A 144,179-nucleotide genomic window follows, 5' to 3' on the forward strand; every position below is an offset into this window, starting at 1 on the left:
AGGTAGCGAAAGAAAGACCGCGCATTCTTCTCTACTTCATAGTTACTGCAGCCAAACACAGCACATACCTTTCCCCTCATGTTGAGAGGAGATATCAAGGAATGACACGCGCTACTATTTAATTATGTCAACTCAGTGAAAACACATAAATAACACCAACAACTTCACACACAAACACACGTGCTCTTATGACAGAATTAGTAGTTCTCAGGTCTTTCCGCTAGAGAGAGCTCTAATAGCTGTCCCTCGATATCTCGCTGAGTGTCGCGTACTGTCTCTACTGTATTTGCTGAGACCAACCTCTACGGATAATCCCCGCACATTCCATCGATGGTCTGCGGAAATGAGACCACTCACGATGCCAACGTGCAACCGTCCTACACTGTAATACATTCTCGCCACAGGCGATAACATTCTGTTGCATTTTTGACACGGGCAACCTAGATTTTAATCCACAACCGCTGATAACCTTTTGAAAACATGCTTTAAGGTGGTGAAATCTACACTTTTCATTTCAACGCCACACAGCAACAACACTCCGAACTAGATGCCCGTCAAATGCACATTAAGCCTACATATCAACAACAGAGCCAGTTGACCGCTGCCATATTTTATTTGCGCATGCCCGTTCTCCTGCGAGTATCTGGACTACGTTACCGCTACTTTATTTATAACCCTCGTACTTATAAATTGTGATCTTGATCGAAATTTCAGGCTACTCTGCTATTATGTGAACACTAACCTCTCTAATGAGTGTCACATTCAGCCAGTCTCGCAGCACCTACTCTGCTCTAAAGAATGCATTGTTGTCAGTTTTCCTGATCATGCGGTTGTTGATCAAAAATTTAAATGGACCACTTACTAGCACTGTGATTGGCTTGTGCTAAATTTGCAACTGAATTTAGAAAACAAAAATTTCCAACCAAGCAAAGTGGAGGTGCGCTTTGGGTCACGTAGCTATCAGCTTGCGTTCGGGGGCTAGTAGGTTCGAACCCCACTATCAGCAGACCTGAACTGTGGTTTCCCAAATTTAAACGAGGCAAATGCTGGGGCTGTACCTTAATTAAGGCCACGGCCGCTTCATTCACACTCCTATTCCATCGTCGCCATAAGACCTGTCTGTTTCAGTGTAACGTAAAGCAAATTGTATAAAATAAAAAAAGAGAGAGAAAAGGAAAGAAAAACTGGCGGATTTTGACATAGATCAATTACTCCAATTCAAGCTTCCCATAAACCTTAGGTCTTATGGCGATGTCTTCTTCTTCTTCTGCCACGTTTAACTTGACAGCGTTTCATTCCTCAGGCGTGAATATACTGAAATTTGATGTTACGAAAATCAGCCTGCTTATCACAGGTTGTCTCTGGGAAAAAAGTGAGTTGTATATTTGGTATTCAGATATCGCATGTAACAAAGTTAAGTTTAACGGGGTGGTGTAATCTCTCCCCGTGGGGGCCTCGTGCTTTCGGCGCTCGATTGTGTGCAATGTGAAAACAGTAGCGAGTGAGCACGACGACGAATATAAAACACTCTGCTCTCGTTTGTGAATAACTGTTAACTTCGCAAATTTGCAACAGCATTTTAGAGAATTCGGTGATTTGAGCGTCTAAATTGCAACTGCAACCCCTGATGTGGGATACCATTAGAAAACTCCTTCTACGATCAAGATAATAGTATAAAAATAGTTGCTCTACAATTCTTAGAAGTATAGTTGTACGACTTCTGAATGTACATTTCTGCCCTTGATGTTCGTGTATCATTGGATAGAGAATATTACGTCTAATAGGCCTATAACAAAATCATTGCGATAGACATAGCGTAAATACGGGAGAAGTTACATAACCAATGACATGTATTTACAATTGGCTTTACGTCGCACCGACACAGGTAGGTCTTATGGCGATGATGGGATGGGAAAGGCCTTGGAGTGGGAAGGAAGCGACCGTGACCTTAATTAAGGTACAGCCCCAGCATTTTTCTGGTGTGAAAATGCGAAAGCACGGAAAACCATCTTCAGAGTTGCCGACAGTGCGATTCGAGCCCACTATCTCCCGGATGCAAGCTCTCAGCTGCGCGCCTCTAACCGCACGGTCAACGCGCCCGGTATGGCATGTTTTAAATGACCAAATATATTGGAACCCGCTCGAGCTATGTACATAGCCATCCGTGTTGCTAGGCGACGAGACAGTAAAGTTAGTTCGCAACAAATCCATAACATAACGGCAGTATGGTCCATAGTCATAATAAAAAGTCCGTGTCCATGGCAAAATTATTAGCGTGCTGCCCTTTGATCACAGAGGTCCCGAGTTAAATTCTCGGCGAACTGGGTTCTTTTTATCGTAATTGGTCAATTTCGATGGCTTGGGGGTCGAGTTTGTGAACCGTTTTCAGCATCAGAACTCATCATACCTCATAGAGATTTGGCAATCTGATCGAATTTCTAGAGACAACATTTCAAGATGTATAACTGTCTGGATAATCAGAATATCAACGTAGCATACCAGCTAATCCTAAAAAGTGTTGGGGGAAGAATTTTAGATTTACCCCTACAAATATAGTTGTAAATTGAATTTTTAATCATTTAGGATTTAATGTTAACCCTGTAAATAATGGATATCATTGAATGAATCCAGCTATCATTGCAAATACCGCTCCTAAGGCATCAACTTGAAAGATCTACTGTACATCAAGCCTCTTCGAAGGCCTAAGACCATTAAAAAAAGTCATGGAGTGCCATATTTAAAACAGTGCTGGTGATTCACAATATAACAAACAAATACAAAAACGGTCTGCATCACCACAAATTAAAATATTTTGTTATAAGCGGTTTTCGGGAACTAATTTTCATCATCAGTAAAATGATAGACACGTTTAAAATGTTATAATATCCACATAATTTATATGTTTGTTTGTCCAACCCTTGTCCTGTTTCATTACGGGGTCGGGTATGAGGTGAGATGAATCTGTCGTGGCGGGTTTTTATGACCGGATGCCCTTCCTGACGTCAACCTCATCAGAGCAGTTAATGAGATGAAATGAATGCCGTGATGTATGATATTATGAAGAGAGAGGGTGAAACGCGGTGGAGACACATAGCATACATACTCTTGTCGAATAGCACGAAAGGGTCTAAAAAAGCTTAAGGTCCCCAAGCGACGGATGAATCACCATGAACAGCGCCATATGTCCTCACCCAATTTCGGCACTGGGGAGAGGATTTGAATTTAATTCAGGCTTTAGAAATTGTATACCACCCCTTCTCCCACCCTACCGGCCAACATTATGATGGTGAAAATGATTTCGACCAACGGGACTCGAACCGGCTAACCTCGGTGTCGGAGCATTTAGACTTGAACGCCTTAAGGATCATGGTCACCAGGCAGGCATATTTACTAGTTGCTTTACGTCGCACGACACAGATAGGTCTTACGGTGACGATGAGATAGGAAAGGCCTAGGAGTGGGAAGGAAGAGGCAATTGTCTTAATTAAAGTACAGCCCCAGCATTTGCCGGGTGTGAAAATGGTAAACCACGGAAAACCTATCTCCAAGACTGCCGACAGTGGGATTCGAACCCGCTATCTCCCGGATGCTAGCTCACAGCAGCGCGTCTCTATCCGCACCGCCAACTCGCTCGGTAAAATATCCACATAAAGTGTATAGTTGAATAAAATAACATTTCGGTTTATTATGCAAAGACTCTTTCTTTCTTTCTTTCTTTCTTTCTTTCTTTCTTTCTTTCTTCCTTTCATTTTTTAAATGTAAATATTGGGCATTTTACTGCAGATGGAATTTAGTTTTAGTTTTCGAAAACAACGTATCAAAATATTTTTAATTTGTGCAGTATGAAGAAAAATCCAAGAATCAAGTTTTATTCATGTAACTTTAAAGCTTATGAGTCTGACGGAAATACTGTTTCTAATACTGTAACATACCTATAAAGTAACACGCACTAATAAACAAAGAGAGGCATGTTTCGTTCTATAAAGACATTCTCAGATTCTATGAAAGCAGTGTGAATTGTGCGTGTGTATGTTCAGCATTGTTTACGTTGCACAAACTTGGCATTGAATTGCGAAATGGTGATGTTATGAACAAGAGAGGCCAATTATGATTTTAGTAGTCCTTCATTGTCACCTTAGCAACTTCGGGACAGTTTTCTTTATTTAACCGTAGCAGCTGTTCATCGGTCACCTCCAGTGACAGTAAATCATTTACGCAGCATTTTCCCATTAGGACGCCATTCGCCCCCTACTACACTTAACACCGATGCTTATAAGTAAAATTGTATCGAACTTAGCATCTAACGTGTCTTTCTTTCCTTCCTAGAACAGACTTGTGCCGGCTGACGTTGTCAGAGTTTCTCACCTGGCCGCATCCTAGTGTTGTCGCACTTGCGAGCTGAGCTGAATTATGACTTGGCCTCGTAATATGTTATGTGTGTATGAAGAAGATATTGGGACAAACACAAACTCCTAGACCCGAGTCAATGCAATTAACCATACACGATTAGAAATTCCCTACCTGGCCGGGAATCGAATCTAGGACCCTCCGAACTGAAGGCGTTGATGCTGACCATTCATACAAGAGCCAATAATAATAATAATAATAATAATAATAATAATAATAATAATAATAATAGCCGAGCTGAGGGTCTCAGACGGTTGAGGCGCTGGCTTGGTAGGTTCGATCCTGGCTCAGTCCGGTGGTATTTCTTGCTGCTCAAATGCGTCAGCCTCGTGTCGGTAGATTTACTGGCACGTGAAAGAACTCCTTGGGGACAGAATTCTAGCACCTCGGCGCCTCCAAATACGGCAATAATAATAATGGTTCCATGGCTACAAAGCAAATTAATCACCTCAAGACGTAGGCGGAAAAGTAGGCCTCCAGATCTCTTTGGAGAAAAAGAAATTTATAACTAATATCAAGCCAGCACCAAGAGAGCTAAAAGTAAACCAGGGGGCAATCAAACGGACAGATTAGTTTAAATATCATGGCGAGTGCATAGAATCAAACACCTCTGAAAAGGAAGCTTTCCCGTGGCGTATGAATGAAATGGCTTATCAACTGACCAAAGACGTTTACAAGAAAGAGGCCATACCCTGGAACGTGAAAATGAGACATTATTGCACTTTCATAAGACCAGAGGCTTTGTATGAAGCGGAATATCTTGCTATGAACAAGAAAGGCCTGATAAAAATATTGGAAATTAAAGGAATGAAGAATGAACATTACTGGCCCAATTAAAGACAATGATGAATGTAGACGTTGGCATAACGATGAGCTGTATACTCATGTCCAGAAGATCTCTGGTGTCATGCGGAGAAGGAGAATTGCATTTTATGGCCACTTGTTAAGAATGAATCCCTTACACTTATCGAACCAGATCTTAACATACTTTAAAGATTGCTTCATGGAGGTGGAAGGGGACCTACAGGAGTTGGGGATAACTTATAAAGATATACAAGAACCCAACCCAGTCAGGAGGAAACTCAAATACCAGCAGAGTTTTCAAGAAAGGCCAAAGTTGAAGATAGGAAAGACGTGGAGAGAAGAAAGAAAAGAGCATCCCGGCAACGAATGGAGGAGCACTGGGCAAAGATCAAAGGCCAGAGAAGACAGCTGAAATACAGTAACGTGGTCCTTATTAGGTCGATACGAATAATTAATAATAATAATAATAATAATAATAATAATTATTATTATTATTATTATTATTATTATTATTATTATTATTATTATTATTATTATTATTATTATTATTATTATTATTATTATTATGAGAGGGGGAAGAAGATTTATTATAAGGCCTCAGCTATCGTGTATTGCTGTGTAACAACAGACAGCACTATGCTGTACTCCAGCCAAGTCAGCTAATCTTATCAAGTACACGCGGCGCTCTCTGACGTTTGCTGCTAATGAATCCAGCTTGGAGACACAGAGCAAGTTAAAGCAGCGTGACCTTTAAGATACCTTTAAAATATTGAACTAATCTGAGAAATACAAGTAAGTCAAAGAATGGCAGTATGTCGCAAATAGGAAGTTACTAAGTCATAGTCTTATGTACTCCATTAACATGTCTCAAAATCGAATCTGGACCATTCTGGGAATGGCTTGCCATAGTTTCTCGACTTGAAGTCGAGGAGAATTATTTTATTTTATTTTATTTTATTTTATTTTATTTTATTATTATTTTATTTGGTGTATGATTTACATCAAGTACAAGACAATGGGGACCGAGGAAGTGGCCGCGCGGTTTGTATCACGTAGCTATCAGCTTATATCCGGGAGGTAGAGGGTTCGAACCCCACTGTCGGCAGCCCTGAAAATGGTTTTTCATGATTTCCCATGTTCACACCAGGCAATTAATTAAGGCCACGGTCACTTCCTTCCCACTCCTAGGCCTTTCCTATCTCGTCTTCGTCATAAGACCTGTCTGTGTCGGTGCGACGTAAAAGCAAAAATTCTAAAAAAGGAAAAAAAAGCATTCGGAAATAAACAAAGGAAAGGAAAACAAGTTCATGATGGACACATTCAACAGTCCAGGTTTTTGAGCCATTCATTTACATCAGGTGTCGCCTCAATTACATCTTGTCTCTCGCTTGATAGGACACTCAAAGGTGATGTGGTAGATCAGGGCCTCTCAGACGTCCAAAATCTCACGCGTGCAAACCGAGGCGCACAGGTTCTGTGCACCGTGCATCGGCCCGACTCGACTCCTTTCGGACCAGCGTTTTGTCTCGGAGTGATTCGGCTAAGCTCGGTTAAGTTCGCCTCAATTCTGCTCGGATGTTGGAGCGCTGCTGAGCAAGTGAGGAAGGGGGAGACCGGCGGAGCGAGCGAGACAGACGTAGGGAAAGAGAGAAACAGCGCTATCGCTTAAAATCCAGGGAGTGGGGTTCTGCACTTTGGTCAACCTAGTGAAGTCTTCTTTTGCACCTTGCATGCACCCTGAGTGGCCCTGTGGTAGACTGTCAGGCTGTCATTCCCACAGTCGCAGGCAGCTCATGGTTTCCAACCCCATGTATATGCCAAGGCAGCACAGCGTTCATGATTAGTGCGTATCCGGTTTAATCGGGCCGAAAACTGACGAGGTACCTTAAATTCGTTGCCATTGTGGACCATTCTTCATTCCACTTCTGCTGTAGCTTGAGGTTATTTACTGAGTGAATCAATTCTGCTAATATTGGTGAGTTTCTTGAAGCTATTCAGTGATGTAATATCACATGATCTCAAATATCAGCATTGATTGTTAACTGTGGGTTGGTCACATTTTTTTAAAGTTCTCGTATTAAGCTGTTTTGTCTCCTAAAATGTGGTGAAACAATATCACAAAGAGTTGGTAACCGGTAAACTGGCGTGTATTTAATGCTCCCAGATATCAGTCTCGCAGTCTCGTTTAATTCGCGTCAATCTTCTTAACATGGCAGCTGTTGAATGCAATATGGTGCGATAGTAAGGTACAGGGCCCATACTTCGTCCCCTTAGCAGATTTAGTCTTGTAAAAATTCAAGAATATTATGGAAAAGGCTAAAAGTTATATATATATGTATATATATATTACTGAATATGTTCTCCACTTACGGGCAAGTTACAATGAAACTGTAATAACGTAAGATAGTCAATATTTGACACAAACATAAACACTAGAAAAAACTAATATACCAAAAAGGTGTTCGTAATTTCGTCCCCCACCAAATTTATGAAAAGTACAATTAATTTTGACATATTCGTCCTTTCTAACCTTACCAAACACTTTTCCTATAATGAATTACTTGAAGACCACTTATGCTTTTCTTTTTTTGCTAGTTGCTTTACGTCGCACCGACACAGATAGGTCTTATGGCGACGATGGGACAAGGAAGGGCTAGGAGTGGGAAGGAAGCGGCCGTGGCCTTAATTAAGGTACCTAGAGGCGCGCGGCTGTGAGCTTGCATCCGGGAGATAGTAGGTTCGAATCCCACTATCGGCAGCCCTGAAAATGGTTTTCCGTGGTTTCCCATTTTCACACCAGGCAAATGCTGGGGCTGTACCTTACTTAAGGCCACGGCCGCTTCCTTCCAACTCCTAGGCCTTTCCTATCCCATCGTCGCCATAAGACCTATCTGTGTCGGCGCGACGTAAAGCCCCTAGCAAAAAAAAAGTAAGGTACCGCCCTAGCATTTGCCTGCTGTGAAACTGGGAAACCACGGAAAACCATTTTCAGGGCTGCCGACAGTGGGGTTCGAACCTACTATCTCCCGAATACTGGATACTGGCCGTACTTAAGCGACTGCAGCTATCGAGCTCGGTAGACCACTTATGAAAACTGTTTTTTCTTTGTATTGTTTTTAACATAGTCTTTCAGTTTAGCTCGTGGGATGTTAACCTCTTTACTTGCACGTTTGTAACCCATGACCTTGGCTTTCACTGCCTTATCCTTAGCCTTTTTCATAGCTCCTTATCCCACTGCTTGCGTTTTCCCAGCTTAAATCAATAATAAACTTCATAAATAACAAGTAAAATGAAGGGGGATGAAATTAGGAAAATTCCACGATTTGTTATAATGGCCGCTAGGATAACTCACGCCAGCCACCTCACTGTAGCGAGTACACACCAGGAACTACACGACACTTCTGAAATGCAGTCCAGTATTTCATACACATATCAAGGCTCACTCTAGGAATAACAGGCTCTTAATTTGAATGCTGCACTAACTCAGCTCAGGATGAAAAATGAATCCTCCTTGTGCACGGAAACCGAACATGGTGCACACGACCAAGTCTCACAACAAGACGATGTGATGAGGCTACACGCGTGCGTGCGGCTAAACAGCAGGTACCAACTGTACAAGCTGGAAATCCCTAGGAGTACGAAATTAGGTGCGGGGACGGAATTTGGCCCCCCTACCTTACACCATACGGAGGCCCGGCCGCTTCCTCTTTAACAGTTCCCAAATTATTACAAGTACCTTAACCAATACGTACCGTAAAACATCTCAACGGACGGCCGGATTTAAAGCTACCTTGTAGTTTAACATGACTATTGTGATAATGAAAGCCAAAGGAGAACGGGAGACTCCCAAAGGGCTGAAAGCAAAGTAATATCCCTGGCGCATTATTTTGGGACGCGGTAAGGAAGTAGGCCGAGTTCTTTCGAAGATGCTGGAAGCAGGTTAACAATTGAGAAGGCACCCGAAATTACCTGGGAGTAGAAAATGCGTGACACGTTTTCGAGAATCTTGTGATGCCCTATGTAGAGAACGGAGATGGAGAGCATGAATCAGTCGCAAGACAATTCCGGGTCAACTACGAATCACTGGGTAAAACATCACCGAGTTTATCAATCACACGGTCTTGGCTAAGTGAAGTTCAGCGCGGCGTGTGAGGCTGGTTCGTAGAGTAAACTGCCCTGGGGTCGACACTAGACTGCGAGAGGCCCTGTTGGAGCACAGGAGTTCGACACCTCATATGGCTGTGTGGTCTACAAAGTTAGAGAGTATGAACTGTGTGAGGTAGAAAGTTCACTTCTAATAGCTATTCATACAGGCTTTTATACACTGAGTGTGGCCAAAAGTCACGGGAAAGGGTGTCCCATTAGAAAATGTGTTGTGTATGGCCCCTGAGCTTTGCGGCTAGCTGCGGCGTAGCTGAGCAGTCTGTCAGACTCCAGTGTCGTAAAGATGTCAACACGTCGCGATTAACCGACTTCGAGCGTGAGATGATCATCGGCGCACGACACATGGGTCACAGCATTGCGCAGATTAAACGCGAATTCGGGTTTTCGAAGTCAACAGTTTCGAGGGTGGATCTTCAATATCACAGAGAGAATATTAGCACCCGCGTAAACCACCACACGGGAAGACAACAGGTGTTTAACGAACGGATATAACGTCGTCTCTGCAGAACCGTACTGGCGCTCACCAGGCTACGGTTGAATGTTGGGAGTCAGGAACCCATTTCTGCAAGGACTGTAAGGAGGCAACTGGACCGCATTAGGCTTCACCAGCCGACGACCAACTCATGTCCCTTCTCTGACATCTCGACACAGAGCTCAACGACGTGGATGGGCACACGAACATCGGCAATAGACCATGGAACAGTGGCGGCATGTGGTATGGTCCGTTTAAACCCGGTTCCAGTTGTATCGAGCTGAAAGGCGCGTGAGAGTGTGTCGAATGCCCCGTGAAGCTATGGATCCTGCGTGTCAACAAGGTTGTGTCTAGGCGGCTGGTGGCTCAGTTCTGGTGTGGGCGGCGTTCTCATGGTCGCAAATAGGCCCCATTGTCCGTCTGCAGGGAGCGCTGACTATTGCACGTTATGTGGAGATTATTTCAGACCATCTGCATCCCTTTCTAGCCCTAGAGCATCCTGATGGAGATGACGTTTCAACAGGACAATCCGCTATGTCACCGCTCTGTGGTGGCAGGCGGTTTAAGGAGCGCTCCATTGAAGTTATGAGCCTGGATTGGCACTCGAGATCCCCCGATCTTAATCCATTGGAGCGTTTATGGGATGCTGTCTTGGATGGTGTACGCCCCATTAACACCGCTCCAACTACACAAGATCAACTGTGGGTAGTAGTGCAAGATGCGTGAGTTCAAATCCCTCCAGAACGATTCCAACACGTTGTAGAATCGATGCCCCGTCGTATTGCTGCCGTTTTGAGAGCTCACGGAGGAGCTACTCGTTACTAACATGACATGCAGCGTCTTTCCATGACTATTGGCCACTCAGTGTAAATTTACTCGATAGTAAAATTCATTACCTCACTGAGTAGTCACTGTAGTTTTTAGGACGAAAACAACCCTTGGCTATATTAATCCATGTCATGAGCAATCATATCTGTGGTTTTAATGGAACTTTAACTACCAGTGGTAGTGACTAAGCAGTAGTACTAAGAAAATCTAGTAACGTCATCATTCCTAACCAGTCTTATTTACGATATTCCAAATAGCAGCAGTAGCAGTAGAAGAAGTTTCCTCTCCATGCATTGTTGAACGCTGTATATTTCAACCACTCGTCTGTGAATTTGTGTAGTTGGGGGCTAGGGCCAGACTTGCGTGATTTTCCACCGTGGGACACGAGGCAAGGCGCATCTTCAAGTTTGCCCGCTCGAAAATGGGCCGAGGTCCATTTGGTTGCGTGTATTTCCGTTCAGTGCTTAGTAGTGATGGATTGCAATTAGATTCGCGAACAGTCGATTGCATATTACCTGGGGAATCGGGTACCCGATTCCGGAATCGATTGTGAGGAACTAGTAGCACCATCTGTGATGCAGATACGTAAACAAGCACAGCATGAATGTGTTCTCTAATGTGAGTTCGTTTTGTTTTATAACCAGGTCACTCTAGAAGCCATGCCTGCTCTAATTGTAATGTTCTGCAGTTAATACGACTGTAATTTGATCAGAATATATGATTGTCTTTTTAAAACTAATCAAATTGTATAGATTGACAATAAATCAAAGCTTGTATGGGGATTAGGACCTGATACAATACTACTATTTCAACAAAGTACGCGCTTCCCGAAGGTAGACTGCGCTGAGTGACGCAACAAGAATTTGCATACCAAAATTAATGACCAGTGACCGCACAGGAGTTCCCTTTCGATATATTTAAACCAATCAAATTTAAAGGTTTAATTGGACGCTTGTCGTTTGGAACTTCTCGAAGCTTGTGTCTTGTTCAAGTTCCAGAGAAATCGACACGTGCGGTGCAGGGTGTCCCACAAATTCCGACGATAACATTTAATACAATTTTAAATGATCCAAAAATTACTTGAAGGAGGACAGATATATAAACTTTCGCAGAATACGTCACAGTAAAGTCTTCCACTATGCGTAACCTCGGCACTTGGTGGGGTACAGTGGTAAACTTTAGGCTCAGCCGCATTTGCCCCCAGGAATTAACCTGGTACTCATTTTTTGTGTAGGCTGAGTGAACCTCAAGGCCACGTGCACCTCCGCAAGTGGAATTCTCGTTTCTTAATATTTTTACCTATGGCGTATTTATAGTGTAAGTACACCAGTTTGTAAAATTCCAATATTATTGCACTTTCGGAAGGAAAGGTATGCTAAAGTACTTTTTTTTCATAACAGTTATAAACACAAAACATGCTTTCGTATGTTTTTTTTTAATTTTTCTTTTTACAGCTTGCTTTACGTCGCACTGACAGAGATAGGTTTTATGACGACGATGGGAGAGAAAAGGCCTAAGAGTGGGGCTGAACCAACCGTGAACATAATTAAGGTACATTCCCAAGATTTGCCTGGTTTGAAAATGGAAAACCACCGAAAGCGTTTATTTTTATGTTGTTTCTAATTTTCTACGCGCTTTCGGTATTTTAAGTATCCCATTCGTTTTACGCGTAATTTACGTGTACAGTTGAATAGAATGGAATTTATTGCATGTATTGTTAGACATACTTTAAAGGATTCTTACAATTACAACACACATTTGAATGAATGGCAACATGAATGAATCAATGAATGATAGAATGAATGATGAGTGAAGAATGAATGAACGAATGAATGAATGCACTGCATTAAAAAAAGAAAATGCCTCTCACCCAGTCACGGATAACCACTAACTTGGGAGGGATTTGAATGAATGAATGAATGAATGAATGAATGAATGAATTAGTGGACCCGAAATAAAGAAAAAACGACCTCTCTCAAAATTATGGATAACCACTAATTTGGGAGGAAGCTTAATGAATGAATGAATGAATGAATGAATGAATGAATGAATGAAAGGATGGACTGCATTAAAAAAGGAAAACTTCTCGCCTAGTTACGGATAACCACTAACTTGAGAGGGAGTTGAATGAATGTATGTATGAATGAATGAATGAATGAATGAATGAATTAATTAATTAATTGATTAATTATTTTAATTAATGAATTAATTTAAAAAGAAAAGACCTCTCTCCCAGTCGCAAATAACCACTAACTAGGGAGGGAGTTTACTGAATAAGTGAATGGACTGCATGAAAAAAGGAAAATCTCTCTCCTAGTCACAGATAACCACTAACTTGGAAGGGAGTTGAATGAATGAATGAATGAATGAATGAATGAATGAATAAATGAATGTGTGATTGGATTGAATTTAAAAAATAAAATACTTCTCTCTGTCACGGATAACCACTAACTTGGGAGGGATTTGAATGAACGAATGCATGAATGAATGGACTGCATTAAAAGGAAGAGACCTCTCTCCCAGTCACGGATAATCACTAATTTGGGAAGAAGTGAATTAATTAATTAATTAATTAATGAATTAAAAATAATTGACCTCTCTCCCAGTCGCGGATAACCACTAACTTGGGAGGGAGTTGAATGAATGAATGAATGAATGAATGAATGAATTGACTGAGTTAAAATAGTAAAGACCTCTCTCCCAGTCACGGATAACCACTAACTGGGGAGGGAGTTGAATGAATGAATGAATTAATTAATTAATTAATTAATTGATGAGTGAATGTTCTTCGACCCATATGCAGTTAATATATACAGAGTATTGGCAGTTAGGACTACACCTTCTTTTTCTTCTTTATGCCCTGCCCAGTCTCCCCAGCGTTGGCGATCAATTTGGAAAGTGCTTTTCTGTCTTCAGCAACAACATGCACCCATTTCAGTCAAAACAAACAAAGTAACAAACCAACAAACCTAATTAGAAAGAATACACTATGGCATAATTATAAATCAACAGAAATACTATTTATTAGAATAATTTTAACTTTGCAATTGATTTTTTTTACACGTAATCGCACAACTCTTATGATGAGTATCTTCTATTCGTAGACTCGTATTTGTTACACTTTCCTCCTACCGCCAAAAGGCAAGTGAACAACAAACTAATAGGACGTCTTTATTTCCTACAAATTGCTACTAAATTCGGTCAGTTAAAGTTATCCTTCGTTATTTGTTTTCTGACAGCTCAAGAAAGATACAATGGTATTCTGATTCTAATCAGGCATTCAACGCTAAAAACGTGCTTAACACGGTTTAATCTTACAGGTAAACAGTAGCTTTCACTGTCATGTATATCGCGAATTGCCTCTCGCGCTAATTGTCGCTCTTCATCCCTGAACGGAGCTGCGATACCATTTAATGGTCTCAGCGCTGCAGACACTAATGAGATTACTTAGTCTCTAAATGTTAGACGCATATGGTGGAATGATTCTCGTCATTGTGCTAAAAGAAGGAAAACATGAAAGAGTTTTTATTACATCCAAGTTGGCAGAAGAGGGCGTTAACTATCGTTAAGACATACGTTGATATTTTAGCTGAAAGGCCGGCTGGATCGTAAAGACCTCAAACATTAGCTGTCAGATAATGTTAATCTATTAAAAGAGTTTACTAAAAACAGCTTTGGCAAATCCATCCGTCCCTTCTACTGGACCGATTTGCTTCATTTATGTTTTATTGTCTCCGGAATTACTTGCCGGTGAACCATGAGATATTAATAGGTCTCTTAGTTCAGCGAACTTTGAGTAATCATAAATGATCACTTCAATAGTTGCAGGCCATGGCTTACCCTAACCCGCAATACATTCTGTACTTAGCAGGTTGCTAAGCGACTAACACTTTCATTAATGTTCTGATATATGAGATATTTATCCTCCGTAATGTGATTGTATGCAGCTATGTGTGATTACTACCTGTCAAGCCAGAGAGTATACACTTCCTCTAGATACTCTTTCATCCTCTAACCTTTCTCAGCTTCCAACTATATTCAACGGATGTGAGAGCGTTCCTTATAACTTACATCCTGCTAAGAGAAAAAAGTCTACGTACAAACAGACCCCATCTAGACATAGCCTTACATATTATGTGGGGACTTCTATCGATGGATAATCTAGCTACACTAGAAAGACTGAATGCTATGTATCTTTAGAAAAATTCTCCCTGGCAAAACCGCTCCTTCGAGACTAATCTATCTCACAAGATAACCGTTCTGTATAGAATTGCGATTAAAAATGCCATTGCCTTCTACGACACAACACCAAGCTTTTCGTCAAGAACTGCAGGATAAGAAACCAAAAATATGGGCAGATTTTTACTAAACAGACGGCATGATCACGTCAGAATGGATGAATTATGAGTACGAAATGTGGCATGCCAAGCAGATAAACGAATCTAAGATAGTAATGATGATCTTCACAAAGGGAGGAAGAGCTGCAACAAAGGATAAAATTAAATTTCAGAACAGAGACCTAAACGTAACGAATTCCTTCAAATACCTTGGAATAATCTTACAAACGACAATCAACTCCTACAGAATGCACATGAAGGAAAGGACAACAACAGCCAGCAAAGCTATACGGTATATAGAATTAAAGACCTCCAAAAAATGTCTTTAAAAGCAGCACTAGAGTTATTTCATGCTGAAATAAGACCAATTGCCACTTATGGCACTGAAATTATTTGGGAAAAGTTATCTGTAGCTGACCTTAGGGTTCTGGAGAAACTAAAAGCCAGATTTCTAAAGCGAGTATTAGGTGTGCCTACGAGCACAAAGTCCAGGTTAGTGTACGAACTTTGTAAAGAACCATTCTATATCGAGGATCTAAGAATCAATCTAGTTCTGCCCTTCACAAGACAGAGCGCAAGGATAATTGATGAGAGGAGAATGAAACGAGCCCAAACCGAGCTCGAATTCTATGCCACCGACGCCATGCTGGAGCGAAAATGGACAGAAGCGAACTACGAACAGCGACATGTGGTTACAAGGATGGCAGTCCATGGCTTCCACCATAAGCTATGTGCAACTAAGCGATTACATGAGGTGAACGAAGAGTGTGTGTGCTCTCTATGTGAGGAAGTGTATGATCGCTACCACATAAGGTAAATCCGGGACAGATGCCGCATACACTGTAGCTAAAGGTTCCCATCGTTACAGCTAGATGGCAATATGTGTGGTTTTTCAGTTTCTAAGGAAGAACTACTGTCTGCGAGTGTGACGAAATTTGCTCGTATATTACGCCAATTATAGCCGATATCATGAGGCGAGTACATGTTTCCTCCTGACAAAGTTTTTGCGTGTGTTAATTTATTGTATATTAAGTTGGCTTAAAATGCTTAAATCACACGTTTTTAGTACAGTAGACGTCAGAAACATAACTGTAGTTGAGAGTAAGCTAATGTTAGGTCATGATAGCCTTGAGGTATGAAAACAGGAGGGTGCGGCGTCTCTCCCTGATAGTTGGCCTTCGGGCTGAGCAGCGGTCGCTGTGCAGGCCAGAGCCATTTCAAGGGTGTTAAGTGCCGTGGGGTTTTATATAACACAGTGAAGAATCCATTGCACATGCACATTTATAGTAAATCGAAATTAAAATATGATTATTTTTTTTTGCTATGGGCTTTACGTCGCGCCGACACAGATAGGTCTTATGGCGACGATGGGATAGGAAAGGCCTAGGAGTTGGAAGAAAAACGGCCGTGGCCTTAATTAAGGTACAGCCCCAGCATTTGCCTGGTGTGAAAATGGGAAACCACGGAAAACCATTTTCAGGGCTGCCGACAGTGGGGTTCGAACCTACTATCTCCCGAATACTGGATACTGGCCGCACTTAAGCGACTGCAGCTATCGAGCTCGGTGACAATAAATCTAGACTAATATTATAAAGAGGAAAATTTTGTATATTTGTTTGTAACGGATAGACTCAAAAATTACTGAACCGATTTTAAAAATTACTTCACCTATAGAAAGCTACATTGCCATCAATCCAATCACACATTCATTTATTCATTCATTCATTCATTCATTCATTCATTCATTCAACCATTTTCAGGGCTGCCGATAGTGGGATTCGAACCTACTATCTCCCGGATGCAAGCTCACAGCCGCGCGCCTCTACGCGCACGGCCAACTCGCCCGGTAAATATGATTTTAATGTTGTAAATTATCAGATAGATTTTTTCCATTGAATGATTATTTTATGTGGATATAATTGTCTTGTAGTACGTTCTAGTGTTCGGTTATATTAAAGTTGAAGAAATTGGCTTAAATTTGATTTTGTCATTAATTATTTTACTCGCGGCATCTCTCCCGAGCAAAGTCGGCATCTATACTGGGATCCAGGGAGAGACGCCGCAGATGCAACAATTCCTTTGTTCACCCTTTCTCCCATTTACTTTCAATTGCCAATATTTTGTTCATCCCTGATCAAATGTACATGTTTTCAAATTATGTTCGATGAATTTGCAACAATTTTTAAAGTAAATATACCGAGATATAACAAAAGACATAAAAAGTGCGGCAACTCTCCCGGAATTACCCTACTTAAGTGCAAAAAAAAAAAAAGAACAAGATCAATCAACGAATACAGTAAAGACAATTAACTAATTGCACATTTGTGCGCATTTCACTTATTATTATTAATGTGGCATGCCATAACGCTCTTCTTATTAAATGTTCATAATACCATTGAAAATGGCACGCAAAACAATATGACAACGGCAGACATATCAAGACGAGTTATCTGACGTATTTATAATGAATACTGCGGAGCGGCACGTGTCCTCTAGTTTATTTAATTTCACTTTTCTGGCTGAAAATCTTGTGGTTGCCAAAACTGGCAGAGAATGCAAATGAGACTTTGTAATGGTGCTCCAAATATGGAATAAGTAAATAAATAAATAAATAAATAAATAAATAAATAAATAAATAAATAAATAAATAAATAAATAAATAAATAAATAAATAAATAAATAAATAAATAAATAAACGATTTTAGTGCATGCATAAACAGATAATACGAAAAAATAAAGAGAATATGTTTTTCTTTTAACAGTTCGGTTTACCTCACATTTACAGAGATAGAGATAGGGGTAGGAAAGGGCTAGGAGTGGGAAGGAAGCAGCCGTTGCCTTAACCCATTTATGACCAAGAAATTTTTTTGCGAATTTTATGGTTTTGACTACTGGAATGAGTTTATTTATGTCCAAAAGCGTCCCGAAAATTGTTTTAAAAATATTTGTTGTTGTTGTTTAAAAATTATAGCATGGGTCGTAAACGACCCACTGGGCATGGACCCCAGGGGCATATATCTAACATGGGCTTTGGCTATTTTCATGTTTGGGTTCATTATGGTAAATTTTTAATGATAAAAGAAGAACAACTGGTGTATTTTATGACTCATTATTAGTGAAAAATGAAAATGACATATCTACTTCAGAGGGAAGTATTATAAAGCACCCCCTAGAAAATGCGAATAAGAAGTCGCCCTTCACTAAATGCCATAAGAAGGAATCTCTCCTACAAATGTAAAGAGTATCAAAATATAACATAAACATTAATAATATAAAATAGACTATCAGTCGAGTTTCCTAGTCAGTCTTACACATTCCTTTGAATACTCAGTACTGAAATGGCACAACAGGCTTTGGGATCATTATTATAAAACATTTTGTCTTGCATAAAAGAACTGTATCAGTCAAAATTTTAAGCTTCGAAGCAAAAAACACGTTCTCATTTACACAGGGCACTTTACTTCTTGTGGAATTCACCAAAACAATAATGGTGTAAGGCAACAGCACATCTTTGGCATGCTCGGACAGTTTTACTTTTGCAGACACGACAACATCGCCGGGGGTGATTGTCCACCGGAAGATGACTACCATGGCTTTCCTGCATGGCTTCAGTCACTGGTGCACTCGTGCTAACATTGCGAGGAGGGTTTCCATACTTCTCTAACAAGCTGGTCACAATGAATCGTCGGAACGCCAAGGCGTCAAGCTTCATGCCGTGAGATTTCGACAAAATCCAAGCATTGCTCATCACAACGTCTAGAAGCTAGAGCAGAATTGACATATATCATATTTTGCCTCTTATGCTGATGCGGAAAGTAGATACATTGTCCGTTTTTTCTACTCTTCCCATGTTCTTGTTGTACTTAGAAACAAAATGTGGCTGAGGTATATTCACAGGTTTTTTCTGTGCAAATGAGTACCACCCAGCTTCTTCAACAGGTTCTACGCCATGCTCGTTTGACAGAATGTTCACAACGTTGTTGTCTTTCCATGTCACACCCACTATTTGGTCTTTGTTGTCAACTGCACTTTCAAAGTATCCCCTTTCTTTCTTATTCATCATCTTCTTGTCTGGCAATGGGCAGCCTCCATCTGGTTAGCCCGAACCGTGCCAGTGCATCGCATTCCTCTTTTTAACTCTGACAACAACTTTGGGCAAGTAAAACATTTATCGCAGTTGAAGCATACACTGGGGTAAAACTTAAACAAAACATCGCAGAATTCCAAAACAACGCTTTCCCCTAAGTCAACATCTTTAGAGCATTTTTCGTTAGCTTTTGCACCTTGATAAATAGTCTTGTGCTTCAGTCCCTAGTTGTGACCCACTCATTTTGTCTGGATTGTAGCAATCATCTTCGTTGCCCGAATAGGCTTATCATCCAGTGGAGTGATGAAAACATCAACTAATGTTCCAGGAATATCGCTGGCAGTCAATACCTCAAGCTCTGACAGAATTTCAGCAGTAGTTAAATTTTTTCGCCTGAAAAAGACGAAATAAATATTCAAAAACCGTAATTTTCTAATTAGTTAATGAATGGACGACTTAAATGTGCTCCAAATGGTTGATATTCTTTCAAAAACACTAATTTAGAACATTTTCCTCCAATCCCTAGTGTTGTAACCATCTAAATGCAAAAATGCGCTAAAGTACTATTGTTCTGTGGTTTGTGCCCAGCGGGTCGTTTGCGACCCACACTATGTTATTCGTGGTGTATTGTTAGAACAAAATGACATATTGAAATAGTAAAGGCATCTAAAGATGCGTCAGATATCCCCAAACAACATCAACACACTGAACACTACATTTTAAAGTTTTTAACTACTCTACTTACCAATAACGGCGAGAGCGCGATGCAGGTTCCACCATGACTCAACTAGCTGCCGCGCAGCATCTGCGCTGTGGCGGGAAAGCAGCTCCAACCAAGACACGGCAGTGTGGGCAATCTTACTACACACACTGAATGCGCTATCAACGCGAAACTACAAAAAATACGCTCGGCGGAATTTTTTCTTTCGGGTGGGTCGCAAACGACCCGCTGGGCATAAATGGGTTAATTAAGGTACAACCCAAGCACTTGTCTGGTGTAAAATGGAAAACCAGGGAAAATCATCTTCAGAGCTGCCGACAGTGGGGTTCGAACCCACTATATCCCGAGTAAGCTCACAGCTGCGCACCTCTAACTGCATGGCCGACTTGCTCGATCATTTTATTATATTCCACCTTTGCTTTTCACTGGGAATGTTGAAAGTAGTATAATACAAGGATTCGGGCGCCACCACCTCCTCCGGGCTCCCAGGGGTCCCTCCACCACCACCACCACCACAGGCTCCCAGGGGCCTCCTCCACCACCACCACAGCCAGAGGCCTCCCAGAGGCCTCCTCCACCACCACCACAGCCAGAGACCTCCAAGAGGCCTCCTCCACCACCACCACAGCCAGAGGCCTCCCAGAGGTCTCCTCCACCACCCGCGGGAAATTTGAATTTGTAAACAAAGCCACGTGCTTTTTGACAGCTATCATCGACAACAACACATCGCTAACCTCAGTACTGCCATCTTGAGGGGCCTAAACCTCAGTAGTACCAACTTAACCTCACAAGCGCGAGATAAACAAAGCCACGTGCTTTTTGACAGATAACAACGCATCGCTAACCTCAGTACTGCTATCTTGACGGGCCTAAACCTCAGTAGCACCAACTTAACCTAACTAGCGTGAGATAAACAAATCCACGTGTTTTTTGACAGCCGTCATCCGCCATCTTTAATCAACAGAGCACAGTGCTGCCCTCTTTAGCTAGATACCTTTGAAATGTGGTGGCGGCAAATTCCACGTGCTCTTGTTTGGAAACAAAGCTATGTGCTTTTTTGACAGCAGACATCCGCCATCTTTAATCTATAGAGCACAATGCTGCCCTCTTTAGCTACTTACCTTTGAAATGTGGTACGTCCAAGCTGCCATCCGCAGTGCTGCCATCTTAACGGGCCTAAACCTTAGTGCTACCAACTTAACCTTACTAGCGCGAGATTTGAATCGGTAAACAAATCCACGTGCTTTTTTGACAGCTGTCATCCACCATCTTTAATCCATAGAGCACAGTGGTGCCCTCTTTAGCTACTTACCTTTGAAATGTGGTGGCGGATAATTTGAAAAATGCTTTTTGATAGCAGCCATCTTTAATCCAGAGAGCACCGTGCTGCCCTCTTTAGCTAGATACCTGTGGTGGCAGGCAATTCCACGTGACAGCAGCCATCTTTAATCAAGAGGGCACCGTGCTGCCCTCTTTGTGGCGGTGGCAAATTGCACGTGCTTTACAAACTCACGTGCTTTTTTCTGACAGCTGTCATCCGCCATCTTGCATCACAAACCTCAGTTTTGCGCTCTTTAGCTACTTACCTTTGAAATGTGGTGACGGCAATTTGAAAAATTCTATGTGCTCTTGTTTGGAAACAAAGCCACGTGCTTTTTGACAGCAGTCATCCACCATCTTTAATCAATAGAGCACTGCGCTGCTATCATGCGGGCAATTTCGTCAGCTGTCATCCGCCATCTTTAATCTACAGAGCACCATGCTGCCCTCTATGTAGTAGCGGGCAATTTGAAAAGTTCTGTTAGCTGTTATCCGCCATCTTTAATCAAGAGAGCACCGTGCTGCCATCTTTAGCTAGATACCTTTGAAATGTGTGGCGACAATTTGAAAAATTCTATGTGCTCTTGTTTAGTAAACAAAGCCACGTGCTTTTTTTGACAGCTGTCATCCACCATCTTTAATCAATAGAGCACTGTGCTGCTATCATGCGGGCAATTTCGTCAGCTGTCATCCGCCATCCTTAATCTACAGAGCACCGTGCTGCTCTCTGTAGTAGCGGGCAATTTGAAAAGTTCTGTTAGCTGTCATCCGCCATCTTTAATCAAGAGAGCACCGTGCTGCCATCTTTAGCTAGATACCTTTGAAATGTGGTGGTGGCAAATTGAAAAATTCCACGTGCTCTTGTTTAGTAAACAAACTCACGCGCTTTTTGTCAGCTGTCATCCGCCATCTTTAATCTATAGAGCTCAGTGCTACACTCTTTAGGTACATACCTTTGAAATATGGTGGCGGATAATTTAAAAAGAAAAATTCTACATCAGCCATCTCTCGACGCTAATTGCACAAGGTGGTGGCTATACATGACTCCTTAAGGGTGCTTACGCAAAATGGCTGCTATACACAGGTTCTTATGAGACGCCCTTGGGATGCTTGCGCAAGATGGCAGTTATACAAGGCTCCTTATGAGATGCCCTAGGGATGCTTGCGCAAGATAGCGGCTGCTCTTATGGGACGGCTTAAGGGTCCTTGCACAAGATGAATAGAGACCCCCTAAGGATGCTTGCGCAAGATGGCGGACGCGAGATTGCGGCTATACACAACTCCTTATGAGAAGCTTTAAGGGTGCTTGCGCAAGATGGCTGCCGCTCTTAGCTTAGAGGCTAACGTGTCGTGCTAGTTCGATTCATTAAATTTGAGGCTTAAATGCAAAATGTTAAATATCTCGAAAACGGTGCACCGTAGAGCAAAACGGACAAAATTTTTCTGCCTAATACCCAGGTTCGCAGTATGAGGAACTTGATAGCATAAGAAAAACATAGTCTATCAACGGTTCGGTTCCTACTTAGGCCCTTTGGCATTCGCTCTGTTTTAGCTTGTATTGAAGCAAGTCTTCGTAACATGATCAGTTCTAGCTATGGTAGAGAGTATAACGTACCGTGCAGGTTCGATTCATTACATTTGGGGCTTAAATGCAAAATGTTAAATATCTCGAAAACGGACAAAATTTTTCTACCTGATACCTAGGTTTGCAGTATCAGGAACATGATAGCATAAGAAAAACATAGTCTAATGATGAGATCGACGGTTCGATTCCTACTTAGGCCCTTTGGCATTGGCAGCTATCTATTTCTACAAGATGGCGGCTATGCATAGCTTCTTATGAGACAGCTTAAGAGCGCTTGCACAAGATGACTGCTGCTCTTATGAGACGCCCTAGGGGTGCTTGCGGGAGGTAGCAGCGACAAGACGATGACTATACACAGCTGCTTATGATACGGCCTAGAGGTTCTTACACAAGATGGTGGCTGCCCTGATGAAGAAAGCTAGCTTTGCATCGTGCAGGTATTTTTACAGCACTAAACCTCATACCTTTGAAATGTGGTGGCGTGTATTTTGAAAAATTCCACGTGCTCTTTCATAAGCTGTTAAGGCCTCCTCTTATGTCAAGGCATAGCTCTATCGAACAAGTTTAAACCTGCATCGGAATAGCTAGAGTAAGCACGTGCTGCAGTGATGACGTCATTAAGCATGTTTAGACTTGCAAATCACAGAAGAAACGTAACAAGGCTGGAATCGAAGACTGCACTCTATGCCGTTAACTTTATCATGTGATCGGAACATTGATTGAAGTGTTTAGAACACTAAATAAGTAGAACCGAACACTGTACTCGATACAACATGTGTTTAGAACATGTCAGGGGATACCTTTGTTCTAAGAAGATTAGTTTACCGCACATTCCTTGTAGGGCTAATTGGCTAAAGGGCTAATGGGCAAAAGGGCTAATGGGCTAAAGGGCTAATGGGCTAAAGGGCTAAAGGAGCAACAACCTCATCGATCGCTATCAGCAAGAACGCTTGTACTTTGTTAAGTGTAGAAAATTAATCTTTATTGGTAAATGGTTTTATGTTCAGAACAAGGAATGGAACCTAGGGGTTACGTCTTACCTAATAAAATCCCCGAGGTGCGATGAGTTACGTTTTTCTAACTAGTGTTTGGAGCACCGAACTTTTCAAGATGGCAAGAGTGAGGTTAGCAATGTTCTGTTGTTGGATTTTAAATTCTACGCTATAACATGCATAAGCTGGCAGCCTTGAGGTTTACCGCCGTAAAGATGGCAAGGGTGAGGTTAGCAATGTTCTGTTGTTGGATTTTAAATTCCGCGCTATAACATGCATAAGGTGGCAGCCTTGAGGTTTACCGCCGTAAAGTTGGCAGCAGTGAGGTTAGCGACGCTCTATTGTCCTCCAAAGTGAGGTTAGGGTTCGTCAAGGAGACAGCTGTCAAAAAAGCACGTGGCTATGTTTACCAAACAAGAGCACGTGGCTGTGACGTCACGGTCACGAAGTATGCTGCTTCAGCATGCAATGTTCAATGTCTACACCTACGTAGTTAACACTCTGCTATGTTCACAAGGTTTTTACACATAACTATTCTTTATGTTTTAAGTTCGTGCACATAGGTTATGTTAAGATAGCAGCACACGTACAAGCGATGGTCGCACGCTCGCTTAGAAGTTGTTTAGTGCGATAGTTGATGTATGCATTATCAAAAGGTGATATGTACACGCTTTTAAAACTTGCTATTCTTACTGCTACTATGTTCGCAAGATTTCTAAACATCGCTATTCTTAGTGCTTTCAGTTCATGCGCATAGGTCATGCTAAAGTAGCAGCGCAAACACATGTGTTCATTGTACATTCTAGCGGAATGTGTTTGGTATAATAGCTGATGCATGGAAAATCGATAGGTGATGTGTACACGCTTTGAAACTTAACTATTTTTCGTGCTTTATGTTCGTGCACATAGGTTACGCTATGATAGCAGCACACTCTAGCGGGAGAAGTTTAGTACTCTAGTTGATGCATGTATAATCGATAGGCAATGCGTACACGCTTTTAAAACATTGCTATTCTTACTGCTGCTGCTATGTTCACAATATTTTTATACATCGCTATTATTTATGCTTTAAGTTCATGCGTATAAGTTATACTAAGTTAGCAGCATAGTTATAAGGTTGTCGCACGCTCTAGTGGAAGAAGTTTAATATGAAAGTCGATGCATGCAAAATCGATAGGTGATGTGTACACGCTTTGAACTTGGCTATTCTTTGTGCTTTAAGTTCGTGCACATAGGTTATGTTAAGATTGCACACACAAGCGATGATTGCACGCTGTTATAGAAGAAGTTTAGTACGATAGTCGATGCATACATCATCAATAGGTGATGTGTACACGCATTAGAACATAGCTCTTCCTTGTGCTTTAAGTTCGTGCACATGGGTTAGGGATACACAAAAGCAATTGCTACATTCTCTAGCGGAAGAAGCCTAGTACGATAGTCGGCGCATGCATCATCGATACGTGATGTGTACACGCTATTCTTTATGCTTTAAATTCATGCACATAGGTAGAAGAACACAATTGTGATCGTTGTACACTCTAGCGGGAGAAGTTTAACTTTATACGCATACGGGGGCAATACACATATGCGATCGTTGTACGGAAGTCGATGCATGCAAAATCGATAGGTGATGTGTACACGCTTTGAACTTAGCTATTCTTTGTAGTTTAAGTTCATGCGTATAGGTTATGCTAAGATAGCAGTACAATCTAGCGGAAGAAGTTTAGTATGAGAGTCGATGCATGCAAAATCGATAGGTAATGTGTGCACGCTGTGAAACATAGCTATTCCTTGTACTTTAAGTTCATACGTATAGGTTATGCTAAGATAGCAGCACAATCCAGTGGAAGAAGTTTAGTATGATATTCGATTCTTGCAAAATCAATAGGTAATGTGTGCATGCTTGATAGTCGATTGATGTAAAGTCAATAGGTAATGTGTACACGCTTTGAAACATGGCTATTCACGGTACCTTAAGTTCATACGTATAGGTTATGCTAAGATAGCAGTACAATCTAGTGAAAAAAGTTTAGTATGATATTCGATTCTTGCAAAATCAATAGATAATGCGTACACGCTTTGAGACATGGCTATTCTTTGTACTTTAAGTTCATGCGTATAGGTTATGCTAAGATAGTGGTACAATCTATCGGAAGAAGTTTGGTACGAGAGTCGGTGTATGCAAAATCGATAGGTAATATGTACACGCTTTGAAACATGGCTATTCATTGTACATTAAGTTTATGGGTATAGGTTATGCTAAGATAGCAGCACAATCTAGCGGAAGAAGTTTAGTACGATAGTCGAAGCATGTAAAATCGATAAGTGATGTGCACACGCTTTAAAACATGGCTACTCATACTGCTGCTCTCTTCCCAAGTTTTATAAACATAGCTAATCCTAATGCTGCTCTTAACGACGTAGAGCTAAGGATTGATTACGTGACCGTGACGTCAAAGCCACGTGCTCTTGTTTGGTAAACATAACCACGTGCTTTTTTGACAGCTGTCTCCTTGACGAACCCTAACCTCACTTTGGAGGACAATAGAGCGTCGCTAACCTCACTGCTGCCAACTTTACGGCGGTAAACCTCAAGGCTGCCACCTTATGCATGTTATAGCGCGGAATTTAAAATCCAACAACAGAACATTGCTAACCTCACTCTTGCAATCTTGATAAGTTCGTTGTTCCAAACACTAGTTAGAAAAACGTAACTCATCGCACCTCGGGGATTTTATTAGGTAAGACGTAACCCCTAGGTTCCATTCCTTGTTCTGAACATAAAACCATTTACCAATAAAGATTAATTTTCTACACTTAACAAAGTACAAGCGTTCTTGCTGATAGCGATCGATGAGGTTATTGCTCATTTAGCCCTTTAGCCCATTAGCCCTTTAGCCCATTAGCCCTTTAGCCCATTAGCCCTTTTGCCCATTAGCCCATTAGCCCATTAGCCCTTTAACCATTAGCCCTTTAGCCAATTAGCCCTACAAGGAATGTGCGGTAAGGAGGAGGAAGAGTCCTTTCATCCTTTTTGCCCTTCTGATAAGATTTAACCCCTGGGATCCATACCCTATCACGATTTTTTTTTCAGCTTATAATTTCGCATAGTAGCCCTCGCCTACACAAGCTACATGCTTGTAATCTATGTCAACAGATTGAAACAATATGTTTCCGAACCGATATTTCATGTTACATATTTATGTAATAACTTGTTCAACAGCTAGGGACTTAAATGTAAGCAAAGTATTTCTTATAGCATTAGCGTTCTGTTTAATTTTACTTCCCGCATAAGCTACATACTTGCAACCCATGCCAACAGATTGACTGATATTTCATGTAACATGTTTATGCGATAACTTGTTCGACTGATTTTCACGCAAGACGAATGATGGAAGGTAAATAATTTGAAGTTATAGTTTTGCTATATCGTTTACCGAGCGAGTTAGCTGCGCAGTATGGGTACAGTGTGTTTTTTATTTTTACACTAGGAAAATCATTGAAGTTGTAGTTTTGCAATATTGCTTACTGAGCGAGTTAGCTACGCGATATGTGCACAGTGTTTTTCCATAGTTTTTGATTTTACACTAAGCAAATCATCAAAATTGTACTTTTGCTCTGAACACATCAAACAATGTTCTGATCATATGTTGAAGTTAACAACATCGATTACAGTGTTCCATTCTAGTCTTGTTATGTTTAAATCTGATCTTCTTAGAACAAGGGTATCCCCTGACATATTCTAAACACATGATGTATTGAGTACAGTGTACGATTCTAGTCTTGATCACTTATTGTGTTTTCTGAACACATCAATCAATGTTCTGATCACATGTTTTATCGAGTACAGCGTTTGATTCTACTCTTCTTATGTTTCGAAAGTCTAAACATGCACAATAATGTTATCGCTGCACACGCTTACCTTCGCGATGCAGGTTTAAACTTGTTCGATATAAAGCTATGCCTTGACATAAGAGGCGGAGGAGGAGGAGGAGTTAGAGAAGGAGTAGGTGGAGGAGGAGAATGATAAGGCCTTAACAGCCTATGTATAGTCGCCATTGTTTAAAGATGACAGCTGTCAAAAGAATTTTTCAAATTATCCGCCACCACATTTCAGCTAAAGAGGGCAGCAGGGTGCTCTGTTGATTAAGCACATAGAATTTCAAAATGCCCTGCACCGCATGCATAACAGCAGCTGTTATCTTGCGCAGTAGCCTCTAAGCTAGCTTTCTTCATAAGAGTAGCCGCCATCTTGTGCGAGCAACCCTAGGCTGTCTCATAAGGAGCTATGTATAGTCACCATTTTGTGTCCACCATCTTGCGTAAGCATCCCTAGGACGTCTCAACCCATCTTGTGTCTCATAAGAGCAGCCACCATCTTGTAGAAATAGATAGCTACCAATGCCAAAGGGCTTAAGTAGGAATCGAACCGTTGATCTCATCATTAGACTATGTTTTTTCTTGTTCCTGGTACTACGAACCTACGTATTAGGCGGAGAAATTTTGTCCGTTTTGCTCTACGATGCACCGTTTTCGAGATATTTAACATTTTGCATTTAAGCCTCCAAATTTAACGAATCGAGCCAGCACGGTACGTTATACTCTCTACCATATCTAGACCTGATCATGTTACGAAGACTCGCTTCAATACAAGGTAAAACAGAGCGAATGCCAAAGGGCCTCAGTAGGAACCGAACCGTTGATAGACTATGTTTTTCTTATGCTATCATGTTCCTCATACTGCGAACCTGGGTATTAGGCAGAAAAATTTTGTCCGTTTTGCTCTACGGTGCACCGTTTTCGAGATATTTAACATTTTGCATTTAAGCCCCAAATTTAATGAATCGAACTAGCACGACACGTTAGCCTCTAAGCTAAGAGCGGCAGCCATCTTGCGCAAGCACCCTTAAAGCGTCTCGTAAGGAGTTGTGTATAGCCGCAATCTCGCGTCCGCCATCTTGCGCAAGCATCCTTAGGGCGTCTCTATTCATCTTGTGCAAGGACCCTTAAGCCGTCCCATAAGAGCAGCCGCTATCTTGCGCAAGCATCCCTAGGGCATCTCATAAGGAGCCTTGTATAACTGCCATCTTGCGCAAGCATCCCAAGGGAGTCTCATAAGAACCTGTGTATAGCAGCCATCTTGCGTAAGCACCCTTAAGGAGTCATGTATAGCCACCATCTTGTGCAATTAGCGTCGAGAGATGGCTGATGTAGAATTTTTCTTTTTAAATTATCCGCCACCATATTTCAAAGGTATGTACCTAAAGAGTGTAGCACTGAGCTCTATAGATTAAAGATGGCGGATGACAGCTGACAAAAAGCGCGTGAGTCTGTTTACTAAACAAGAGCACGTGGAATTTTTCAATTTGCCACCACCACATTTCAAAGGTATCTGTTTAAAGATGGCAGCACGGTGCTCTCTTGATTAAAGATGGCGGATGACAGCTAACAGAACTTTTCAAATTGCCCGCTACTACAGAGAGCAGCACGGTGCTCTGTAGATTAAAGATGGCGGATGAAAGCTGACGAAATTGCCCGCATGATAGCAGCACAGTGCTCTATTGATTAAAGATGGTGGATGACAGCTGTCAAAAAAAGCACGTGGCTTTGTTTACTAAACAAGAGCACATAGAATTTTTCAAATTGTCGCCACCACATTTCAAAGGTATCTAGCTAAAGATGGCAGCACGGTGCTCTCTTGATTAAAGATGGCGGATGACAGCTAACAGAACTTTTCAAATTGCCCGCTACTACATAGAGGGCAGCACGGTGCTCTGTAGATTAAAGATGGCGAATGACAGCTGACGAAATTGCCCGCATGATAGCAGCACAGTGCTCTATTGATTAAAGATGGTGGATGACTGCTGTCAAAAAGCACGTGGCTTTGTTTCCAAACAAGAGCACAGAGAATTTTTCAAATTGCCGTCACCACATTTCAAAGGTAACTAGCTAAAGAGGGCAGCACTGTGCTCTGTTGATTAAAGATGGAAGATGACGGCTGTCAAAAAACACGTGGATTTGTTTATCTCACGCTAGTTAGGTTAAGTTGGTACTACTGAGGTTTAGGCCCGTCAAGATAGCAGTACTGAGGTTAGCGATGCGTTGTTATCTGTCAAAAAACACGTGGCATTGTTTATCTCGCGCTTGTGAGGTTAAGTTGGTACTACTGAGGTTTAGGCCCCTCAAGATGGCAGTACTGAGGTTAGCGATGTGTTGTTGTCGATGATAGCTGTCAAAAAGCACGTGGCTTTGTTCACTAATTCAAATTTCCCGCGGGTGGTGGAGGAGACCTCTGGGAGGCCTCTGGCTGTGGTGGTGGTGGAGGAGGCCTCTTGGAGGTCTCTGGCTGTGGTTTTGGTGGTGGAGGAGGCCTCCGGGAGGCCTCTGGCTGTGGTGGTGGTGGAGGAGGCCTCTGAGAGGCCTCTGGCTGTGGTGGTGGTGGTGGAGGAGGCCCCTGGGACCCTGTTGTGGTGGTGGTGGTGGTGGTGGTGGTGGTGGTGGTGGTGGTGGAGGGACCCCTGGGAGCCCGGAGAAGGTGGTGGCGCCCGAATCCTTGTATTATACTACTGTTGAAGTGTTGAAGTTAATTTTCGTGTGAAGATTTACTGGCATTCGTGGAGTTGTTTTTACTCCTGCATTTAATACCCATTGTGTTGATCAAACTAACGTTTAGGCAAACCAGATGACGAGTCCAACATCCATTAACAAAGTATTCTAGGTATCATACTTTTTTTTTTTTTTTTTTTTTTTGAGACTATTGAAGAAATGAAGAAAATTGAGATCTTCGTACTCATCACTGTGGTTGATCGGAAACGACATCTCGTGGAGGTTCTTTAGTTTCACCGCTAACCGTAACTGCGTAATATTATTTCACAACAAGCAATGATAGATACAGACACACGCTAGATTTTAAACGGTTATAATTTATTTTATAGCGTGAGTTGGCCGTGCGGTTAGGGTCGCACTGCTGTGAGTTTATATGTGGGAGATAGTGAGTTCGAATCCCACCGTCGATAGCCTTCAAGATGGCTTTCCATGGTTTCTCATTTTCACACGAGGCAAATGCTGAGACTCTACCTTCATTAATGTCAGGACTGCTTCCTTCCCACTCCTAGCACTTCCCTGTCCCATCGTCGCTATAAGACCTATCTCTGTCGATGCGACGTAAAGCAACTTGTAATTTTTTTTTAAAATTAATTGAACCTCCGTGGGTCAGGTGACAGCGCATCGGCCTTTCATGGCTTAGTTCCGTAGTTCAAATCCCGGTCACTCCATGTGAGATTTCTCCTGACAAATCGGAGGTGGGAGAGATTTTTCTCTGGGTACTCCGGGTTTTCCTGTCATCTTTCATTCCAGCATCACTCTCTAATATCATTTCATTTCCCCAGGGGAGTGCGACAGGCTTCGGCAGCCGGCACAATTCCTATCCTCGCCACTAGATAGGGCTTCATTCATTCCATCCCTGACCCGGTCAAATGACTGGAAACAGGCTGTGGATTATTTTACCCCAGTTTTCCCTGTCATTTTCCATTCCGGCAACACTGTCCAGTATCATTTTATCTGCTAGTTTTTAATCATTGCCCCAGAGGAGTGCGAGAGGCTTCGACAGCCGACACAAATTCCTATCCTCACCGCTAGATGGGGTTTCATTCATTCCACATCTGACCCGGTCGAATGAATGGAAACAGGCCTTAGAGTTTTTATTTTTGTTTTTATTGTCAATAACTTGTAATTAGTTGATGTCAGAAAAGGATAAGTAACGGTTTAAAACAACAGTTACAAGTTCAATATCCATTGTTCATATGGTATCAAACATCAGTCAAACTGTCTGTGAAGGCGTGGCTTTTAATGTGCTACATTACCACGTACGTTTAAATATATATTTAAGAAACGTGGATTCTACGTACAAATCCAGGCTCTTCTCATAAATGCTACTCCACTGGTGTTCATTGTTCATATTCTCGTGATGCAGAATTGAGTTCCTCGCCTGTATCTCGTGCAAGTGCTGTCGAGGGAGTACGCTTAAAAGACAAGGGATATACAGCTTAGTGTATGGTAGAAAATCAATGGTTGTAATTAGTTGTAAAGCCAATATCTTGGTAGCCAGACAGTCGTAAAACCTCACCACGTTGTGAAATTACTAAATGACTTAATTTACACGCTAATGAAATGTAAATCTAATTTAATCCTCCGCCGCTTTATAACAGGGAGAAAATTCGCCTCTGGTGTGCCTTCGGTGCTGAGAAAGTGTAAAGAAATCGAGTTGGTTTAGTAAATTATCGAATCGAATTAAGTTTGTTGTGTTATTTTCCAATAAGGCTTCGTGTGGCATTACATTGTACACATACGCCAGTTTTTATATATTTAAATAAACAAACTTTTAAACATTTTGTTCTAATTCCTTATAAATTGTGTTTCATAACCATATTCACAATTACATATCTCTCTGATCTCAAAGTCTGCGGATTCATATGTTACAATGATTCGTTGGGACGTTCCAAGTAGTCCCATTTTCTGTTATGGGGTCGATATTATTATTATTATTATTATTATTATTATTATTATTATTATTATTATTATTATTATTATTATTATTATTATTATTTCACACAGGTAGGCAACTCAAACTACATATCCAGCACGGTTGAGTTGTTTTCCTTCTTTCTTATTATATACTAGCAGTTTTTAATAACACTGACAGCTTAAGGGGTCTATGAGGTATCGGTTTCCGAACCTCATGAGACATGTCTGGTCGTGACAACCCAGGGAAGGGTGATAGCAATTCCTCACCAGGGGTGATGTCGCGGCAAGACAGATTTAGGATAGAGTTAGTATATATTTATGTAGTAAAGTAGTTAGTTTAGTTACAAGTAGAGGTGGTGTGTTGCATGTGGAGCTGGCGATCCGCCCATGTGCAAGATGCTACTTGGTAGATTTAGAAGTAGTTAAGTAGTAAGTAATTAGTGCTTAGCTATAAATAGTCTGAGAATGTTTATTTTGAATTGCATATTGGAACATTGTAACTGGGCGAAAGCCTGTTATGTTCTGTTCAGTTCCAATATATATACTAGCAGTTTCCCGCGGCTTCGCTCGCGTGGATTTCGTAATTTGTTAAAAGTAATCCTTCCTCAGTGCTGTACTAAGATATTATCTGAAAATCAATAAAGTATAAAAACACACCGAAAATTTGAGTTTCATTTATCCCAGAAACTCTTTTTAAACCATATTTTTGGTATTGCCTTTTGGGGCTACGATGACCGTGCGACATAGAACTGTACATGTGAGAAACAGTCTTCTATCAAGCAGAAAACAAACAAAAAACATGTTTCTTTATTTTTAAAAGAGATTCCAAATACCTATTTCCACGCCTGTAACATCTTCTGTTTATTATGAGATATAAGTATCCCCATAAAAAGAAATCAACACCTTTATCTGTACTTTCCCCAACCCCACCCCACATAAGTGGATTTCCGAAAACAAAACAAATACATGTTTCTTTATTTTTAAAGGAGATTCCGAATACCAATTTTCACTTCTGTAACATGTTACTCGACATATACTGTAGATATACCGGTACTAATTTTAATAATTCATCCCTTAAGTGGATTTTCCTAGCACAAAAAGAAGACTTGTTTCTTTATTTCTGAAGGAGATTAAAAAACAGCTCTCACGTCTGTAACATCTTCAGTCCTAAAGATATAACTATCCTCATAAAAGGAATTCAACTTCTTCTTCACTTCTTTCCACGCGCCTCCTCCTTAAGACGATTTTCCGAAAACAAAAAAATACGTGTTTCTTTATTTTAAAGGCGATTCTAAATGCCAATTCTTACTCTGTAAATAGTTATGTTTTGAGATACAGATATGCTCAATTAAACAATTCACCCCCCTTTTCACCTCCTTAGCGACGGAATATGCAAAAGTCCTGCCTTAGCGAGCACTTACACTTTAATATAAACGTATCCCCAAAATTTCATTTCGTTCTGTCCAGTAGTTTTGGCTCGGCGACGATGAGTCAGTCAGTCAGTCAGTCAGTCAGTCAGGACATGCTATTTTATATACAGATGCTGAGTATCAGCATGAAGGCAGGTTGGACCTTCAGAATTAATATAAATATATTTATTTTTTTTTGGTAGGGGCTTTACGTCGCACCGACACAGATAGGTCTTATGGCGCCGATGGGACAGTAAAGGCCTAGGAGTTGGAAGTAAGCGACCGTGGCCTTAATTAAGGTACAGCCCCAGCACTTGCCTGGTGTGAAAATGGGAAACCACGGAAAACCATTTTCAGGGCTACCGATAGTGAGATTCGAACCTACTATCTCCCGGATGCTAATATATTATTATTATTATTATTATTATTATTATTATTATTATTATTATTATTATTATTATTATTATTATTATTATTATTATTATTATTATTATTATTATTCGCGTAGTAAGGTATCTACTATATTTCCAATAATATAATCAGCAACAGAGATTCCCTCTTTGGTCGCTTGAACGAGGTCTTGAAATCTACTCTGGACGGGCTCATTTGACTATTATACATGTGTGGAGTAGTTTGTATTTCCCCGCTATTACAAAGTTATTTCTGTTTTCCTAAATACGCCCACCTCTTGAGGTTGTCTTTAGATCTTCCCACACCACTCCTCAAACAATTAAGTGACCTCCAAGTAGCCCAGCTGAGCTTGTTTCCAGGAGGGGGAGATTCTGTTTAGTTTAGGCTTTTTAAGTTAAAAACAAATAGTCCCAGTGTATTTTTGTGAAAACCATGACTGTACTGTGCTATCACGAAGCGTCACCGGCTGAAACTGTAAGTACATTGTTTAAAATCTGCTATAGATTAACTTATGATGGTCCCGTAAATGCCGTGTATATCAATTTGGAAATATGTGAGTTTGTGGTTGAAAATATTCTTGAAAGACCTTTCTGAGGTAGACCTTCCCGCGAGAAATGCAGCCTTATAAAATGGTAATGTTGACTTTAGAAAGTACAGTGGGGCTACGATGCTTTTATTTAAAATTCATTTTTACCGCTGGGTAACGAATGTGTCCACCGCACGCCACTGGTCGCAACAACGGCAATCGTCTTACTATACATGAAAATACCACCTCCTCTGTATTTAGCCTACCCATTTTGCATTTATTCAGTGCGCCATCGCTTATCACCGTTTGGTACTTAGTGTTGCCTCCCTTAAAACTGGGCCTACCGTTTCTCCTGCTAGTGACCTACACCTTCTAACTCTACACTGCGTGTCTCTTAGAAGGGTTTCTTTGAACTTTATACTGCTATGATAAATTTCGTTATCGGGGTTGATACCCCTTCTCGTACAGTTACGGTGGTACTTACAGTGTCCAATCAAGAACCAGCTTGCTCACTATAAAGTAGATCTCTCGTAATCGAGAATTATCTTTGGTACTTAGTCGGTACTATCGCTGCGCGTGTGATAGCGGCACGGCGCCATGGCTGGCGGACTTAAGATGGTTGAAGAGTGAAATATGATCTCAGCAATTGCTCCGTAACTACCACTCCTGGCTGAGGGAAGATATTGTACAGACTAATTATGGACTGTAAGTGTTAGGATTGGTTCTTCCGGATTCTCTATTTGATAATGTATGGTGTTGTTGCCCAGCTCAGCTATTTTACCAGGCTAGTGTAAGTTTTCATCACATCTTTTCGACAGGCAGGGCTAACTTAACGTGTTCTTCATTTTTACAAGTCTCTTTACGTCGCAACGACGCAGATAGGTCTTTTGGCAACGATAGATCAGGAAAGAAGCGGCTGTGGCCTTAATTAAGGCACAACCCTAGCATTTGCCTGGTGTGAAAATGAGAAACCACGGAAAAACCATCTTCAGGGCTGCCGACAGTGAATTTCTAACCAACTATCTCCCGAATACGGGATATCGGCCGCACTTAGGCGACTGCAACTATCGAGCTCGGTATATTCTAATACTTATTAAGATGTATGAGTGATTTACCCTAGGGATCCTAATCTCTTTTCCTTACTGCGACCTTTTAGTCTCCAAATATAAATCTTTCTGAACCATTTAGTTCGAATAACGGTAATTCGGTACACCTGAATTTAGAACTTCATACCGAAGCCATGACAAATCCCCGTAATATGATGAATTGTGAGAGTCATATCGCAGCTTAAACATAAATCTAATACAGGGGTTTAAATTCCGTTGGAGCATATGTCCGTAAGTACAATTTCGCAGTAGTCTAGAACGGCTGAGATTAGGGAGTGTACCACTTGTACTGTATTTTCAGATATTTTGGAAATATAGTACAGTAGCGTTTAAGAGGATACAGGTATTCATGAATGTTACACTGATAGGTCTTACGGCGACGATGGGATAGGAAAGGTCTATAATTGCGAAGAAATTGGGCGTGGCCTTAATTAAGGTACACTCTCAGCATTTGCCAGGTGTGAAAATCGAAAACCGCGGAAAATCATATTCAGGACTTCCGACAGTGGAATTCGAACCCACTATCTCCCGGATGCAAGCTCACATCTTCGCGCCCCTATCCGCACAGCCAAGTCGCCCGGTAGTCCAGTTTAGTATCTCAGTCATTATAACACCTAACTTTCTTACTGACGTACAACAGGGCACGACAGCATCTTCACACATTTGACGAGTTAAAGTTTATTCTGGTACCAAATATTATAGTGTAAGTTTTGTTAGTATTTATTAACAAACTGTTATTTTTGGCATTGTCAATGAGTCGTCGTATGTAAAAGTGTATTCTGTCAATTGTTGCATTTACGTCTTGTGGATGAGAGTGATAATAAATATGAAGATCGTCTGCACAGATGCGATACTTGCCATACGTATAGTTCACGCTAATGATAAATCAAAGTGGGCCTAAAATTAACTCCTGTGGGAGAAGTATTGGCTTGTTATATCCTTCTGAGTACATCGAACCCACTGATGCCTCATTGCCGGCAGTCGTTGATGTAAGAGCTATAACCATTTGAGACGTTAAAGTTGAGACTACAGAGTCTGTGCAGTATCATCTCAGAGCTAACGGTGTAGGTGCTTCCACACCACGATGTTTTCCTCAAATTTGTTAATAAATGCGGTTAAGTGTTCGTAAACTTTTCGGCTATGTTTTTAAACAAAATACCTTTATCTTTTGTGAGTGAAACGTTTCATTAACATTTCGTGCTTTCGTTAACATTTGGGTTCGCACATGCGGAAAGACGCAATTCGAGCATGCATATTCGTAGCGCGGAATATGATGCTTTCTTATTTGTTATAAAAATTGACTCTCAGATCGCAATTGAAACTTCTAACATACAGTATTTTTAATTCTATATGATATTATTTCCGTAGTAGTAGTAGTAGTAGTAGTAGTAGTAGTAGTAGTAGTAGTAGTAGTATTCTTTATTATTTTCCTCCAGATCTACAGTAACAAATACCCATCTGACCTGTTAAATGAGAAAAATAATAATAGCCAGCCTATAATCCAGAACAAACTACAATGGAATGGACAACTGATACTGATATATGGCCCTTGAACAACTCCTTCTTGAAGGTCCAATGGCCATGGCATTGCGGCAAACGGCATATGAGATGAACAATGAAAAACAGGGAAAATTAAAATGGCAAAATCAAGAAGGCAAACTAAAATGAAATGCGCCACCGATAAATGCAAAATTAAATGGCAAGATCACGTTTTCCGCTGAGCGCGCTGACTTTTCTGCTTACACAAGGCAGTTCTCTACCATTTAAATTACTTAATGTCTTCACTATACTTAATCTGCTGAGCTGTCCTATCTCTTTTACCGCACAAGCACTGTACTACTTAGAGCTCTAGCTTCATACTCAATTGCGCCATAAGAAAGCAATATTCCAACTCCTCAACTAAATACTCAGCGAAACAACATTACTCAGTATCGTCCCCCATACTAAAGATTAAATTTACCATACAGACATAGGGATCCACCTCATACTCAATTGCGCAAAAAGAAAGCCATCCAACGTTTCCAATTCTTCAACTAAATATTCTGTGAAACAACATTGCTCTAAATCAACCCCCCAAGATTAAATTTAGTACACAGACATACTGTATATCACCATGTGTGTATGTTTAGTCCTCAGCCCGAAGGCTGGTTGGATCCTCAATAGTTCCACCATCAGCTGTCATAGATGGCCTAGGCATCACTGAAGAGGCGTACTAGGGAAATGAGGAGTGAGGTAGTATATCACCATATACCAACTTAATTATAAACTTATCTCCAAGTCACCAATACGTTCACTCTAATCGAATACATTTCACCAACTCCGTTACTAATAAATACACACAGTACCATACCTATCATAAACACAACTCCAAATCTCATTGCACCAATAATTTCACCATCCAAACACCAACCACAGTGTTCTTCCACTCCCGTAAACATATGCAGTTGAATACCATAATAGCTTCACACTTTTCTCCACCCTTCCACCACATATACCTGATAACACCCTTACTGTCGCAAACGAATTACACCACTCCCAAACTCCACCTTCAATAACAATTAAATGACTTCCTCACTCTTAGCTCATTTACGGTTAATATACACACTAAATTACTTCCTCGTATCATTTCTCATTATACTATCAACACAGGACACTAGACATTTCACATACACTTACCTCTACACTTTTCTCCACTCACATCTGCTTAATACCACAATTACCGTAACAGCCCGATTACATCACTCCCAACTCTACATTAAGTTACCATTAAATGGCTTCTTCACTCTTAACTTACTAACAATATTTATGCACATTCAAGACATTAGGCATTTCATATACGATTACTTGTTAAAAACCCAAGGCAACTCAAATATGCCCATACCACCACTTACTATAATCGCTCTGCTTCCAAACTATGTCAATAAATGTACCACTTTATTACCTATTCTTAAACACAACTCCACATCACGTTTCACCAATAATTTCACCATCCAAACACCAACCACAATACAACACTGAACTCCTAAGCCTCTTCTCTCAAATACCATAATACCTTCATTATTTTCTCCACCACACCACCACATCTACCTAATAGCACACTCGCCGTAACAACCAATTACACCACTCTCAAAATCTACATTAATTTACAATTATATGACTTCCTCTCTCAGCTCACTTGCGTAAACTCTTCAAAATCACGATCAACATCTCTATTTCCTCCAATACCGTACCCTTGTATCCATTGTAACGTACTATAATAATTCATCACTCACACTACAACCAAATACAACTTGCTAATTTCGACTTACACACTACAAACCAATTTACACCTTACACAACTAACATAAAGATACCACTCTCACTCCTTATGTTGTCACCCTACCTTCTGCGACTATTCTCTTGCTTCTTGCTCACTTTATTAGCGCTTTTGCTTTTTGTTACAATATCATCATCAATTTCTACTTATGCCCCACACGGCTCTTAAGCTTCTGCTCCTCCCTCCGTTCATGAACAGCTCTAATCTCTTCCTGGTTGTCTCTGAACATTCCTTTATCCTCTGTGCCTCCGTTTCTTCACTGCTATCACTCTGCTGACTTCCCTTTGCTCTAGCTGTGACCATATCTGTATCCCTAGACCTTCCTATTCTCGCCCCATTATCCACTACTCCTTCCTTATCACTGTTTATGAACACACTTTCACTTAGCACCTCTCCCTGTCTTCCTTCGCTCAGCTCACTGTTTTTCTTGGTATTTACCTTACTGCCTTCCCCGTCTTCTCCAATATTACTGTCTATAACTTGTCTATCTTTCCCAATAATCATTATACTCCTCTCTGTTACTTCCTCTTGTTTTATCTTCTCTTCTACGTCCATCAATTTATTCACAGTCCAGATCTTATTCCAGCTGCCGTTTGACACTACTAGTTCCTGTCACCTGATAACTGCTCTCAATCCTTGAAGTCTAGCTCGTATCATATGTTTCTTGAGAAATTTTGCATTCCTGATCGCTTCACTTCCCACGTCCCTCTTAATTCATATTTTTTCTCTCTGCATGTTGCACGCATTTCCAATCACAATATCGGCCATCAGCGTAGAAAGCAGTTGAAATTTGTAGGCCTGTTACCCCTAAATTTCCCTACTCTCTGCACATCGTCTATGTCCACTTCGCTAAAATTGATTTTCATTTTCACCCGAATTAGGTCCACCACTTTATTTATAAATTGTGAGCACTTTGTCCCCCCTCTTCCCGTCAGGCACACCATACATAAATAGGCATTTCTTCCTGCGATTTAGAATACTGGCTTCCACTTCTGCTTTAAGTTTCAGCGTCTCCTCTTCTAATCGCCCTATTTTATCCCTTAATGCTGCAACTTCTTCGGCATTTTTCCTCACGTCTACCCTTTCTGGGAACCATCTCTTCATATTGTCGAACTCCCTCGTTTGCTCCTGTATCATGTTTTTGAGTTGCTCAAAGGGGCATACTTCAACAACCACCCCTTTTACTACCTTTCTGATTGCTTCCACGTTTTCCAAACTCATATTTCCACTGGAAGTCGGAACTAGGTTCAGCTCGACTTCCCCAATCCATAGCAATACTGTAATCACCGCCGCTGTCAGCATTACCTCTCCTTTCGTTCCCATTTCCATTCTAAAAAAACTCCTGGTTTCACTTCTTCTGTCTTCTTTCTTCCCTGCCATCTTCCTATGATCGCCCTGTATTGCTCTACACCAATCACTGTCAATAAACTCTTCACTTCTTTCCTGCACTCCACACCTGCGCTCCCCTCTCGCTCTCCCGGGACCCTCCACTCAAGACGTCCGCACTCGTCAGTGGCTTAGGCTGTACTGATATTCTTTTAGCTCTGTTCTACTGTATTTTCATTTCCAGCTTCACTCCTCACTGAATAGGCCAACCTTCCATAATAACTTGTATATCGTCAACATAATACTATCCTAACTATGTTCAATGAAGATTTTCTGTATAACCATTGATGATTTCACTTCCCGTACTTATAGACATGATAGAGGCTTATACCGTGTCCAGAAAATAAGGTGAAATTCTTTACTTTCCGCACACAAATTTGCTCTGTGCCTTCAGAATAAAATCTCGACTGTTCACGAGAATGATTTCTTGAAGAAACGTAACAAAGTTCACATTATTTTCTTGACATGGCCTAAGCCCAAAAAGCCTGTATCATGCCTATAAGATTTTCTTTATATCGTATCTTTACCTATTCCTTAAGATTGTTGTATAAAACTTCACGAACCTCAGGCACAATAACTGAAATTTCTTATTTTGATACACTAGACAACTATATAAATGAAATGCACACGTCACCAGTGGCTAGGAATCTTAAAGGCGGATTTCCGATAATCCGTATATATATATATATATATTATTTTTTTTTTTGCAATTTCAGACTCAATTACTGTCAACAAGAACTGAAACTAATGTAGAGGCATGTTCAAGGAAATTTTGAAAGCCTGCTGCATCATGAATTAAAAGTTCTGGCATAAGTGTTCTTCCCAAACATAATTCTAAACCCTGTTCCAATATTTTTCTTTGGCACATTTTGCGTCCGCGCTTTTGTCTAATTGTGATCACTAAGATAATGAAAGTGGCAGCTGTATTTTCTTCTTCTTGACTATGTGTATCGGAACCTCACAGATAGTTTTTTGGTGTCGACAGAATGTTGAAGGAGTTTGTAAACAAAAGTTTGTTATATAGCTATTTGCTTTACGTCGCACCGACACAGATATGTCTTATGGCGACGATGGGATAGGAAAGGCCTAGGAAGTGGAAGGAAGCGGCCGTGGCCTTAATTAAGGTACAGCCCAGGTATTTTCCTGCTGTGAAAATGGGAAACCACCGAAAACCATCTTCAGGGCTGCCGACAGTGGGATTCGAACCCACTATCTCCCGATTACTGAATCTGGCCGCACTTAAGCGACTGCAGCTATCGAACTCGGTAACAAAAGGTTATTAACTATGTTGAGAAGTGTTTTGAATATCATTGTTTATTAACTTTCGTGTGGAGAAGCCATAAGGCACTCCTTAGATCCAGTAGGGTGGGTACAATCACATATCGTTGATCCATTTCGAGTCTCCATATCATCTGTAAACTACAGTACTATGCCCTTTTTAAAGCTGGACTGTATTATGATATGACGGGATTTTATTGTTCCCCTGTAGGATACACGCCAGTGGTCACCGTGTCAACAAGTAGACTGGCAAGTGGAAGCTGGTCTGTGTTCCCATCATTAGGACGAGTGCCATCAATAACAGCGCCGTAATTGGTTCCACGACTGCGACCGACAGATCTCTCCAAGTCCATTTAGAGGCCGATCAGAAGACTACTTTCCACCCAATTAATGACAAAATTCTCGGCGACATCATTAATGAATACTTCCTTGTACTTTCCGGATAAACGATGTTCTGTCAATCGATCTAACGAAAAGCTTGACACAGATTTTTATATCGTCAAATAATAATATTAATAATAATAATAATAATAATAATAATAATAATAATAATAATAATAATAATAATAATAATAATAATAATTACTATAATAAAAATTTCGTGTGGCTATTTCCAGCCGAATGCAGCCCTTGTAAGACAGACCCTCCGATGGTGGAGGATAGTGTTATATGTAGTGTTTGAGTTGCAGGGATGTTGGGGGCAGCACAAAAACCCAGCCCCCGGGCCACTGGAATTAACCACTGAAGGTTAAATCCCTGACCCGGCCTGGAATCGAACCCGGGACCACTGTGAAAAAAAGGCCAGCAAACTAACCATTTAGCCACGGAGGTGGACGACATTTATGGTGACTGTAATATTGAAGTCAATAGGCGCGAAAATAAAAAGTATGCGAAGCTCTGAGATAGTAAAATACACATCCAGGATCAACGAGGTAGAAGTGGCATTCCAAGTAACTAGAAATATCCACAACAAAATATCAGTGTCCATCAATGCCAAGCTTAGGCACCGTTGTTCAGTCATTCGCCCGGAGGTCCTGTATGCAGCAAAGTGACTTGCATTCAACAGAAAATTAAAAGCTAGATGCCAAAGAAAGGGATATCCTAAGAAACATCCTATAGCCAGTCAGGGAAATCGGTGAGTACTAGAGATGGCATAACAACTAATACCTGCATGTGCAGAGGATAACGGAATCATTCGGAAATGGAGGATTACTTTTATGGCCACATGACATGTGTAGGCTTGCAGAGATTGACAAAGTGGATCTTTTCCTACTTTGTAAACAAGAAAACCACGGTGCATGGTTCAACGAAGTTGAAAAAGTCCTTCAAGAAATAGGGGTCACACATGAAGACATCAAAGAACGCGTTTCTCTCCAGAAGAATGTTCCAAGTATACCAGCGATTCCAAGAAAAGCAGAAGTTGAAGACAGGCAAGAAGTGGATTGATGAAGGAAAGGAAGCTGACAGAAAGCGAATGTGGGAATACTGGCAAAGAATTAAAGCTGAATAGTGCAACAGGTTGAAGTAACATGGTCCACAGCCGGCCGAAACGAAGCAGAAGAATAATAAAATCTTCTTGTACAGGTATGGGATTCTCTTGATCTCAACCGGACATGACTTCACGACATCGCTATCGCCGCAATACGAGGTTCAGTAAGCATACTCCGCAACCCTCTATATAACATTTGAAGAACCATACATATCCCACATTCCAAATTCGTTCCAAACTTATTCCTGAGGCTTGAGATGGGTATTTCTATCAGGCATATTAGCAAACTTACAATGCAAAATACTATATAGTTGATAAACTTTGTCCTTGTGGCAGCCTCCTCTTGGGGAAGTTGAATTTATAAAAAATAAATAGGAAACAACACCTTAAATTAAATTTCTGCAGTCAAATACTTAGGATAATGGATCTCAGCAAGCGAGAGCAAAACTTTGGCCGTACGCACCAGGTGCACCAAGTTAGAGAGGGCCTGTCATTCCTGTAAAATAATTTATACCTCCAAGTACCCCTTCAAGAATTTAAAGCAAAAAAAAAAAGCAAAGTCACCTCCGTACAGGCCATGAAGGCCCTTGGAGGAGTGGACGGTAAAAGCTTCCACCATTGTTAACGTCGGCACGTGATGGGGTAGAGTGGTTAGCCCTACGCTCGGCCGCCTTTTCCCCCAGGAAATAACCTGGTACTCATTTTGGTGTAGGCTGAGTGAACCTCAGGGCCATATTTACCTCCGAAAGTGGAAATCTCGTTTCTTAAATTTTTCGACTTCCTGACGGGTATTCGAACCCACGTCCTTCCGGGCGAACCGAGCACGCCTTTACCGCCTCGGCCAAGCAGCCTCTCAATAATTTAAAGCTGAAGCATTACAGCTCAGTAGTAAGACTCACTGTATTCTACGCCTCTGAGTGCCGCTTGATGAGTCGAAAGGGCCCACTCAGGAAACTAAAACTTAAAGAGAGGAAGATTAAAAAAAAAAATCTTTATGTCGCACCGACACAGAGAGGTTTTATGGCGACGATGGGAGAGGAAAGGCCTAGGAGTGGGAAGGAAGCCGCCGTGGCCTTAATTACGGTACAGCCCCAGCATTTGCCTGGTGTGAAAGTGGAAAACACGGAAAACCATCTTCAGGCTTGCCGACAGTGGGTATCGAACCCTCGATCTCCCGTATGCAAGCTCACAGCTGCGCGCCCCTAACCGCGCAGCCTACTCATCCGGTGGGCATCTACAAGATCGGCCACAACAACGAGCTCTACGAACATCAGCGCATCTAATGTAAAGGAAGTTCTTCTTCCTTTCATGATTCATACGTTTTCTTCTCTTCTTCTGCTTTTTTATCTGTTTACCCTTCAGGGTCGGTTTTTCCCTCGGACTCAGCGAGGCATCCCACCACTACCGCCTCAAGGGCAGTGTCCTGGAGCTTCAGACGCTGGGTCGGGGATACAACTGGGGAGGATGACCGGTACCTCGCCCAGGTGGCCTTACCTGCTATGCTGAAGAGGGGTCTTGCGGGGGGATGAGAAAATTGGAAGGGATACACAAGGAGGAGGGTAGGAATAGGCCGTGGCCCTAAGTTAGGTACCATCCCGGCATTTGCCTTGAGGAGAAGTGGGAAACCACGGAAAACCACTTCCAGGAATCGAACCTCAGTTGACCTCGCGAGGCTGAGTGTACCCCGTTGCAGCCCTCGTACCACTTTTCAAATTTCGTGGAAGAGCTGGGAATAGAACCCGGGACTCCGGGGATGGCAGCTAATCACACTAACCACTAGACCACAGAGACGGGCTACGCTTTATCCTCACTTTTTATAATCATCCCCACAATATTCCTTGTCGATATGAACCGATGACCACGCGATTATACACCTTAAGGCACTCATAACAAAACCATCGCAATTTTACACGGTTAAACAATATTTTAACATTAGCAATGCTCGGCCTTCGTATGGACTAAGCAACAAAAGTCTATACTCTATTATCATTGTCGGTACCGTAAAACTGTATAAGACATAATTATTTGCATTCCCTATAACCTTTATAGTGTAATACTTTTCGATACGAACAAAAATATAGGTACAGTATTTCATTTTAAGCACCTTCACCTTATCTACTATTTTATCCACCGCGATTAAAATAATTATTGATAGCCTAGACCCTAGACGGTAGCACCTTATTCTCAGACAAGTGGGCACGGGTGGTCCTTGGAATGACACCTCTGCACTCTGGCCGACCAACCAAGCAGAGGACGAGTGACCACGCCTCTACCGTTGCTCATCGCCTCTGTATTCGGGAGACGGAGATGGCTTGCCCCCAGCGGCAGCTGTCCTGAGAATGTTTTTGCGTGGTTTTCCATTCTCCTGTACTGAGTCGAACCGTTTTAGAGGACCGCCTCCTCCTTCCGGGAAGAAATAAAAACAAAGTAGTAGTAGTAGTAATAGTAGTAGTAGCGTATCTCTGCTATTTCTGGTATTGACAAATTTCTGGGCTAATAATTATAATATAATTTCGTGTGACTATATCTGGCCTGAGAGGGACACCCACTACTGAGGATGACTGGCGTGGTATGCTGAGTGGCACTGGCCTCCTGACCCCTACTTGGCAGGTTCGATCCTGGCACAGTTCGGTGGTATTTAAAGGTGCTCAAATATGTCGGTTTTGTGTCGGTAGATTTACTGGCACGTAAAAGAATCCCTGCGGGACTAAATTCGGGCACCTCGGCGTCTTCGAAAACCGTAAACGTACATTAGTGTCCAAAATTTAAGCATAAGTTACAAGTAAGCAAGGCAAAAGGAAATAGACGAATCGCAAGACATATGCACCTACCAACCTTACGTGTTCGCTCTGTATGATAAGGAGTGTTCCCTGATTTGACTAGCGGCGTAACAGCAAGGTAAACACTGCCAGTGCCTGCGCCCCATATTCCTTCAGTAGTTTTTGCCCTGTTATAGTGTACGGAGTGTAGCCTCGTGGTGAACGTGACAACATAATGACACAACGACGCCATTTTGACCCCGTTTTGCAGGGTAGAATACTCGGTCGCCTGGAAGCAGGCCACACACAAACCGAAGTCGCCGTATCCTTGAATGTGCCGCAAAGTATCATTTCCAGGCCTTGGAGACGATTTCGAGACACAGGAGATGTTAGTCGTAGGCCAGTACCAGGTCGACCAAGGGTAACCACCCCACAGCAGGACCGATATCAGGCCTTAACCACCCGACGAAATCGGAGTGCACCTGCAAGACAAATGGCGGAGCTTGCAGATGTCTCAGGGGTTGCTGTTTCTCGGCAAAATGTGTACCGGAGGCTCAGAATAGCAGGGCTGTTTGCCCGACGTCCGGCGGTGTGCGTCCCGCTCACTCCAGCACAGAGACGGGCCCGTTTACTCTGGAGCCGTCAACAACGAAACTGGACCATGAACGAATGAATGAAGGTATTCGCTCTTCACAGATTAATCCCTCTTCAGTTTGCAAAACGATTCCCGCTCACGTTAATCCGGAGAGAACCGGGTTGCCGATACAACCACAGAAACATCGTGAAACGGGACCAGTATGGTGATGATGGCGTCATGGTGTGGGGCGGCATCATGGGATCATGGGTGGTCCGAGGAACATTGCTAACGCCCGGAGATACAGGGATGAGGTACTGAGACCACATGTTCGACTCTTCGGAGGTGTGAGTGGTCCAGGCTTACTCTTAATGGACGATGATGCCCGACCGCACCATGCTGGTCTGGTGGATAAATTTCTGGCTGGGAAAGACATTCATCGCATGGACTGGCCAGCAAGGTCTGCGGATCTGAATCCTACAGAACATGCCTGGGATGCATTGGGAAGGCGATCTGCATCCCGTCAGCCTCCACCAAGGACCCTCCAATACCGTCGCATTGTCCTTTCGAAGGAATGGGATCGACTGCCACAAGAGCTCCTTGATCATCTAATAGAGAGCATGCCACGTCGCTGCAAAACATGTGCGCCGTTAGTGGTAACCATACACCCTATTAACAGCATATTTCGTTGTGGAAGACATTGCCAAGTTTTGTTAGTTTTTGTCAAAGGTGTACATTAGCTATCAGAACCTTTCTGACACTGTTTTTTTTTTTTGACAAGTTGTGTGATATATGGTGTGTGAGTCAGCTTCCGTTTGTTCAGCAATCCGTCTGGCATTCCTATCAGACCGTATGGCATCGTTCAGTGATTATGTTTAGATACTGAACACTAGTGTAGTTAGTGAGAGATTATTATTATTATTATTATTATTATTATTATTATTATTATTATTATTATTATTATTCGATAACCAGCGACTGATGTACTTGTAAAGCTGTGTATTTGTTTGGTAGTTTTGGTATTGTGTGTAGTGCGTGGCTTGCACGACTGAAGAGGAGAGAACAAACACACATTCAAATTCTTCGACGAGCTTGAAATCGAATCCGGAGCCCTAAGGACTGAACGCTGAGACGCTGACCAACCAGTCAAGGAGCGGACTGTACTTTTATGAAAGTGCCACGTTTATTTTTGTGACTATAACAATGTATGGTGTCCTAATGAAAATGATTACGGTTAGCTTGTCCATTCATATTGAATACTCAAAAGATTTATGGAGTAATAAATTGTGCTATATAAGGGGTATCAAAATGTCGCCTTTCGACGGGCGTACAGTCCTGAATCGGGATGTTAATCGGACAAAATTTCCGTGAGCATTGAGACACTTGTCCCACCGACTCACAGATTGACGTTCCCCGAGTGTTAAAACACTCTGCCCTGCTGCGTGAAGAAGTCTACAACCACTTGCTGAATATCCTCGTCCGACAGGAAACGTTGACCCTTCAAGGCAATTTTGAGGGACCTTAGGCGTGACACAGCCGCTCGCAAAATTACTCGCCCGCGCTCGTCATGTGAGGACAACAGCCAATTGCACCAATACAATGAAAATCCACAGCCTGTTTTCCAGTCATTCGACCGGGTCAGGAATGGAAAGAATGAAGCCCCCATCTAGCGGCGAGGATAGGAATCGTGCCGGCTGCCGAAGCCTGTCACACTCCTCTGGGGCAATGATTAATGACTGACAGATGAAATGAAATGATATTGGAGAGTGTCGCTGGAATGAAAGTTGACAGGGAAAACAGGAGTACCCGGAGAAAAACCTATCCGCGTCCGCTTTGTCCAGCACAAATCTCACGTGGAGAGACCGGGATTTGAACCACGGAACCCAGCGGTGAGAGGCCGGCGCGATGCCACCTGAGCCACGGAGGCTATCAGCACCAATACAATAAAGAAGTTAATTGTAAACAAGTAATAGTACGTTTTATTTGCCGTCTGAACATCTGAGGTCATAATTTAGCACTGGCATTCGGAACAAATGAAAGACAATTGCACTGCTTGCAGAAAAGTCACGTTGCAAAAGTATTCGTCCACAATAAGAACTCAAGGAATGTTAAGTAATTTTCTATGTATCAGCAGCGCGTCGACCGTCCTTTGGATTCAATAACGGCTTGAAGGCGTTTCGGCATGGATGTCACCAGTTTTTCTGTCACTTCCGGACCTATTTTGTGCCATTCTTCCATGAATTATTGCTTCAGAGCTTCTTTATTTGGAAAACGCTGCTTTATCAATTTGCATTTTAATTCCGCCCATAAATGCCCAATGGAGTTTAAGCAGCATATGAGGTGTATTGTAGAATAGCCATTTTCTAACAACCCGAGCAGTGTACTTATGGTCATTATCTTGCTGGAAGATGCACCCACTAGCAAGACCTAATTTTGCAACGCTGAGTGTTAAGTGTTGCTTTAATAATTATATTCAAATACGCCGTCTTATCCATCCATTCAGGTATTATATGACAGTTGCCTACTCCATCCACCTTCATACACCCCTTCACCACTATGGAACCTCCTCAATATTTTGCGGTTGGTTGTAGATTTTGACTTTGGTACTCGACGTTCTTCTTTCTCTATACATATCGCTTTTCCGAGCAATTAAATAAACAGAATTTGCTCTCGCCCGTAAATAACGCGCGTTTCCAAAATGCTGGTGGCTTCATAATGCACTGTTTGGCGAACGTAAGCCTCTTCTTATGCTTCACCTCACTTATCCAGGGCTTCTTCCGGCATGTACGCCCTTGCAAACCAGCTCTGTGTAACACACGTCGTACGGTGTCCGTGCTGATGATCTTCCGAGTGGAGGTTTGTACTTCTGTTCGAAACACAAGTCCAGACACATGGGAAAACTTTATGGACGGTGCGTATAATGCTTCGCTCTGTGTGTGCTGTCACCTTCCTTGGCCGCCCAGTTCTTGCTCTGTTGAGTACGACTGCACTGGTCTTGTATCGCTGAATGATACTTGCGACTGTAGTTCGCGGTATTCCTGTATTCTCAGCAATTAACTCTTTGCGAATTACCAAGTTGGTAAAGTACCGTAAGGTAAGGGTGTATTCTGCCCGAAGGCAGTCCGAACCTCCGCAGAGGTGTGCCTGAGCCGGAGTTTACGTACGGAGGGTGGCCAGTTCCTTTCCGCTCTTCCATTCCCTTACCCCCCACCAACAGCACGTGGCAAACCATCCAAATCTTGACCACGCCCAATGTTGCTTAACTTCGGAGATCTGACGGGATCCGGTGTTTCAACACGGCTACGGCCGTTGGCACCAAGTTGGTGGAGTTGGATAATTCGTTGGCGTACAACAACAGTTCGTTGCCTTATCTTAACCATTGTACTCGGGGCATGCACTTGATGTTGACTCACGGACACTGTCCGTATCACTGATGGACTGAGCTTGGTGATGTGTCTCACTTCCTCAATGCTGCGTTCGTTATACAAGCCAGTGCATAAAGTGGATGAATACTTTTACGTTGCAATTTCCCAGCCCAAACACACTCATTTTTTATTAAAGCGCATTGACGTGAAAGAGGTATATTCTGTCGGTGGTATTGCACGTATATATTGTATATTAACTGCGTATTTGTTTCTGAACGTATCCGAACATTGTAATGCATTTTTGGTGTTCAATAAATGAAAAGGACAGATGGACGAATACTTATACGAGCGACTGTAATCGCATGGGGAGAGAAAAGGACTCATCCACCGCCCGCTTGTTGTTGTCCGTAAGAATGAGGCAGGCCTCCAAGATCGACCTGCGTGTTGTGTCGAAACGCGACCGTCACGGAACTTGGTGAACCATTCTACAACGGTGGTTATCGACAGACATGCTGCCCCATGCACAGTGTTCATTCTGCGATGAATGTCCAGCGGTGTTAATCCTTCAGCAGCCAAGAAGAGAATAACAGCACGTTGGTCCTGTTTGGACGCATTTGGTAATAACGTCACCATAGTTCCCCTGGCCGCATTTAACGCACGCACCTCGGCACGAAACGACTGCCACACTGATCTACTTGCCTACATGTCTGTGCTTTCATACTCGCATCGGAGTCGTGCTACGTTGCATGTCCACTGCAGCAACGCTCACACATTGAAACGTTTTGACCTCGCCTTATACTTTCACTACTTTAACTTATTGTGGTCAAGTTTTTCTTCATCTTTGTGTTCCGAAACCATTCGTGATGGGATTGGGAAGGGTTTCTTCTTACAAGGAACTGTATTTTGAATCCCTGCAATTTGGGAGAGTTAAGGCTTCACAGGATTTCCCGGTACGACGGAGATTCTCACGAGCACAGAAACTCCGACAGTGCTCTGTGATTCAACGTTCGTAATATATTAATCCCGATACGAAATACGTGAAGCGCAAAATAGAGAATATTAGTCAAAGAAGATCATCAACATTTTGTGAGTCATCGCCATTTATTTACTAATTATGCATTTCTGCATTTATTTACTTTATTGATTCATCGACTTATATGTTTAATTAAATATATTTATTACTTTATTATTTGTTTCTGTTTAATGATAATAATGTTACTGGTTCAACATCCCACTAACTACTTCTGCGGTTTTCGGAGACACCGAGATGCCAGAATTCTGTCCCGAAAAATTGTTGTACGTGCTAGTCAGTCAAGTACCAACACGAGGCTGGTGTATTTGATTACCTTCAAATACTACCGGACTGAGCCAGGATCAAAACTGCCAAGGTGGGGCCAGAAGGCCGACACTCTGCTACCTCAGGCACTCAGCCCGAATATTTATTAATTAATTAATTAATTAATTAATTTATTTATTTATTTATTTATTTATTTATTTATTTATTTATTTATTTACGAGGTTTGATTCAGAAGTCATGGCAATTATATTGTTCCTCTAAAAAATGCTTCAACACAGTAGAGGTACCAATATTACTTTTGAAATAGTACAACAAAGAATTTTTAAGGTACACTCATGGAGTACTGAAAATAGTAATAATAATAATAATAATAATAATAATAATAATAATAATAATAATAATAATAATAATAATAATAATAATAATAATAATAATAATAACGTATGGCCTCCGGAGAGGCCTGCGCAGGTCTTTCGAACTGACGTTTATTGGGGACCCGCCTGTCTATGAGAATGGGGCCCTGCCTATTATTCTTCTTCTACCCCTTTTCCCTCATCAGTGGGATCTAGATTGAGAACCATGTCACACAAATATGGATATGACCATGTTTTACGGCCAGATGCCCTTCCTGACACCAACCCTATGTAGATGGTTGTTATCACTATCACTATTGGTGGCTGGTATTGTAGTGCGTTGTCTGAATATGAAGTGGAAATTGCTCGAACAAACACAAACACCCAGTCCCCCAATCCAGAAGAATTAATCAGCCGCGATTAATATCTCCGACCTGGCCTGGAATCGAACCCGGGACCCTCTGAACCGGAAGCCTCAACGCCAACCATTCATCCGATGAGTCGGACAATTGGGTGTCACCTATGAGGAATTCTAACTTTAAGACGGTGCACACATCCAGTCCCCAAGCCAAAGGAATTAACCAATTCAGGTTAAAATCCTCGATGAGGTCGGGAATCGAACCCGGGACGCCTTCGTCAAAGCCCAGCACGCTAGTCACTTAACAACGGAGCCGGAAAGGGTAGGGCTACAGGAATATCTTGTAAAGTAAAAGGATAAACATAACACTTTGAAATCATTGGTTTATGTGCACAAGCCCGCCTGGTGGCTATGATCGTTAGAGCACTGGAGTCCAAACGGCCTGACACCGTGGTTAGCCGATTCGAGTCCCGTTGGTCGAAAAAATGTTCACCATTATAATGTTGGCCGGCAGGATGGGGGCGGCGGTGGTATACAATTTCTAATCACTAGATTGCGTGCCGAAAACGTGGATTAAATTCCAAACCTCTCCGCAGTGCTCATATAGAGTGAGGGCATATAACGCTATTGAAGGCCATTCGTCCGTCACATGGAGACGTTAAGCCTTCAGCAGATCCCTTAGTGCTATTCGACAGGAGTAGCCCATGTGCCGGTACCGGTTATCACCCTCCCCCTTCCTATTATCATGAACATATATCGCGTCATTAATTTCATCTCATTAACTCCTCGGATGAGATTGACGTCAGGAAGGGCATCCGGTCATAAAAATCCGCCACAATAGATTCGTCTCACCTAATACCCGACCCCTTAGAGAAACGGAACAAGGGTTGGACAAACAAACAAACAAACAAACACGTGTTTTATTCTCGTGCAACCTTTATATCTTAGAAGCTGTTTAACAACTTTCAAAGTAATCTCCAAAGTTGTCTATGCTTCGTTATGATCGACGAGGAAGAAACCATCGACTGTATGAGATTCTTTAATGTGTGCTAGCTCACATGGAAATGTTCGTACGATATCTTGTTCTTTGGCAAACCGTTTGCCATTCATTAGCTTCTTAAATTTGTAAAATAAGATCGAAGATGTACGAACGTTGTTCGATTTTAGTTACTTCCATTACGCACCTCTGTCATGAGAAATCGGAAATAGGGAGCGTGATCACGACCAGACTGATGCACCTTTATCGAGCGAGTTGGCCGTGCGGTTAGAGGTGATAAACGGTGAGCTTACATTCGGGAGAGAGTGGGTTCGAATTCCATTGTCTGCAGGCCTGAAAGATGGTTCTCCGCGGTTTTCCATTCTCCCGCACTAAGGCGAATGCCGGGGCAGTTCCTAGTATCGGCCACGGCCGCCAACCCCCTCACTGTTTCTGAGCATCTCCATCACCGCAACAAATCTCCCGGTCTGAGAGACGGCGTCACCCAAATCCCAAATTTCACGTCTTTAACATCTTAGTTCTTGAGATATAACTATGCTCATAAAGAGAATTCAAATCCTTCTTCACTTAATTCCGATCTCCAGCTTAAGTTGATATTCCGAAAACAAAAAGTACGTGTTTCATTACTTTTAAAGCAGACTACAAATACCAATGTTCACACCAGTAACATGTTACGTTTGAGATACACTGTAGATGTACTCATTATAAAAACTGCCCCACTCCTTGGTTGAGTGATCAGCGTTCAGGTCTTTGGTTCACAGGGTTCCGGCTTCGATTCCGGGCTAGGTCGGTGTTTTTAATCGCGTGTGATTAATTCTTCTAGCCCGGGGACAGGTTATTTGGTTTGTCCCAACACTCTCCTCTTCATATTCACTCAGCACACCACATTACCAACCACCACAGTAACACGCAAAACTAATTACATTCCTACACATACGGTTACCGTCAGGAAGAGCATCCAGCCATAAAACAGGATCAAATCCATATGTGCTACACATTTCGCACCCGCAACACCACTGGTGTGGGTAAAGCGGTTAGAAGAAGAAGATCATCATCATCATCATCTGTTTACCCTCCAGGTTCGGTTTTTCCCTCGGACTTAGCGAGGGATCCCACCTCTACCGCCTCAAGGGCAGTGTCCTGGAGCTTCAGACACTTGGTCGGGGATACAACTGGGGAGTATGACCAGTACCTCGCCCAGGCGGCCTCACCTGCTATGCTGAACAGGGGCCTTGTGGAGGGATGGGAAGATTGGAAGGGATAGGCAAGGAAGAGGGAAGGAAGCGGCCGTGGCCTTAAGTGAGGTACCATCCCGGCATTCGCCTGGAGGAGAAGTGGGAAACCACGGGAAACCACTTCCAGGATGGCTGAGGTGGGAATCGAACCCACCTCTACTCAGTTGACCTCCCGAGGCTAAGTGGACCCCGTTCCAGCCCTCGTACCACTTTTCAAATTTCGTGGCAGAGCCGGGAATCGAACCCGGGCCTCCGGGGGTGGCAGCTAATCACGCTAACCACTACACCACAGAGGCGGACTAGAAGAAGAAGATACTCATTTTAAAAATTCATCCGCCTTTTTTCCACTTCCATAAGTGGATTTTCCAAAGAAAAGTGTGTTCATTTTTTATGGAGATTCCAAGTAGGCTACCAATTATAACGTCGGTAACATTTTCATTTTCTGAGATATATCTATCCTCATATAAATAATTCAACTCCTTCCTCACTTCTTCCCCACCCGACTTCTTAAGTGGATTTTCTGAAAACGAACATATGCGTTCTTTTATTTTTAAAGGGGATTCCAAATACCAATTTTCGTGCCTGTAAACTGTTAGGTTTTTGTGATATATTGTAGATAATTTCCCTGCTGTAGAATCCTGGAGCTGACGTTACCATACCTACGGCAGTTCATTACTTTATCCGATTCCTAGAACAGGAGTAGTGTGGTGCCAATATCTCCATAACGGTTGGTTTTAGCGCCTTAAAAGATGGTTTTCGGCCCCGTAGGACTTACCGAGTTTTGTTCTTTGCGCCAAGGGGATAAAATTGAGCTTTGTCCCGTTCTTGTACGACAAAAACGATATTTTGCCTATATTAGCCTATTTTTTTTTATATCTCCCCACCCCGTGCGCCCTACCTCGAATTCTTTTGAACATAAAATATAGCCCATGTTACTCACTGGCAATGTAGCTTTCTATAGGTGAAGTAATTTTTAAAATCGGTTCAGTAATTTTTGAGTCTATCCCTTACAAACAAATATACAAAATTTCCTCTTTATAATATTAGTCTAGATTTATTGTCACCGAGCTCGATAGCTGCAGTCGCTTAAGTGCGGCCAGTATCCAGTATTCGGGAGATAGTAGGTTCGAACCCCACTGTCGGCAGCCCTGAAAATGGTTTTCCGTGGTTTCCCATTTTCACACCAGGCAAATGCTGGGGCTGTACCTTAATTAAGGCCACGGCCGATTCCTTCCCACTCCTAGCCCTTTCCTGTCCCATCGTCGCCATAAGACCTATCTGTGTCGTTGCGACGTAAAGCAACTACAAAAAAAAAAAAAGATTTATTGTCGGATGGTCACGTGGAGTGGTTATTAGGAATATATTGGTGACGGTTGAACTCCGTCGACATCACTTCACGAGTTATGGCAGTAGAACATGGCCTGGCGACAGGAAAACTGCCCGGTCCTACAAGATTCGAAAGGGAATAAATGACCCAGCGAACGAGCAAACTCTGTTAATAGGTAAAATTTAGTTATTTCTATATTGAGTTCTTCCCTCATTGACCTGTACGACAGAACCAGCACAGTGCAGAAGAAGGGTATGTATAGAAGTGACGCTAATGCCCGGAAGCGCCGGCCATTAAGTTTGGACGTGGTGTGGCTCGTGCTAGACCGGATATGGCCAGTGACACAGGGACAAGGCGGAATGTACATGACCTATAAGAGATACAAGACACTGCACACAGGTCTTACTATGTAAGCTGCTCCGTAAACAGCTTATCTCCTCGTGGGGAACGGCCGCTACTTCACACCCGTACGTAGTTATTATCTTTTTTTTTTTTTTTTTTTTTGCTAAGGGCTTTACGTCACTGCGACACAGATAGGTCTTATGGCGACGATGGGATAGGAAAGGCTTAGGAGTTGGAAGGAAGCGGCCGTGGCCTTAATTAAGGTACAGCCCCAGCATTTGCCTGGTGTGAAAATAGGAAACCACGGAAAACCATTTTCAGGGCTGCCGATAGTGGGATTCGAACCTACTATCTCCAGGATGCAAGCTCACAGCCGCGCGCCTCTACGCGCACGGCCAACTCGCCCGGTAGTTATTATCTTAAACTGGGCCACGGACAAAAATACAATACACCCTTTGTCGTACCATTATTTTTCTTAAAAACTCACCAGGAAATTGATTACTTATTTACAGGTTAAGTTTTTAACTTCCCAACAATATTGCAGTTTCAATTTAGATTACGATCACACATTACCATTACAGGACTAGGTAAGGTAACGGTTATTCTGCCCGAAGGCAGGTCCGAACCTCCGCAGAGGTGTTCCTAACCCGGAGTTTACCTGCGGTAGAGTGGCCAGTTCCTTTCCGCTCCTCCATTCGCGTACCCCCCACCAACAGCGCGTGACAACCCATCCAACTCATGACCACGCCCAATGTTGCTTAACTTCGGAGATCTCACGGGATCCGGTGTTTCAACACGGCTACGGCCGTTGGCACAGGACTAGGGGTGGCATAATAATAATAATAATAATAATAATAATAATAATAATAATAATAATAATAATAATAATAATAATCCGGGAGATCGTGGGTTCGAGCCCCACGATCGGCAGCCCTGAAGATGATTTTCCGTGGTTTCCCATTTCCACACCAGGCAAACGCTGGGGCTGTACCTTAATTAAGGCGACGGTCGCTTCCTTCCAACTCCTAGGCTTTTCCTGTCCCATCGTTGCCATAAAACCTATCTACCGGGCGAGTTGGCCGTGCGCGTAGAGGCGCGCGGCTGTGAGCTTGCATCCGGGAGATAGTAGGTTCGAATCCCACTATCGGCAGCCCTGAAGACGGTTTTCCGTGGTTTCCCATTTTCACACCAGGCAAATGCTGGGGCTGTACCTTAATTAAGGCCACGGCCGCTTCCTTCCAACTCCTAGGCCTTTCCTCTCCCATCGTCGCCATAAGACCTATCTGTGTCGGTGCGACGTAAAGCAACTAGCAAAATAATAATAATAATAATAATAATAATAATAATAATAATAATAATAATAATAATAATAATAATAATAATAATAATAATAATAATAATAATAATAGATGCTTTCATGGTAAGAAGTACTGCAACAAATAGGTTACGAAATACTAATTCCCCTGTGGTTTGGGGTGATAGTATGATATCCACGGTATCCCCTGTGTGTGATAAGAGGTGACTAAAAGGGGGATTGACCGAGAGGGTTGGCCGTGTGGTTAGGGCCGCGTAGCGGTCAGCTTCATGCGGGAGGTAGTGGGTTCGAACCCACTGTCGCAAACCCTGAAGATGGTTTCCCGTTGTTTCCCATTTCCACACCAGGCAAATACTGGGGCTGTACTTTAATTAAAGCCACAGCCGCTTCCTTTCCCATTCCTAGGCCTTTCCTATCCCATGGTTCCCACAAGCCCTATCTGTATCGGTGCGTTGTAAAGCAAATTTTAAAAACCAAAGAAGTTGGGTATCAGGGTGTCTCGAATTGCAAGCCTAGCTTGGTGACTATGGTTGCCCTAGCTGAGTCTATCATAGCTTCCACTTACTTGTGTCACTCTGCTCATCTTCATTTTTCCTATCCGACCTCCCTGGTTCAACTGTTCTTCTTTGCCAGCCCCCCCCCCCTTCCCACCGACCGTATTAGAGCATTCGCGGCCCACGGAGGTTTTCATTTTCATGCCCTCAGTGGACTTTCCCTGTTCTTTTCTGCTGATACCTTCATGCTCACAGGTGTCGGACCTCTTCCATTTTTTCTATATGATTATTGTTAATGGAAAACACCTTGAGATTGTACCAAATCACACATTTTATATTATGTATTATTATTATTATTTTTATTATTATTACGGGGAATTTGTGGAATGCAGAGGTGTAAGAAGGTACGGGAGTGAATGGGTGGACAGAAAAAAGATGAAAGCATAATTTAAAACACTAAATTTGGAAATTTTATTTCTTTCCTTTTATTTTTTCAGACATTAATCTTTGATAAATAATCTGAATGAACAACAACAAATAACAGTCGAATGTAAAAACGATAAGCTCGTCAGCTCTCACCACAATAATGACTTAAAGTTACAAATCAGGTACAATGAAGAGGATTTTCGATACAGTAGTTTACAAATGAATGAGCATGGTAGCTCTAAAGGCACATCATTTCAAAGAGCATTTCTGCTCCACTCAATTACACTTTAGAAGACTGAAATCCAAAATTTACAACAGTCCAGCACCTGAAAGCCACAAGTTTCTTATCCAAATTTTACACTAGATAACTTGGAAACGGTATAAACTGTCATTTCTGCTCGACAGTCTGGTCCACACTTGTCTATAAATAATTAGAATTTAAACAGGGGCAATAAGTGCCCATTCTAAGTGGCCTAAATGTACAAAGAAACGGTTTAAGAGAATCGGCCATGAACAAAATGCTAGCAGGCGAAACACTTGCGCGCCTTCTGAAACCTTTCGAAAAACACTCAAAATCCTATATGAGCTTATGGCCAGAAGTTACAGAAGCTAAGCCTATTCTACAGAGGGTGACTAGATGGCGAAATATTAAGTTCCAAAATGGTTGAAGAATATAGAGTTTTAGAAAATCATAGTCACCCCCATACCAACATGAATGAGAATTAATAGAGGGTACACACTCTTTATTCCCCCTAAGTTACATGTTTCCCAGCACGGGTTTGAGTAAAATCCTTAGACTTGCCTGAAAATGTACATTTAAAATGTGATATATTAAACTTTAGAAATTTACATTAAGAAAGAATGTTGAAACCTTCCGCCCCAAGTTAACTTTCTGGAGCTATCATATATTTAAAAGATGTCTGCCATTACCTTGAGCTGGTGGGTCTTCTGACGGCGGGCAAGGCTTCCCTTGCCTGCACTTACTCCATATTCACTATAAGACCGGAGCGACGAAGATGACAAAATGACCCAAAAGTGCCCAGCTTATATAGCAACTCAGGAGGAAGTTTCCAGAACTTTCTTGACCTAGGCAGAATGCCTGTACCCACCCCCAATTTTAATTGGTTACAAAAATACATAATCATTTTTCTGATTGGTAATATATTAAGGAAGAAGGAAGTCGTCAAAGTGCTGGCAACCTAAGCACATAAAAACAATTTAAAAACATATAAGGTTTACCAAAATAGCAAAGTGAACATTCCCTTAAAAATTAATCGTCCGTCCTCCAGCCAGAGGGACCGCATAAGCCGATGTAGAGACATATAAGGATTAAAGGTCTAAACTTCTTCAGCTACACAGTTTCAGATTATGATTATTATTATTCTCATTCTTCTTATTATTTTTATTATTATTATGATTAAGATATGCTGTTTAGGATTTACTATTGACTTTGCTGTATTGTCCAACAATATTCATGAAACTCGACCCAAAATTCAATCTCTACAAGAAATAGCACGAAAAGTAAGCCTTAGAATATCCTTTGAAAAATCTTTGATCATGTTTAGAAATCCACCGTTGGTAAATAAAATAATAATTGATGGACATGAAATCGAAATTGTTGATAAATTTAAGTATTTAGGTGAAATTATAACTTGTAATCTTAATGAGCTACCAGCTTGGTATAATTGTAAATTAAAGAAAGCGAAATATATCACCAAGACTATGTACAACAAAAGTAGCTTATCGATAGCAGCAAAATTAAGACTTTGTAAAACAGTTACACAGCCAAAAACAACTTATACTAGTGAAACCATTTTTAAAACTATTGATACAGCTGAAACATACAAAATAATTCAGACAGAAGTAATAAAAATTGTTACGGGGTTACCCGTGGAGCAGAAAGAGTTTAAAGAAGGTGCCGGGGTGAATGGGTCAATCTACAATATCAAAGTTGAGTTAAAACTTTAAAAGGTTATATTTCTTTTCCAAAAACAAACATAACAATATTTTCCACTGAGTGAATATAACAACATATCAGGTACAAAAGCAATCTTGAAACAAGGCTAGGAAAATCCAAGATTCAGAACTTAACAATTTTGGGCTTCAAGCCCCTATTTTACATTGTCAGAGATACCGGATTCAGTTTACCAAAACTTTAATTCAAACTAAAGAATCATTTATCCAAGGGCAGAAATCCCCTTACTTCAAGAGCCCTTGCTCCCTCAATTACAACGTCAAGCCTTCCAGAGGCACCCTTCACAATTACAAAACTTTGAAAAAGAGCTAAAAGGCTCTCAGTTTCTTCCGGCCCACTCAAGGCAATCATCAAAATTTTACACTCTCTGGCCTTCCATGGTCCAACTATAATTTGAAACAGGGGTATCTAGTACCCAACCTATATGGCCTTTGTGAAAAAGAACAGGTTAAGTAAACGGCCCGAAACACAAACTGAATGGATGCATACACTTGCACTCAGATAATGAAGAATAAAATCACTCTCTATCCCCGGTTTACAGTTAAAGCTTTATGAAGTTTTACATTAGCCAGAAGAAAATTTACATTGTAGAAAGGTTGGTTACTTCGTTAAAGATTCCGACCATTCCCCTCGGGTTAAGCTGCGGAGGTAGCTACGACAAGAAAGATGTAATTTGTATGGCCATTACTTTATAGATGTTCTGCCGCTGACGAAAGAGGCCGCCCGCCTCCTGCTTAAGGACACACACTCAGATAAACGACGATCAATTTGCCAAGAAACGTGAAAATCCGCAGTTTATAAACCCTCAGGGAAGGTTCGAGAGCATTCAAGACTAAATAGGACGCATCCCCTTAAATTGTATTCGTTGAGTTCAAAAGTAACACTCAAAATTGAACAAGAAGGCTGTGATCGGTTGAAAATTAATTACAGAAATTTTTCATTGGCCAGATTCAAACCTGCCGGAAAGAAAAAGGAAGTATTGCCAACCCAAAAATAAATTAACATAGATCAGTTATAGAAAACCTAGGAATACAAAACTTCTTTAAGTAATAAGTTCTTACACCTTGCACCACGGTGCATGATCAGAGATTTTTGGTAGTGTCAACCGTAGAAAAATGTCTAAACTTCTTGATGTATATCAAAACAAAACAAGGAGAAACTCAGTCAGATTAGGAAACTGCACAATAACAAAGTTATGTAATATTTCAGTGGAGACATCTTCTGATAAAAGTTCCAACTTGTTGTGTTATTAGTTTCACTTTTGATTAATAGAGGAGTTCCTCTAGGCGCTAATTTTGAATGCGTGGCGTTGAGGTGTACCTCCCGGTACAATAATAATAATAATAATAATAATAATAATAATAATAGTAATAATAATAATAATAATAATAATAATAATAATACATGCATGAATAAACAACATCAATTCAATGGACAATGGAGAATGGAATCAAATAAAACAGTTTATAAGGAAATTGAATCAGTATTGAGCACGGTTAGGAAAAAGCGTATATCATTCTTTGGACATCTTATCAGAGGAGAATAATTGAAAAATTATGGAATAGGAAGACCAAGATTAAATGGGTTACGGAAATTAATGGTGCTATGAAAGAATTACAAATAACAATAGATAATCTCAAAAACAAAACAAAAATACAATTGAGATACTTCAGGACATTCACACACTGGGTTACAGACTTGTAAAAGTTGTAATGGGAGTGTATTTAGATGCAGAAAGGAAAGCAGCATCTCTCAGAATGAAGAAATATTGGGCTTATAGAAAATGAAAATATCCTTTGTATCATTGACTAGAGTGGTCCAATGCAGGGCATAAAATATGAGATAAATAAATAAATAAATAAATAAATAAATAAATAAATAAATAAATAAATAAATAAATAAATAAATAAATAAATAAATAAATAAATAGAATTATTAATAAACTGATGAATATTTCTTTAAAATACTGTGTACACCCTTGATGGAATCGGATGATTATATTCAACAACAAAACATGTCATTCTGTTTATAATTGAAGTTTATTGTATCCTTTCCTGGTATAATCTGTATTAAATGTTTCCTTGTTTAGGTACTTTATAAATGTATTTTATCTCGATTTTCAACAGATTGAAACAAGTAAGAGTTATATAGTATATTACGAGGGTCATCCAGAAATTAATATTTCCCCATTTAAAAAACATAGTTACACGAAAGGACTTTATTGACACCCGATACAACAATGCTGTAGCTATTTGTCGACATAATCACCACCAGAATTGAGACAATTGTCATATCGTAGAATCAACTTTTATATGCCGGTGTCGTAGAAATCTGCCGCCTGGGAATCGAACCAGCCTCTGACATTCGTCTTCAGCTCTTTGTCCGTGTGAAAATGCTGACAGGGGGACAGGAATTTCTTGAGGTACAACAAAAGATGAAAATCACTGAGAGCAAGATCAGGACTGTACGGTGGATGATCAGACACCTCCCAGCCGAACTCCTGCGGAACATTTGCAGAGCGCGGAGCATTGCCGTGTATCAGCACAACACCTGTACTGAGCATTTCACACCTCTTGTTTTGAACGGCCCGTCGCAATTTCCATACGAACCTGGCCACAGACCGAACCTCACAGACGGCGGGAGTAAGAATACTTGCCGCCATTTCAAGCCACTGTTGCTGTGCTAGTGACACCAGGCGGGACTTGTCCGGCCTGAATATGGTTGTTACGTCATAGATCTGTCGCGCATGCTGATATTTCTCGGCTAAATACGTTTTTTTTTACAAGAAAAGGAATAGGGAACCTTAATTTCTACGTAGCTAAGTCCAAACTGAGAAGAAATAGCTTCCACGGTAACACAATATTGTGAGAGTTTTTCACAAGAGCAACAAGCAGCATATTCTCTCAAAGAACCGCGAAGCACAACGAACAAGTACCCCATTTTGCAACCTCCTGATCTACGGATCGAATCTCGGCTGTATAGTGTTCCCATGAGTTTGCATTAACGTTCTGTTTGTACTTTACAAGCACATTAATTGTATGTGCCAAAATAGGCATTTAAATATATTGGTTGACTATTGTGCGTATGGTCATCACCTTCTTCTTCTTCTTCTTCTCTTATTCTTCTTATTCTTAATGTTTACCCTCCAGGGTTAGTTTTTCTCTCGGACTCAGCGAGGGACTCTACCTCTACCGCCTCAAGGGCAGTGTCCTGGAGCGTAAGACATTGGGTCCGGGGATACAACTGGGGAGAATGATCAGAACCTCGCCCAGGCGTCCTCACCTGCTGTGCTGAACAGGGGCTTTGTCGGGGATGGGAAGACTGAAAGGGATAGACAAGGAAGAGGAAAGTAATAATAATAATAATAATAATCATCATCATCATCATCATAATAATAATAATAATAATAATAATAATAATAATAATAATAATAATAATAATAATTGTTACGGAGATTCCGTGGAGCAGAAAGAGGTGAAAGAAGGTGCTGGGTGGAATGGGTCTATCTACTATATCAATGGTTCAATTAAACTTTAAAATAAGGTTATATTTCTTTCAGAATCTCAAACTTAACAAACATTTTTTTCAGGCACTCAAGCTCCAATTTTACCATTTGCAAATGTTGAGTTAATCAGATAAGGAGAGGTATCTCCCAATACACAGTGTTTACGAGCACTTGGCTCCCTCAATATTACAGTAACTTAGAAAAGAGCTTACATGTTCTCCAACATTAACCAATTACATACAGCCCGCTTAAGGCAACATTACACAAAACCTTAAAATATCTGGCCTCTCTAGGCACAATTTACAATTTAAAATGTTTACACAGGGGTATCTGTTACCCAATCTGCTGGGCCTTTGTAGAAAAATAACATGTTAAATTAATGGCCCGAACACAAAGTGAATGGAGGCGTACACTTGCGCTCATAGAAAATTTAGTATAAAACCATAATTGGGCTCTCGGCCCGATGATACAGGGGCTAATCCCAAGCTACTGAGGTGACTCGAATGAAGGTTAATTTAATACTTTATGGAAAAGAGAAACAGTTACAAAATCGTTGTCACCTCATAATAAATTGAAGGGGAACTCGAGAGGGTAACGCACTCTCTATCCCCGATTTACAGTTAATGACTTTTATGAAGTTTACATTAGAAAGAAGACTATTACATTTCAGAATGAGATAGTTACATAGTTAAAGTTTAGAACCTTCCCCTCGTTTAAGTCTGCGAAGTTAGCTACAGAAAAATAAGACAGGTGGCCATTACCTTGGTGGTTGAACTGCCTGACTTGACAACACACACACTCAGAAATTCGGTGATCCAAAGACATGGTAGCCTGAAAGACCGCAGCCTGTATTCGCTAGGGGACGGTTCTAGAGGGCTCTGGACTAATCCGGACACATCCTTTCTATTTTATTGGCACAATCAATATTTACACCCAAAAACCAACAAGAAGCCTGTGATAGGCTGAAAAATGTTGATTGGCTAGACACAAAAGCTGGCGGGAAAAGAAGGAAGTGTTTCAAATCTTTAAATATATAAAAAAATAAATGAAAGTTAATTTACTTGAGGAAACCTATAAACACAAAATTTTTTCAATAACAAATTATACCGAGCTCGATAGCTGCAGTCGCTTAAGTGCGGCCAGTATCCAGTAATCGGGAGATAGTGGGTTCGAACCCCACTGTCGGCAGCCCTGAAGATGGTTTTCCGTGGTTTCCCATTTTCACACCAGGCAAATGCTGGGTTTGTACCTTAATTAAGGCCACGGTCGCTTCCTTCCCAGTCCTAACCCTTTCCTGTCCCATCGTCGCCATAAGACATATCTGTGTCGGTGCGACGTAAAGCAAATAGCAAAAAAAAAAAAATTATTCCACTTTGCACCAGAGTGAGTGACCTCAGTTTTTTAGAGACATCTGTGGAGAAAAGTTCAAACTTCTTGATGTACACCAAAACAAAACAAAACAAAACAAATCCAGTCAGTTTAGGAAACTTAGAAATGACAAACTTCTCAGTTATTCAGTAATGACATCTTCTGATTAATTTCCGATCTTCATGCAGTAGCAGTTTCACGTTTTGTTTGATAGATAGAGTTCTTCAAGGCACTTCATTAGAATGTGCGGAGTTGATGTGTACCTCCCGGTATAATAATAATAATAATAATAATAATAATAATAATAATAATAATAATAATAATAATTGCTCCGGGATCTCTGTGGAACGCAGGGGTGAAGGAAGGTGCCGGGGTGAAAGGGTCTAACTACCAAATCAAAGTTAATATAAAATTTTAACAAAGGTTATATTTTCTTTTCTTTTTCAAAATTAACAAAGTAGGTACCAGTAGCACTAAACAGGTCTAGTAAGGACAAGATTGGTGGTATAGACAGGTCTTGGGCTTCAAGCCCTTTCTACACAATTCCTGAGCTACACGCTCAAGATTACAAAGGTCACCATTTATGCAAGGGAAGCACGCCCCTCAATACATGGAGCACTTGCTCCCAGTTTTTAACCTCAAGCCTCCCAGAGGCACTTTAACAACACATGAAAAGAGCTGATACGCTCTCAGTTTTTCAAGCCTATTCAAGGCAAAATCAGACTTTACAATTACCAGCCATCAAGGCACAACTTACACCAATGAAACGGGGGTATCTCGTACCCAACCTACTGGGCCTTAGCAGAAAAAGAACAGGTTAAGTAAATGGCCCGAAACACCAAGTTGAATGGAGTCGTGTACGTGCACTCCTAAATATGCATTCTTAAAACCTGAAAGGCACTAGCCGATGAAACAGGGGCCATTCCCAAACTATGGAAGTGACTCGTATAAGAACAATTTAAGACATTACAGAAAGGAAGAAAACCAGTTACAAAACCAAACCAATATGAATGGGAGCTCTAGAGGGTAAATCGCTCTCTATCCCCGAATTACAGTTGCAGATTTTATGAAATTCTCACATTAGCCGGAGAACTTACATTTTAGAGAAGAAGGTTACATATTAAAGTTTCGGACCTATCTCTCGGGTTCAACTGCGGAGCTAGCAAGAGATATGGATGTTAAACGGCCATTACCTTGCTGAAGAACTGCTGCCTGATGAAAGGGGCACCTCCCGCCTCCTGCTTCACATACACACACTCAGTTAGGTGTTGATCAAATGGCCAAGAGACGTGAAAGTCCGCAGTTTATAAACCCTCGGGGAAAGTTCGAGACCTTTCATGAATAATCAAGCCACACCCTCTCACTTTTATTGGCTACCTTAAAGTTACACACCAAATCGAAAAAGAAGCCTGTGATAGACCGGAAATTAATTACAGAAATTAGGAATTGGAAGAATTCAAAACTGGCGGAAATAAAAGATCAATATTGACAACCCAAAAAATGAATGAACGAAATTTACTAAAGATAAAACTTAAGAATACAAAATTTCTTCAAAAGGGGTTCCTTCACTTCGCACCAGGGTGCATGATCATAGCTTTTGTAGTGACATCTGTTGCAGAAAGTGCAAACTTCTTGAAAAATGGTAAACAAAACGCGTAGAATTTTATACAGTACTGGAAACTTCACAATCACAAAATTAAGGAGGTGACACCTTCTGAGGAAAAGTTTAAGTAGATCTAGTTCCAAGTTCTGTGTTTCTCCTGTAGAGGAGTTCTAATTGGCGCAAGATTTAAATGTGCGGCGTAGAGGTGTACCGCCCGGTACAACAACAATAATAATAATAATAATAATAACAGTTTTTTTAATTTCCTTGTGTTATTTCAGGAGCCGGGTTGAGTGGCTCAGACAGTTTAGTGCTGTCCGTCTGACGCTAAGTTGGCAGTTTCTTCGAAACTGACTCAGTCCGGTGGTATATGAAGGTACTGAAATACGCCAGCCTCGTGTTTGTAGATTTACTGGCACGTAAAATAACTCATACGGGACAAAACTCTGGCATCTCGACGTCTCTGGAAAGCTTCACGAAATTAGTTAGTGGGACGTAAAACCAATAACATTGTTATTCGTTCATTGATGGGTTCTGTAAAGTGCGGAAATCTGCAGTTGTTGGATGTAAAAAATCGCCACCGTGTATCGAACCCGCTATCTTGGAAACGGAAGAACAGTAACCAACTGAAATCTTTGAGCACGCGAACTGTGTCGAGTGTTCTATTACTGGTTACCTGCGAAGGAAGTATCTTCACTGTAAGACTTGGAGTTGAGGATAAACATCTCTTCCTCGAAGTCCACATTCGTGACGCACGAGGGAAGGAAATTAGATTTACTATAGAGGATACAACTCACTGACAGCGGCCAGTTTGATTGGCGCTAACCTGGATTCCGTTCACCCAGACACTGTCACTAAATTATCAATGGTCGATGTTCCAGAGGCCATTGACATCTGGAATGTATTATTAACTGGATATCATGTCTGCTGAAAAGAAGGTGATAGTCAATTAATATTATCATTTAGACTTTCACGGCCCGTGTAACTATTCATGAGGTATATTTTGGGCTTATGCCGTGTAAATGGTTATAAACACGCTCTACACGTTTCGAAAGGAACCTTGCCTTTCTTCATCAGGAGAGAAGAGAGAAATGAAACGACGCATTAATGGTTGCTAGGAGAAAGCAACAAGGAACTTGAAATGGTGCACTAAGATGTAAAAAAGGACGCCATTTTAGCCCCATGGTAGAGACAACGAAAGACAACAGTAAAGCATTACTCTCTAATTGTTCTGATGATAGACAGTCATGATTCACTGAGGCTGTAACCTGTATCGCGGTTGAAATTATCTGGGTGTTTACGTCTTTCAAACGCCTCCCTGTTAATTCTTGACGGTTTGCTTTATACGGGCAAGAACATCCATTTCTTGGAACAAGACATCATGAACAGGTGTTAAGGCATGATCAGCAACAGCTGATTTATCGGGTTGGTTGAGTCTGATACATCTGGTATGTTCTTTGATGCGAGTACACTCCGTTCTCGAAGTTTGCCCAATATAAACCTTGCCACAAGTACAGGGAACTCTGTAGATACCAGATTGTTGCAATTTAGGCAAACCATCCTTAGTTGGTCGCAGGAGTTGCCTAAGCTTAATTGATGTTCCAGAAACAGTTCGTACATGGTACCTGCGTAAGATTTTAGCAATACGATCCGTCGTGTTATGTATGTAAGGTAGGTAAGCAGTTCCTTTTACGTCTTTTTCCTTAACAAACGTCCGATTATGTGTCGATTTCAGAACCTTTGAGATAAAAGCTCTGTTGTAACCGTTGCTCTCAGAGGTGGTTCTCAAGATGTTAATTTCCTCTTGTAGAGCTGACGCTTCACAAATCCTCCTGGCCCTGGTAGAGTTGTATGGATACCATGTTTCTGGGCAGGGTGATGGTGAGAATCTGCGTGGAGATATCTATTGGTGTGTGTAGGTTTACGATAAACGCGGTGTCCTAAAGATCCATCCTCTTTCTTGGTGACGAAAATATCTAAAAATGGTATTTTGCCTTCAGAATCCATTTCCATGGTGAAACAAACGGAAGGGTGTTGGCGATTAAGGTGATCCAGAAAGTGACCAAGAATGTCTTAACCTTCTGTCCATACGACGAAAGTATCATCCACACATCGCCACCGGATCTTCGGCATTTTGATAATGACAGACAGACGAAAAGAAATGATACTGGAGAGTGTTTCTGGAATGAAAGATGACAGGGAAAACCGGAGTCCGCGGAGAAAAACCTGCCCCGCCTTCCCTTTGTCCAGCACAAACCTCACATTGAGTGACCGGGATTTGAACCGCGGAACCTAGCAGTGGGAGGGCGGTGTGCTGCCACCTGAGCTACGGAGGCTCTGAAAATGACGGAATGACGACATAAAAATATTTTACTTGAGACTTTTCCACGCCTTTACAGCTAAAGCTGATTTTCGAGCCAAAGTTAATGACTTACATTGTGGCTCTGTCTGGTGGTATTTGAAGGTACTAAGTTGCGCCAGCCCCGTGTTGGTAGATTTTCCGATACACTAAAGAAATGCTGTCCGATAACTTTCCGACACGAAGTGTCTCTTAAAACCTTTAGTAATTGAAAGGACATTATACGAAACATTATTATTAGTTAGCGATTTACCTGCTTGGATGTTGTACTTCCTACCTGGAATTTCCTAGAGTTGGTTCTAACCAATAGGACGCGCATTTTCAGTTCGTTTACCACTGGCCTGAAAATAGGGCAATCATCCAGGTAGCGTATTCCCTATCAGCTGTTATCTGAATTTTTTTCGAAAAATTTGGAAATTATTGAACAACTCCCTTGTTTTTTATTGCCACTTGGTTAACGTCGCACTAATACCTCGAAGGCTGTCGGCGACAGAAGTATAGGAAAGGGCTAGACTGGGAAGGTAGCCACCGTTACATTCATTAAAGTACACCCCTAATATTTGCCTGGTGTGGAAATGAGAAACCACGGAAAACCATATTCAAGGCTGCCGACGGTGGGTTTCGAACTCACTATCTCCCGAATGCAAGCTCACATCTGCGCGAGCCAAACCGCATGACCATCCCGCTTGGTTCTTCCTTGAATAATTATTCAAATCAATAATTCCTCTTCCTTTTTTTTCTATTTGCTTTACGTCGCATCGACACAGATCGGTCTTATGGCGACGATGGGATAGGAAAGGCCTAGGAATTGGAAGGAAGCGGCCGTGGCCTTAATTAAGGTACAGCCCCGGCATTTGCCTGGTGTGAAAATGGGAAACCACGGAAAACCATCTTCAGGGCTGCCGACAGTGGGGCTCGAACCCACTATCTCCCGATTACTGGATACTGGCCGCACTTAAGCGACTGCAGCTATCGAGCTCGGTCCTCTTCCGTTAAACGATTATTTGTCCCAATTCGTCTTCCTAAATTCTGACTTTAGATTCTTATCTTTCCTGCTTTAATAATAATAATAATAGACTAATAATAATAATAATAATAATAATAATAATAATAATAATAATAATAATAATGGTTTTTACGTCCCACTAACTATTTTTACGGTTTTCGGAGAGGCCGAGATGCCAGAATTTAGTCCCGCACAATTCTTTTACGTGCCAGTAAATCTACCGACACTAGGCGGACTGATTTGAGCACCTTCGAGTACCATCGGACTGAGCCAGGATCGAACCAGAGAAGTTGGGTTTAGAAGGCCAGCGCCTCAACCGTCTGAGCCACTCAGTCCGGCCTTCCACAGAGCTCTATCCGAGCTTTTCCGTCTAGTAATGTAATTCCACGCCATCTCTCCACTGACAGCTCGGAACATACCGCTTAATCGAGCAGCTAGCGTCCTTAATCCGAAGTTTTCACAGTCCAAATATTGTAACAATTTCGTAACATTCATTTACTCGTCTGCCTGTCTGAGATCACCCAAAACAAATCGTTCTGCTTTCTTTTGGATCTTTTCTAAATCAGAGACCGAGGTATGAGCGATGCTAGTAATCCCATTCCTTATGCAGCCAGTCCCTGTTATGATTGGTGTGAAAACATCGCCCATAGGGTCAGTTGGTGCATGCATTTCAGTGGAATTGGCAGACTGATATGCAATAGCAACTTCTGGCTCGGTGAGGAAAGAAACGGAAAAAACTACCTCACTCCCCATGTCCCTAGTATGCCTCACCAGTGACGCCTAGGCTGTCTATGATAACCTTTGGTGGGGCTATGGAGGATCATACCAGCCTTCGGGCTGAATACCGAACATACAACTAGATCAGATAATCCTGGTGAGAGTCCTATACACGGGAGATAAACTCTAGTTGTGGTTTTGGGGTCCTACCAGTCATTTATATTTCCTCTCCTTTAAATCCTTACTACAATCCCTAATTGCACATAAAGCCATATAACTGCTAGGATCGAACCTGATACGTTGGGCTCAGAAGACTAGCGCTCTACTGTCTGAGCTAATCACCCATGTCCCTGTCAAAGATCGCCAAGTACGAGGGCTGATCAACAAAGACTGAGACTGGCTTATTTTCACAGTTGTTTATTACTCCATTCCAATGTTTACAAGATCTTCTTCAAAGTAGTCTCCTGCTACTTCAAAGCACTTTTTATAGCGTCTCTGCCAGTCGTTGAACACATGCTGCAGACCATTCTTTGTCTAATCCTTGAGAATCACCTCATATTTCTTGAGCACTGCTTCAGAGTTCTCAAATAGAGTGCCCTTTAGTAATGGAAATAAAAAATCACAGGGTGCAAGATCAGGGCTATAAGGAGGATGCGGTACACAGTTAATGTTGAATCGAGCCAGAAACTGCATGACTTGATTTGCGACGTGAGGCCGTGCATTGTCATGATGAAGTCGCCACCCAGTCCAAGAAAGCTCTGGTCGTTTCTTTGCAATGTGCTTCCTCAGTGTAGCCAATACTGACGTTTAGTAACAGTAGTGTGAGGGGGAACTGCATGCTGGTAAATGTCTGCTATGCGAAATGCATGTAGCGTCTACAAAATAGAGCATTACTCCCAACCAACCGATACGAAAGTGCTGCCACCTACGAATATTATACATAAAAACCCGCTCTTTTCAAATATTTATATTACAGATAGGATACTATCACGGAAGCTATAGGAAAAAATTAGTCTCACTCTTTGTCTTTGTTGATCAGCCCTCGTAGTTTAGAACAGAACACAGTGGTCTGAACGAACAAGTGAATAAGAGATCCGGAAGCGAAGGGAAGGAGAAAGACATGCAGGAATGTAGTAGCACCGTGTAATGGCACATGCAATGCTCCCTTGCGTCCTATCTGCCATATCGCTTCTTTAAATACAGTATACGGACGATACCTCCAGCTTCTTTGACAGAGCAAACAACAGCAGCAACAACAACAACAACAATTTCAGGTGGGAATGCAATACTGCTGTAGACTCTCTTTTAACATAGCTCACCAGTTCATTGATCACAATATCAGAACCCGTTGACCGCATGGCGTATTAAGGCGGCCAGATCGAGGAGGCAGTGCAACAGATGTTCTCGAGAGGTGCACTGTTCTCAAGAAATCTGCTCCATCACAGAAAAATGTTCTCACTCTCAAGAGAAAATAACCGTTCTCCAACAGCGATCCCAAGATATTGAAAACATAGTATTGATTCGTCTACTGACTTCGAACAAAGAGAAGGTTCCCACATGACGCCGATAAGGGGGTACTAACAAAAACATGTGACATATTGTTGTGGGGATATTAGGTATTATTATTATTACTATTATTATTATTATTATTATTATGATTATTATGATTATTATTATTATTATTATTATTATTATTATTATTATTATTATTATTATTATTATTATTATTATTATTATTATTATTATTATTATTATTATTATTATTATTATTATTGCGACTAAAAGAACTCCTCTACAGGAGAAACACTGAACTTGAAACTGGACCTATTTAAACCTTTACTCAGAAGATGCCACTACCGTAATTTTGTTATTGTGAAGTTTCCAGTACTGTATGAAATTCTACGTGTTTTGTTTACCATTTATCAAGAAGTTTGGACATTATCTCATAGATGTCGCTGCTAGAAAACTATAATCATGCACCCTGGTGCGAAGTGAAAGAACTTTTTTGAAGAAGTTTTGTATTCATAAGTTTTTTTTACTAATTGATGTTCATTTATTTTTGGGTTGGCAATATTTATCTTTTCTTTCCGGCAGTTTTGAATCCAGCCAATACCTAATTTTTGTAATTAATTTCCAACCAATCCTGTATTTCTTCTTCGATTCTGAGGGCCACTTTTAAATTTGACCAATAAAATTCTGTGGGTGCGTCTTGATTATTCATGAAAGGTCTCGAACTTTCCCTGAGGGTTTATAAACTGCGGATTTTCACGCCTCTTGGCCATTTGATCAACATATAACTAAGGGTGTGTGTGTGTGTGTGTGTGTGTGTGTGTGTGGAGCACGAGGCGGGAGGCGCCTCTTTCCCAGGCAGCAGTTCTTCAGCAAGGTAATGGCCGTTTAACATCTTTATTTCTTGCTAGCTCCGCAGTTTAACCCGAGGGATAGGTCCGAAACTTTAATATGTAACCAACTTCTCTAAAATGTAAGTTCTGACGGCTAATGTGAAAATTTCATAAAATCTGTAACTGTAATTCTGGTATAGAGAGTGATTTACCCTCTCGAGCTCCCCTTCATATTGGTTTGAGGTGACTACGTTTTATAACTGGTTTTCTTCCTTTCCCTAATGTCTTAAATTATTCTTATACGAGTCACCTCCATAGTTTGGAAATAGCCCCTTTTTCATCGGCCTAGTGCCCTTTAGGTTTTAAGTGTTCATGTCTAGGAGCGCAAGCATTCGCCTCCTTATTTGTGTTTCGGGTCATTTACTTAACCTGTTCTTTTACGCTACGGCTCAATAGGTTGGGTACTAGATACCCCTGTTTCAAATTTCGTAAGTTGGGCCATGGAAGGCCAAAAGGCTGTAATATATTTTTGGTGTCGCCTTGTATAGGCGTGGAAAACGGAGAGTACGTTAGTTCTTTTTCAGCTGTTGTAAAAGTGCCTCTAGGAGGCTTAATATTGTGAGTACGGAGTTAGTGCTCCATTGCATTGAGGGATTTCAGCCCTTGTCTAAATTTGTACCTTTGTAAATTTTAAGCTGTGTGTTCACGAATTGTGAAGCGAGGGGCTGGAAGCCCGGATTACTAAACAGTCACTAAATTTTGGATGTTCTTGCCCTGTATAAACTTTGTCATGGTACCTGAAATGTCATTGTTATTTCACTAAGTGGAAAGTTGTTAAAATTTTGTTGTTGATTTTTGAAATTCCAAAGAAATATAAACTTTGTTAAAGTTTTAAATCCATTCATGAAATTGTCGTTAGACCCATTCACCCAGGCACCTTCGTTCACATCTGCCGATCCACGGGTAGCCCCGTAACAATTATTATTATTATTATTATTATTATTATTATTATTATTATTATTATTATTATTATTATTATTATTATTATTAACTGATGCCTTCCAATCTGGCAACCAAAATCGTCTTCAGAGCAATGATAATGTACAATGAAAACCGTTGCAAGATCTTTGTTGCAAGACTGAAACGCGTCAGCATGTTATAATTGTGGGTGTTACGGAGTTATCCGTGGAAGTAAGAGGTGAAAGAAGGTGCGGGCTGGAATGGGTCTAACTACAAGTTCGAACGATGAATTAAAATTTCAATAAAGGTTATATTTTCAAAACTTAACAATGGTAACATAGAATTTTGAGCATACAACAAATAACAAGAAGTTAAATCAGGTACACAATCAAGAAGTCCAAGATTAGAGAAAAATTTAAACAGTTTCCACTAGGGGAAATAACAAAGAAAATCAGGTACAATGCCGCTTTACAAGAAAAGCACCAGTTAAGTGGTCTTTACAAATTCTGTGCTACGGCGCCAAATTCATCAATTCTTCAGCTCTCAGCTCACAATCACAAAATACCAAAGGGCAGAAAACCCTTAATTACCTGGATCTCTTGCTCCCGCTTAATAATACCAGAAAGAGCGGACCTGCTCTCAATTTTACAAGCCTATCAAAGGCCCCAACAAACTTCACTTCTATCTGCCCTCAAGACACACAAAGAAACAGGGGTATTTAATACCCAACCTACAGGGCCTTCACATGAAGAAAACAAAACATCAGGTTAAGTTACTGGCCCAAAGTACAGAAAGGACTGGAGGCGTGAACTTGCACTCCTAAATACACATTTTAAAACCTAAGGGGCTCTAGGCCGATACACAGGGGCTAATCCCAAGCTAGGGAGGTGACTCGTATGAGAAAACTTTAACACATTAAGGAAAGAGAAGAAACGGGTATGAAAACGTAGTCACCTCAATTTCAAATGAAGGGGAGCTCGAGAGGGTAAAGCACTCTCTATCCCCGAATTAAAGTTCAAGAAAACTGAAGTTTAGCATGAAAAAAGGTTTACATGTTTAATAGTTTACATATTAAAGGTTTCGAACCCTCCCCGAGAGTTAAACTGCTGAGCTAGCAAGAAATAAAGATGTTAAAAGGCCATTACCTTGTTGAAGAGCTGTTGCTTGAAGAAAAAGGCGCTTCCTGCCCCTGCTACATATTCACACACTGAGTTTGATGTTATACGAGTGGCCCGGAGACAAGAAAATCAGCCGTTTTTATACCCTCGTGGAAAATTCGAGACCTTTCAAGAATGAGTAGACACACCCCCTCAATTTTGTATTGGTTGATTAATAATTACACATGGAAATTCGAAGAAGAAAGCTATGATTGGAGGAAAATTCATTACAAAAATTACTGATTGGATAAATTCAAAACTGGCGGAAAGAAAGGATTAATGTTGCCAACCCACAAACCGCAGAACAAAATTTAGTAAAGACAAAACTAACGAATACAACATTTCTCCAAGAAGGTACATTCCTTTACACAAGAGTGCGTTATCATAGTTCTTGTTAGAGACCTCTGTTAGAATCTGTCCTCACTTCTTGATTAATAAAAAACAAAAGCAAATGAAAACACCCAGTGACATATTCTGATAAACAGTAGAGTTAGTTCGGTGGTTAAAGTTCCGGGTTTCTCCAGTAGAGTGGTACAGTGGGCATTGTGCAAAAACTAGGTAAGTCCAATTTTGGTAATATACGAGATAGAACATGCATAATATACTACTGTATATGATGATGTGCATTAAACAGACTTGTATGGACTTATCTGAAGGAAATAGGCTTAGTTGTAAACATAGTTGTAGTTGTGCTGTGTCCACGACTTGTTTTGTTCATTTCTTTACAACTGTTTATTCTTATGCGTTTATACACTAGAGTACCATATTGACAATATCTTGTGAAGTGACTCATTGTTTATTTAATTAAATGAGACTATGGTCAGTACGCATTTTTATTTTGTTGTTCACACACTATGCAACCAATCACTATTGACCGCGCTTTGAATCTTACGGATATAAAGAATAAATTTTAGATTACTGGTGCAAAAAAGGGATAAGTCAATTACAAATATAATATATTTCTTATAGGAAATACATACTTACTTCTGGTTCCTTTCCTAGTATAGTGTGCAAGGCATACAGAAATAAATCAGTGCAATTGGATTGGAAAAATTCCAAAAATTATGCTAGTTACACTCTTCTTTAATTTTCTCGGGAAGTCTTATTTTGGACTTGCCTTGATTTTGCAACCATGCCCTCAATTATAATTCGTCCTTAAATTCAAGTCTACCTCTCAAAAGTTTTCCTACAAACATATACCTAAGTTGTGTGAGTCAGTCAGTTTGCTAAATGGGTTTTCTTTTATCTGTTATATGGCTCAGTGATTATTATTATTATTACCTTACTAATGTGTTACTGAATCTTAATTATTGTTTATACTTTCATCATGCTCTTTCGCGAATTTATATGTAAAACGCACAACTATAGTTTAATAGGTAAATTTCCTGCTATCTTATTTTTCTTCTTCCTCTTCTTCTTCTTCTTAGCGAATGGGTCGCTTAGCACCACGCGAAATAAACACTTTCTAGCCTTCCCGTCGGCCCAGTATTCCTTCATGCGCAAAGATTGGATCTGTTTTCGTTTGCTCTGACCATGTATATTGTGTAGCCTTCTCTTCTTCCTCGAAACGCCGTGTGTGAGTGTTTTTCCTGATTTCATTCCGGTCAAGTAGGTTTGGTGATGCTCATGCCTTCAGGTCTCCTTCTGTAAGCTTGTACAAATTCGATCCAGTAGTCTTGTTCTTTATGAATGTATGAATTTTGTGCGTTAGTCTGTTCGAGTCCATTCTTTCTAAGTGTCCCATGAATTAAATTCTTCGCATTCGCATTTTGTCTCTGATATTGGGATTTTTTTATATATTTCTGTTTTACGCTTTGGATAATGTACACCGTTTTTGATTCTTGACCCAAGGATGTTTCTCATTAATTTGCGTTCTTTCACTTCTATTCAGTGTTTTGTCTTGGAGATTGAGTGTGTCTGAAGTATAGAGTGCTTCAGGTTTGATTACAGTTGTATAATGCCGATTATTATAAGAATATCATTATAAATTAATTTCACTTGACTGCTGGGTGCAGGTATTTAGAAAACATTATATGGAGAGTGGTAAGCATTTAATTTTAATTGTATTTATGCTGCATCAAGCCTCCGTGGCTCAGACAGCAGAGCGCCGCCCTCTCACCGCCGGTTTCCGTTGTTCAAATCCCGGTCACTCCATGTGAGGTTTGCGCTGGACAAAGCGGAGGCAGGACAGGTTTTTCTCCGGTTTCTCCTGTAATCCTTGTCATCTTTCATTCCAGCAACACTCTCGAATATCACTTCATCTGTCAGTCAATAATCATTGCCGGCACCCGGCCCAATTCCTATCCTAATAAACGTGCCAGGATCACCGTTTCCATCTGTTTGACCTTTCCTGCCTTTTCTTTGCAACCCTACTACTGCTTATAGCGCCATATTTTAGCCTGGTGGTAGAACTTGGAACTAATAATTTTTGTGGTATATTTCGCGAGCGCATTGGTTAATTAACATATCTGAGAAATTTCAGACTCCTACGCTCATTACAACCCTGCTGTGTCGGGCTGAACAAAGTCAGTTTAATTGCGGACCCCAGGTATTTTGTATATTCGTATGTTCATATGTAATTTTATGAAACGCCTCGTGGAGGATGTAAATACAAGTAGTGACCAGTGGTGATTCTTGTGACTATTTGAAGGGAAGGTAGAACCAAACTACCATCTCCTCCTGGGGTGTTGGGTATATGAGATAAAAATGCACCCTGAACACATTGACTTCTATTATCATTACTAGGAGCGGCGTATTAATGTGAACATGAAAAATGGCTTTGTATCAGCTTGGAATATTCATTAGTTTCCATTACATCCAGCAGAACGTAAAATACATTCATTGTCATTATCATATAAATATAAGTTGGCATGCTGATGTCACCTGAATAGTGTAATTTTTATTATATACGTAAAATTATATTTATATGGCTTAGAAATCCTGGGAATGGAAATGTAAAAATCACAAAGATTACCTAATGCTGGTGGTAGTACTGTATAAAGATCTCCAACTCCTGTGCAACTGGCATTAGTGACGAGGGCCTACCATCTTTATGAATAATGCCCCTCTCGATTTGACTGGCAGAAGGCAAAGGTGCATGCAACTTTGTTCAAAACTCGCCTAACCGATTGTGTCCGGCAGTAGGCAAGGGTAACCGCTATTATGAACAAACCCATGTAAAATGTGACGGGCATTAGCTAAAGTGGCTTGCTATTATAATGAAAACTCACCAACTCGAGTGCGATTGGCAGTAAGCTGACTGGCATTAGGAAAAGGGGACTGTCAATATAATGATAACAGCACAAAAATACCAGATGAATGGAGAATTGCTATTTGTAGCCCCTGTGTACAAAGGAAAGGGTGATACACATAAAGCTGAAAATTACAGGCCAGTAATGCATGACATGCATTGTATGTAAGCTTTGGGAAGGCATTCTTTCTGATTATATTAGACATGCTTGTGAAATTAATAACTGGTTCGATAGAAGGCAGTTCGGTTTTAGGAAAGGTTATTCCACTGAAGCTCAACTTGTAGGATTCCAGCAAGATATAGCAGATATCTTGGATTCTGGAGGTCAAATGGACTGTATCGCGATTGACCTGTCTAAATCATTTGATAGGGTGGATCATGGCAGACTACTGGCCAAAATGAGTGCAATCGGACTAGACAAAAGAGTGACTGAATGGGTTGCTATATTTCTAGAAAATAGATCTCAGAGAATTAGAGTAGGTGAAACTTTATCTGACCCTGTATCAATTAAGAGGGGAATTCCTCAAGGCAGTATTATCGGACCTTTATGATTTCTTATATATATATATATATATATATAATATGAGTAAAGAAGCGGAATCAGAGGTAAGGATTTTTGCGGATGATGTTATTCTCTATAGAGTAATAAATAAGTTATAAGATTGTGAGCAACTGCAACGTGACCTCGAAAATGTTGTGAGATGGACAGCAGGCAATGGTATGTTGATAAACGGGGTTAAAAGTCAGGTTGTGAGTCTCACAAATAGGAAAAATCCTCTCAGTTTTAATTACTGCGTTGATGGGGTGAAAGTTCCTTTTGGGGATCATTGTAAGTATCTAGGTGTTAATATAAGGAAAGATCTTCATTGGGGTAATCACATAAATGGGATTGTAAATAAAGGGTACAGATCTCTGCACATAGTTATGAGGGTGTTTAGGGGTTGTAGTAAGGATGTAAAGGAGAGGGAATATAAGTCTCTAGTAAGACCCCAATTAGAGTATGGTTCCAGTGTATGGGACCCTCACCAGGATTACCTGATTCAAGAACTGGAAAAAAATCAAAGAAAAGCAGCTCGATTTGTTCTGGGTGATTTCCGACAAAAGAGTAGCGTTACAATAATGTTGCAAAGTTTGGGCTCGGAAGAATTGGGAGAAAGAAGAAGAGCTGCTCGACTAAGTGGTATGTTCCGAGCTGTCAGCGGAGAGATGGCGTGGAATGACATTAGTAGACGAATAAGTTTGAGTGGCGTTTATAAAAGTAGGAAAGATCACAATATGAAGATAAAGTTGGAATTCAAGAGGACAAACTGGGGCAAATATTCATTTATAGGAAGGGGAGTTAGGGATTTGAATAACTTACCAAGGGAGATGTTCAATAAATTTCCAATCTCTTTGAAATCATTTAGGAAAAGGCTAGGAAAACAACAGATAGGGAATCCGCCACCTGGGCGACTGCTCTAAATGCAGATCAGTATTGATTGATTGATTGATTGATTGATTGATTGATTGATTGATTGATTGATTGATTGATTGATTGATTGATTGATTGATTGATTGATTGATTGATTGATTGATTGATTGATTGATTGATTGATTGATTGATTGATTGATTGATTGATTGATTGATTGATTGATTGATTGATTGATTGATAGGAACGCAAGTTTGACTGGCAGTAGGGAAGGTGCCTGCCATTATAATAAAAACTCCTCAACTGTAACGTGTCTCGAAGTAGTAAAGGGGGCCTTGTCATTGTAACGAAATATCCCCAAATCGATTGTGAATGGCAGTAGGCAGGTGAGTTTGCCGTTATCATCACAACTCCGCAACTCGTAGCCTACTTTACACTGGAAAAAACGTATTATGTTTCACGGATAACGCTAAGAGGCATGCAATTTAAAAATTAGTATTTACTGCCTTAGAGTAATTTACTGAAACAATCACTAAGACGCGCCAAATGTTTCACTCCTTTGTAAGGTCGTTTAAGCCATGCAACGGCATGTTGTCAACATTTTTTGTAGTTTTCTTTTCGTGCTGTTCCTCATTCTTTATTCAATGTCGGTGACCATCATCATGAAGTTAAGTTGTAAGTAGTCGAATAATAGTGTCAAATTTTCTTTAGGAGAATCAAATAATCATAAAAAATGTCTTTCAGTAATGATAACGACTGACGAATCGTTTTGGAAAGACATCTGTATGGAATTTGGAATCGGCAAGTGTAGGAATCAACGCAACGAGAGGGAAAACTGATTGTGGGCGTATGAAACTACCACTAATGATTCTCCAGATTATGATTAGTTGAGGGCTCTTTGATAAAAGAGCCTTGTGTATGTCTCTCAGTCATGGCCTTCCATCGATACTTCACATCATAGCCTACAAGACCACATCGACTAACTCTACTCGAACTCCCCTCTTTGTTAAGGTGTGTCCCAGTCATGCCCATCCATGAACACTTCACATCATAGCCTACAAGACCACACCGACTAACTCTACTCTAACGCCTCTCTTTGATAATATGTGCCCCAGTCATGACCATGCATCAATACCGCACTTTACATCATAGCGTACCAGACCACACCGACTAACTCTACTCTAACGCCTCTCTTTGATAATATGTGCCCCAGTCATGACCATGCATCAATACCGCACTTTACATCATAGCGTACCAGACCACACCGACTAACTCTACTCTAACGCCTCTCTTTGATAATATGTGCCCCAGTCATGACCATGCATCAATACCGCACTTTACATCATAGCGTACCAGACCACACCGACTAACTCTACTCTAACGCCTCTCTTTGATAATATGTGCCCCAGTCATGACCATGCATCAATACCGCACTTTACATCATAGCGTACCAGACCACACCGACTAACTCTACTCTAACGCCTCTCTTTGATAATATGTGCCCTAGTCATGGCAATTCATCAATAGTCCAGTGGGTGATGTCAGACAAAAGTTTAGCCTTACAAAAATGTTTCAAAGTTCGCGCTGGGATGATTTGGGAGAAAGGAGACGAGCTGCTCGACTTAGTGGTATGTTCGGAGCTGTCAGTGGAGAGATGGCGTGGAATGACATTAGTAGACGGATAAGTTTGAGTGGTGTTCTTAAAACTAGGAAAGATCACACTATGAAGATAAAGTTGAAATTTAGGGGGACAAATTGAAGAAACGTCTAGAAAAACAAATAAAGGGTCTGCCACCTGGACGACTGCCATAAATGCAGATCAATGATTGATTGATTGATTGATTGATTGACATCGTAGCTTGCACGGTTGCTACGTAAAATCGCGTTGTGCCTTTTTATCGCTAATTTCGTGAAGTTTTTTTTTTTTTTTTGCAAGTTGCTTTACGTCGCACCGACACAGATGTGTGAAAATGGGAAAACACGGAAAACCATCTTCAGGGCTGCCGACAGTGGGGTTCGAACCCACTATCTCCCGAATACTGGATACTGGCCGCACTTAAGCGACTGCAGCTATCGAGCTCGGTACGTAAATTTTCAGATGATCCCCGGCCATGATATATATTTATGTGAAGCTTTACAAATGAATGGGAAAGTTGTTCGGGACTTATTGTCGGTTACTCTTCTTACAAATTTCGATTAATAACACTACGGCATATGCAAAACACGCCAATACGACGGTTAAGTTAAAATACTGTATTAGTGAATTACTAACTGATCGTTTATTTAAAGAATGCAGAAATGGTAACATAAGTTCTCACTACGGTAATGAGAATATTATTTACACTTTACTATTCCCTGGCAGTCCGCCTCATTGGCTGAGTTTTCAGCGTTCCTGGCCTTCGGTTCTGAGGGCCCAGGGTTCGACACCCAGCAGGGCAAACAAATTTAACCGAGTATTCCTCTGGCTTGGGGACGGGGTATTGTGTCCGTCTTAATACACTTCTCTTGATCTACATGGGCTACATACCACACTATCAGAGTAACGCGCGAAGAGGACACGTCGCTCCACATAGTGTTGACGTCGGGAATGGCATCTGATTATAAAATCGGACCAAATCCACACCCAGTGCCAGCGCCAATATATTGGGAAAAAGGTCAGAAAGAATAATAGTAATATTCTCTGGTTGTATTGATGTAGGGCATTACAACATTGTAGTGTTTCCCCATTAGTTTTGCCTTTATAAACCAATGGACAACGTTTGACCTACGTTATCTGACATATTACTTTTCGTAGAAATAGATTATGTCTGTGTTGGTAAGGCTTATCTTAGTTTTTCACAAAGTGTATTGGATATTGAACCTGAGCCATTTCAATATTATATTCACAGGTCCGTTCATAACCCTCCCTCATTTTTAGTAAGTATGATTTAGGTATAGGCCTATACCAGTCAGAGACCAAAGATATGAGCTTCGGTAGAGTTCAAATTCCCTCTGGTAGAACAAAACCGCACAGTGTCCTTCTTGTTAAACTGTCGCAATTATCCTTTAGTTTTGGGAGGATCCTGGGAGTGTAGGAGAACAAACGAAAGTAAGAGCTTCTGTTATCCTCTTCCATCACACTGTGAGTACGAAGACGTGCTCGATTATTATTCCGATCGCTCTACGCTTTATGGACCATTATAGCTACTTATGTGTGTTAAGCATACCAAACAAAGGTGTAGTAAGAGAGTTGCCGTAGTACAACGTCTGCTGTAATGGTGATGGGCGCGCCACGAATATCCATTTAAGTAGGCTACCGTGATCTCTACTTACATATTGTTAAGGATAGGAAGCATTTGTTCAAATGTCTTGCGTAAGACGTCCGTGAAGAACGGTGGTGGTGGTTATTGTTTTCAGAGGAAGTAAATCTAGGCAACTTTCCTCTATTTATACAAATTGGAGGGAAAATTGGAGAGGTCAGAAACTTAGAGGAATGAAGCCAAAAGAAAGACAAGGGCCATGAAGAATGTGACTCCCTCGGCCTCACTATCAAGTGGGGTCGGAGGGAATAGATAAAAGTGAATAGCCTGGCACACAAGTAAATGAAACGAATGTTAGGACTCAGATAAGGGTTCCGTGGTCGCCAAACCGTTTGAAAATAACTACACAACGAAAGACGATTTTCAAAAACCACATTTGTTTGGAGAGTCTACATACTTTATTCTACTTTTCAACATAGCCGCCAGGTTTGTTTAAACAATTATCATACCTTACAACTAAGTTTTGGTCACCCTCTTCATAGAAACTTGCCGCCTGCTCCGATAACCATGATCTTGCGCTGGGACAGTCTGTTTGGCCTTCACCTTTACAGGCGAAAGTGTGTCTCCATTCCGTGCTCTGTTGCTTCGATTCGGGCGTGATATGCGAAACCCTTGTTTCGTCTCCCATTACGATCTGACTCAACATGCCTTCGACATACCGAGTCAGAAAAGTCAACGAACACTCAAAGCTTTTGTTTTGTGGTTTTGTTTTAGGGACCCAACGGCAGCGCAGTTTCCTAAAGTTTAGTCGATAATCTTGAACATTTGAGCAAGCACAGAACAGAACCGTACAGGTTAGCATCAGAGATGCAACTGAGTACCGTTGTTCCCGAGGCATGCCGGCACACGACGCACGCGCGAACTACTAGTTTCTACAACAAAACGGTCCTTGCTGATAAAACACGCCTCGCATACTGTGGATGTTATTCTACCGACCCCAACCACAGTGGGTCATGAAGAAAGGTTAATACACCGGTGCAACTATATGTCTGCAGAGGTGTGACAGTTAACCCTCTGTTGGTTGAGACGTATTCCATAACGCTAGCGGTCGAGGACGAAAGCAGCGCTCTCTGCAAAGACACAGTGCACAGAAACAGGCTCTGACTACAACTGGAGACAAATATTTCCCATTCGACAACCTCGATGCACTCCTGAAACCCCCAACTAGCAGCTATACCAACACTGAATTGACTGTCGCTTTACAAAGATTACGATTGCGTAGTGTTCACTACTCGACTAACCGAAGATGAAGGTTGCGCTGCCCTCATGTTACAAACTGCCCATATTCACATTATTAACATCTTCAAACTGACTGCTGATTTAAGAAAACGTGGGGCATCTATCAGATTTGTATGGATCCATCCTCATCACGATATTCAGCATAAAGAGTGCGTGGATCAACTTGCGAAGAAAGCCGTCCAATCAATCAATCAATCAATCAATCAATCAATCAATCAATCAATCAATCAATCAATCAATCAATCAATCAATCAATCAATCAATCAATCAATCAATCAATCCCACTGATCTGCATTTAGGGCAGTCACCCAGGTGGCAGATGCTCTATCTGTTGATTACCAAGTCATTTCTTAAATAATTGCAAAAGAATTTGGAAATTTATTAAACGTCTTCCTTGGTAGATTCCTGTAATCCCTACCTACTCTTCCTATAAACAGATATTTGACGTAATTTGTTCTCTTGAATTCCATATTGCATATTGCGATCTTTTCTACATACTTTTGAAGACACCACTCAAACTTATTCGTCTACTAATGTCATTCCACGCCATCTCGCCGTTGACAGCTCGGAACATACCACTTAGACGAGCGGGTCGTATTCTTTCTCCCAAGTCTTCTCAGTCCCAACTTGGCAACATTTTCGAAACGCTACTCTTTTGCCGAAAATCACCCAGAACAAATCGAGCTGCTTTTCTTTGGATTTTTTTCCAGTTCTTGAATCAGGTAATCCTGGTGAGGGTTCCATACACTGGAACCATACGCTAGGTGGGGTCTTACCAGAGACTTATATGTCCTCTCCTTTACATCCTTACTGCAACCCCTAAACACCCTCACAACCATGTGCAGAGATCTGTACCCTTTATTTACAATCCCATTTATGTGATTGCCCCAATGAATATATTTCCATATATTAACACCTAGATACTTACAGTGATCCCCAGAAGGACCGTTCGCCCCATCAACGCAGTAATTGAAACTGAGAGGACTTTTCCCATTAGAGAAACCCAAAAACTCACAATCAACAGAGAACATGCCGCTACATCACCCCGATTTAGTTCCAAGAATAAAGCAACTGGCACATGCACAGTGGAATTACAGTAAGAATGGATAGTATCCAAAAATACCTGAGGCCATCATTACTCGACAATACAACTATACACTCCAGCAGAATCATAGTTGTCAAAACGGAATAAAAACATAAGATACATCTCAACAATTATCAGAATGCGCTTCTGTCGTGGTAGCTTACGAAGTCATCTCTATCGAATAAATGTACTAAATTCTCAACCCGGTGTATGTGACAGGAATATTATTGGAGACATCCACTTTCTTTCCTTCGTTTGCAGTAGATTTCGAAAACAACAGATGACTTTCACAAAATCACTAGGAAAACTTCAGCAGCAGTTCCTAACATCGATATCTGCACTCCCGCCTTCACAAGACAGAAGTACGAGTTCTTATCCAGTATCTCACAGACCCTCATCTGGAAACCTGTGTGTGTGTGTTTCTGAACATTATTTGTAAAATTTAGTGTGGTATTCATTTTATGAAGTCCGCCTCTGTGATAAACTGGTTAGTGTGATCAGATGAAACCCCCGGAGGCCCGGGTTCAATTCTCTGCTCTGCCACGAAATTTGAAAAGTGGTTCAAGGACTGGAACGGGGCTCACTCAGCCTCTGGAGGTGAACGTAGTAGTTGGGTGTTTAATTTCCACCTCAGCCATCCTCGAAGTGGTTTTCCGTGGTTTCTCATTTCTCCTACTGGAAAATCCCACTTCTCCTGGAAAATGCCGGGATGGTACCTAACTTAAGGCCACGGCCACTCCCTTCCCTCTTCCTTGTCTATCCCTTCCAATCTTCCCTTCCCCAACAAGGCCCCTGTTCAGCATAGCAGGTGAGGCCGCCTGGGCGAGTTACTGGTCCTCCTCCTCATTTTATCTCCAATTAAACGTCTCACGTCCCAGGACACTGCCCGTGAGGTGTTAGAGGTGGGATCCCTCGCTGAGTTGGAGAGGAAAACCAACCCTGGGCGGTAAACAGAGTAGCAAAGGAAGGAAGAAAGAAATTTATTTTTATAAACAGAAGGATAATTTACTGTGATGTGGTTTTTGTTTTTCAGGTCCTTTTATAGTATCAGTTTCATTTAAAATAAATATAGGTTACATGGTTGTACAGTTTTAACTCCTATTGCCAATAAATGAAGGAAGGTTGCGCTGATGTGTTCGTTCGTTCATTTGTTTGTTTGTTTGTTTGCTTGTTTATCTAGCTTCCTGCAACGTAGTAATCGCCAAAGGTCTTGTAACCAAGCTTCATAATTTGAATCTATCAATTGAAGAATAGTTTTGAGGCTTTAAATGTTTCAAAATCACAGAAGGTACTGGCCGTTAACAAATGAACCCGAAAACACATAGTTAGTTCAAATATATGGCAAAAGAAGAACCCGTGATACATATTGTACCCGTTTAAGTGCTTTCCGTGGGATAACTCTGACGAAATTACCTGGTATTGAAAATAAAGTTTCCGCTGCTGAATGTAATAGGCATTTCAGGTATTTTAATGACAGGTAATCGGTAAATCAAGTGAATGAATTGGCCGTATGGTTAGGGTCGCGCAGCTCTGAGCTTGCATTCTGGAGGTAGTGAGTTTGAACCCCACTGCCGGCAGTCCTGAAGGTGGTATTCCGTGGTTTCCCATTTTCACAGCAAGTAAATGCTAGTGCCGTACCTTAATTATGGCCAGATCATATCCCTTTCCTTCCCCATCGTCGCCATAAGACCTATCTTTGTCTGTGGGACATAAGGCAAGATGTAAAAAAATTGTCATGATTTTTTCTGGGCTTCATTAACGTTGGCAGCTGCCTCTATAGATCAGTGGTAGAGTGTCGGTCGGTCACCGGATCCCAAGATAGCGGCTTTAAACCCCGCAGAGGAAGTCGGATTTTTGAAGTGCGAAAAAAAGTCCATTCGGCACTGCATGTGGTGCGATGTCCGGCATGTGAAAGATCTCTGGTGACACATTTAGTGTTTAACCGACAAAACGCATTAAATCTCAGCCATAGACGCTCAAGGGAGTTTCTGTTTACTCGGTCTGACATCCAGTGGGCCTAAAGGAAAACAGAACGTCGGAATTGACGAGCAGACAGCCAGATGGAGTCAAATTGAAATGTCTGCACACGGTAGTTGAGTCCATACCATTATTATTATTATTATTATTATTATTATTATTATTATTATTATTATTATTATTATTATTATTATTATTATTATTATTATTTGCGTATGGATTATGCTGTGTCACGCATTACATTTATGATTCGCCATTCTAGCAGACCATATTGCTTTCATTCTTTCACTGTGTGCCTGTTTTCTTTCCTCTGGTCCCGGATCTTTTAGTACCCATATATTTATCTCGTGACGGTAAATGCTTCTGTCCAGTATTTCTGATGTTTCTATCTGGACCTTTTCCAGATAATTTTTAACATCTTGTATCCATGGTACGATCTTCAGTTTTTCAGTATATCTCAAAATCTTGTGGGTTAGCCTTGAAGACGAGAGTCTGTGAACGTGTCCATAGAATTTCAGTCTTCCTTTTCTGACGTCTGCAGCAAAGTTGGACAGTCTTTCCGTAGCTTTGCGTGATTTGAGTCTATACCCTTCTTCGTTTTACTCTGGGCCCAGAATTTTCCTCAAGATCTTCCTTTCCTCTTTGAAGATATTATTATTATTATTATTATTATTATTATTATTATTATTATTATTATTATTATTATTATTATTATTAACGTTGGTTCTGAATTTCGTGTTTTCAAACTATATCTGCAGGCCGTTTTTCCCTGCTATATCCTCAATTGTGTTAACTTCTATGGTAGCCTATTCGATGTCCTCTGATATCAGCACGAAATCGTCAGCGAATGCTAAGCTGTTAATAGCCATCTTACAAATTGCTCTTACTTTGTTCAACAAATTAGTTATCCCATTCTTTGATAACCTTATCCAGGACGCAATTCAAGATCAATACGGATAAGCGATCTCCTTGTCTTACGCCTGTCTTGGCTTCAAGGGCTCCCATGATTTTAACTTCTTCTTCTTCCTCTTCTACTTATTTTACAAGGTTTTCTTTTTATTTTTTATTTTTTTTGCTATTTGCTTTACGACGCATCGACACAGATATGTCTTATGGCGACGATGGGATAGGAAAGGTCTAGGAAGTGGAAGAAAGCGGCCGTGGCCTTAATTAAGGTATAGCCCCGGCATTTGCCTGGTGTGAAAATGGGAAACCACTGAAAACTATCTTCAGGGCTGCCGACAGTGGGGCTCGAACCCACTATCTCCCGATTACTGTATACTGGCCGCAAGTAAGGGACTGCAGCTATATAGCTCGGTTTTACAAGTGTCTTTATGTCGCACCGACACAGATAGTTCTTATGGCGACGATAGGATAGGAAAGGGTAACGAGTGGGAAAAGATGCGACCGTGGCCTTAATTAAGGTACAGCATTTGCCTGGTGTGAAAATGGGAAAGAACGAAAAGCCATCTTCAGGGCTGCCGACTATGGGGTTCGAACCCACCATCTCCCGCATGCAGGCTTCACAGCTTCGTGCCCCTAACCGCATGGCTAACTCGCTCATTATATTATTATTATTATTATTATTATTATTATTATTATTATTATTATTATTCATATGATTATTATTATTATTATTATTATTATTATTATTATTATTATTATTATTATTATTATTATTATTATTAGTATTTCTCCTTCAGATGCCAGAAATAAAATCATTTAAATAACAATTTGAAACATACCAATGGTAGAAAACAACATGTATCCTTGTATCTGTTTTCGCTCTTCAATGAGACTTCTGTAAAACCAGGCTTTTACATCAAACTCTGAAAACATTTCGTTTTAGAGTGATTCGCCGTTTAATTTATAAGAATGGATAGATATTTCTGGCTAATTTTCCATACATCGGACTTTTCCACAATCCAATTTTGAAGGGCGTATTTACACAATGTAGCCAAGCTTGCAGTGTACACTACTCAGCTCTCAGTCTCTCCATGACGGTAACAATTCAAATGGTTTGTAATCCCAATAGAACCTTTCAGTTTGATTCACTGAACCTTAGTAATTCCCTTTGACCAACATAGAACTAAAAAAAGTACAAGCATTTGAATTCTGTGCTGAATGTAACGTTTCCAACAACATACACTTGCAAAGCGTATGCCATTACCTCCCTGTTCAGTTGGCCGTAGCTACAAAGACTCAGAAATCAATTACATAATTGTCTTCAGATAATTCTTATTTCATTTCATTTAAAATTGTCGATTTTTGTGAACACAGTTTTAACTTAAAAATAGCATATTGGATCAATATAATTCCTCCCCCCCCCCCACTGATTCCGTCACCCCCTGACACATGAGTGACAGTCAGGGTCCTGGCTTTGCTTCCTCGTAATTATGTGAAATTACTGCTGTCATTTCATCCACTGATCTCTCTTGATCAACTCTTTTATTCTTCTGACCTTAGAGATTTTAAGTTTCTGGAAGCCTAGGAACAATAATCATGATCATTTTCTGGTTTAAACCCCCTTTATGATTACGCTACCTGTTTTACTCCCTGTTACATTGATTATGAATGGAGCATCACCGCAATATCTTGCCTCTGATCACCGGGCGAGTTGGCCGTGCGGTTAGGGGCGGGCAGCTGTGAGCTTGCATTCGGGAGGTAGTGGGGTCGAACCCCACTGTCGGCAGCCCTGAAGAGGGTTTTCCGTGGTTTCCCATGTTCACACCAGGTAAATGCTGGGGTTGTACATTAATTTAGGCCACGGCCTCTTCCTTACGACTCCTAGACCTTTGCTATCCCATCGTCGCCATAAGACCTGTCTGTGTCGGTGCGACGTAAAGCTACTCTCACTAAATCATAATTTATACCTGTATTATGATGCACTAAGTCGCGTGTACCATAAGTCACCTTCTTAACTCCAGATCCAACAGCGCATTTTAAAAACTTCTTGCTTTTATTATCGTTAGTAACACCGTTATTACCCACAGCCATAAAGTTACATGCAGAAGTAAGTCGTCAATATGTTACCGTACACCCTGGTACTTTTTTTTATTGTAGGTTGAATGTTATAATATCTTCTCCATCTTTAGGGGAAGTCCGTGTCATTTGGACCACTTAATTTTAAACGTCCATAACTGTATTGAACGTAAGGAAAATTTCTCAAATTCTCAAATTTTATACACGATAATTAGTACAATGTTAATATTTTCTTTAGGATTTGTTTAAAGGTACTTTTTATTCTCAACTGTGTTATCGTGTAATTTACACCGGATCAGATGATCATGGAATTTGGACTGTAAATATACAGATTTTTGAGATATGTATATATATATATATATATATTTTCACAAGGACATCAGCACACGTAATGTTTGTGACCAGGGATCCTAAATTTTACAAAGAAAAGGCTAGTAGACGTAATTTTCCCATTTGGGAAAAGTAAACTATTCGTATGCACAAACAAAAACCTGGTTGGACTCATACTTTACGGAATACAACACATTTATAGAGGATTACCACGCAAAGTTGCCAAGATTACCAATTGTGAAATATAAAGGTGGTGGTGTAGATTGCTTAACGAGTCTCTGATAATGCCTGTTATAATGAAATTCCAGGTGTATTTTATAGAACCTCCCCTGATACCATAAAGCAATCCTTTAACTAACCAATGCTCAAGTCGGATGTTGAAATAATCGCTTAAATATGAGAGGCATGGTTCACAAATATCTTTCTTTTCTCTGTCAACCTCAATCACTTGTTCAATGCCTCTTTGAAAACGAATAGAGGGATCCAGAACTAAACCATCGGGCTTTCTTGGATGAATGGCAACGATGTCGGAAGTTCTATTCGACCCCGTAGAAGACACAAAGTGAACTTCTTCATAAACTTGCCACTTTATTTCCCTTTTGGCATGTAGGACGATGACAAAACACTTCATCTTGAATTTGGGCGCAGTTTTCATGAACCCACTTTTTGCAATTATTGCACTGAATCCAATCGTCATTATAATACTTGCCACACACAATGCAAACTGTTTTTATTACTTTTCTTGCGTCTGTAGTGAATAGTTTTTTCTTGTTTGGGTAGTGTTGACGTCGGCGTCTGCCACTCGGCTATGGCCTACCAAGCGACCGCTGCTCAGCCTGAAGGCCTGCAGATTACGAGGTGTAGTGTGATCCTCTCGGTCGTTTCCTTGGGTTTTAGACCGGGACCGCCAACCTACTGTCAGATAGTTCTGAATTGTAATGACGTAGGCTAAGTTGACCTCAAACCAGCCCTCAGATCTACGTAAAAATACCTGACCCGGCCGGGAATTGAACCAGGGCCTCCAGATAAGTGGTAGGTATGCTACACCTACACCGCTGGGCCGGCCTGAAATAATAAAACAACTTCATTTAGAAACAGCGGTTGAAACAAGAAGAAAAATAATTATTGTAATTGCTTCAACGGTCCAAATTACACACTCTTGGGCAGTTCAAATTATACGGCATGAAAAGGTTTGCTCAAAAAGGAATAATATGCAAATTATTTAAAATGTATTAATGAAACTATGCTAAAACTTACCTAGATATGTCATCGGTACTTGTAAAACCTAAACACCCTCTTGGCTGAAATAACTACCTACTACACAGAACACTTCCTTGTCAACGAATAAGCTTACAAGGAATGTGAGTATTATGATTTCTTTCGTCTTCCCCCTTCAACCTTAAGTCCATTAGCAAAGCAACTTCCAGGAATAAAGCAAACCTCGACGTCTTTCTGACCTTGCCTCAGACAGGGGTGACTGAACTTGCAAATACCAAAATTATTATCGGTCTAAATTACACGCAGGTCCAAATTATACGAACTTCCACTATGATTGCCATAATCATAATCACCTTATTACCTTGTGGGAAAAATACAATCCATCCTGTAAACTAAAATGCGATTAAATGTAAGAGAAAGCCGTGAACTATGACTTAGCCAATTGTAAAGGCATAATGTTTTTAATATTTATAATTTTCAAAACTACTAAAGTGCTAAACACTACTATTATATTTAAAATAATGGAATACGTGTCTCTCTTCAAATACATATATTAATTACTGTGATTGGAATTTTTATAGATTCATAAAAATGCTCTGGAGTTCCTCGCTACTCATCCGTAATTTTCTATTCAATAGTTCCTGGTTCGTTTGAGCTCGACCGTCGGTGCGTTGAATATGTTTCTTTCTTTTGTCGTTTATTATAAAATGAAGGAAATGCCAGAACTGTGCCATAATTGTAACTACTACAGCTACGTTCTCACCCCTTGCTAGGCCCTTCCTATTCCATTGTTGCTAGAAACGTCAGAGGTGCTCAAGATCGCCGAGAGTAACATTTATTTACCCATCCATACGCCGATGAACCAGACGGCAGGATCTCGAAACACAGTATTACCATTTTAATTATCCATATCGATAACAAGGATGCCCTCTGGATTGGTCAACACTCCAAAACGCTGAAATACTTAAAACTATAATGGATATTGTAATATTTAATCCTGTAATAAGAACAAGAAGAAGAAGAGGAAGAATAAGAACTGATAACTTAGATGTTAGGTTCAGACGGTCCCCGGTATGATCGCAGCCGTACACGATTTTAACCATGTCTGGTTGAATCCTCTTGCTCGGCGCCTTGTCCTTAAGGGGAGTCTGATTGAAATGTTGCGAAGTTGGACGAAATAATCCAATTTTCAGTTTAACCTTAAAAAATACCCCAATTCTTTCACTTTAAAATCCCTTTATCATTCCTAACACCAGTTTAAAGCTCGAAATGTGGGATATAAAAGGTAGGGCGTAGATGTATATAGAGCAAGCGCACGCCCCTTCCTTTCAGGCAACATTAGGTTTAAAGTTCTATCGGTCTACAATTTCAATGATATCGCTTGTAGTAGAGCTACACTGTGGGTAACAGGAGAAGGACATCTGAGGGAGTAATTTACAGTCCAAACCAGTTTTAAAGCAACTATGTTTCTTAAAACTTTCAATCGCTTTTATCTACCTTAAAACTTTAAGTGCGGCCAGTATCCAGTATTCGGGAGATAGTAGGTTCGAATCCCACTGTCGGCAGCCCTGAAAATGGTTTTCCGTGGTTTCCCATTTTCACACCAGGCAAATGCTGGGGCTGTACCTTAATTAAGGCCACGGCCGCTTCCTTCCCACTCCTAGCCCTTCCCTGTACCATCGTCGCTATAAGACCTATCTGTGTCGGTGCGACGTAAAGCAACTAGCAAAAAAAAAAAAACTTTATCAGCTCCTTGCCATACACAAAATGCTCCTTCAGACAGAGTTCTTATTGGATTCGAAGTTGCGGATAATGTTTCAGTGTGTACAGGAATTAAAAGTAATTCTGCATTTTATTATCAGTTGAATATTACCTTCACATTTTTACTCCTTATATAGCACGAAACAAGACTTTTGCCTATTGAATGAGTAATGAAAAATTGACAAATATATATTCAGTACTTAATAATTGACTGAAATCGCTAGAGTTTTTCTTAAATATATGCGTATTTCTTTAACTAATCTGCCAAATTATAGTCCAGAAAAATGAAAGCCTTGCCTCAAGAGGCATTTTCCACGAAACATGTAAAAATAAATATTATTTGTAAGTAACTTTGCAACCGACTAATTAATCAACTCCAAATTTTGTGTGGGGTATATCTTAATAATATATGCTTGTTTTTTAAATTTGGTTATGATATGTGGTAAATTGTAGAACATCAAAATTTTAGTCATGGCTCCCGTTAAACCTATTCATGAAACGCACTGCAAAACTCCCTATACACTTCAAGAGTTGCCAGTGTGTGAGGTTTCTTGTCCCGCACGAGGTCTTTAACGAGATGTAGTTGTCACTGTAGCACTGACTTCAACCAGTGTCAAACCCACTATACTGGACTCGTAGGAACAACCTCTAATACAGCGTCTCTAACCTTGACTATAAATAGAGAAAGGGTTCTTAGCCATTTAACAAGTTAGAATCGAAACCAAGGCGCAAGTGTTTACTACCCGCACAATGTTTATGCAGTGAGATTTGCATAAATATTAGCGATCTGAACTATCGAAACCCCTAAAATGTATGCAACTCCCCGACTTAATTGTAGAGTGGCAAGGTTTCACTTGCGCCTTGTTCAAACACAGTACGTTTGTATTCTAACCTATTAGTGGCTAAAAATCATTTTCCAGGCTATAAATGTTTTATTTCCTTTACGCCCCACTAAGTACTTTTACGGTTTTCGGGGACGCTGAGCTGCCGGAATTTAGTCCTGCAGGACAACCTTTACGTGCCAGTAAATCTACCGACACCAGGCTGATGTATATGGGCACGTTCAAATACCACCAAACTGAGCCAGGGTCGAACCTGCCAAGTTGGTGTCAGAAGGCCAGCGCCTCAACCGTCTGAGCCACTCAGCCCGACTATAAATGTCTTAACATCCTATTAGTGAAGCTACAGACTGAGCTTTAAGGTGCTGCCTACTTTAAGTAACAGTACCCTTGTCTCCATTTGAACAAATATCAGGCCAATTCGTGGAATTATCGTGTGAATCCTAATTTGGATGCCCAGCAAATAGTGTCGTGCTGTCTAGAGCTGTGCACACAATCTGGCACCGTGACAAAAGCTGTGTGCTGTGCATCGAAAGGGCGCCGGGCGGGCTGCATTCTCCCCGGGGCAGTCTACAGCTCTCAAATCAGTCTGCAGGCGAATGGCTTGTTGTTGCCTCATTTTGGGAGCTAGAGATATCAATATCTCGAGCACTGGATCTCTAATCTAGGGTCCTTGGATGTTTAGGGGCTAATAGGTTGGATTACCGTAGCATGTTCTGTGTCCCACTTCCAAAGAGATTGTGTTTTTACGGTGAAGAAATGTTTACCTGTCCAACCCTTGGTCTGTTTCTCTACGGGGTCGGTTATGAGGTGAGACAAATCTCTGATTGCGGATTTTTATGACCGGATACCCTGCCCGACTTCAACCTTATCAGAGGAGTTGATGAGATGAAATGAATGATGTGGTATATAATAGTAGGGAGAGGGTGAAACCCGGTGCCGGCACATAGCCTACTCCTGTCGAATAGCACCCAGGAGTCTGCCCAAGGCTTAACGTCGCCATCCGACGGACGGAACCACCATCAACGGCGTCAAATGCCCTTACTCCATAGGAGCACTGCGGAGATGTTCGGAATTTATTCCAAGCTTTTGGCATGCAATCTGATGATAAGGAGGTATATACCACCACCTCCTCTACACTGCCGGCTATCAATCTGATGGTGAAATGTTTTCGACCAACGAGTTTCGAACCGGCTAACCATGGTGTCAGACCGTCTAGACGTCAACGCCTTGACGATCATGGCCACCAGGCGGGCAGTGAGGAAATAAAAATAATAATGTTATTATTTTACGTCCCACCAACTACGTTTACGGTTTTCGGAGACGCGGAGGTGCCGGAATTTAGTCCGCAATTGTTCTTTAACGTGACACGAGGCTGACGTATTTGACTACCTTCAAATATCACCGGACTGAGCCAGGATCGAACCTGCTAAATTCGGGTCAGAAAGCCAGCACCTCAACCGTCTGACCCAGTCAGCCTGGCTGTGAGGAAATATGACTCCATTACGAAGTATTTATTTTCTTATTTTCGTGGACTTAATTACGGTACAGCCACAGGATTTGTCTGGTGTGATAATGAGAAACCACGCAAAACCATCTTCAGGAATGCCGACAGTATGATTCGAAGCCACTATCTCCCGAATGCAAGCTCACCCTAACCGCATGGCCATCTCGCTCACTCAAAAAGATTAAGGGGGGAGACCCAGCTTAACAAAGGGAAAAAAGGTTAATATTCATTCGATTTTTTAATATGCTACAAATGTTGTTGATAATTGCTGCACATATCCCAGTATTGGCATGCTTATTGGCAACCAGAAAAAAGAACAAAAATAATCAAGTGAATTTAAGGAGTTTTGCATTAATTCCTCATTTATTTTCCTGACCTTTAATCAATTTAGTGCGGATTTGGCTCAATTTTTCGGCCAGATGCCTTTCCTGACGCTAACTCTATGTGGAGGGTGTGATGTGCCGTGTATGGGAAAATGTGTGTTGTTTTCGTGAAAGATAGCGTTATGTCTGGTGTGTCAGATGCAAGAATGTCTTGGACACTTCAAACCCCTAATTCCGAAGTCAAGGGAGTTAACCATTTTCGATCAATATCCTTAACCCGGCTGTGCATCTAACGCGGGACCCCTCAGGAAACAAGCCTCCACGCTAACCATTCATCCAGCGAGCTGGACACTATGGGGGTTAAATATCGGTACATCATGTCCGTGAATCACATCATGTGTGAAAATTCTACACGAAAGAAGATCATGAAACATGGTCGCTTTACCACTGTTTACTCCATCAGACGCATCCTATAAAACTGTTTGCAGAAAGGAACACCAAGTTTGTCCCACTGCTAAGTCAGGCGTAGCTATCACCCTCTGAGTTGCTGCGAGTTCGCTTCATTTACCTTATTACATGACAGCGTGTTCCGTCATGGTGTTCAACTGATGGATCACTTGCGTGGAACCGCCTGTTAATCTTGTTCACAACTCGCAACTAATTATACTTGAAGGAAAACACGGCTTTACATGATAACCGGAGCGTAATTTTTCATATTATGGCATATTATTTATACATTTTAAATAAAATGTAATACAAATTATGTCTTGTGAAACGTCCTGTATTTACAATGCTAAGATAATAGTAATTGGACTGCTCAATCAACCGGAAGTCACAGTGTAAAATTTTGAAGTACTTAAAGTGCGTGTGAATTTTTATATGACGGTATTGTAATGTTAAGCTAGTAGTAAGTTCAAAGTATAGTAATGTAAGCTGTAGTGTTAAGTACTGAAAATATTTAAGCTATGTGTGAATTTTTATATGATGATGCTGGACTTCAGATCTTGTCGTTCGCTAAAGCAAATTAAAGAACTCCTGTGAGAAGAAACTTTCACTCGCTGGTGCTAACCGTTATTCTACAGTTGTAGTCTAGCTATTATCAGGTACACCCCCCAACGGAGGTGAGCTGCATGCACCATTTTAGCCACAAACCAGCTCTCCTGCCTTTCGTAAATTTCTGACAGTACGAGGAACTAATCCCGGGCGGCCGAGGACGGCAGATAATAGTTCTAACCTTTACGGTTTTGAAGCTGACATTTTAACTAATTAATAATTGGGAACACCCGCCTCTATGGTGTAGTGGTTAGTGTGATTAGCTGCACCCCGGACGCTTGGGTTCGATTCGCGGCTCTGGCACGAAATTTGAAAAGTGGTACGAGGGCTGGAACGGGGTCCACTCAGCCTCGGGAGAACAAGTGAGTATAGGGGTTTCGATTCCCACCTCAGCCATCCTAGGGTTGGTTTTCCGTGGTTTCTCATTTCTATTCCAGGCAAATGCTGGGATGGTACCTAACATAAGGCCGCTGTTGCCTATCTCTTCCAAGCTGTCAATCCCTCACAAGGCCCCCTGTTCACCATAACAGGTGAGGCGCCTGGGTGTAGTACTTGTCCTCCTGCCCCATTGTATTCCCGACCGAAAGCCTCGCGCTCCAGGACACTGCCCTTGAAGCGGTAGAGGTGGGATCCCTCGCTGAGACTACCCTGGAGGGTAAGAAAGTTAAAGTAGTAGTTTTTCTTGCAATATTTTCATTCATGGAATTTGTTATTGTATTCCTGTTTCTCCAGTAGTAGTAGTTGTTGTTTAATTATGTTTTAACTTTATTGTCACTTGTAATGTTAAGCTAGTAATACGATCAACCTATAGTATGGCAAGCTGTAGTGTTAAGCACTCGAAATACGAGTACATACGTTGTGCGTGAACTTGTACATGATACTGGATTTTGAATGTTAAACTAGTAGTATTTCTTGTAATATTTTCTTTCCATGAAATTTCTTGTTGTACTTTTGTTGCTGTTATTATTGTTGTTGGGTAATTATGTTTTAACTTTTCTTTATTATCACACTAGTGTAAGTAATCATTGCCAGAGGGGTATTACCCCATTGAGATGTATTTGTTAATAATAAATATTGCTGAGACAAAATACAGGACCCAAGCGGATTTAGTAATTTCCTCCACTTACTGTTACTGTATCAACATTTACCCTGTCCGACTCGTTGGCTGAACAGTCAGCGTACTGGCCTTCGGTTCAGAGGGTCCCGGGTTTGATTCACGGTCGGGTCGGGAATTTTAACCTTAATTGGTTAATTCAATTGGCACGGGGGCTGGGTGTATGTGTTGTCTTCCTCATCATTTCATCCTCATCACGACGCGCAGGTCGCCTACGGGAGTCAAATAGAAAGACCTGTACCTGGCGAGCCGAACCCGTCCTGCCACACGACATTTCAACATTTACCCTCCGAGAAGGACGATATTAGTGATCGAAATACACGGTGCTTGAAACAACGTGAATCGTGTATTTGAGCGTTACAGGGTTGGTCATACTGATAAATAATTTGAAGAAAATAATTTTGTATCTCGCGCCGTTGTCACTTTATCCGCTGCTGAAGTTAGCCAATCAAATCGCTTCCGGGGCGAATTCAAATGGCTATGCGAGATGATGTTCATAAACCTGCAGGTGGTTTTCATTAGAAATGTTTTACTCTGGTTATTGATGTTCACTTGTAGTGTCTATGTTTTCGCTTAAAGAGACTAATGGACAGTGCTTTTAAAAGGGAAGCAAAATGTATGAGGGTCATTCAAAAAGGGCTAAAAACTGTAATCCTCTGAAAGGAAATTAATGGAATTGACTTCGGAAGAAGATGTGGTCCCTATAAGAGCTCTGAGGTCCAAAACTTGCCGCTGAAGGAACACCACTTGAAGGCAGAGCGAGCACGTGCACACGCTGATCTTGCGATGCACCCTGTCGTGCTGAAAACAGCAAAATGAGCAAAGGAGCGCAGAGAGTTTCCTGACAGCAGAAGGAGTGAGGGGAACGAAAATTCATCGAAAAATGGCAAAGGTGTACGAAGAGCACTGCAAGACTCAAGGCGAGGCACAAGCGACTTAGGGAAGGATGGAGATCGTTGGTGGATGATGCAGGCCACACCGCATTACCGATGCCGTTGTCCAGCAGGTGGATTCCGTCGTTATGCAAGACGGGAGAGTTACGGTAGCAGCCATTGCCGCAGAGGTCGGAGTGACCGTCGGAAAGGTTCACGCCATCATTAAGGACAGACTGAAATTTCGCAAAAAGTGCGCCCTGTGGCTGCCTCACAGTATTCAACCAGCACAGGAAGCATGTCGAATGGACCTCTCTCTTGAACATATGCTGCGCTATGCCAAGGAAGGGAATGAGTTTCTGTTACGAGTGGTCGCTGGAGACGAGCATGGTGTTATCTCTTCGAATCCGAGTCAAAACGACAAGTCTCCAGTGGAAGCATGCAGGGTCGTCGCCAACCAAAAGAGAACTAAGGAAGCCTCTGAGAGGCAAAGGATTTACCTCGAAAGACGACATCAAGTAGTACGTTCGGAACTGGTTCACAGGAATTTTACGAGACGGCCAATCACCGCCTTTATCGCAGTGGGATAAGGAACCTCAACAGTGCTGGATAGTATATTTGAAGTAACGGTACAGGTTTTCATTTCATAGCCTGCGGCTCGTTTATTTTCGAATGGCCCTTATATGTTGATTGGATCGGTTTGACTCCGTTATCTGAACAAGGTACAAACATTTCTTGCTTCAATGACAGGGTAATAGTCACTCAGTCGAGGAGTATAAAAATGGGATTTCTAATTCAGGCGTAGCACTTGGACCTTAGTTCACTCAGCTTACAGTAGAAATAAGAACAGTCACGTCATGTGCACGTTACTTTATGACATGACGGCCAGACGGCTTATGCGGTGTTCTAGCGATAAAGATTGCCTTGAGCGTTCTGTAATTAGGTATTCAACCAATCAAATACATATCCTACGGAGGAGAGGTAACGCCTCTCCCCGTCACGTGCCTACAATCAGTTCATGACATTCCACTGTATCTCTCATCAATAATAGATCTTTACATACTCAGCAGTTTGTTCGGTTGCCGAACTAGGCAGGCGCATTCTCCAAAGTCTGTTGGGTTGCCATACTAGACAGGCGCAATTGTATGGAACGGAAAATCACGGTATGTAAGTGAAATGTAGCATTTTTCATCACAACATATACATGCCCATAAATTCGTCACCGAGCGAGTGGCTGCGCGGATTGAGGTACGTAGCTTTCACCTCGCATTCTGGAAACAGTCGGTTCAAACCCCCCTATCGGCCGTCCTGATAATATTTTTACGTGGGATCCAATTTTCACACCAGCCTGTACCTTAATCAAGGCCATGGTCGCTTCCTTTCCACTTCAAGACATTTCCTAAATCATCGTTGTTATAAGACCTGTCTGTATCTGTGCGACGTAACAATTGCAAAATTGCAAAATGTAAAAAGGAAGCAGTCGTCATTCCTATAACGTGGCTGTTCCCTTACAATGCGCTTATGCATATTTATGCACTAGAGCTGGTTGTACTCCACTCAGCAGTGCACAGAGTCCCACGAGTCATTTTAGCAAATTGAGTTCTCTGTTAGTCTGCAGCCACACCAATATTCACCAGCTCCTATGATTTTATTTTGTGAAGTCTAACATTTTGTTGCATCACAGTGAAAACTCCTGCAGCGGACCAGATAGACTACCAATACTACTACCGAGTACGTATCAGGAGCTCCCAGGATATATTAAAATACAGGATGATCCAAAAGTTCGTTAACATTTGACGAGGCAATACTTTACGGAATGTTAGCGGTAGAGAGGTAATAATGGACACACACGATTGGCATGATATTGGTTTTTTTGAAACCTAAACAAAGTCAATAAAGCTTCACTAACATTACCTTTTCTATTAACGTCACCATGCCGCCATTGCAGGTGCATCTGACGTCCTCTCTCAAGACAGCTCCTTTTATACCGTACACGGGTCTCATGCGTCATCAGTGACGTATTTCTTTCCAGCGCCATCTGTCGGCCTGTTTGTGCACTTGTTGTTGTAGTCAATAAAATCCTATGCCATGCCAACCATGTGTGGCCATTTGTACCTGACGTGTTTCTGTCCAGCGCCATCTGTTTTCCATTTTGTGAACTTCATTTTGGTTTTAATAAAATCCCATGTCCTGCCAATCATGTGTGTCAGATATTACCTCCCCACTTCCAATATTCCGTGAAGTATTACTTCGTCAAATTATAACTGACTTTTGGGTCGCCCTGAATATTGGTAATAACTGGGTATTTTATGGAATAACGCATCCTGTTCTGATTTTTAAATTAGAGACAAATAAACGTGACAATAACACGTTGGAGTGAACTGGCTGTTTGTCTGTCACTCATAATAAAAAATGATCAGGTGGTTAATACTCCCAGGCTATATCAGGTGAAACTGAAAAGCTCGGCGCAAGAACCAAACAGATCCAAAATGTATAATTTGTCAGGAGACACAAAAAACTTCATAAAACAATTATATATTGAAAAAGTAAGGATTATCTACGTACATTCGCTGGAAGCAGTAGTATCATACATATTGATGTGGTAATGATACAGGTTGCATTAGTAGACTCCCCTCATTTTATTCACACAACTGTTCGAGTTGTCTTGTTTCATATCCCGGTAATTATTTTTACCACGGAGAATTTATCAATGTAAGATGTTTTATACAGCAGTGAGAGTAAATACCGTTACAATGCAACAAGGTCTATATACACCAAGGAAATGAGGTTCATTATTCAGCATCAACATCATCACTCCCAGTCAGGTGGAACATATTTCGAAGCTATATCTTTAACATCATTTGCCTTATTTGCATTGACTTTTAAGACACTGCGATGTAGAGCACTTGATGCGTCTGGTAAAGAAGGAGTAGCTCCTGCTTTCTCCAAAACAAAGACATCCCTTACCATGGCATTGACACTACACGACAGTCCATTGCTGTTGTTTTCAACGTATCTATATTTAGACACTCTCAATGTTGCACCTTTACGATCACGGACGTTTGTTTTGAAGAAGGTTTTGAAGTGAGTTGTGTAGTCCAAAAAACATTGTTCGTGTTACGTCATGAAGTAGGGCACGGTAAGCTTGTGGCAAATGTATAGTCTCTCACTTTCGTTTTACCTTCTAGATTACACCAACAGTCCGGTCTCAAGGGAGGAAGCTGTTGTCTAAAATAATTTAACTATAGCCACTGTAAGAAACAGTATCTGGGTTCATGCACCGGCAGAAACAATAAAAACGACCCCGACAGCTCCCTTTACACTCCTACTACGCACGAAACCAGTCGAGCTGTACGGTTCTCGGACCGGCAGATAGAGCTTTTCTTATGAGAGCTTTCAGCAAAAAAAAAAATTGACCAAAAATTGTAGTTCTCTGGTTCCTGCGCCGGGCTCTTCAATTCAGTAATAAAGACGAGTATAGAACCAAATATTTTATCAATTTTTTAATTTGCTTTACGTCGCACCGACGCACACAGGTCTTATGGCGACGATGGGATAGGAAAGGGCTAAGAGTACCGGCCGTGGCCTTAATTAAGGTACAGCCCCAACATTTTCCTGGTGTGAAAATGGGAAACACCGAACTCGATAGCTGCAGTCGCTTAAGTGCGGCAAGTATCCAGTAATCGGGAGATAGTAGGTTCGAGCCCCAGTGTTGGCAGCCCTGAAGATGGTTTTCCGTGGTTTCCCATTTTTACACCAGGCAAATGCCGGGGTTGTACCTTAATTAAGGCCACGGCCGCTTCCTTGCAATTACTAGGCCGTTTCCATCCCATCGTCGCCGTAAGACCTATCTGTGTCGGTGCGACGTAAAGCCCCTAACCGCATGGCCAACTTGCCCAATTTAACCCATTTTAGTGGCGAAGTCTCAAAGAGGAAATTCTTATCTTCCGCTCCTCTAGGGTGATTCATAATCTATAAGATCATCTTTATAGCCTTCTGAACTACTTAATAGTTTCTTTATTCATTTATTGAATATTTAAGTGAGTGGGGGGCGTGATTAACTCAGAACTTTAGCTACTGGCTTTGCAACGATGAGGTCAAAGTTCGAATACCAGTCGATCTTGGGTTGAGATTTTCACTTCGAATATCACGTAGTGTCAGGAAGGGCATCCGGACTTAACTGCCGGACAAACCGCGAATTAGCCTTGGTAACTCCAGCACCCACAAATGGCTGGGATAAGCTGAAGAAGGATTAATATTTAAATTACCGAGGGAGTTGGCCGTACAGTTAGGGTCGCGATCCCACTATCGGCAGCCCCTAAGATGGTTTTCCGTAGTTACCCATTTTAACACCAGCCTTAACGAAAGCCATGGCCGCTACCTTTCCAGTCCTAACCCTTTGCCATCCTTCCGTCGTAAAAAACCTTCAAAGTTCAACGTTAACAAAGTAGTATTTATTTAAATTGGTGATGACTAAACAGAGAATAGAATGTGATCCGTACCTTCTGGTTCACGTAAAGTGACCATGGTTTCCTTACAAATGGATTTTATTGGACGACGTTAAACTTATGATCAGGGAAGAAGCATGCAGACAGTAGGGATCAAACCAGATTTATCTCTTTATTTTATATGGCATCGATACAGCCAGTTTTATGGTGACGATGGGATAACATAGGGCTAGGATTGGGAAAGAAGCGACTGTAGCCTAAAGTAAATTAAAAAATAGCCTCAGAATTTGTCTGACGTGAAAATGGAAACAACGGGAAACCATCTTCATGGCTGCCGACAGTGGGGAGCGAGCCCACAATTTCTGAAATGCAACCTCACAGGTATTCGACATAAACAATGTTGCCAAGTTGTGCGGTCAAACCAGATTTAGACAGGACTAGCTATATTACCCGGCACTGCCAGGGCACTTTATTGACTGTTAATAATAATTTTATTTGCTTTACGTCCCACTAACTACTTTTACAGTCTTCGGAGCCGCCGAGGAGCCGGAATTTAGTCCCGCAGGAGTCTTTTACGTGCCAGTAAATCTACCGACACGAGGCTGTTGTATTTGAGCACCTTCAAATACCACCGGACTGAGCCAGGATCGAACCTGCCAAGTTGGGGTGAGAAGGCCAGCGCCTTAACCGTCTGAGCCACTCAGCCCGGCATTTTTTAACTGTTTACTGTTAGGTATTTTATTACATGCTAATTATGTGCGAAGCGAATTCTTGTAGATTTCGTTATTGTGACGCTGACTGATATTTAAGAACTATTTTGTAGTTTAAGAGTTATTGTCATCCGCCTCTGTGGTGTAGTGGTTAGTGTGATTAGCTGCCACCCCCGGTGGCCTGGGTTCGATTCCCGGCTCTGCCACGAAATTTGAAAATTGGTACGAGGGCTGGAACGGGGTCCACTCAACCTCGGGAGGTCAAGTGAGTAGAGGTCGGTTCGATTCCCACCTCCGCCATCCTGGAAGTGGTTTTCCGTGGTTTTCCACTTCTCCTCCAGGCAAATGCCGCGATGGTACCTAACTCAAGGCCACGGCCGCTTCCTATCCTCTTCCTTGTCTATCCCTTCCAATCATCCCATCCCCCACCAAGGCCCCTGTTAAGCATAGCAGGTGAGGCTGCCTGGGCTAGGTACTGGTCATCCTCCCCAGTTGTATCCCCCGACCCAGAGTCTCAAGCTCCAGGACACTGCGCTTGTGGCGGTAGAGATGGGATCCCTCGCTGATTCCGAGGGAAAGGCCAACCCTGGAGGGTAAACTGATTAAGAAAGAAAGAAAGAAAGAAAGAAAGAAAGAAAGAAAGAAAGAAAGAAAGAGTTATTGTTATGTGTTTAATTTCAAGATTATTTATAGATTATTTTGTTTCTTGTTAATAAAACTAATCTAGGTCAGTTTGTACATTTTTTTCATCACCACTTCTCACCATGCCTATGAAGCTGAACTGGTATTTAAGTGGTATCCAGTGTCCCACAATTCATCTCAGCGACGACGGATTCGACGCTAATATTAGTCGTTTTCGGTTATTCTTGCATGTCATTCCCTCCCCTAGGGTGGGCAGATGTCTTTCCCTTTCAGTACCTTGCGAGATAGTAATTCGTATTTGTACGAAGTTTGGTTGAGAACTGTTCTGGAACATATTCATGTACATAAATTGGTTTCAAGCCCTTGAAACATGGTTTTTCGGACTCACAGGGCCTTACCGAGTGTTGTTCTTCGCGTGGTGAAGATAAAATGAGGTTTGTCTCGTAGGATAAATTAGATATTTCCCCTATATTTGCCTATGTTAATGTGCCAAATAGCCTAAATGTAGGGAATAGAGAGGACTGTTAAAATGTCTTGTAGATGACGTTACGCGCAGGGCCCTAAAAGGTAAGTGTACAAAATATGGTTTAGTTTGCTGGAAAGGTATGGATTTTTATAAAGAACAGACAGACAGATCGACAGACAGACAGATAGACAGACAGACATTCTGCTATAAATGTATAGATAGTTCTTGGAGGCGAAGGTGTGGAAATGGAGAATTGAGCTACTGTTCTCATTTTCTGAACTCAGAATATAACGGCAATACAGCTTTACGCGATTTTTACCAATGTCGAACCATCGAGTCCCTTTTAACAACTTATTCCAGTAATATCTTAGCTCCCTCTGCGGATCTGTCATAGAGTGTCGCCAGCCTGATTCCAAGATTCCGGGTTCAAAACCAACAGAAGTAGTGGATTCGTACCAACCGAATTGACCGTGCACTTGCGGCCGTGCAGCTGTGAGCTTGCATTCGGGAGATAGTGGGTTCGAACTCCACCGTCGGCAGCCCTGAAAATGGTTTTCCATTTCCACAACAGACAAATGCTGGGACTGTTCCTTAATTAAGTCCTAGGCCACTACCTTCCCAATCCTAGCTCTTCCGCGTCCTTGTGTCGCCAGAAATCTTGAATGTGACAGTGCAACGTTAAAGTAGGGAAAAGAAAACAACCTTGTGAGTTCCTTTGTTGTTAACTTCCTCCGTGGATCACATGTAGAATCTTGGCCTCAGGATCCCAAGATCCTGGGTTCAGTCCTAGAAGAAGTAGTCGACTTTTTGAAGGATGTAAAAGAGCGACAATAAACGAGTTTATTACGATAAAACTTTGTACCGGACGGGCAATGAAAACTACCCTGATCCTCGTTAATGAACATCACAGAAGTTTTCGGAAATATCCTGATCTGAAAAATGAAAAACTGAGCATCCAAAAGTCCTGACTCCACTTCACTCAGAAACTAGCGGTAGAACTCAACACGCGAAGGTTCGTCTGGATGTTTTAACGTATGCGCAGCAGTAAATTTGTAACGATACCGATGCATGTCCTTTCTGATAATATATTATCTGTCAGAAATATCACCAACAGACTTTCAGTTAACAGAGCTGGGAATTAGATTCGCATGGCTCTCGATCGCGTTAACTGTTCTAGGTAACAGCTTTCCAACCCGAGAATCCCGATCCCCAAGGGATCGTGGTGTCATATAAAAGGGTCGCGAAATCAGAAGAAGAAGAAGAAGAATGTGGAAGAGGCGGTTGATGGTGTTTGGACATGTATACAGAATGGATGGCAACAGGTTAACCAAACAGATCTTCAAATATATTTGGAACAAGAATTCAACAACAACCTCGATTTATGAAGTCAAGAAAGATTTGGAAAGAAACAACATAAGGGAAGAAGAAGAAGAAACAGAGAGAGAAAATTTTTTAGAAGGAAAGTGTTAAAAATGGAAGGATTCCAAGGTCGTGACGGAAAGAAAAGAGGCTCAAAATGGTCCGAGAAGAAGAAAAGCAGGCATAGTGAGCAGATAAAGGAGTAATGGAGGAAGAAGAAGAAACAACAAAGGATTAAGCATTGAAATTGTCACGTGGTCCCCAGAGACTCTAACGGAGAAAGAAGAAGTAATAATAATAATAATAATAATAATAATAATCGAAATTTAAACTTTTGTAAGAGAAGGAGACGGACTCTCACCAATCATGTAAGTTATTGGAAGAAGAGAATTCCTGACAAAGAGACTTTCAAGATCGGAAGAGGTAGGGAGCATATAAGTATAGACTGTTTGGGTTTCGTTCGCGATACAGTGATACTCACCACCAATATAGCAAGAGCTAAGAAAAGGATTGAAGAACTCCAGATAGCAAAAAAGACTTCCCTTCAAATTTATTTTGAGAAGACTGAGCTCATAACCAACATTGAAAAGGCCCCTTAACTGTTGAAGTTAGGAGACAAGAGAGTGAAGAGAGTTAAGAGCTCTAAGCATTTGAGAGACAAATTACAATAGAATGGGTCGGAAAAGAATGTCATTAACGAGCGGGCGTGAGAAATGGAAATGGCACTTCAACTAATGAGGAACGCCTGCAACAAAAATGTTCTATCGTATTGGACTAAACTACCTGAGTGTCTGTATGCAGTAGATATGATTGGGGAAGCTGGGCCGGAAGATATCCGGAAGAGAGCAACGAAAATGCTCACAAAATTTATTGGCTCATATGTAAAATATGGGGATGGGAGACTCGGATCTAACAAAGAATTGTATCAACGAACATAAGGAGTGGTTGAAATGATGAGCAAGAGAAGGTTACATTTCTATAGACACTTCTTGAGGATGGGCAGTAACAGACCGACGAAGAGAATCTTTGAATATTCTTCAGGAAGAGTGAAACAGAGCTGAAATATTTTTCAGAAGTGAGGTTGGAGTTAACTAAGTTGGAGGTTACGGAAGATGATGAGAATGGACATGAATCGATTTAGACAACTTATCTAAACGTTTCACGGTTTCCAGGAGACTGTGGAGACACTTGTGAGAAGATGGACAGCCTATAGATAACAAAAGAAGGATATAAGAAAAAGGATAAAAAATACTGACAGAGAGTAAGGCAGAGAAGGCTAAAAATAATACATAGATTGTCAAATGTGGTCCATAAGATGGCCGAAATGAAATCAACAATGTATAATAATAATGAAGATAATGTGCACAAAGGAAATAGAGAAGTCGTTATGAGAAAAAAAGAATAGGACAGATATCAGTAACACATTTTCTTTTTGCTATTTGTTTTACGTCGCACCAACACAGATAGGTCTTATGGCGACGATGGGGTAGGCAAGGCCTAGGAATGGGCAGGAAGCCTTCGTGGCCTTAATTAAGGAACAGCCCCAGCATTTTCCTGGTGTGAAAATTGGAAACTACGGAAAACCGTCTTCAGGGCTGCCGACAGTGGGGTTCAAACCCACTATCTCCCGGAAGCATGCTCACAGCTGCGGGCTCCTATCCACACGGCCAACTCACCTGGTGTAATAACACATTCATTATACATAATATTGTCGAAAAATATTTTCTAAAGACACAAAAAACACATTTCTAGTATCACATATACATTATCATCACATCATTATTCCCCTAAGCAGTGAGACTGCCAGGAGTGATAAAAAATATCACAAAATGATATTCACTTCAAATAAAATACATTATTGTTGTAACGGATACAAATAAAAACATATCGAACACCAGCAAATCTTCAGGTGGCACTTCGGGTGAAACAGTTAGGTGAAGTGTGTTCTTCCAAAAAAACTATGTGAAAGCGATGTAGAGGTGCAAGGGATACCATTACCTGTTCCACTGCTTGGTCTAGTGGGGCACACATACTCCAAAGGGATCCATATCCATCTAAGGACGCTGGCCACTAGACCAAGCAGTGCAAGAGCTTTTCACACACGTAGCGATATACAGGCCGTTAAATTAGCTTTTGTTAGTTAACGTCAATAGTGCTGAAAAAATCTTGGGAATATCCCTCGCATCCAGCGTAAGTCCAGTTATTTTTATTTCTACTTCCTAAATCTCATTTATTTAATAATAAAAATAATGTTATTTGTTTTACGACCAACTAACTACTTTTTAAGGTCTTCGGGTTCGCCGAGGTGCCGGAATTTAGTCCCGCAGGAGTTCTTTTACGTGCCAGTAAATCTACCGACACGGGGCTGTCGTATTTGAACACCTTCAAATACCACCGGACTGAGCCAGGATCGAACCTGCCAAGTTGAGGTTAGAAGGCCAGCGCCTTAACCGTCTGAGCCACTCAGCCCGGCCTCATTTCTTTAAATGTGATGTATTAGTTTGTTGCAGTTCTTCTGCTCTCGTATGGAACTTGCATATCGTAACTGTACTTAACGCCAAGTGAGAGGATACTTCAACTGTTGCGTTATAACTCTGATTTGCTTTACAAATAGAATCTTCTTGAGTTTTAAACTTTCAATTTTCCATTGCAAAATGTGTAGAAGTCTGTGTTTAAAAGATCATTATTTGTTTCCGAAGTGGTGAACTAACTTTGATTGCTTCATACTTTCCCCGCTAGGACTTGGAAGCAAAAACACATTGTGATTTACTATCAACTGAAATGCATCCATATTTTAAATAACTGCCATTGCATAAATTATTCCTTCTATATAGCGATTCACAGAACGTAGGCAGCTCTTTTCGTGGTCAAACATTTGGCAATTTTGAATTGAAAATTGAAGAAAAATATTCCACGAACTATTTTACTACACCCGCAATAAAAGCTGAAACCTCAATAATTATGTGCATTCCGTACGCCTCCTTCTATGATAGGCATCTAAATCATTCGAGTTAATTGCTTACACAAATGTTAAATATTATTATCATGTCCGACTCGTTGGCTGAATGGTCAGCGTACTGGACTTCGGTTCAGAGGGTCCGGGGTTCGATTCCCGGCCGGGTCGGGGATTTTAACCTTCATTGGTTAATTCCAGTGGCTCGGGGGCTGGGTAGTTGTGCTGTCCCCAACATCCCTACAACTCACACACCACACATAGCACTACCCTCCACCACAATAACACGCAGTTACCTACACATGGCAGATGCCGCCCACCCTCATCGGAGGGTCTGCTTTACAAGGGCTGCACTCGGCTAGTAATAGCCACACGAAATCATCATCATCATCATCATTATCACTGCGTAAATACTTTCTCAGAGAGATCGTAAATTTAAATTTTATATATTTTACGTTTTGGAGTTGCGGAGGTATAAAGTATGAAAAACGCTACTCTAGATACTGTATTTATTGGTATTATACGTCTAATTGAAAAAAGATTTTCTTACTCCAAATACTAAGATGCACACCATGAGCAGAAATGTATTTAAAAAGTGTTAGCAGAAAATTACAATATTATATTAACGGTAGAATTCCATCATTTTTATTCACCTGCGATGAATCTTCTTGGCCGTTATTCTTGGCTTCCTAGACCAGAACTGCTATCTCACCGTCAGGCAAAACCGAGCCAGATCCATGACATCGTGGATCGGGAGGGTAACAAAATATCCATTACAAATAAACATAAGTGAAGGAATTATTTTACACTTAAACTTGATATTATGATATATAATGTAAGAGTCTCCGCGGCTCAAGCGCCAGTCTCTCACCGCTGAGTTCCGTGGTGCAAATTTCGGTCACTCCATATGAGATTTGTGCTCGACAGAGCGGAGGCGTGACAGATTTTTCTCCAGGTTCTTCGGTTTTCCCTGTCATCTTTCATTCCAGCAACACCCACCAATATCATTTCATTTCATCTGCCAGCCATCAATCATTCCCCCAGACGAGTGTGACAGGCTTCGGCAGCCGGCACAGTTCCTATCCTCGCCGCTAGATGGCGGCGTCATTCATTCCATTCCTGACCCAGTCACTGACTGGAAACAGGTTGTGGATTTTCATTTTCATTAGGCTATGTAATATATTATGAAGCTCATGAACGATGATTTTTTTTTTTTTTTTTTTTTTTTTTTGCTATTTGCTTTACGTCGCACCGACACAGATAGGTCTTATGGCGACGATGGGTTAGGAAAGGCCTAGGAGTTGGAAAGAAGCGGCCGTGGCCTTAATTCTGGTACAGCCCCGGCATTTGCCTGGTGTGAAAATGGGAAACCATGGAAAAGCATCTTCAAGGCTGCCGACAGTGGGACTCGAACCCACTATCTCCCGATTACTGGATACTGGCCGCACTTAAGCGACTACAGCTATCGAGCTCGGTACGATGAAAATTAATGTATTCTACAATGAATTACTTCCGTACACAAAACTTTGCTCTGGGGAAACGTGCCACTCATTACGTATGGAAAACTACAGGTAGACACAACATACGCATGCGTACCAACTCCCCACTGTTGATAAACTAACCATTCTCACATTTGGGTCACTCTGCGGACCAAGAGGGGGACGTGAGGTGCTATTTTATGTCCATTATTATTCTGAGAGGAAATTTTGTTTTACTATAGCATATTATTATTATTATTATTATTATTATTATTATTATTATTATTATTATTATTGAATATCCAAAGCAGTTTGGAACACTATTTTACATAGTATACTAGGGTTATAACGCCGGCCCCGTGGTGTAGGGGTAGCGTGCCTGCCTCTTACCCGCAGGCCCCGGGATCGATTCCCGGCCAAGTCAGGGATTTTTACTTGGACCTGAGGGCTGGTTCGAGGTCCACTCAGCCTAGGTGATTAGAATTGAAGAGCTATCTGACGGTGAGATAGCTGCCCCGGTCTAGAAAGCCAATAATAACGGCCGAGAGGATTCGTTGTGTTGACCACACGACACCTCGTAATCTGCAGGCCTTTGGGCTGAGCAGCGGTCGCTTGGTAGGCCAAGGTCCTTCAAGGGCTGTAGTACCATGGGGGGGGCTAGGGTTATAGTTCAAATGCATATTCAATTTCACAATGAAAATGATTTCATGTATCTAATCGGCGGAAAATGAAGTGGATTAAGTTAATTAAATATTTGTAACAGCACGGCTTCTTAAATGAATGATACAGGGATTTTGATAATTCAATGTTGCAATAATTTAAATGAGAGTTCAAGTCATGCCTTCTTCTTTCAAATGCAGCACATTCAAACAGTAGGTGATCCGCTGTTTGTGAGGATCCACAGACGCACATGTAGCCATCAGGACGAATGATTACAAATCGATGAAAATAATAACCAAATTTGCCATGACCAGTGAAAAACTGAGTTGGCAACCAACACGTTACTTTGCAGGCGGTCCTCAGCGAAGAATATTTCTCTGGTGACATAGCCTCTAGTGGAAGAAGTCCAAAAGTTGTTCCATTGATGGATTACTCGATTCTTTACGATGTTTTTAGCGTAGCTAGGTGACATTTTGTAATACGTGATTTCCATTTCAACGCACAAACGGAGATTTTAGATCCTTAGTTATAATATCATGAAAATGGCAAGAATATTAGGAAATGGTGGACATTATATTTTATTTAGGAATCGTGAACGTAATTTGCATAGTGTCCTAGCTTCGAGCATTTGATCTAAATGGCCAAGGTTCGAAATGCGATCGATCTCACGTTGCAATTTTGACCTGCAGTGTTAACGGGCGCCGGCATTTACCCTTTACCAGTTGAAAATTTATCTGCTGAAGTTTTTATTTAAAATACACTTTTGGGATTAATAATCTTCTTCTTCCTGTCCTCTTCGCAATTACTTGGGGTCGGTAATTTCAATAGATTTGCCCTATTTGTAGGGCCGGATGCCAACCTTATCTGAAGGAATGTGTTGTATGTATTTGAATATGTGTATTAAGATGAACAGATTTCGAACCCGGTGCCCTCTAAACTGAAGGAGAGTATGCTGATTATTCAGCTAAAGCGCAGGACCAGTCAATTATATAAACAATCATAGTATAAAGCCATTCTAAATTTTATTTTTTATGGTTTCATATTATACATTTTACTTCAGTATGAACTCATTCGATTTTTTGCATCCCCTGTGTAAGTAGTTTCATTGTGAATCCTTCAGTTTTTTCGGTAAACATAACCACACCTGTACGATTGTAGTATTACCTACAGAAAAAACATTAAACTGAAATTCACTCTTACTGACGAAGCAGTAGAGATGTGTTCTGAGAGAGTCCATTGTGGCAGGGATGCTAGTGCTTCATGCCTTCATAACCACTTTATGTCATGAAGGACGGCCAACAAAGGAAGTTGGTTGACGAGCGTGAGTTAATCAATGTGATGTGGTTCGGAGATGAAATCTTCTCAGTACAACAGATAGTGCTGATGGCTTTCGCTGCACAGGACATCCATTCCCTCCCACAGTAAAACGTTGAACTGAATGCGAAAGGACTCGAACCAACGTTTATGGTGGCTACACATCATGTGTTACGGTTGCGAGATGCCAATCTGTGGAAACTGTGTGGGCGAAGGTCGAGGCGCATTGATTTTATGGGGTGGCATTTCACTCGGTCACTGTACACCTCTCTTGGACTGAAAAATGTTACCAGGAAAGAATTCTGCCATGCGTGTTCTGAAAATGTACGAACACCTTGGTGCTGGTGAGATGTTTATTGATCACGTTTTCCCCATTCATTGACAGGAAAGAATGATAAAAGTAGAACATTTGATGTGGCTCTTAACTAATTATTTGGGGAGGAAACCCAAATAATGACAAGTTGAAATTATGACAATTTTTACATGGATATGTTGTTTTTTTTTTTTGCTAGGGGGTTTACGTCGCACCGACACAGATAGGTCTTATGGCGACGATGGGATAGGAAAGGCCTAGGAGTTGGAAGGAAGCGGCCGTGGCCTTAATTAAGGTACAGCCCCAGCATTTGCCTGGTGTGAAAATGGTAAACCACGGAAAACCATCTTCAGGGCTGCCGATAGTGGGATTCGAACCTACTATCTCCCGGATGCAAGCTCACAGCTCTACGCGCACGGCCAACTCGCCCGGTGGATATGTTTTAGGACACCATTGTTCGTCTATGTATACTCGGTCAGTAGCGTCATCTCCTCACTGTGTACTTTCTTCCTGTAACTAAAAGCTTGAGAAAATCTCGTATCAAGTGAACCCCGTTCTCCTCTTCAGTCCAGAATTAGAAGTCTTGAAATGGCCTGGAAACGAACCCAGGGCGTTGGAAAAGAGAAAAGTATTCTACTTCTACATCACAGGGACGGCTAAAAATAATACGAGTTCTAGTATGACTCATCTCAAATTCATGAGCCTTACCATTTTTTGTATGGGTATACTTATTTTCCTCTCGATTTATTGAAACTCTACCTCCCCTGTGGTTGGAGTCAAAGGGTGCATATCTGTAACCCCTGCATGTCGTAAAATGCTACTAAGAGGTGTAATGGTTCATAACTCGTTTACTTACTTGAAAACATACTAATCTGAATTTTAATTGAAAAATCTGAAAATTAATATTCATTAAATAAAATACACAATTGTCGAACCTTGTACTCACACTTTCTTCTTACCTGATTACTTACACATACGTTATTTGATGGGCGCCACCTACAAATCAGTGCAGCAATAATAGAATGAAAATCTTGACTATCTCTAGGGTGTAGGGTATTAAACTTACTTTTGACAACATACCATATATGTCCTGGGAAAAGGAGATTGGCGTTCGGTTTCCTCATTAAATTTGAGGTCATGTTATTCCATTCTGCAAATGAAACGCTAGATTAATTTGATGGAACAAAATATATTCTTGAAATAATTTCAATAAAATAGTGGGAACTGCTGCGATTAAAACAGATGAGAATATGAATTATGACATTGCAACTGAAAGAAACTAGGCATGAATTTGAATTCTTCTTGACCGGACATTTAACGATTTATACGAAATATATCCCTCACTGGTTCACTTGACTGTACCTTCAACACTTTGAGTGTTAATTACGATGTATTCCTTAGATCTGGTGTTTACTGTAGATGTGTCACGCCTAATTTGGTGATGTATCCATGTGACTGCTTCTTCTCCATATCATGTGGCTTCTTGGTAAGTCTGCACGGTATGACTTCATTGCAAGTGTCTCCTTCTATGACTCCATCACTGTTCACCATCCACTTTACTTCTTCTCTCTTCACCTTCCGTTTAACTAATGACTCCCGTTGACTGACTGAGGCCACTCCATCTCGTTCACTCTCCGACCAACTGTGACCTGTGCTTCCAGTTGAACAATGACTGACGATACAATATGCAGCCACCTTTTATAGACGTTGGTTGACACACCGACGTCATCTCCAGAAATAACTATGATCTACTCCCACCTCGCGACAAATATTACACCCTATGGCGAAATCCCCCGTGGCTCCCAGTAGGTAACTCCCAGACCGTGAGCTCATCGCTAAATGAGCACGATGACGTAGCAATGACTTAGCAGTAACACCAGCAATATTGCACAATGTAGCAATGTCATATCCAACATCTGATATATAGCAATTCTTACTGTACATGTTTTAAGTGTTAATCTACACACACGTATATATGCATACATTTAACTACAATCACGCAAGCGACAAGCATTGCAGAATTGAACTGAATAATAATTATAATACAATAATAGTAATCTCACAGATAAAATAATAATAATACGGACATAATAATAATAATAATAATAATAATAATAATAATAATAATAATAATAATAATAATAATAATAAAAACACAGATATCACCTTGTAACGGGATTTGAACCGTTACAGATGGGAACAACCAAAGAATTTGTTCTCGCTCCCTAAGTCCAAAAACGTCTCCATGATTCTATAGTTTTTCCTGTAGCGGATAGTGTTGGCTACTGAATGCATGATTCGAAGCAGTGTATCGATTCGTTCAAAGGTACGAATGAATCGATTCACAGGATCGGCGAGCTCACGGCACACGATTCAGCTTATTCCCAGCGGACAGTGCTGAGTGGCGCACCCACTGGGCGTTGACGGGGAGCCGAGCTTCCGCTGTAGCGAGAGAGTGAATCATGGCACATCGAAAGAATCGTGAACGAGCACGGCTCAGTGAGACATAAGGTGCACACGGCTCCTTATCGGCTTACTGGACACTGCCGGAGAGCCGAGCTTGCGCTGCAGCGAGACATACAGCGAGCCATGGCACACCGAAAGAATCGTGAACGAGCACGGCTCAGTGAGACACAAGATACACACGGCTCCTTATCGGCACACTGGACACTAGCGGAGAGTCGAGCTTCCGCTGCAGCGAGACATACAGTGAGCCATGGCACACCGAAAGAATCGTATGCTATAATGGACTCTCGAGCTCAGCTCATTTGAAAATAATACCCATTTGCATTCACCGTCCTCTTCTTACAGGGAGGTTTAAATAATAGATGGATTTATTTGCAGTGTTAAAAAGGTAGTCAAAACATAATTCTGACGTAGCTAGTAAGTAGGTAGGCTATTAGGTTATACTATTTATTAGTTTAATGAATCTTAGTATTATAATTTATTTGACAGTTAATTAAACTCAACTCTAGCCTGCCCTATGACTATGAGTCATGCCCATGACCACTCAAAAGTACCTGCTTTATAATGGGAGGAACGGCTCAGTATTCTCTCAGTTCATATGTCATATCGTTGCACAAGACTTCAATGATATGTGGACAGTAAGTGAGCCGACTGACGCAATAATTTAACTAACAGTATGCTGAATCAGAAAACCAGAGAGCTACTGTATATCTCGGGTAGCCTATACAAAATATGACGATTTTAAAGAAAACCTCAGCTGATAGAAAAATACATATTTTCAAAAATGACTGAGCGAGTTGGACGTGCGGTTAGTATCGCGTAGCTATGCGCTTGCATTCGGGGGATGGTGGGTTAGAAACCCACCGTCAGCAGCCGTTAAGATGGTTTTCCGTAGTTTCCCCATTTTCACACCAGAAAATTCTGGGACTGTACCTTAATTAAGGCCATGGCTGCTACCTTCCTAATCGTAGACCTTCCCCATCCTGCGTCGCCGGAAACCTTCGATGTATTAGAGTGACTAGCATTTTTTTCTAAGAAAGGAGTTCATAGTATGAAGACAAGATGGCAGCTGCGAGCACTGAATGCTGTTGCTGCTGTCTTACCAGTACATACTACTCAGATGCAGTAGGAGCGGTGACTAATGTGCCGTGAATCGGATCACTGTATCGATTCAGTAACGTGAACGGAATCAAATGAATCGATTCAGTGAAATGAATCGAATGTCCCATTACTAGTAGCTGAGACAATTTACGAGTGGGAAGTTATAACTATTATTATTTTATTTGAACAAACTATAAATTGATCTTTTTAACAGTTGGTCTCAAAATTGCACATAAAATCAGTGAGATTCAAATCATAGGTGCCTACCCCCTGTGGGTGGGGGACGAAGACGAAGAAAACACCCATGGTATTGAACCCTTGAACTTACCATTCCATCGTTGGTCGGCCACGGCTGCTACAGTAGAACAATTTAGAACTCTTAAATCTTGGGTCGTTGCGGGAATAAATTCGGTCACGATCTTAACCAAACGATGGGGTTCAGAAGAGAGCCTAACTACTTGAAATGAGGAGCAAAAATGTGCTTACTAACTTTTATTAAACTGAAAGAGCACGATAACATCGTTAATTTAATATGCATTCTTGCCACAAAAATATAAAAAAATTTAATTATTGATTTTTGAAAAGTTCCAAACACAGTCACATTACATAACGTCACTTCGTTTCTTCCAATGTCGAAGAGTTGCTTCGGAGAAGCTAATATGTTAGTGGACAGCGAAACTGAAAAACTGAAAAAGGGAAGACCTGAAAACCGGGCACCTATTATTCCAAACGAGAACTGAGAGTTAATCCACACGATCCGTGGAAAATATGACTTTCAACAAGTAGAACGCCTGATTTTCTCTTAATTAAGGTTATCCACCAGTCAAATACCCTTCACGGATACGGAACATCCGCCGAATGGACCCTTAATCGAACCAAACTGACTATCAGTTGCTTTGGATAGGTTGCGAAATATTATAGGAAAGCATGGTGTTCACTACAAGTTAATGGCATCATTCACAATTGAAATAAAATTCCACCATGTATTTGTCATTCATGACACCCTTAAGTGATAAGGTAATCCCGATGCTAAACGTGCATCACCCCAAACAGCTGTTCGGAAGGAACCAACAACAACATGATCCGGGAGGATCTTACGTTAAGTCGTTCTAAAGGAACAAAACTGCGAAATGCAGGAAACACTTACTAATCATGCATTTAGAAGAAATGCCAAACACTGAAGTTAATCAAAAAGTGAAAAGTCACTTGAAAATATTATTATTGAACCGATTTTCAGGTTAGAAATGGGTTTATTATGCTTAATAAATTTACCAGTCCACGCTAAAATTTACTACAATTTTAAGGAATTCTTTCCCTTGACAACAATGCTACCAGTACAGATCTCTCTATTTACTGTCTGTCCCAACACACTACTGGTAAAGTGATTACTTACTTACTCTAACCATGAATAAGAATGAAAATACGACAAGATGAAAATAATATAAATTACTGGCTGACGAATCGAAACCGCATTCGCAACTCAAGTCTCATTCTAAAACACAGAGTGTCAATATGCACACTATCAACGAAAACGGACGTCAAGACGAGGAAACAATAAAGTCCGTAAAAATAAATTAACATCTCGAAGTCATACAGCTTAACACGCACGAAGAAACACAGTAAAAATATTTAATCTAGATCGGGTCGATGTCCCACACTTGGACAGCCCTCGACTCGTCTGATAGCATTCCCGTTATCTCAATGAGAGCTTCGCATAGACCCTCTACAATAAATCATATCGTACTGTAACCGCTACCTTCCTCCAGGCCACTTCACAAAAGAAACAAAAGAAAAAAATCTAAACTGAGACTTGAGTGTGTACAGCTACCATCCCAGACCTATCGTCGGGCTCACTTGAAATCTGTACGCCCTAAACCTAATCATTATGTACATGATGCCTTCCAAATTCTATCGTCGGGCGTGACCTAGGACGTCTCATCATCAATGACTCCAAGAATGAACACGTGACGTCCTAAATCTATCGTCGGGCGTCAAAGTGGGTCGTACTACGTCTCCCTTAACATATCAGGCGAAATGCAATTCTCAAACAACTCTGATATTTAACACTAGATTTCGTCAAACAAATACGCACGACGGAACCCACGTCTCTATTATCAAATGAATGCAAGTCGAAATACAGCAAGTGTCTACCTCTCGAAAAATACAGTAAGTCTCTACCTCATTATAATATGTGAACTCAAAAATAAATAGACGTGACGAACGGTTCTCCACCTCGAACACAATCTCAGCCTGTGCACTGAAGTATTAGGGAAGCAAATGAAAATTCCCAACACACGTGTACCCTTTTAGTGGACGCCTTCAAAATAATAATCATCACCATCGCATTCGAAATTCTCAGATCGCCTATCATCAATTCCAACCATCTTATCCATGACCTCTCCAGTGAACAAATTAAATATAACCCAATCGTGTGTCAAAAGTGCTCTTTGATCCTGGGGATCGTTCATTCTCTTATCACCCATGCGGGCTTTACGCAACATAGATCACTGGATGTGTACTACCCAGACTGTAACATTTACAAGAGTCGTTTTCACTTGGAATCTTTCTATAAATTTCACAATGCTTCACATCATAGTCATCTCAAATTCGGATTGATTGCGGAAAACAATACAGCCTGCCTCACACAGCCTGTTCCTAAATACTTCCTCTACAAAAATACAGCTTGTCTCAACACTCTTTCTCCTCGCTTTCCAGCGGTATTACTTCCGTCTATCTCGTCTCCACATACATATCAATTCATCGCTCTCAATTCCTTTTCCTTCAAGATCCTTTTTCATACATCGATCCCCTGGTAAAAACGACAACCATTATTAAACACATCTCTTACTTTACTATTATTAAGACTTTCGGACCTCAAGAATCCAAGAGCACACACCGACCTTTCGCAATTCAAGTATACACGATGTCTCAAAATTTCCTTCCCATTAATAACTGTGACTCTAACAAATTTTATTGACATTATCTAAATATGCCTACGATCCTTGTAAAAATAACTGGTTAAATGTAATTTAACAAAGAGGAATTTCCTTATCCCGCGATAAACATTATTATTATTATTATTATTATTATTATTATTATTATTATTATTATTATTATTATTATTATTATTATTGACCAACATTTCTGAATGCAACTGACACCTGAAATTACGATATTCGCCACGACAAATTTACACTTATAACGTTCACAAATCCGCACTTTGAATGAAATCTCATCTCAACACAAAATTTTAAGCGTCGCATTTTACCGTTCTTGACATGAACTTTCCACACTGAAATTTTCACACGCTGACCAAAATTTACAACGCCTTTCGCCTGATAATTACGAATATCACCCGACAATCATCTGGAAATTTTGTTTAGGACAGACAGTAACTAACTAACTAACTACAACATAATATAAAATAGACAGACCTGCACATTGGTGACATTCTCAGCATTCTGATTACATCATCACCAGCAACCTCGTACTTAGCCACTCATTTTCACAGATAACATTTTCATTTTCAAAAACTCACTCATCCAAACACTACCCTTCACACACACGAGATTAAAATTACCATATAAATAATGCACTTTCTCTATAACTTGCACCACGAACTTCCCTCGTTCTGCAGTCGACTATAACTGTCTGATGCGTTTCCCAGAGTGGTTTCTCTCCCCGTTGTTTCAATAAGAACAGGTGTTCGGCCGATAAGGGAGTAGAACTATTTTGAATCGCTTCCCCCAGACCTTCTTCACTTACAAGAGTACACGAAATGATAAAAATAAAATCTGCTGTGTATTTTTCAACCAGCCTACACCTTCCCAGTTCGTCTGCAAACGTTCAGAACTTCTCCAATCACTTTTCTTCTTAACTAAGTATATGGACCTTAGCCACGAACATGTATTGAATTATTGTCGGTCAATCTGGCGCGAAATTCTAATGACGACGGGCCCAAGCTCCCGCGGCTTCGAGTTCCAGATCGACACTGAAAAATCTTCGGTGGAGGGTTTCTTTTATAATTTCCGGAAGGACGCTATCCCCTCTATGAGGCTTGGTTGTGAAATCTGCCAAATTTGCTTCTAATAGACCAATTTTGGTAAGACTTGTCCCAGAACTCCGGACAGACTTGCACTTATGTTCGATGTTAATTTTATAATTTTTCTACACTCACAACAGGAGAAATAAATTGTTTCTGCCCGTGTGTTTCGCGCGTTTTCTTCTGCCCATGACCTTGGCACGTGTAGCTAGTTCGCTGGTCTCACGCTACCATGTACTTGGGCTTAACTGCACTTAAAATTTTCCCTGGTGTCTCTACCTTCACAGAGGGTGTATGATTAATTTTGCTTCTTTATTTCTTCATTTACTATATTATCAAAATCCCTCATTCTGCAGAATTCCATGGATTAAAAGAATTGTCGGGCACTCGAGCTCCACCGAGGTGTCCCGGCAATCCACGAGCTCGCCGTAAGGAAGAACTTCCCACGCAACATCGGGCTCTTGGGAGCGCAAAATGGCTGCCCTCAAACATACAGTAGTTTCTGAATATCAAATAAATATTTGAGAAAAATAAAAAATTTTCTCACCGTAGAATTATGGGTTCAGTATCTCCGGCCTATGTTAAGAGGTGAATAGTGTGGCGACCAAGGGTTGATGGAGTTAGGAGCGTGATTTTTTTTTTTTTGCTAGTTGCTTTACGTCTCACCGACACAGATATGTCTTATGGCGACGATGGGAGAGGAAAGCCTTAGGAAGTAGAAGGAAGCGGCCGTGGCCTTAATTAAGGTACATCCCCGGAATTTGCCTGGTGTGGAAATGAGAAATCACGGAAAACCATCTTCAGGGCTGCCGACAGTGGGGCTCGACCCCACTATCTCCCGATTACTGGAGACTGGCCGCACTTACGCGACTGCAGCTATCGAGCTCGGTAACCGTGAAATTACAGAAATACTTGTGATTAGTACCACAATGAGAGGAACACCACAGGTCTGCGCGTTTCCTGTGAAGAGTACCATCGTGTGCATCCCACCGTGGCTTGGAAGCGGGCGCTCGGCCGCACAGACTGGTGTCTAACAGGAATAAGTGCCAAGTGCTGCACTCGAATGTGTTGGATCTACTGTGTTCAGAATGGGTCTGTGTTATCTGTGAGTAGTACAACTATATGAGGAATGCTATGGGTCTATGTTACCTGTAAGTTGTACCACTATATAAGGAACACCATGCGATATGCTACTTGTGAGCAGTACCACTACATCATGAACTCCATAGGTCTGTGTTACCTGTGAGTAGTACCGCTATATAAGGAACACCATGCCATATGATACCTGTGAACAGTACCACTATATCATGAACTCCATAGGTCTGTGTTACCTGTGAGTAATACCACTATATAAGGAACACCATGGGATATGCTACCTGTGAGCAGTACCACTATATCATGAACTCCATAGGTCTGTGTTACCTGTGAGTAGTACCACTATATAAGGAACACCATGCGATATGCTACCTGTGAACAGTACCACTATATCATGAACTCCATAGGTCTGTGCTACCTGTGAGTAGTACCACTATATAAGGAACACCATGCGATATGCTACCTGTGAACAGTACCACTATATCATGAACTCCATAGGTCTGTGTTACCTGTGAGTAGTACCACTATATAAGGAACACCATGCGATATGCTACCTGTGAGCAGTACCACTATATCATGAACTCCATAGGTCTGTGTTACCTGTGAGTAGTGCCACTATATAAGGAACACCATGGGATATGCTACCTGTGAACAGTACCACTATATCATGAACTCCATAGGTCTGTGTTACCTGTGAGTAGTACCACTATATAAGGAACACCATGCGATATGCTACCTGTGAGCAGTACCACTATATCATGAACTCCATAGGTCTGTGTTACCTGTGAGTAGTACCACTATATCATGAAATCTATAGGTCTGTGTTACCCGTGAGTAGTACCACCATACAAGGAACGCCATAGGTCTGTGTTACCTGTAATTAGTATCACTATATAAGGAACGCCATGGGTCTGCATTCTCTGCGAGTACTACCATTATGTGAGGAACACCATAGCTCTGTGTTGCCTGTGGGTGGTACCATAATAAAGGATACAGGTCTCTGCACATGGTTAGGAGGGTGTTTAGGGGTTGTAGTAAGAATGCAAAGGAGAGGGCATATAAGTCTCTGGTAAGACGCCAACTAGAGTATGGTTCCGGTGTATGGGACCCTCACCAGGATTACTTCATTCAAGAACTGGAAAAAATCCAAAGAAAAGCAGCTCGATTTGTTCTGGGTGATTTCCGACAAAAGAGTAGCGTTACAAAAATTTAGCAAAGTTTGGGCTGGGAAGAACTAGGAGAAAGAAGACGAGCTTCTCGACTAAGTGGTATGTTTCGAGCTGTCAGCGGAGAGATAGCAGTGGAGGACATTAGTAGACGAATAAGTTTGAGTGGCGTCTTTAAAAGTAAGAAAGATCACAATATGAAGGTAAATTTGGAATTCAAGGGGACAAATTGGGGCAAATATTAATTGATAGGAAGGGGAGTTAAAGATTGGAATAACTTACCAAGGGAGATGTTCAATACTTTTCTAAGAAAAGGCTAGGAAAACAACAGATAGGGAATCTGCCACCTGGGTGACTGCCCTAAATGCAGATCAGTATTGATTGATTGATTGATAATGTGTGATATACCATGGGTCTACATTCACTATGATTAGTACCGTTATGTGAGCAACACCATGAGTATACGTGGCCCGTGATTAGTCCCACTAAACGAGGAACGCCATGGTTCTGCGTTGCTTGTGAGTAGTACACTTATATGAGAAACACCATGGGTTTGTGTTACCTGTGAGTGGTGCCATTGTATGTGACATACCATGGGTCTACATTTCATGTAATTAGTACCACCATGCGAGGAACACGATTGTTCTGCTTTACCAATGATTAGTACCAATGTGTGGGGCCGGTGACCTGGATTTTGGACCCCTTTGGACAACAAGCGTCATCTTAGAAAATATGGCATTGTGAAATGTATCCACAGATTGTTTTGGATTCATGGTGTCCGGCTCCATGATAAATGGTTAGCGTGCTGGCCTTTGGTCACAGGGGTCTCGGGTTCGATTCCCGGCAGGGTCGGGAATTTCATTTTTTATTCATGATGATTTTTATTCATTCGTTTTACATTTTAGTCAAGAGATGCATTTTGAGGTTTTAATTATCGTTTCATTTTGTTGACCTGGGTATTAAGCCGCTTTAAACAACAATACCATAGGTGCCTTTGTGAGAAGGCAGTGACAATATTATTTGGCCAACTAAATCATTTTTAAAATGGATAATGATGAATTTCCAACGTATCCTATTTATCCATTACTGCTGCTTGGTTTCCATGAACTCGGCCTCTGGCGTCACCTGCAATTTATATAAGTAGAGGAAAAGAACAATCAAGTGCAATTCAGAGCACATATCAGTCATCCCAGGGAACAGTGTGATAAGTCAAAAGCAAGTTAAAGTTCTCAGGATAAGTCTTCTTTTAAACAATACGAAATCATTGATTCGCCAAATGTTATCAAACCATTCTGCGTTACATGAAACAGCTTTTGATTATGTTTAATTCAAAATATTAATGAACTGTCTGCTTTGGATCTTGAATGAAAGGGACGTGTCCTATATTGATGAGGCATTGTTTTCTGATGTGGACAAGTCAAAACCAAAGTGGTGTAAGTCACATTTGTGTATTATTAGCTAGCAAGATTTAACAGCTCTCTTTAACTCTACTAATAATTCATTTACAAGACAATAATGCCCACGTCCGCAACGGCAACAGAAACTACACAGAAAACAAAAACTGACTTATCTGGTTAAAGGCACTTTTATTAACACTATTCAAAGTATTAACAAAGATAAGTCACCGAGCTCGATAGCTGCAGTCGCTTAAGTGCGGCCAGTATCCAGTAATCGGGAGATCGTGGGTTCGAGCCCCACTGTCGGCAGCCCTGAATATGGTTTTCCGTGGTTTCCCATTTTCACAACAGGCAAATGCCGGGGCTGTACCTTAATTAAGGCCACGGCCGCTTCCTTCCAATTCCTAGGCCTTTCCTATCCCATCGTCGCCATAAGACATATCTGTGTCGGTGCGACGTAAAGCTAATAGCCATAAAAAAGACAAAAAAAACAAAGATAAGTCAACTTATCTGGATTTTACCGGAGACGGCTTTGTTTGTTTCCTTTCTTTCTTAATCTTTTTACCCTCTTGGGTTGGTTTTTCCCTCGGACACAGCGAGGGATTCCACCTCTACCCCCTCAAGAGCAGTGTCCTGTAAAGTGAAACTTTGGGTCGGGGGATACAAGTTGAGAAGAGGACCAGTGCCTCGCCCTGATGGTCTCACCTGCTATGCTGAACAGGGGCTTTGTTGGAGATGGGAAGAATGGAAGGGATAAACAAGGAAGAGGGAAGGAAGCGGTCATGGCGTTAATTTAGGTACAGTCCCGGCATTTGCCTGAAGAAGACGTGGGGACCACGGAAAACCACTTCGAGGATGGGTCAGGTAGAAATCGAATCCCCTCTACTCAGTGGCCTCCCTAGGCTGAGTGGACCACGTTCCAGCCCTCGTTGCACTTTTTAAATTTCGTGGCAGAGCCGGGAATCGTACCCGGGCCTCCGGGGGTGGCAGCTAATCTCACTACACTATAGAGGCGGGCGATCGTTTTGTATCATTGAATAATCTGGAAATAACCTTTGGCTATTTAGTCAGTATTATGACGAAATGAGTTATCTTATTAGTGTCTAAAGACAGAGATCATTGATATTAGTAGGACCGGGCGAGTTGGCCGTGCGGTTAGGGGCGCACAGCTTTGAGCTTGCATCCGGGACATAGTGGGTTCAAACCCTTTTCACACCAGGCAAATGCTGGGGTTGTACCTTAATTAAGGCCACGGCTGCTTCCTTCCCACTCGTAGGCCTTTCCTATCCCATCGTCGCCATAAGACCTATCTGTGTCGGTGCGACGTGAAGCAAATAGCAACAAAAAGATAGTAGGTTACCGATACTACAGAAATTAAAAAAAAAACTGAAAAATCACTTATGTGATTTTACCCCGGGATGAGTGATATAGAAAGATGGGAACACCGGACACGCTTTTCCCACATTGGCCTATCGTTGTGTTTACCCTTTTATCTGTTCCTTTCGGCCTTCCTGTCTTTTTACACATGGTTTGATTTCAGTTATTAGTTCCTTTCCTTTGTTTACAGTATATTGACCTCTTTGTTCCGTTTCTCCTTTTGTGCTTGCCCTTCATTTCTAGTCTTCTACTACTTATATTCGACTTACTTAGTTTTACATTATTTACCTCTTCTCTTTTCCGTGTTTATCCGGGGTTTTTCTCATTGTCCACTTCTCGCATAAAGATTGAAGGTTTGTCAGAAAGGTCCTACAATGATTCATGACGTCCGCCCTTCAGATTAAGCTTGGAAGCAGATTTATTTATTTATTTATTTATTTATTTATTTATTTATTTATTTATTTATTTATTTATTTATTTATTTATTTATTTATTTATTTATTTATTTATTTATTTATTTATTTATTTATTTATTTATTTATTTACAAGTTGCTTTACGTCGAACCGACACAGATAGTTCTTATGACGACGATGGGACAGGGAGGGGCTAGGAGTGGGAAGGAAGCGGTCGTAGCCTTAATTAAGGTACAGCCCCAGCATTTGCCTGGTGTGAAAATTGGAAACAACGGAAAAGCATCTTCAGGTCTGCCGACAGTGGGGTTAGAACCCACTATCTCCCTAATACTGGATACTAGCCGCACTTAAGCGACTGCAGCTATCGAGCTCGGTCTTGGAAGCAGAAACAAGCTCGTCAGGAGCTGAGAAGAAATGAATCTTCAAGAACCATGATTAATTAAAAGAGAGTCGATGTACCTAAAGACAGCAGTTAGTAAAGATTAGCAACTGCACCCGTGCTTCGCTACGGTATTCTAGCTTGTATACGGAATTCTACGTGAGTTACTGCACACGCAGTGAGTAAGATTATATTAAATTGTATGTCAATTAGCGTTATCCGAGGAACAAAACGGGGAGCACCCCATACGTTTTTTTTTTCGATGTAAGGTGCACGGTAGGGAAATTTAGATGATAATGGCAGGCCACATTTCCTACTGCCATTCAGACTCGAGTTCGGGAGGCTCACTTGCCAACTACCAATCGCAATAGTGATGGATAGTTTTAATTATAATGACACGTCCCCTCTCGAAATGCCAGTCAAAATCGAGTTGAAGAGGTATGATTATTGTACCGGAAGGTACAACCGCCCTGTTCATATAAATGAAGCGCCTTGGAGAATGTCATCTAAAATCTAAAACTCACAACAACTAATACAAGAAGTTTGGACATTTCCCTACAGATGTCTCTACTATAAACTTATTTTGTGCCGTTTGGTGTGAATATTGACTATTAAAATTTTAAAGTAATTTTGTATTTTAAGGTTTACTAAACTGAGTTGGTTGTTCTTTGTTTTTGGTGTGTTAAAGTTTACAACACTTGTGTCTCTTCCCGCTAACGTAAGATGTTGGCCAATAGAAAATTGTGTACATTTATTTTTCATCCAATCAACATTACCTGGTATTTATTTAATTACCCAATAAGATTTTGGGGTGTGTCGGGCCTTAGCCCAGAGCTTTTTGAAACTTTCCCCTCGGGTATAAAAGCTGCCACATTTTCAGATCAGGTTATCTTATTGAACGCTCCAGTCTACAGAGTGTGTGTTTATAAAGAAGGCGGCAGCGCCTCGTCCATCTTTGAGAAGTCCACCAGCTCAAGGTAATGACAGTTCTGGCTTAACTAAGTGATGGTCTTTGAAGCTAGCTCGAGGGGAAGGTTTACAATATTTAATAATGTAACTCTAATTTTATAAAATGTAAATTTCAAACCAGCCGAAGGAACTTAACAATAGAAATCAGGGAATAGAGAGTAAGCTACCCTCCCGCGTTCCCTCCAGGTAACTATGATTTTGTAACCTTTTTCAGTTTGTAGTCTTTGGAAAAAATATATTTTCTCCATCTAATCACCTCAGTAGTATAGGCTTAGCCTCAGTAACTCCGGGCCATAAGCCCAAATAGTGTTTATGGTTTTCTTTTCAATTTTCAAGGAGTGCAAGTGTCCGCCCCCTTTACATTTGGGTTCTTTGGCCTGTTATATAACCTTTTGTTTTTACCGACGTCCTTGTAGAATGGGTACGTGCTGTTACAATCAATGTCATTCCTTTTAATGTTAAAGGAATCAAACCGTTGAGCATTCAACACAGTAAATACTTCGACCTTGTAAAATGTATGTTGTGCCTTTGATAGTCCTGCACATTTCTGAAAATAGGTTCCTAAGTCTAAATTTTATAGAGCAAAGACGGTCTTTCTATTAATCTAAAGGCTGAATGGTGCCTTTGGAAGGCTGGAAAGTTGTAATTTTTGGAGATTAGTATCCTGGATAATTTTTCTGGAGCAAAGGTGCTCTTGTCATTTATTATATTATTCCTATATCTCGTTGTTGTACCTGAAATCTAGTTTTTCGCTTAGTGAATTAATTTGTTCAAATTTAACATCTGAAAAGAAACCAAAAGGGAGCAGAGAAAGAAATATAGCTCTAATTTTAAAGTTTTAAATGAATCTCCTGCTTGTCTTATATCGACGCATTCATGCCTGCACCTTCTTTCACCTCTGTCCGCCACGGAATCCCCGTAACAGTTATAACTATACCTCGGATTTTTAGGTTGTAATAGGTTAGAATGCAAAGTAATTTGGTTTGTAGGAAGTGCCATGCGACCTGTTGTACCGTAATGTAGGACGAGTAGCATAAATTAAAGGAGTTCTATAGGCTGTACCCCTAATATCTATGCAAATCTCATAGCATAACCGCTGTACAGTGAAGGGTAAGCTTGCATTCTAACCGATCACCACCTAATAATCCGGACTCTAGTTATAACTGAGAAATCTAAAGTATTAAGTATCGAGATACGACAATAAGGCACAGGACAAAAGTTGAAGATCTCTCCAAATTGAGCAACGTTTATGTCATCTGCCTTGTGAAATGACTTAATGTTTAGAAAGTAGATACCAAGAAACGAAGGTGTGCACTGTCATTAAAATTGCCTCCATATTTCGATATATTCCGGGGACTTAAAGTAATACATTTGAACAGCCTGGTATTTTCCCTCTCGTTAAAGCGTTTCAGTCTATCGAAATACTACAATAGAATATACCTCTAAAGAAACACACACTAATAAACAAAGAACGATATATTGCCGAAATATCTCTATGTGACAATGTTGGCGGGAGAAATACTGACCCGCAACACGTTTCAGTTGGAGCGAAAATTCCTTGATATACAGTCGGAACCGGTTATAACAACTCCGAAGGGACCGCCAATTAACGGTTGTTATAGGCAATAGTCACACAAACCTGTCTTTGTTTGTTACTAAAAACGTCATATCTGTAAGCTAGGCTGCACACTTCCATGCTTTATTAACAGAACAGAGTTAAAAGTTCAACAACAAAAAATAAAGGGTAAAAACAAGTGAAATAAGTACTGTATTTGTGTAGTCGGACTGAGAGGAATTTTTTACACAGTACATACTGCATGAAGAGGCCTATACCAGAAAAAAAAAGAAATAATAAGCGCAAGCTTATGAAAGACTTTATCTCATAGAAGGCCACCTTTTCAATACCCTTTGTGATTTATTGAAAATAGAAATCGATGCTATATGTCAAAATAAAGGGACATGTTTTGCCTATAATATCATAGGCACCTGCATCCGTATTATCCTTTACAATAAAATTAGAGTAGTAGTCAAAAAGTAAGAATAAACTTAAAATGCGACATGAAGTGGCTTGTAACATTAAAAGAACTATTACAAAACACAAGTATTTACATAAAATGAGCACTTGAGTGCGCTTGATGTTTGTCTTGTGTCATTAAAACTTCATAGAGGATAAAATAACGTTTCTGTTCGTCGTGTTTGACAGTGAATACTTGAAAGCACTCAGGTACACTTGTATATGTACTCGTAAAACTTGTATCTTCTTAGGATTCTAATGTTTACTATCAATTCTTTCATGAGCTTATACGTAATTCAATACGGACTTCAATATGAAATGTATAACTTGCGATGTCATGATGATCACATCTACGTTGCTACGTGGTTTGCTTCACGTACCTCTTAGCTTGCATATGGGGGATGATGTGTTCGAACCCCATTGTAGACAGCGCTGAAAAAATAGATTTCCGTGGTTTCCCATTTCCAAAGCAGGCAAATACTGCGGCTGTATCTTAATACCATGGTTGCTTCATTCCCACTCCTCGCCCTTTCCTACGCCATCGTAGCCATAAGACTTGTCTGTGTCGGTGTGACGTAAAACAAATTGTAAAAAGGAAATTAAAACAGAGTTCTTGTAGAATGAAACATGTCATTCTTACATGTTTATTAGTTTATTATTTATTATTGTTTTTATTATATATTTGTTCATTATTAGTTTTATTCCCGGCCAGGTCAGGAATTTTTACCTGAATCTGAGGGCTGCTTCGAGGTCCCCTCAATCTACGTGATTAAAATTGAGAAGATGTCTGACAGTGAGGTAACGGCCCCGGTCTGGAATGCCAAGAATTATAGCTGAGAGGATTCGTCGTGCGGACCACACGACACCACTTTATCTGCGGTCGCTTGGTAGGCCATGGCCCTTCGGGGCTATTGCGGCTTGGAGTTTCGTTTGGTTACAGTTTTGTGTGTCTAATAATTACTTAAGGTTTTCAAAAGACTGAAAAGCTTTGAAATTAAATACGAGTTACACTGTATGAAGACACAGAGATTGCTTTGTAGGGTTCTAGTCTATTTTCTTGCCTCTCTCTTTCTGCAGTCATCTGTCGCTGTGATTGTTCTGCTATGTAATTTACTGTACTTAAGTAGCCCGAACGAAATCGTGGAACACTGAGTGCGATTTGTACACAGAAGTAAATGCATGTGATTATCATAACATCGCAAGTTATATATTTTATTTTGAGTTCTGTATTGAACTACATATTAGCTCATGAAAGAATTAATGAAGGAATTGATAGTTAACAGTAAAATCTTTTATTCTAAGAATGTACAAGTCTCAGGAATACATATATAAGTGTGCCTCAGTACTTTCAAATATTAAATGTCAGACTTGAACAATAAAAACGTTATTTCATGCACTATAAAGTTTTAATGACACAAATTTTAAGTGCACTCAAGTGCTCATATTTTTATATAAATAGGTGTGTTTTTGTAATAGTTATTGTAATGTTATAATCCATATTATGTAGTTTTTTTTTTTTTTTTGCTAGTTGCTTTACGTCGCACCGACATAGATACGTCTTATGGCGACGGTGGGACAGGAAAGGGTTAGGAGTGGGAAGGAATCGGCCGTGGCCTTAATTAAGGTACAGCCCCAGCATTTGCCTGGTGAGGAAATGGGAAACCACGGAAAACGATTTTCAGGGCTGCCGACAGTGCGGTTCAAACCTACTATCTCCCGAATACTGGACACTGGCCGCACTTAAGCGACTGCAGCTATCGAGCTCGGTTATTTTTGGTTTAGCCTAATGTCTAGTCTACCAATTTAATTTTAATAATAATGTTAGGGACAATACGGTTGAAGATGCCTATTATAATACGGGCGAAATATGCCCCGTTTTAATATGTAACTTCGATTTTGATTCTTAATAAATCACAAAGTGTATTGAAAACGTGGACTTCTATGAGATAATTCTATCATGAGCTTATCATGAGATCCGAAAACTCCAGCATAACCGAAAACACGAACAACGGAGGTTTCTCCATATAAGCCGATTCTATTATGAATCTGTCAATACCGCCGACCTAACATACTTTCAGTATTGTTGGCCTTGTTACAATAAAGCCGGAAGCTGATAAGTCGCGGGGTGGATTCCTTGAGGTTAAGCCCCTGTTAAGCTTGTTAGTGGGCCCACTCCCCTGCGAGGGGGTATGGACCCCGCGGAGCTATTGATCGAGCCTCCCTCGCCCGGGACCTTACTGCTTACTGCTCCCGATACACCGGACTGGGCCATTTCTCTTCCCTACTTCTACTGGAATATCCTAAATGGTATCACAAGAAGAATGTAGCGAGTCTTATTGAAATTGCTGTGGACCATCTACTGATCTACTGAAAAAATGGAAAAATGGCCAGATATCTTGGTTTTGACCTTCTAAAGTTCAATTTCAACAAAACTCGCACGAAGTTGGAAAGGGAACGGAAAACGAATGTATTAGGAACGAAATGAAAGTTCAGAAAATAATATCCATTGAGAGATGAAACTGAATGCGTATTCCGGTACACATTCTGTATGTCAATGGCAGACTGTCTGCCTCTAAATCAAAAAATAATAGAAACGAAATTCGCACTCGTATATTTTCTCCACTACACAGATACACAGCGACTAACATTTGCATTAATATTCTGATGTATGTGATTTTCATCCTCAATTGTCCTTGCATGCATCCATTTTTGATTACTACTTGTCTAGCCAGAGAGTATACACTTCCTCTGACAATGGAAGAATAGATACTCTTTAATTCTCTCACGTTCCCCAGCTTCTGAATATACTGAGGAGAACATTCCTTATTACTTGAATGCTGCTAAGAAAAAATAGTCAACGTACTCACAGGCAGAAAGGTATCAAGTCAATAAGCCTTCTGTGTGACCATTAAAAAAACAGGGAGAAACACTTGAAAACGTGGGTAGTCTACTTACCGGAACAGTGATCAGCTACGACAAATTGTATGTTGCACTAACTCGGACAAGGCGTTTGAAAATATTATGGTACAGATACGGCGGAATGGTCGAAGCACAGAGAACATTGTACGGAAATAATGAATGAATCAGTTATTATTTACCGGTATTGAATGTTCATAAAATCATTGAAAGGGACAGGCAAAACAATATGAATGCGACAGACATACCAAGACGAGAGTGGTGCAGCACGGGTCCGCTAGTTGTTATTATTATTATTATTATTATTATTATTATTATTATTATTATTATTATTATTATTATTATTATTATTATTATTATTATTATTATTATTATTATTATTCCTTAGATATGTTTATCTGTGGATCACGTGAATTAAATTCATGATTTTCTTCCTCTTCTTGCCTTCTTGTCTTTCCGGTATTTCTTCCTTCTTTCATTACGTTCCCTCCTTCTTTCCTTCAAACTGACAGATCTCTTTTCCTCCTCCTCTTTCTCCTCGAACGCCCAAACCTCCTTAATTCCTTTCCTGAAAATGGCTCATCCTGTTCAACTTTGATGAACCATCCCATTTTAGTTTGGGGAGTTTTTATTGAAATCATCAAATATTCTCTACGTTAGCCTCTCTGGCTTCGTTCGAAACACAGAAGGTAATCCTGACACTGTCTGAAAGCTTTTCGCCTTTCAAATGAAGTTTTTTATTGTTTCTTTTCCGCCATTGACTTTCATTGTTCTTTGGAGCAAGACTTTTTTCTTGGCGCTTTCCCTGTCTTCTTTTCTAATTCATCAATTTCACCTTTTCTTAAGAAGAAACTTCCATCTGCATACAGGCCCACCAGTGTTTTATTGGTGAAGTTTCGTTTTTATTGTCATTACTTTCTTGTTGTAAATATATTTAGCCAATGGGTAAGCTAGTTCCAATTTTCGCGATCTAGTTTTGATTGCTTCTTTATCAAGAGCATTAGGGTGAATTACTTCTCCGAGGTACTTACATTTGTTTTCTTTCTTAATATTCCCGTATTTCGTGATAATATATTTTAGAGCATATTTAAAGTTCACATAAATTTCATCCTATGAAAATAAAATTGTTCCCCCGTTTTTCTGCTGCCTCCTTCAAAAGATTGATTTATTCCATTTCAGTATACGTGTTATCTGATAGAACTGATCAATCAGTCATCTGCAAAGGTTGAACAGTTCAATTTTACGTCCGAAATGTGTTTACAGTTATTTCCTGAACATCTTCTTCTTGGATTTTGATCTTCCGTTCTCTGTATTATTACTATTATTATTATTATCATTATTATTATTAGTAGTAGTAGTAGTAGTAGAAGTAGTCGGCCCCGTGGTGTAGAGGTAGGGTGCCCACCTCTTACGCGGATCCCCCTGTGGGTGGGGGCGGTAGAATAACACCCACGGTATCATCTGCCTGTCGTAAGAGGCGACTAAAAGGGGCCACAGGGGATCTGGAATATGGAACGTGGATTAGCGATCACGGAGCCCTTAGCCGAGTCCTGGTATTGCTTCCACGTAGTTGTGCCAGGCTCTCACTTTCATCTATCATTGCGACCTCCCTTGGTCAACTCCTGTTCTTTTACAATCCGGAGGGTATTACGTATGGAGGCTAAGGGAGTCTTTATTTTCACGCCCTTGTGGCCCTTGTCTTCCTTTGGCCGATACCTTCATTTTTCGAATTGTATGACCCCTTCCATTTTTTCTCTCTGATTATTGTTTTATAGGGGATGGTTGCCTAGTAGTACTTCCTCTTAAAACAATAATCACCACCACCACCTCTTACCCGGAGGCCCAGGTTCGATTTCCAGTCTGGTCAGAGAGTTTTACCTGGATCTGAGGGCTGGGTGAAGGTCCACTACCTACGTGATTACTGATTACAATTGAGGACTTATCTGATTATGAGACGGCGGCCCCGACCCAGTGAACCAAGACTAACGGCCGATAAGATTCGTCGTGCTGCCCAACCGATACCTCGTAATCTGAAGGCCTTCCGGCTGAGCAGCGGTCACTTGGAAGGCCATGTCCCTTCGGGGCTGTTGCGCCATGGGGTTTGGTTTAGCAGTAGTAGTAACATCTTATTTTCGATTTTAGCCATCTCAGGACCACGGAAAGAAACCGTGCATTCATCCTTCTTTTCTTGACCTCTAATGGAGTTCTTCATCCTTTCTCTTTCCTGTTTTCTCCTCTCTTGTGTCTACATTTCCTCTTTTCCTTTTCGGGGAACCCTAATTTTGTATCAAACTTCTGAAAGTTGTTGTGCCTTGTATTATATCTTCAGTTATTTCAATCTCTGCATATCAACTTTTTACCGTTTGGATACACTGGTTGCCATCCTTGGTCTCTCGTTAAACACTTGTTTTGTCAATCTGCTGCTATCCAATCTTCATTGTGTGACCAGAATTCTCCTGTTTCTGATCGTGTCTGACATCCTTTCATTTCCTTCTTCGTCCTTGTACAGATCTTCATTCCCCCTATGTCTAAACTATCCTTCCTCTGTTTTCAATGGTATTCAGATTTTCATCAATATTTTCCTTTCGTTTTCCTCTATCTCCTTTAGTTCACAGGTTTGTTTTCTTTTTTTCACAACCTGCTTTACGTCTCACCAACACGTATATGTCTTATAGCGAAGATGGGAGAGGAAAAGGCTAGGAGTGGAAAGGAAATGACAGTGGCCTCAATTAAAGTACATCCCCAGCATTTGGCTGGTGTTACAATGGGAAACCATGGAAAACCATCTTCAGCGGTGCCGACAGTGGGGTTCGAACCCACTATCTCCAGAATGCAACCTGATAGCTACGTGACGCAAACCACGCGGCCACTTGCTAAGTCCTCACTGGGTTCCATAGAAAACGTGCATTCTGTGGCATACAAACTTTCAGGTTTTTTTACTGTGTTGTAATGTTTGATTTTAGTTTTACTTGAGAGATTCATCTTATTGTAGCTATCTTCAGCCAGCTGGTGTGCTAGTTCCAGTTTTCTTGCTCCGATCTCTTTGCTTCCTTATCAAGTACAGTAATCTGAATCATTTCACTTGGTATTTACACGTATTATTATTATTATTATTACGTGCCAGCCCCGTGGTAGCTTCGTTCGGTACTTCCAAGAAGGGGCTAGTGACTCACACGACCTGGGATCTCCCAGCCTTCCTGCAGGATGGGGCCGGCCTTTCCGTGAATTGTTCGCGTCGACCGCCTTACCTGTAAGTTTCTTAGAGATTCAACGGAAATGTTCTGCCTCTAGTGACATCGAGAAATTCCTCGCTGAAATCAATCGAGCTATAAAAATGGAGGCTAGCCGTGGACAGTCAGTCAGTGTTGTACTCGGAGTCAGTCAGTCAGTGAGAGACTCAGTACGTTAAGGTTCGGTGGCTGGGCTGAGGGCGACAGAGGTGTTGGCTGTCGCTAGTTCCCAGCGAGGTCTGAACCGGAGCTGTTGTTTGTGGTGTCGGAGAGACCAGTGTGTAGATGGAGACGACAGAACGGAAGACTTACCGAATGTTCGTGTATTTCTGCGTGAATAAGTGAGCGAGTGTGAAGGTAAATGGACCTGTGTTAATGTTCGCTGTTGTGAGTATCGTCATGCTGTTGAATACTGTTCAGATGTTTAGTTGCTCACTGCATGTGACTCTGTGAATTACTGGACTGTCCACGGATCGAACAAGCAAACAGCCATCGTATATTGTGTAGCCAGTGGCACTGTGTTCAAATCCAGTGGTCTACACACAGCTGCCGTAGGAGATGACTGGCCTTGGGGTAGTGAATGTAAGGATTAGTGTCCCAGGTAAAGGAACGGGCTGGACCTCCTACTGTGCCGTAGGAAGAGAGATTTGTAAATAGACAGTAATTAGTAAATGTGGCCATTTATTAGTTCATACTGAAATATATTAGAGTAATGAAACAGATGGAGTTTTATTTGTAACATTATTATTATTATTATTATTATTATTATTATTATTATTATTATTATTATTATTATTATTATTATTATTATTATTATTATTGTTGTTATTGCTGTCATTTCGGCCATCTACGTACCACATTATTTCAGCCGCCCTTTTCCTTTCCCTTGTACTTGGGCTTTAACTTTCGCCCAGTATTCCCTCATTCGAATACAACGCTGTTCCTTCCTCGCTTCAGTCCATGCTTTGCCAGTTTTTAGTTTCGGCTTTTCTTGGAAACCGCGATGCTCTTGGAGTTTTTTCTTGAGTTGAATAGTTTCTGAATATCCTGTGTTATCTCCACTTCTTGCAAGTCTTTCTCCACCTCGGTGAACCATGCCTCCTTGGTTTTCTGTTGAGAACGTAATTAAAGATGCTATTGCTCAGTCTTGTAGGATTCATACGGGCAATAGAAAATAATTTTCTTCCTGCAAATGTTGTCTGTGATTTTTTCTACATGTGTGTAGATTACATGATTATGTCGTCTTCTAAATAAACCATTGTCATTGATTGGTCCTAGAATTTTCCTCAAGATCTGCCTCTCTTTTATTTCTAATTTCTCGATCAGACCTTTCCTATTCAGAGTAAGGCACTCCGGATCATATAAAGTCTCCGGTCGTACTACCGTGTAGTCACGTCGTATCTTGCCATTAATGGATATACATTTCTTCCTGTAGACATTTTTGGCTAATTGATATGCCGTTATCATTTTACTGATCCGTGATGTAAAGGCTTCTTCTTCTTCTTCTTCTTCTTCTTCTTCTTCTTCTTCTTCTTCTTAATCTGTTTACCTTCCAGGGTCAGTTTTTCCCTCGGACTCAGCGAGGGATCCCACCTCTACCACTTCTAGGACAGCGTCCTGCATTGTGAGTCTTTGGGTCGGGGGATACAACTAGAGAGAATGACCAGTACATCGCCCAGGTGGCCTCATCTGCTATGCTGAACACGGGCCTTGTGGAGGGATGAGAAGATTGGAAGGGACAGGCAAGGAACAGGGAAGGAAGCGGCCGTGGCCTTCAGTTAGGTACCATCCCGGCATTTGCCTGGAGGAAAGGTGGGGGAAACCAAGGAAAACTACTTCTAGGATGGCTGCGGTGGGAATCGAACCCACCTATACTCAGTTGACCTCCTGAGGCTGAGTGGACCCCGTTCAAATCCTCGCACCACTTTTCAAATTTCGTGACAGCTAATCATATTAACCACTACACCACAGAGCTGACGTAAAGGCTTCTTGATTATTATTATTATTATTATTATTATTATTATTATTATTATTATTATTATTATTATTATTATTATTATTATTATTATTATTTTACAAGTTGCTTTACGTCGCACCGACACAGATTGGTCTTATGGCGACGATGGGATAGGATGTGACCTAAATTAAGGTACAGCCCCAGCATTTGCCTGGTGTGAAAATGGGAAACCACGGAAAACCATCTTCAGGGCTGCCGACAGTGAGATTCGAACTCATTATCTCCAGAATGCACGCTTACAGACAACTCGCTCTGTCAAGTACGTTTATAATAGTTTCTCCCGAGTCTTTACACTCTTCATTAATCACACAGTGATATTTATATTTTTTAATTTCTTTTTTGCTATTGGCTTTACGTCACACCGACACAGATAGGTCTTATGGCGACGATCACAGTGATATCATATAAAACATTAACATTACTCACAAACTTACTATTCAAGCAACCACTGACTGTCATTGCCATTGAACAAAATAAGAAGCAGCGTGGAATTCATCTAGCAGGACATCGTACGAATCTCATTTTAAGTGATTTAATGAAACGAGTTCAATTTTGAAAATATGAAACATTCTTCTTCTTCTTCTTCCCCTTCTTCCTCTTCTTCTGTTTCAATCAGTCACTACTTATCTGCATTTAGGGCAGTCGTCCAGGTGGCAGATTCCCTATCTGTTGTTTTCCTTGCCTTTTTTCTTAAATGATTGCAAAGAAATTGGAAATTTTTTGAACAACTCCCTTGGTAAGTTACTCCCACCTTTAACTCACCGTCCTATAAATATTTTCCCCAATTTGTCCCCCTAAATTCCAACTTTATCTTCATATTGTGATCTTTCCTATTTTTAAAGACACCACTCAAACCTCTTTGTCTACTAATGTCATTCCACGCCGTCTCTCGACTGACAGTTCGGAACATACCACTTTGTCAAGCAGCTCGTCTCCTTTCTCCCACATCTTCCCAGCCCAAATTTTGCAAAATTTTTGTCACGCTATTCTTTTGTCGGAAAACACTCAGAACAAATCGAGTTGCTTTTCTTTGGAACTTGTCCAGTTCTTGAATCAAGTAATCCTGGTGAGGTTCCCATACACTGGAACCATACTCTAGTTGGGGTCTTCCAGAGACTTATATGCCCTCTCCTTTACTTCCTTACTACAACCCCTAAGTACCGTCATTACCATGTGCAGAGATATGTACTCGTTATTTCATATCCCATTCATGTGATTATCCCATATATTAACACCTAGGTACTTACAGTGATCCCCATAAGAAACTTTCACCCATCATCTCAGTAATTGAAACTCAGAGGACTTTTCGTATTTAGGAAACTCACAACCTGACTTTTAACCCCGTTTATCAACATACCGTTGCCTACTGTCCATCTCACAACTTTATCGAGGTCATTTTTCAGTTGCACACAATCATGTAACTTATTTATTACTCTATACAGAATAAAATCATCTGCAAAAAGCCTTATCTCTGATTCCACTTCTTTACTCATATCATTTATATACATAAGAAAACTTAAAAGTCCAATAATACCGCTTTGAGGAATTCCCCTCTTAATTATTACAGGGTCAGACAAAGATTCGCCTACTCTAATTCCCTGAGTTCTGTTTTCTAGAAATATAGCCACCCATTCAGTCACTCTTTTGTCTAGTCCGATTGCAGTCTAGTCCAAATCTTCTTTATTTTCTTCTTTTTCTTCATCTGCTTCTGCAACCTTTCCAAACCGCGTTGGAGTCGTGGGTGCGATATGTGTTGAAGATGTTAGATGATACTACTTCTGCTGACTGTTATATCTCGTGGTAGTGATAGCACGCACTCCAGCGTTGTTTTTACCATGATTACTCACTCTTAGTAAAGAGACTAGTTAGAGCAGTAAACCTCCGGTTGGTGGGGGAGGTATAATAATACCTACGGTATCCCCTACGTGTCGGAGAAGGCGACTAAAAGGGGCCACAGGAGCTCTGGACTTGGTATGTGTGGGTTGTTGACCACGGGACCCTTAGGTGAGTCCTGAAATGGTTTTAAATCCTACAACTTTGGCATCACAAATCAACATTTTTCATTAAACTATTTAAACGCATTTTTAAAATACACAAATCTCCCTTCAACACCAAAATATTTAGCGGTAATCAATGCAACAATAATAAAATTAATTTACGGCTTGCTTTCACTTACTTGTGCCAGCCTCCTGGCTTTCATCTATCCTATCCGACCTCCCTTGGTCAACTCTTATTCTTTTCCGACCCCGATGGTATTAGAGCACTCGAGGCTTAGGGAGTTTTTCATATTCAAGTCCTTCGGGGCCCTAGTCCTTCCTTGGCCAATATCTTCATCTTTCGAAGTGTTGGATCCCTTCTATTTTTTCTCAATGATTTTTGTTATGTAGAGAATGACTGTCTACAGGGTGTCCGAGAAGTCCCCGTACGCCTAGTTTCATACCATTCATATTATTATTTTGTTATATTATGGCATGGACAAATGAGTTTGTATAATTGGGGAATTCAATAGTTGTTTTATTGGTATTGGTATCCCTGCTGCTAGCGTTGTTGTCAGTCTCATTTCAGTTGTTAAGTCATGGCTGACGTGAGCGGAGACAGCTATACTGTTGAGGAGCGATTAATGACGTGTGTGTGGGTGCACGAACGAGCACGTACGGGACAAACTATGACAGTGATAATGAGTGCATTTAGATATCGCTTTGGCAAACCCCCACCTCGTAAAGCTACTCTGCTAAAGCTAAAGCTACAGGCCGCGTAGTGGACGTAAGAAGACGCGGGAAGAAACGTGTTCCGCCGTCGCTCAATCAATTGAGCAGTCTCCGCTGAAATCCATTCGCAAAAGAGCAGCTGAAATTCAAGTACTGCGGTCAACAATGCGTGACCACATTAAAAGAGATTTTTGAAAATGAAAGGATTTAGGCCGATGCGTGTGAATGAATTATCTAACAGTGACATGGAGCAACGACTTGCAGCCTGCCGTGTTTTGTTGGCACAATTCCCACCCGCCGTGTCTCGCTCAAGAGTGTTGATGAATGTGCGATATATCGCAGTTCACAAAGGAGGACTGTGGTTTTCTGGTCTAAGGAAAATCCTCATTATGTGCAAGAGTTGGAAAGGAACCCCCCTGATGTTATTGTATGGGCCGGGATATGATCACGTCACTTGTGCGGACCGTGATTTTTTTATGGGTATGTGAATGGAAAATCTTATTTGCATATGTTACAATCTTGGTTAATAGCTCAGCATCAAGACAAGGGAATTATGGGTCATGTGTGGTTACAGCAGGATGGGGCTCCTGCACATTTTACTATGCAGGTGCGCGAGTTCCTTGATGAACAATTTCAAGGCTGCTGGATTGGCCGTGGCTCACCAACATCTCCAGCCCCGTTGAAATGGCCACCATGAAGCCCGGACCTTATCACGCCAGACAACTCATTATGGGGAATAATCAACTCGCATATGGCTCAACGTCGGTGCACGACTAATGAAGAATTGCGTCAAAGTGTGGAGAAAGCCTTTCGTTCCATAACTCCTGAGATTCTCCGAAAGATGTCATTGAGGACTTGGAGACGGATAGAACTGTGTGTAAGGCATGATGGTGCACATACAGATTCTCTGGATTCATAGTTTTTATATGTAAGTACTCCACTATCATATGAAACGTATGAAACTAGGGGTACGGGGACTTCTCGGACATCCTGTAGTTGTACTTCCTCTTAAAACAATAAATACCACCACCACCTAGAGCAGTAAACTTCTAGATCAGTTAAAATATAGATCTTCAAATAAATGTTCGAATACTACGAACCTCGTTATGTGCTTAATCACCCGGCGAGTTGGCCGCGCGGTTAGGGGCGCGCAGCTGTGAGCTTGCATCCGGGAGGTAGTGGGCTCGAATTCCACTGTCGGCATCCCTGAATATGGTTTTCCGTGGTTCCCCATTTTCACACCAGGAAAATGTTGGGGCTGTACAATAATTAAGGACATGGCTGCTTCCTTCTAACTCCTAGCCCTTTCCCGTCCTATCGTCGCCGTAAGATCTATCTGTGTCGGTGCGACGTAAAGCAAAGTAGCAAAAACTACCTTTCAGTTGTTGTTTTTTTTTTTTTTTTTGATGACTACCGCAGCAGTAGTCGAAACGTCTGGGAGAAGCGAGAGGAGTGGACCACGGCATAACAGCCCGGAAGAATTTTATTATATTGACACCGGCCGTGAAAGCCTTCATACTTTAATAATAATAATAATAATAATAATAATAATAATAATAATAATAATAATAATAATAATAATAATAATAATGTTGTGGACCGTCTTCAGTATGTGCGGACCGCGCTGGAAACTGGTCCTGGCCGGGTAATGACTACGAATGCACCCGGCCGCGGGCTCAGTACCGCCAAGGCACCCAAGACGACACCACGTCGGATCTCCTCAAAGATTTGATCTATATTAAAAATACTTATAGGAAAAGATGGCAGAGATTTAGGGACCCAAATGACTTGGCGAAATACCTGGAGCTAGCTCGGGAAGTACGAAATGGATTGCTGGAATCAAAGATTGAAAAATGGGAGAAACCTGATCCATATTAAAAATGCTTATAGGAAAAGATGGCAGAGATTTAGGGACCCAAATGACTGGGCGAAATACCTGGAGCTAGCCCGGGAAGTACGAAATCGATTGCTGGAAACAAAGATTGAAAAATGGGAGAAACTTTGCCGTAATCTCTCAGAAAACGAGTCAAATCGCGAAATTTGGCGGATTTTATATAAAATGATAAGCATTCAATTATAAATTTCAGTATAATACCGTAGCGAAGCACGGGTATCTTGCTAGTCTTGTATATGGACATTTTCTTTACTAGGACAGGTGTTCTTCTTTTGATATCGTAGTTATGCTCTAATGACGCTACCAAGGTAGGGTATTGTTTCATTTGATCTGCTCTTGAATTTCCATTACGTTGGATCACGTTCAGGACTTTGTGTTCTTTAACGAAATGTTCATTTTCCATGGAGCGAGGGCTTTTCTCAAATATCCTGTTCATTTCTATAAAAGTCGAGAAAACGATATGAAGACATTGTTGTTATTCTCCAGTATCTGATGCTGAATACGAAACAGATCATCACAACAAGATTACAATCCTCTTTCAAGTTAATTAGTGTTTCGCTCTTCTTCGAACTACTGCATACTGGCACTTCAAACTGCATAACGTTTGTAATGCACAAACACTCAGCCCCACGCGAAGTGCAAGTTCTCGCAACGACGCACCGCACAGTCTCTCGGCACAATGTGACCCCTTTGAAGCTACGGTCTACGTCGCTCCACGACACTCATGCATTCGTCATAACCACTCCAGTAGACAAACAGTAAACAGGAACACGCGTCAGCTCTTTGAGGCTGAGTTCACGGTCACACTGTCATACACACTGCCCTCTTGTTATTAATAACTTCAGCAGACCAATATTAGACAGTCATTTGCATCGAAATCAAAATCACACAGAGGATGACCAAAATATATGATTGACCGGCAATAATTCAAATGTTTAAGACATCAATTGAAAGAGTAGTTTTGAAAAGGGCATAAGTCCGTGAACTCTTAACATTCGGAAAATGAAAAGTCCTGCTTTTTTGGGAAGTTGTCAACTTGAAACATGTAACTCCTTATCCCTTGTTCCTTATTGCCAAAAGGCATAATCTACCAACTTTTAATTTGTTTTTACATTTAAGGCGAGGCTGTAAAAGAAAAAAAGCCGGGCTGAGTGGCTCAGACGGTTGAGGCTCTGGCCTTCTGACCCCAACTTGGGAGGTTTAATCCTGACTCAGTCCGGTGGTATTTAGATGCTTAAATACGTCAGCTTTGCGTCGGTAGATTTACTAGGACGTAAAAGAACTCATGTCGGACTACATTCCGGCACCTCGGTGTCTCCGAAAACCGAAAAAGTAGTTAGTGGGACGTAAAACCAATAGCATTATCATTATTTTAAAGAAAAGCCGGCCTGGTGGC

Source organism: Anabrus simplex, chromosome 7, assembly GCF_040414725.1.
Source record: "Anabrus simplex isolate iqAnaSimp1 chromosome 7, ASM4041472v1, whole genome shotgun sequence".
NCBI lineage: Eukaryota > Metazoa > Arthropoda > Insecta > Orthoptera > Tettigoniidae > Anabrus > Anabrus simplex.